The sequence below is a fragment of the Anolis sagrei genome, chromosome 1 (genome assembly GCF_037176765.1).
Source record: "Anolis sagrei isolate rAnoSag1 chromosome 1, rAnoSag1.mat, whole genome shotgun sequence".
Classification (NCBI taxonomy): domain Eukaryota; kingdom Metazoa; phylum Chordata; class Lepidosauria; order Squamata; family Dactyloidae; genus Anolis; species Anolis sagrei.
The window spans coordinates 42,658,583-42,794,237 of record NC_090021.1 but is presented as its reverse complement, the minus strand read 5'-3'; the positions used below and the strand labels follow the sequence as shown (position 1 = coordinate 42,794,237).

Below are 135,655 nucleotides of genomic sequence, written 5' to 3'. Positions count from 1 at the left end.
GTAAGAAAGTATTAAGGCAAGCTGGTTTTCCTTCCAATTCTGTGCAATTATTTATTTTCCACCTCTCACAATAAATATTAAAATAGGGTTCAGGGAGTAGTAAATATTTCTCTCTCCCTCTGCTGTACTAGCAGGGCTTTGAATACATTGGATGCTGTGAACTTGAAGTATTCCAACACTACCACTGTATTAACCAAGCCACCAGCTAACATAATATGCGTACATTTGTTACTTTGCTCTTTGATATACAGTCAGCCCTTTATATCCACAAATTCTGTATCCCCAGATTCACCCAACCACAGCTCAAAAATATTTTTTAAGCAAACCTTTAGGTTGTTCACTATTTTATATAAGGGATACCATTTCACTACGCCATTGTACTTATTTATTGGAACCTGAGCATTCATGAGTTTGGGTATCCACAGGGAGTATTAGAATCAAACCTCAGTGGATAATGAGAGTCCACTGTATTGGAGAATTACCTGTCTTTCTACTTGGTGTGATTCATAGTTCCATGTAACCTGAAAACCAACAGACTCCCAGAAATAAAGGCTCAGTTTAATGATATTTTTGTGAGCAGTATCCCTAGACTAAGTAAAGTCATGGAGGCACAGTATATCATTAAGTGGGAAGAAGCTCTTTTGCCTTCAAGTGCCTAAAGGTCACAGAACATCATTTAATTTCAGCCCTCTAACCAAACCATTGTGGTTCATTAAAGTGAATGAGTATCTTAGACACACACCAAAAATGCATACGATTTATTAGTGTATAAAAGCCTTGTGCTCCTGGCATCTTTAAATCAAATCTTGGTTTGATCAATTTGTCTAAGTGGTTTCTTTCTAGGCCACTGCTCTGTGTGCCAAAAACAACTTATGTCTTCATTTCACTGTATCAGTAGCTTTTGAGAGGAGCAGAATGATACCAGGGTGAACAATTAGGCATCATTAACATTCCCAGTCCTACGCAGTGAAGTCTGTACTTGGCTGCTGTGTCTGAATATTTCTGATTCTGTCATCCACTCTCTCAACTGCACTAGAACAAAGCAGGTACATCTAACATGAAGCCTAGCATCTTATGATCAAGAATATAATATTGTTTACTGATCACATCCAGGTTATCTGGAAGACTGTGTTCTCTAATACGAGCATGTGTTTCCAGATATGTATCTCTCCCTCCACCATCACAAATATATCTGGTGGGAACACAGGAGAGGCCTCTCTCAGTGGCTACTCCCAGGGTTGGAACTTCTTTCCTAAGGTGCATCTACACTGTAGAATTAATGCAGTTTGACATCACTTTCACTGCCATGGCTCAATGCTATAGAATCATAAGATTGTGGTTTTACAATAGCTTTAGTCTCCTCTGCTAAAAAGTGCTGCTGCCTCATCCAACTGCAGCTCCCGGGATTCCATAGCATTGAGACATGACAGTTAAAGTGATGTCAAACTGAATTGATTCTACAGTGTAGATGCAGCTATTTGACATTAAACTGGCTATGTTTTTGTCCTTCTGCAGGCAGGTAAACAGAGTTGCAAGGCCGAAGACAGGATTAATGTATTGTCGAAGGCTTTCATGGCTGGAATTACTGGATTGTTGTAGGGTTTTTTGGGCTATATGGCCATGTTCCAGAGACATTCTCTCCTGACATTTCACCTGCATCTGTGGCAAGCATCCTCAGAGGTTGTAAGGTCATAACCTCTGAGGATGCTTGCCATAGATGCAGGCGAAACATCAGGAAAGAATGTCTCTAGAACATGGCCATATAGCCCAAAAAAAAAAAAAAACTACAATAACAGAAGACAGGATTCCTGTCCCTAATGCTTGCAAAGAAGAGGGAATTTCAGCTGAGATTCCCTCTTCTAAACAACCATTAAAATAATAGGATCCTGTCCTTTATTTCAATGTTATCCAAAAAGTGATGACATTTTTAGCAGGTTTTTGAGGACTGATAACTGAGGGAGGGGACTTTCCATAATATATTATGTTGTCTTTATCTGTTACTTATATTTTCAAAAGTTGTGCTTTCATTTTTTTATTATTATATTGCTGGTCTGATTATATGGTCAACTTTGTATGATGAGAATTTTTAACTGTGCCTGTTTTATGTTGTGCAATGTGCCTTGAGTCCCAGACTGGGAAAATAAATGAATATCATCACCAGGACCAGGCAGTGAAGTTAAAACTGGCAAGCAAAACAGCACAATCAATAGATCTCTAGTAACTCTGTAACAGCAGACATCCTGGCATCTGTTTGCTATGATCCAAGATCCAATTAGTGGAGGAATCAACAGTTGTAAAGGGTGCAATCTATTTCTTCCAATCTGTCAGACAGGAATACACCACTAATAGAAGAATTGTTGAACCTACACTGTCAATGCATTGAGAAGGAAAGCAATGGTGCATGAAGTGTGTTCATGGAGAGGGGAATAGGCAGCGTGTCCTTTCTCCTTGTGCGTTTGGAATTCAGCCTTCTAAAAATGATTATCCTCCCCTTTTTAAAATTTTGGCCCTGGCATAATACAAAAACAAATGCTTTTGGCAGACAGATACAAGGCAAAAAAAGGGGAAGCTCATTATGTCACAGTATTATTTAGTTTTTACATTTGTCATATGCTCGATTGTGCATAGAGTAGAAAAGACGGCATTAGCTATGTAATCTCTCATTTCTCTTTGTCTTCGCTAACATCTAGACATTGCATGAAACTCTGCTGGAGGAAAGCCATGACTAAGCACAGAATAATTTGTATTTCTTTGTTAGCTTTTCAATAGCCCATTTCCATTTAATTCTTGCCTCTCTCTCTCATGTCTCGGATGCGACGCTGTTCCAAATAACACAATGAAATCCATCACTGTGGTTATTATTTTTCACAGCCCAAGGCTTTCCAGCGGAGATTTGCAGCAAAGCTATAATTGTTGTTAATTGTATTGTTTATTTAAAAAGAATGCACACCTAATTAGAAGAAGAATGGGAGTACAGACATTGCATGCGTTTCTTCAAAAATATTAAAGTGATGGAGCTTGTTCCACCATCATACTAAATTTTCATACACATTTTGGAACTGTATTGTTTACCTCAACCAACCCTGCTCCACAGTGCAAAGGGGTAGGAAGTGCCAGTGTTACCTTCTCCATTGTCTACATTACATGTCACTAGATATGTCTACCTTATTCTCCTTAGAGTAGGGTTGACCTTGTGTAAGTGCTGCCAGTTTTAAACTTGCACCTTCTGTTTAATCTTTGTTCAGTGTATTTTAATATGCATTTTGTAGAAATAAATTTTAATATGTGTGTTTTATTGAATGTTTGATTGAATGTTCTTCATCATAGAATGAAGGATTGGGCCAAGTCCCCTGCTTGGAAAAATTTTTAGTTCTGTATGTTTACATCTGGACATATGTAGAGTCCTTACTAGCAGAAGATATAGGGCAAATGTGTCAAATGCAAGGTCTGCAGACAGAATCCAGCCCACCATATTTTTTTGTGTGTGGCTTATAAGACTTTGAATGCCAGAACAATATTTATTTATTTATTTATTTATTTATTTATTTATTTATTTATCGTGTCAGGGGCAACCAGGCCAGAACAAAATAATTACATTTATATAGTCTTACCATTACAACTGCCCCTTTGAAGGCAACCATAAGGCTGATGTGGCTCCCGATGAAAATGAGTTTGAGCTCCCTAACTAGAGGTTAAGTACGCTACCAGACATGGCAATAGAAAGTCTGGTCCTTGTAACTCTGCAATTTGGCCAGTTTATTCAAAGCAGGTGCCTATATGACAGACCAACTCCAAAACATGCACAGATACAAAATAAACCTTTATTTAAAGGGGGAGGGGAGAAGATGGAAGTGATAATTCTTTAACATGAATTGCTGTAAAATAGGGGCAAGCGAAAGAATATGGAATTACTGTCACTTCTGCCCTGTGAAGGAGTTTGTATTAAAATAATAAATTGGGCTGTTCACCTACAACCTTATCAGTATTCCATCCCATGCAAGTGTTGTTTTCTTTGCTTCGCTCTCTGCAATTGTTAATAATCAAGTATCATGCGCTTTCTTGACTGTAGCTTCCAATTCGAAGATTGAAATGAGCTGCCAGCTTGTAGACCCACAGGAGTTCCTGTTAAAGACATATTCTTAAATGTTAAATTTAGGCTAATTGGAGGAACTATCCTTTAATTTGGCAGACGGGAGAGACTACAGCTGATGAGATAGAACATGGCACCGGAGTAGATGAATACCATGCCCTAAGTGATATCATAGCCTATAATTATGCAAGATCTGTTAATAGTGAATAATTCAAGTCTTAAGAAGATGTTGGTAGTGTAAGGGGCTATAGCTATTTCTAGTTTGCATCTCACCGTTGCTAGGTTTCGTTGGCTCCCTAGCTTTGCAGCAGAAAATAAAGGTGCAAAGTTAGAAGACGATATTCAAAATATAGTATTGATATTAAATGTTCAGTAATAAATATAAGCTGGCCATATTTTTGTTTCCAGGAAGTTTCTTTACACTTTGAAAGTGAGTTTAAGGTGAGCCTATCAGCTGGCCTCTTTTAAATGAAAAAGCAAATATTTATTACAAAATCAGCAGTCATTTCTATGTGCTTCATTCTATGATGCTGAAAACACATCAGTAGATGGATGTACTTTCCTATCTACTTTTACCGTATTCTTTGCACTACTGCTATTGCCACTGCCAGTCTGCAGAAGCCCCTGATCAGATTTAAAGACTCTTAGCAAAAGTCTTCCTGCCAACTGCTGAGAGGGGCAACCCACCCATTGCCAGAAGTCCAACTTCATGAAACTGCAGACCATGGTCCAAAAAGCCAAATGGTTCCCAAAGGCATCATTGGCAGGGCCATTTATTCACTTCCATTAGTTTTCTCTCCCTTTTGGGCCATGATGGAACAATAGCCTGTCCATTGAGGCCATTCAGCATCCTACCCATAGCCTTGTAATCCTATGTGATGTCCTTAAGGCTAGGCCTTGCAGTGTCATTGGTTCCTATATGGGTCCAAAGTAAGGGGAGAGAGGAAGGTCTATAAATAAAAAATTATATATTTTATTATTATTATAACAGTCAGTGGACTTGAAATATAGCTAAAAGCATCTGGTATTCATGAGCCATCTCCCATCCAAGCACTAACAAGGGTGGACCCTGCTTAGTTTCCACGACAGGATCTAGTATCTTTTGAGTATATATGCCACATATCTACATTACAGAATCTGATGCCATTTTAGCTGTTATGTACCTTATATCATAGATGAAAACTGTTTTACATGTGACTAAGCAAGATCAGGTTGTTGGCAATGGCAAGTTATGAATGAGAAAGGACACAAGATAGAAAAGGCTGCAATCGTTTCCATTTGCCTGAAACTGCAGGGAAGTCCAAGATTCTGCTACCTTTCCTCTTCCTATCCACTGAATTCTTATTAACATTTGCCTTACTCCAAAAATCTATAGTAAAGTATGAGTGGATAGACATCATCTTTTATGGCTGAGCAAGAGCCTGGGCAACACACCTGCAATTACCCCAGGACAAGTCTTTGTGTGTTAGCAGTTCCTTACATGTTTTGGGCAGAACAGTAATCAGAGGCAATAGCCGGAACCATTCCTTGGGAGCCCAGTTAGAGAAGGACACGATCATGAGGCAGACCATCTCTATGGAAAAAAAAATAGTCTATTTAGCTCTTTGGAGCTTTACAAATTGTTACAATTATCAATTTGTAGCCAACCAGTTTAGGCTCAGTCACTCAACATCTGCTGGCATTTTTTTTATAGAAATATGCTTGGCAAAGGAAGTGGTGCTTCTGTTTCACACTATTTTCCAGAAAAATGCTCAAGAGGTGTGTAATAACGGAAACTTTCCAATCCCAAATCTACATATTCACATATTTGCATAAATAGTTCTTTTTCTTTCCCACCAACCAACCTTTTATCTTTGCAAATAATAGACAGCTTCCCCTTTGGGGATTTCTGCAGGTGGTGGTGGTGCCATTGCCAGATTGCTTTTCCAATTAGAGAAGGCAGAGAATTCAAAAACAGAAAGCATACTTTCCATAGGAGACTGCAGATCACAAAGGGTAGTTTAGTGATATGGAAACTGGGTAGAATGGAGACAGTCATGATCCCTATGTTGTTCATAACTCACATCAGACTACATAGCTGGGGTGATTGTTGAAGTGTCCTAGAAACTGCATTTTAGTCAGAGGAAAAGGGGAAAACAAAGACAATATATATATATAACCAGATCCTTTGAGAAATATAATTGATATTAAAAGATAAACTTCAATACTCTAAATCCTGTCTGGTCATGGAAAATAAGCAGGGTCATCTTTGGTTAATACTTGGATGGAAGACCACCAATAAATGACTGGTGCTGCAGGTTATTGTTTCAGAGAAAGGAATGGTCAGAATCTACCTTTGGGTTTTCCTTGTCTAAGAAAAACCTACAAAATTCATAGGGTTGCCATAAATTGACAGGTAACTTCAATGCACACACACACACATTTTTCAATGTCAGATATCAATTGACTAGAGAGAGAGATGTTTGGATTCACTTGGAAGAACACAGATTGTTCTGATGTATATCAGCTATTACCTAGTGTTTTTTTTTTTATTTTATTATTATAGCAGTTTCAGATACAAGGACCCATAGGCATGTTGTATCTTTTACGCCAAGAAATTGCTGTAATGCCCCCATTTGTGCCTCCTATATGCCAAAGGACAGGCTGGCACAGATTAATCAACAACAGACTTTAGAACAACCATCTATAGTCTACCAGGTGTGGCCTATTATCCATCCATTTTCCTATTCCCAGAAGCACTTCAGGTTGTTGTTGTTATTGCTTTTTAATCAACAGACTTTGAATTTTGTGGTGTGTATGCTGGAAATGCCATCTTCCACGAGAAGGTAAAAGTGGGGAAAGCAACTCATCATGAAATCCCTTGGGTGAAAGAACACAAAATGTATGTTAGTATTTTATCACATCTCTGCAATAGTACAGTTATTTTATTAATTACATTCTTTCATATTTGACTTTAAAAGTTCCCCCTTTCCTCCAACCTTAATGAGATGTTCAAGTTTATGGAAAAGCAGAACTTTTGGCAGATTTAAAAATTTAAAAATTTTATTTTTCTTGTTAAAAAAGCATCCAAATATAGTGTCACCTGCTTTATCCAAATGACACATCTCGTTATCACATCCACCCATTCCATTACCCTTCTTTTTGGTTGTTTCATTTCAATCACTGGATCTTAATGAACTGCATAATTTGGTCTATAAAAGCATAAAAATGGTAATCCTCCGCTTCTGAACTTATGGCGTTGTTGCCCACATACTAACTGATGCTCACTTTTCTTTTCAGATGAAATAGTTTTAATACAGTATTTTATGAATATGTATGCATTTTATTCTTTGTATTGTTGAAGGCTTTCATGGCTGGAATCACTGGGTTGTTGTGAGTTTTCCGGGCTGTATGACCATGTTCCAGAAGCATTCTCTCCTGACGTTTCACCTGCATCTATAGCAGGTGAAACGAACAACAATAAAAATGAAGAAACCAAGAAAATGAACAAAATCTGGCTACCAGTATTACAAAATCTCTAAAATCATAACAGTAAATAAAGAACAGCACTCAAAAACTGGGGAATTCCAGACAAGAAACAATCAGGGCCAGCTAATCACCTCCCAACAAAGGATTCCCCAGGCTGTAAGAAGCCAGAACTTAAAATGGCTAGGCCATTAAATTCTAATCAAGGTGGCCAATTGCAACATTCACAAGAGTTCTTTCTCCCACCCTGGTCATTCCACAGATATAGAAACCCAATTTCCTAGTTTCCAACAGACTTCACAACCTCTGAGGATGCCTGCCATAGATGCAGGCGAAACGTCAGGAGAGACTGCTTCTGGAACATGGCCGCACAGCCCAGAAAATTCACAGCAACCCATTTTAGTCTTCTTTACATACATACCAATCTTAGGCCTCATCTGCACTGATCATTTAATGCAGTTTCAAACTGGTACTTAAGAAAGTGGTTTCGCTTGCAGATGATTGCATAGGCACCAGTTTGAGACGGAGATGGTGAAAGGGTGTTCTTTCACGTGCTTTTGTGGAAGTTTTATCTGGGAGTTTAATGCAGTTGAAACTAGCTTCAAATGATAAATGTGGATGAGACCTTAGATGTGTCACTTATTCCACTGATGTGTTTAAAATTTATACCCAAATATCTACCATGATGCTCAAATGGAAATGGTCTACTGTGTATACTGAACTATAAGTTGATCTCATGGATATGTCATGGGTAGATTTTTGTCCCAAAATTATGGAAGTTGCTATGACTCATGGATAAATCAAGTGTATAATTTGGGGGCTTGTAACTAAGAAATATTTTAGAAATGCATGGAAGGAACATACTTAGAACTAAAGAGAAAGAGAGGATCTGTTCGTTTTAGGAGTTACAGTGAGAGGTGGGTGTAAATTGTGCTGTTGCTCTTAACATGTCTACATCTATACAAATCCAAGCTTCAGAACTTAGGTGTGTAATAAGTACTAAAATTCAGGAAGCATCCTAGATCTCATTTGTGCCTGGACAATATGCTTACATGATTAACAAGAAGTACATCCAGAATCTGAAAACGTTACCTTTCTTTCTTTTTCCTTTCTTTTTTGGACTAACAGAGGCCTACAGTCAGCATGATTTCTCACCATCACCCAATTAGTTACAGCATTCTGTCAAAAAGCAACATTTACAAATTCTGGGTGCAGAATTTGAAATTCCCAAAAAAAGTGTCTGCAGCGGTTTATGGAAGATTCTGAAAATAGGCATAATTTAAGCTTGCAGATGAAGCATTTAAACTAAAGTATAATTGTCAGGAGAACAATATAGTCAAATTTTGATCCGAGTCTTATTCCCAAACAGCAGCAGAGATAACGCTAGAAAAACTCAAGGAACAAAAGCCAGTGTAGCAACATTGGACACTTTGCCTGGATCATCTCTGGCAATCCTGTTGTCACCACAATTGTAAAGGCAGTTAGTGAGTTTATAATAGAGCTCTTGTAGCTTCCCAAGGGCCCAGCCCTTAACATGTGATCATGAGGACAATACACATAAGGATATATTGTGTACATTACAGTTCCTGTTTTTCTACTCCATGTGCCTCAGCTTAGATCCTGCCAAGAAGAATGAATCAATGTTTGGCTAGCTGTGGCAATTTATTGAGTGGAATATTTCTATTCACAAGAAAAAACGGCTATACTTTGGACTCCCTTTACTGTTTAGAAGAGCTGCCTCTGAAATTAGGAATGTATTCAGGTACCACATGAAAAGGGGGTCAGAGGGAAATTTGGCAGGTGGCATTTATTTTACACAGCTATAAAGCTCACCCTAAATATTTGATGAAGAACCGAAGTCCAAGATTTTCCATACTTTAGCTCAGTCATTAATGAGAATGGAGTCTGAACTCAAGAAATTAGAAGGGGACTAGGACTTGGAATGGTAGCTATTACGCATGGTTCGGTTCGGTTGGAATCTTCGTAATTTAGAATAAATTTGGAAAGATTTGCTTTTTGAAACGATTTTGAAGTTTTTAAGGAAACCGGAAGTCCCTTTGCCCTTCCAAAGTGTCACGTTGCCAGGGCTCTGCTTTTATTTCTAGCAGAGGTGAATCAAGCAAAAACCCAGTTTGTATAAACAGTTTAATTAAAACAGCACTTACTTTCTGGCTGTTTTAATAGTCCAAAATATAAAGCATAAAGATAGCACTCAGCCACAGAATAAACAAAAACTGGTAACAAAAGCTACATCGCAGTCAAAGGTTCCAGTCCAGTGGTAAAACACAGAGTTTTAAACCAAAGTGGATGAATTTCCTCCCTCTCCTCTCCCCTTGCTGAGCCTGCGAAGTGTTTTAAACCAAAGTGGATGAATTTCCTCCCTCTCCTCCCCCCTCACTGAGCCTGCAAAGTGTTTTAAACCAGAGTGGATGAATTTCCTCCCTTTGCTTCTCCCCCCCCCCCCCTTCTGGAGTAAAACAACTACTTTCAAAGTAAAGACCACCCAATGAAACAGGAAATAACACTTTCAAACCATTAAGGATGAATTTGGAAGTCTCGGAAGTTTTTTGAAAAGTTTTGAACATCTTTTTCTGTGAAAATCGGAATTGACTTTAGAATTGAACCACCAGCACCCCCTACATCCGAAATGAGTTTTGAACCATTTTTTAAAATTAAGCCTAGTAGCTATGAAGGAACTAGATAAGATCTTGAAATGTCAAGATGTATTATTGCGTACTAACATTAGTATTGTCCACACCATCATATTTCCAGTTTCTATGCATGATTGTAAAAGTGAAGTAAGCTGATAGGAAGATAATGAACTCATTGAAATGTGATGTTGGAAGAGTTCTGTGAACATCCTGGGCTTCTCAAAAGACAAATAAATGTGTCCTTCAGCTGACTAAACTGAGAATGCCATACTTTGTCCATATCACGAGATGATACAACTCATGAGAAAATGCAGTAATATTTGCTAAGTTAGAAGGCAGTAGAAACAGAAGAAGATAGCATTACAGGTGGATAAACACAGTCGAGGAAGACTTGGCTCTGAGTCTGCAGGCCTGTTGAAAACGGTGATTTGGAGGTCTCTCATTCAGAAGGTTGCCATAAGGTGAGGTTGACTTCACAGCAGTTAACAATAAACCACAAAACCCTTGTGCTCAAAAAGTTAGTGACAAATATTTATTATGCAGCTATACAGACAGTGGAAAAAATCTGGATAGGTGCCACACCCTTGATACAATCATACATTTTCTAGTGGTGAAAGAAACTGTTTTAGTACTTCCTTTTCGTAAAAGAAAAAATAAGTGTGATGATGTAAGATGAAAGCAGACGAGGAAAAGAGATATAGGAAAAACTATGATCACAAAAGCACAGTTGTGGAAAGGGAGGGGGAAAAGTTTATGATTAAGATTGTTATGTATAGAGGAATGTATGGGGGAAAGGGGAAATCCTCCGACATTACAGGGAAACCCCAGGTTACAAATAAGATAGAATCTGTAGGTTATTCTTAAGTAGGGATTTGTATGTAAGCCAGAATGGGTAATTTTTTCAAATGTAATGCTATCCCAAATTGGTTTTTTAAAATTTAGGATAGTATAAGGAAGGATTAACACCCTCTAACATTTGTTTTGCTGTCTGTGCCCCTATTTAGTAGATTTCACCTCACTTTTTATCCCTTTTTCGATTTTGAAAAATTTGGGTTGTCGTGGAAACAAGGATTGGTGATAAGAATGGAGATACTTTTTTCACATGATAACTCTTCCAGGAATTGATTTTCCTCCCTGAAGGAAGATTTATTCTCACTTCCTGTTGCCTCACCCCAGGGATGTTTGTAATTTGGGGACTGCCTGTACAACCGTCGTAGCAGTATTATCATAAATAAATAATAAAAAACGAGAGGGAAATCTAATCTGATCATATACTTCACATTGTTTCACTAGTCGTGTCCTTAAGAATCTTGGCCAATGCTTACCCTATACCAGTAGTTCCCAACCTGTGGTCCGTGGACCACCAGTGGTCTGCAAGAATGAAAATATGGTCCGCGGTCTCACCATTACTACACCATTGCCTCAAAATCACGTGGCAACGAGAACGACTGGTCTCACAAAACACTCTTATAGTGCCGAGGCAACGGGGATGTTGGGAGGGGAGTGGCTGACTATCCACGAAAGATTACTACTACCACATCAGCTCTAGATTATTAAATATGGTTTTCTGTGGGCGAGCAGATGGCAACTACTGGATGGCATATGTTATGTATCAGAAACTAGAGTTGATGTGGTCTATCCAATGCAATTTTCTGAATCAGCACTCCAAATAGCTAAACCAAATCTAAAGTTGACCAAAAACCAATTCGTAACCCTTTTGGTACTAATGTTGGAGAGTGATCCCTGATCAAAGTGGCTCCTGATCAAAAAGAGATTGGGAACCACTGCCCTATATACTTAAATCCCTGATCAACCATCCGAACCATTTAGTATATTGCTCATTTGGTGTTAAGCAGGGAACTTGAAAAGAAATTGTTTGTTTGCTAGCATCCCAGATCTCTCTTATTAATTCAAAATCCCCTTGTTTCACATAATGAAGGTTCCTGCATAACATTTCTTTCTTTCTTCTTCCAGAGCAATTTGTTTCCTCTAACACTTCTTTTGCTCAACCAGCCTTTCATATTGGAGATGAGTATATACAGACTGATATTTCAACAACCAAGGAATCTCATAAATATTGATATTAGGGATGAGGACTTCATTGTGAGAGGTGCTGCCTGGAGTGAAAAAGGACACCTTTGATTTTACTAAGTATTAAATTATACTAACTGTTGAGGATGACAGACTCTCCATCTTTGGAAGTCTTTAAATAGGAGTTCCTTAGCAGTTGTACTCCCCCATATTTGGGGTTAGACTAGAGGGCTCTTTCAGTTCGAATAAGGTGAACTTTCCGGCTTTCTCATAATATGAGGCAATCATCTTTAAACATGCTGTAATATTCCTTCCCAAAGTGCAGAGTGCACACAGTGCTTGTTTTTCTTCTGAGAGAAAATAGATTTGTTGCTGTACTTAAAAGGATATAATCCTATTTTAATTCAAATTGAATTAGCTTTCCAGAGCAACTGCCTCTAATTTCTCTGATAAAAAAAGTGTTGTGTGCTTTTTCTTTAAATGTCATACAAAATAATATTTCCTCCCCTTACTTTTTTGGATAATGCATAGCTGAAAGCGAGGAGGAGTTGAGAAACCTTATAACTAAGGTGAAAGAAGAAAGTGCAAAAGCTGGGTTGCAGTGTTGTGTGGAAGGGGCCTATGAGTCCACACCGGACATGGGCAAACTTTGGCCCTCCAGGTGTTTTGGACTTCAGCTCCCACCATTCCTAATAGCCTTCAATGGGGGTTTTTTTAAAGCTGTGTGGAAGTGGCCTATGAGTCCACACTGCCATATAATCCAGCTCAGTGTGGATTGTATTCAGGTGTGGATTGTGTCCAGATGTGTGGAAAGAGCCATGAGTCTACACTGTCATATAATCCATCTCAATGTGGATTTTATACAGCTGTGTGGAAGGGGCCATTAAAGGGGCCATGAATTGTCGAAGACTTTAATGCCCAGAATCACTTGGTTGCTGTGAGTTTTCAGGGCTGCATGGCCATGTTCCAGAAGCATTCTCTCCTGACGTTTCGCCAGCATCCCCACTTTCCTAGTTTCCATCTGAGGATGCCTGCCATAGATGCCGGGGAAACATCAGGCGAATCATAGAATCAAAGAGTTGGAAGAGACCTCATGGGCCATCCAGTCCAACCCCTGCCAAAAAGCAGAAATATTGCATTCAAATCACCCCTGACAGATGGCCATCCAGCCTGTTTAAAAGCTTCCAAAGAAGGAGCCTCCACCACACTCCGGGGCAGAGAGTTCCACTGCTGAATGGCTCTCACAGTCAGGAAGTTCTTCCTCATGTTCAGATGGAATCTCCTCTCTTGAGGAAGCCACAGGGAGGAGGGAGCAAGCTTGTTTTCTGCTTCCCTGGAGACTAGGATGCGGAACAACGGCTTCAAACTACAAGAGAGGAGATTCCATCTGAACATGAGGAAGAACTTCCTGACTGTGAGAGCCGTTCAGCAGTGGAACTCTCTGCCCCGGAGTGTGGTGGAGGCTCCTTCTTTGGAAGCTTTTAAACAGAGGCTGGATGGCCATCTGTCAGGGGTGATTTAAATGCAATATTCCTGCTTCTTGGCAGGGGGTTGGACTGGATGGCCCATGAGGTCTCTTCCAACTCTTTGATTCTATGATTCTATTTGCCGCATAAAACACGCTTGGCCTGCACCTTTATTAAACCCGACTAGGCCCCAAGACCTCGGTTACCAGGATACACAAGAAAAGAGGGGGGGGGGGGAAGAGAAGCAGAGGACAGGACTCGAAGCGTCACGCATGCGCACCGCTCACGGATCGCTTGGGGAGTAAGCACAACACAGCACCGCTCTCGCGCATGCGCAGTGCTGCTTTACAAAAGGGAGGGGGAAGGGAAAGGAGGGGGAAAGGGAGGCTTGGTCTTTTTGGAGTCGAACCCGAGATTCTCCCGCGCAGTTGAGAGGCGAAAGAGGGAAGGACTCCGAGGCGCATGCGCAGCGAGGCCTAAGGCAGGCGGGGAGGAGAAGGAGGAGGAGGAGGAGAGCGGGGACCTCGTCGTCTTCTTCTCCCTCTCTCTCTCTCTCTCTCTCTCTCCCTCCTCCCTGTTTGGCGGAGCCGGTGGGAGATCCCGGGGCGGGAGGGGTCCTTGCAGGGAGCGGCCGCCTTCCCCGCCTCCTTCCTTCCTTGTCTTCGCTGAGGCGCCCTCCTTCTTCCCTTCCTTCCTTCCTTCCGTCCCCGCCCGCGACTGAGGAGTCCATTGGCTACAAAATGGCGGACGGGGAGCTGAATGTGGATAGTCTCATCACCAGGCTGCTGGAAGGTGAGTGACTGACTGAGGGAGTGAATGAAAGAGCTTTGGAGGGAGGGAGGCCCAAGAGGGGTCCCTCAAACAGAGGGGAAGGCGGCAGTCGCATTTGCCCCTGCGTATTGCGGGTTTGTGTCGGTTATTCCCCGGCGAGGGGCGAAGTTATTCCCTTTTTCGGTAGTTTCTCGCCTCAAACGTCTCCTGCGAGGCGGCCTCTGCTTTGACTCCGGTTTCAGCCAAAGAGGAGGTAGTTGTAGGAGATTGACGCTGTTGTAAATGGGGGGAAACACCTTATACTGATTGAAGATCCCTTACCCTAAATGCTCAGGGCTCAGAAGTATTTTTTATAAATTGATTTTGGAATATTTGCATATACAGAATGACATATCATGAGGAAGGGAAGAATAAGTTTATTGTACATAAACACCTTACGCACATAAAGTTTATACAGGTCGAATATCCCCTTGGCCTAAATTTGCTGGACCAAAATTTACATTAAAAAAGATCTTGTTTTGGAATACTTGCAGATATAGAGTGAGTTACCTTAGGACCCTTCACACAGCGCTATATCCCAGAATGTCAAGGCAGAAAATCCCACAATATCTGTTTTGAACTGGGTTATCTCAAAAGTTTTGAACTGGGTTATCTGAGGAGCCCCCAGTGGCACAGTGGGTTAATTTACTTTGCTTGTATACCGCAATTTCTCAGCCTTGTAGGCGACTCAACGCGGTTTACAACAAGAGCAAAAGTCAATCCAGCAGCATACAAAATTTTAAAACCATTAACAGCATAATAAACAAAATGACATATCAATAACAACACATTAACGTCTCGTAACTAGAATCGTGATCCAATTCGTCTTCCATAATTCCGTTTCCTATATTCATCGTGTACATTGCATTGTTTAACCGAACGCCTGTTCGAACAGCCAGGTTTTTAGTTTTCTTCGAAACACCATTAACGAAGGGGCTGATCTAATGTCCATGGGAAGGGCGTTCCACAGCCGAGGAACCCCTGTGCCGGCAGGACTGAAGACTGACAGGTCGCAGGCTTGAATCCAGGGAGAGGCGGATGAGCTCTCTCTATCAGCTCCAGCTCCTCGTGCGGGGCCATGAGAGAAGCCTCCCACAAGGATGATAAAAACATCAAATCATCCAGGCGTCCCCTGGGCAACGTCCTTGCAGACAGCCAATTCTCTCACACCAGAAGCGACTTGAAGATTCCCAAGTCTCTCCTGACACGACCAAAAAAACCCTGGGTTATCTGAGTCCACACTCAGATATTATTATTAACTTTATTTATACCCCACAAAATCTCCCGAAGGACTCGATGCGGCTTACAAAGGCCAAGGCCACCAACAAAACAACAGCATACAAATACAACAGTGAAACTCATAAAGCAACTAATAAACATCAAGCAAACAATAAAACACTAAAAACAATAACACCATAACGCATTAAAAACCTAATGTAATAGACAAAATTTAAAAGTGCTGGACTTGAACAGGTGATATGTAGAGGTTTTTGGAGGTAAGTGCAATGTGCAGACAATCCTAAATCTCTGACAAGGTGCATTTGGGACATAATGCCGGGAGTTTCCTATTCTGGAAAGGCACACTGGAACAGCCAGGTCTTCAAGCTCTTCCTAAAGACTGCCAGCGTTGGGGCTTGTCTGATGTCCTTGGGGAGAGAGATAATTTTTCTGCCTTGATGTTCTGGGATATAGGGCTGTGTGGAAGAACTCTAAGACTGGCCTTATATCCCAGGATTTAAACTATTATATGAGTCTGCACTGCCAGATAATCTGGGATAAACAGAAAACCCAGATTCAGACCCTGGGATACAATAATAATAATAATAATAATAACAAAGGTGGTCCCAGTGGTGGTCAGCACAGTGCCTGAAGACCTCGGCCTGCACTTAAAAACAATTGGCACTGACAAAATTACCATCTGTCAGCTGCAAAAGGCCACCCTACTTGGATCTGCACGCGTTATTCGCCGATACATCACACAGCCCTAGACATTTGAGAAGTGTCTGACGTGTAATCAAATACAAAAGCTAGCATAGTGCTCTTGTTCTCTGTGTACTAATCTTCTGTATCATATAATAATAAATTTTATTTATATCCCGCCACCATCTCCCAAAAGGGCCTTTGGGCAGCTTACGAGGCACTACAAGTGGAATATATAACATGCAGATTTTTATTATTTTATTTCATTTCATTTCATGTATTTGATTTTGTATTAATTTGTTTTGTTTATATTTCATTTGACATTATTTACTGTATGTATTTTATTTTGATTTGTTGTATTTGTAGTGCTTGGCCTCATGTTAGCCACCCTGAGTCCCCATTCGGGAGATGGTGGCGGGGTATAAATAAATTGTTGTTTATGATGATGTTGTTGTTATAAACAGTACATGAGCATAAAAATAATATCACGTAAAGTCATAAAACAACCACTATTAACACATAAAATAAAATAAAACAGTTTTAAAACTCAGACCACCTGTAGTTAAAACTAGTTGCCTTCAAATCACAACTAAAGGACCCATCTGGAAGGGCCCTTTGTATGAAATTAGTTGATGTTACATAGACACTGGGCAAATTTCGACCCTCAAGGTTGTTAGGAATTGGGAGAGTTGAAGTCCAAAACACCTGGAGGGCCGAAGTTTGCCCATGTCTGCTCTACACATAGCCTGGGTGCCACTTTATAGTTATTTATTTTATTTACTTTTGTTTCAGTCCCGTCTTTCCCCCCGATAAAGGGATTTAAGGTGGCTAGTAATAAACACGACACAGTGCAATTCAAAATGGAGAGAATTCATGGAATAGGAGTATAAAAATGAAATTGTTTGTACTACGGGGCATATAAATATTAAAATACAATTTAAAGTGCATTTAAAAACTACGCAACTCCCCCCAATCCCATTCACGCTATCCCCAGCAGCTTGTTTCTCATGATGTGGGTTCCCTCTGGGATTATTAATGTTGATATTTGTCTCTTTATGGAGGCATTGATGTTTGCCGTTGTATGTTGGAATCTGCCCTGAGTCCCCTTTGGGGAGATAGAATGGAATACAAATAAAGTTTTTATTATTATTAATTCCCTAAATGCCTGATGGTAAAAATACGTTTTCAGTACCAATATATGCAGGTTGTTTTAAAAGATGAAGGTGTTTAATATCTAGTCAGGAGGTGCTGTGGTTTTTAACATTGCATATGTATTGATGGGTTTTAACTAAAAAAATTAATGCTGTTTGTGTTTCATTCTGTTTTAATATCTGCATATTTGTATTTTTAAATTGTATACTAATTCTTTTATGTCAAGCCTATTTGAGTCCCCTTGGGGGAGGTAAAGCAGAGTATAAATAAATAATATAATAATATTTTGTGTGTGTGATGCATAATTTTTGTACATTGAACTATCAGAAAGCTATTCTCAGCCACCATGATAATTTTTGTACATTGAACTATCAGAAAGCTATTCTCAGCCACCCATGATGACAATTTTGGACTATTTTAGGATTCGGGGTAAGGGATGCTCAACCCGAATCTGCATCTGAGGGGTTGCATTCTTTATTTAGTGTTTTTTTAATGAAGGTCTTGTGAGTCGGGTGTCATAAAAACAATCCCTCCTCCTCCTTGACCTACATGAGTAATGTGATCTGATCTAAGCATCTATTATCTTCCCTATTTAATGATGTTGTGGAAGGAATGACAGTGTCAGACAGTTTGATGAAACTTGTGCAGTTGTCCTACCTCCTGCCTATATGATTACATATCAAAATGTTCAAAATTCCCTTTTTCCATTAGGCATTTTGTAGCCATCTTTTGCAAGCTCTTTCCTCCCCCCCTTTACTACAGAGATGGGTGAGGTGGAAAAACACGAGTACGAGGTTTTCTTCCCCCCTTCTCCAATCTTCTCCCAGGCCCTAGATCAGGTTAACTGCTGTCAGTCTTCATCATTTGTTCCCTTGATTTCTGTGCTGCAGTGACATTTGACACAGAAATGGAATTTCACAGTACAGGTTGAATGTCCCTTATCTCAAATGTTTGGTACCAGAAGTGTTTTTGGTTTCATTTTTTTCCTGGTATATCTTTAATTGCATATGAGAGATCTTAGAGATGGGATCCAGGGCTAAACAGCAAATTTCATTCATGTTTCATAAATACCTTACACACATAACCTGAAGGTAATTTTATACACAATATTTGAAATTTTGTGCATGAAAAAGTTTGTGTACACTGAACCAGTGGAAAGCAAAGGTGTTGATGTATCTATCAGTCACCCATGTTGGATGATTTTGGAGTATATGTTACTTTGGAATTTGGAATTAAAGATGCTGAATTTGTATTAGTTTCTGGAATTGATTGTTATTGTAAACTGCTTTTATTAAGATTTCTTTTTTATTCTTTCTTGGATAAGAATAATGCCCATCTAGTGGAGTCAGATAAAGTCCAAAACTACTACTGAATTCCCCCCCTCCTTTTTCTCCGTATTTTATAACATGAGTTGTGGCTTTTAATTGTTTTTCCTGCAATGGTTGAGGCATATTGCAATAGGAAGCAATGTATCTTTCCTGCTCAGTGTATATTTTTGTGTTCAAGTATAGATATGTGATGGCAGTATATAATCATACAGTGTCTTAACTGTATTTTCTTACAGTCTGCTTATTTCTGTTTTATAAAAGTCAATATTTCTCAACAATTGCAATTTTTTAAAAATGGAGTAAATGACTTCCAAATATTGAGCTCGGTGGAGATGCCAACCTCAGTGAAAATAAGCTTGAAGTTTCATTTCAATGGGGATTACTTCACCATATCTTAAGTGCTAGTTTTACTGATTTGACAACACTGAAGAAGACATAGCATTGATGTGGAAGACTGACATTGTATCCATTCAGTCATCTTTGTTGTCCACTGATTGTGCTCAACACGAACAAATTTCCATACATAGATAAGATAATAGTGTGCTCTGTAAAGTCAGTCTTTAGATTCAACAGCTGAGCTTTCTGACATTTGGGGAGAAGTGCTATTGGCATCAACAATATTACATAAGAATTTGAGAGGCTTCATTTAAAATTCTTTTGCACAGCTGTTCTATATGGTGCAAATAGGCAAAACAGCACTTTTAGTCTGTTAAAGGAGGACTAGTATGTGCAATGGTGGATGCCATGTCCTGGACTGAATGGAAACATGCTTTTAGGTTTGCAAAAATCCTCTGCTTTATGAAAACTATGACCATGGTTCTGAACATACAACATTCTAAAATATCTGCAGCTTTCTGGATTGGTTGCAGAATATTTGAGGTCGAGATAGTAGTTTGTATTTTCCAGATGAACAGAAAATTGTGTAATTGTGTGATTAATCTTAATGGGTAGGATTAACATAGATAATAATAATATAATAATAAAACTTTACTTATATACTGCTCCATCTCCCCGAGGGGACTCAGAGCGGTCCCCAGGTAACATCACAAAACATACAAAGTAAAAAACAACATAACCATAAGATTAACAAAACAAAATATAAGCATAAAAATTATCGCCATAACATACATATATTAAAAGAATCCTGCCTGTTCAAGGCAATTAAAATTTTTAAAAAGGCCGGGCCAAGATTTGTGCAAACCCAAAATTCTAGGGGCCCCGGGAATTAAGTGCAATGCTATGGCAGGCAACAATAATATTTGGTACAGGTCTGTGGCTGTTCATTCCGGGGCCGATTAGATGAAATAATCTGGGTAATTGGTAGGAAGAATAAGGCCGTATTCCACAATGTGTAGGGCTGAGTTAGAACTGGTCGTTTTCAAAGGCTTGTTGAAACTACCAGGTCTTCAAGCTCTTACTAAAGGAGGGGAGGGATGGGGCCTGTCTTATTTTCTTGGAAGGGCATTCCAGAGGCGGGGGCCACCACTGAGAAGGCCCTCTCTCTTGTCCCCACCAACCGTGATGCAGCAGTTTGTTGGTTTTGATGAAGATTTTTTTTCTTTTTTCAAAAACAAGTGTAATTACTTCGTCTATTTTACTTTTCACATTCCAATTCCTAGTTTGCAGATTCATTTTATACCGTAAAACAGAGAAGGACTCTTAACATTGGGTTTTGTTGGTTGGACTTTCTTTATAAAATGAATACTAATGATGGCAGCTTAATTCAGTGTCCCATGTACTGTATTATTACTACCTGTGGTCTCATTCATAATGAGAATGATTTTTTTGCATAGTGGAGAAGGGTCAGGAAAGGAAAGTGACGGTTGAGGCAGATGGAGGGGAAACCCAAGTGTGCAGTTTGATCTTCCTCAGTTCAGTCCATGTCTTTGTAGCAGTCGGCACAGTAGGAAAGCACATAGTAGTTTTTGTGTCTTGTCACTGGTGAAAATGCAGGAGGTCTTGGGCAGTATCCTTCAATTCGAAGAACTGAGAATATTGTGGCTTGTGTGAAGGCTATTCTGAACACTTCCCCACCCACTGTAAAGGCCTGAATTGGCTCTGTGCGGTTTCTTCCCCCAAACTCAGAACCCACCTCAAAGGACATCATTTTGGGACAATTGAAAATGTTTAGGCAGCTACGCCGAGGACGTTGAACATCTTAAGTGAAAACTTCCTTCACTGCTATGAAGAGTGGTAGCAGTGCAGGAATTACTGTATTCCATTACAAGGAGTCTGTTTTCAAGGAGATAAACTGCATGCATGTTCAACAAAAAAATTAACCATTCTCATTACTTTTGGGACAGGCCACATACAGTGGAGGTCTGTGTTGGTTTAGTTGTGAATACCTCTATCATCATTAACCTGGTAGTTTATGTAATTATTTTGATAATGTTTGTGATCATTCATACCTACTTAAGGACAATATATGATAAAAATATTTGTTTGAATACAATTTTGGTATTACAATGTTCTGTGCTTTTTCAAGACCCATGTGAAGATCTGCTATGTTAAAGATTGATAATGCTTGATTCTAAAATTTGTAGAAGTAATAAAAGTACAGTACTATTGAGAAGTAGCTAGCTACTATTGGTCACTTTCAACCAATATTTCAAAATTAATATAGTTAGCGAAAACAAATATTGACAAATTTAATCTGCTTGATTCTGCTTTCAAGCATCTTGTACTTAACCATATATACTTGAAGATAAGCCGAGTTTTTCAGACCTTTTTAGGGGCCGAAAAAGCCTCCCTCGACTTATAATGGGATCAAGCTGAGCAGCAGAGCTGGGAGGCCATTGCTTGCAATATTTGATGTATTTCTTTCTCATCTTCCCCTCCCTAAACAGTGTGTTTTCTTTTCTGCTTCTGCTCTGCTTCTCCTCCCAGACTGGAATGTTTTGAAAAGGAAAGGAGGGGGAGAGAAGCCCTTGCAAGTCAGGAATATCCATTAATCTTATAAAAGCATTTCTCCCTGAAATATTTAATCTCTCCTACAGTTATATAGGCATTTGCCCCTGCAAACCTTTGCAATCCCTATGTATCTATATATTTGTATCTATATATTAATTTTATATGTGAATTTTCCCTCATATTTTTCAGGTCTTTGCAAATTCTATTTACACACACACATATATATATATCTAGAGATTTCCATGTATCCCCTCACATGTTTGCAAGTCTCTGCAAATCCTATATAGATATCAATAAATACATAGAGTTACCTCTATCTATCTATCTATCTATCTATTTACAGTATTATATTCTGCCCTTCTCACCCTGAAGGAGACTCAGGGCAGATCACAACGCACACATACATGGCAAATATTCAGTGCCATACATATCTCTATGTGTGCATGTATACGTGTGTGTATGTGTATTTATATAATCTATATAAATAAAATGTAGTGTTCATTTGTGGGATTAACATAACTTAAAAACCACTGGACAAATTGACACCAAATTTGGACACAAAACACCTGTCAGGCCAATGAGTGGCCATCACTCATAAAAACATTGAAAAAGACAGCGAAAGAGACTTAAAAAGCCAAAACAAAAAAAAAAATACATTACAACGCATGCTCAAAACCACATATATATGCAAACACAGACTTGGCCACAGCAACATGTGGCAGGAGACGGCTAGTTTTATATATGAATTTTCCCCTCGCATGTTTGTAAGTCTTTGAAAATCCTACATAGATATAATTATCTGTATATGGAGAGATGTCTAGTTAGATATGAATATAGATATATAGGGCTTGCAAATATTGCAGGGAAAATGCACACACATTTATAGAGAGAGATTAGATATAAACAGATATATAGGGCTTGTAAATATTGCAGGAGGGAAATGCACATATAGAGAGGGTTTGCAAACATTTCAGGAGAAAATGCATATGTGAAATTAGTATGTATAATTATTTATTTATATCTAGCTCTGCATTGTTTATATAAATAAGCATTGAATGTTGGCCTGTTACTATGTTGGAAACCGAGCCTGAGTCTCCATGGGGAGATAATAACAAATGAAGTTTTGTTATTATTATTATAACGTTATTGTTGATAACATATTGTTTTTGTTGACCCTACTCTTCCACTTACAAAACTAGTTTACAGTTTTTCTTTGAAATATGGTAAATATTCAAAAATATTTAACCTGCTGATGCTTCAATTAATGTAATTTTATTGGTATCTATTTTTATTTTGAAATTGACCAGTAGCTGCTGCATTTCCCACCCTTGGCTTATACTCAAGTCAATAAGTTTTCCCTGTGTTTTTGTGGTAAAATAAGGTACCTTGGCTTATATTCGGGTTGGCTTGTACTTGAGTATATATGGTGCTCTCTTTCCTGCTGTTGTGTAAGATAAAGTGATTGTAAAAAATTCACTCCATTAATAAAAAGTGTATCTACCAATTTATTGTTCATGAATTATATTTATTTATATATTATATTTATATATTTATAATTATATTTATTACTAGAAATAAAATGTCATATTTGCTCTGAAAAATATTGAAATATTGAATTTCCTAGAGAAATTTACATGATACTAATAACAGGGTGTCAAGAAAGTTTCTCCTTGAGTTGCCATATGTGGAAGTTGACTCCGCAGCTGTTATCAGCAGGGGAATTGTACCTGCAAGTTAGTGGAGTACTGGATAAAAGTAAATTGTGAAGCAGAAAGTTCCCAGTTCAGATTTCTGCCACCATAATGCAGAGGCTGTGGTTATTTCTTTACTTCAGCTCATTTACAGCCCTGGGGCAGTATTAGAGGAGAATGTTTTTGCTAGGTTAAATAAAATGTCTCAAGTGTTCTTAATCTTTGAAGTGTAAGCTTTGCTAGCATTGATTTTAAAATGATGAAAAAAATGGCAGTTTTTGTTATTTAATGCTACGTAACATAGAGCTTCTGCTAAATTATTTTAGCTTGTGCTAAGTCATCTGTGCAAGTCAGTCAGTATCTTGTATTCATATGTCAGCGACTTTACACCTGAACTTTCATTATGTGTAGTTCCTCTATAGCAGTACTATTTATTTATTTATTTTGCATATTTGTATCCTTTCCTTCTCACCCCAAGGGGGGGGGGGCTCAGGGGGGCTTTACAACAGGCAGCCATTCAATACTATCACACAGATTTAAAATAACTATTAGCACAGCTCTGTTTATTTGTTGTGCTCATTAGTGCTTTCACTGCTAAGTTTTTATCTTCTTCCATCCTTTTGGCTGATATTTCACATCTTGTCATGGAAAGAATTTGTATCCAGGTTGGGGGGAGCATCTGTACGACCATATCTGAAAGTATTGTCGAAGGCTTTCATGGCCGGAATCACTGGGTTTTTGTAGGTTTTTCCGGGCTATATGGCCATGTTCTGGAGGCATTTTTTTTCTCCTGACGTTTCGCCTGCATCTATGGCAAGCATCCTCAGAGGTAGTGAGGTCTGTTGGAAGTAGGAAAAATGGGTTTATATATCTGTGGAATGACCAGGGTGAGACAAAGGACTTTTGTCTGCTGGGGGTAGATGTGAATGTTTCAGCTGATCACCTTGATTAGCATTCAATGGCTTGGAAGTGCCCGGGGGAATCTCTTGTTGAGAGTGATTTTATGTGCCTGTTTGTTTCCCCTCTGTTGTTTTGCTGTTGTGATTTTTTGAGTCCTTTAATACTGGTAGCCAGATTTTGTTCATTTTCATGGTTTCTTCCTTTCTGTTGAAATTGTCCACATGCTTGTGGATTTCAATGGCTTCTCTGTGTAGTCTGACATGGTGGTTGTGAGACTGAAAGTCTCTGAAAGTTATCTGAAAGTGTTTGTATTTTCATATTTTTAATATTCATTTCACATTCAAGGTAGTATGCATCTTTTTACCATGTGTACTAGTGCTGTTGTTTCTAAAGGTGGATTGCACATGCTTTGCCCACTGGGAAATTTTAGAAATACAGATGGTTGCATGTATGTATTTGGGGTGTCCTATGAGACCCCTGGCCATATTGATGTAACGTAAGTCTAGCTGTCCTGTAAAAAGGTAGCACACATAAGTTTAGCTTGCTGTGATTATAATATAGTACATGTTAAAATTAAAGAATGAAGAATAGCATCCTTGATTCAGTTGATTTTGGCCTCCCATAACACAATAAAGACGTATAGTAAGATCCCCATGAGCACAAAACCCACTGTTAATCGTTAGAAATTTGCTATGTCCTCTATTTGATTTTTTTGATATATATTTCTATCAGAGGTTACCATAGGGTTTTGTTGAAGAACCTAGGAAATTCCTAGCGAAGATATATCTCTAAGAATTTCTAGGCTCTCAATTGCAATTCTGTAGCATGCTCTGTAGCATGGAAGTCAGAAAAATTAGTGTTTGTAAATTAAGAGTTTCATGTAACTGCAGTCTGATTGGAAACATGTCCCCCATGGAATAGGATCTTATTATACTGTAATTCAAAAGAGCTATGCCTTGTGTTATGGTGTTCTGACTATCATTTTTCTACTGAGCTGATCAGTTGTTGAACTGTGTGTGAATGCTACTTCCTTAGTTTCTGAAATCTGGAGTGGCTGACTCTCATCTTAGGGCAGATAGACAATTATTAAATAGGGAAACTGTGATCTGTTCCAGTTGTTTGTGTCATACTGCAGTAAATAAACAGTAAATTATGAATTGTCTAACTTGTGAATCACCATTTACACATATTCCACAGTGCACAGCAAATTTTATTTATACAATTACACTTACTTTATTATTTTGATAAAACAGCAATTTTTGCAAGAGTTAAATATAAACTGTTCTGTTTGATTTTTCTTTGCAAAATTCAGAATTTTGAGGCTAGGAACTGCAGCTCTTTAAGATCTTTTAAAGTAACTTATTATTGAAATGAAATATTTTTTTATCTTCAAGTTTAGGAATGAGGCCTTCCCTTGCTCATCATTAGAATAACTGTACCTTTTTTAATCTAGAAGGAATTAATATTTAATGAACGGAATATTTGTAAAGCACACATTTCTTTAACGTTTTGGGTTTTTTAAAAAAAAAATGATGGAGAATTTCTGGATTTAATTAATATCCTCCTCTGAGAATGAGGCTCTAATAACCATTCTTAGTTCAGTAAAGTTTTGTAAAATCCAGACGTTTTCTTAGCTGTTCCTTTGAAAGAGGAGAAAGACATAGCTCTGGCATCATTCCATGTCACCTGTTTCTTCCTGTTGGTTCTCAGTCAAATGTGGAGACATCAATCTCTTTCCCTTGATATAGAGATTCAGCATTAGGTTGTCATCCCCCCCCCCCCCCCCAATGGATTAGGAAGCAACTTGGTTTAGCTAGAGGATGACAATTATATATACATATGGTTGTATTCTTAGAACTAAATTTGAATCCTGGTTTGGTATTGCCTTTATTTTCTCCTTCCATTTTGTATGTGTTGTGTACATGGCAACCCAATTGATAAGTCTCTAGTGAATAAAAGACAAAGGACATATACTGCAGTTTTTCTTCTGCCTGAAGTTAACAAGAGTTTTTATTTATAACAAATTGGATGGGATTTCATGAATATGTAGAAATAAAAGGAAAAAATTGGGTTGTATCCCCACTCTGTGTCCATGTTGAAATTAGTAGTGTGGTGTTTTGTGGTTCTGATTTCCTTAATTAATTTTCATTACATGATTCATTTCTTGGTGTTAATATGTATCTTGTGATTGTATATATCAGGCATGGGCAAACTTCGGCCCTCCAGGTGTTTGGACTTCAACTCCCACAATTCCTAACAGCAGTTGTGGGAGTTGAAGTCCAAACTATTTGGAGGGCTGAAGTTTACCCTTGCCTACACAGTTATAGCACCACGATTCTATTCTCATTGATATGGTTGCATCATATAAAATCCTTGGGCTTGTCATTTCAAGAGACAGTACACCACTTTTGGGGTAAGAGTGCTGAGAAGAATTTTGTATAGGGCTAGAGAGGGCAAAAACCTCATGGGTTATACCCATTCACTTTCTTTTAAGAAAGTGGGATGGAAATTTTAATGTGTTTAATCTTTCTCCCCAATTGTTTAATTTCTAAAATAATCCATATGGCCATGCAATTTAAAAATAAGCCAAGTATGAATAAACGGCGGGTGCTGAAATCTTCTAGAGGTAGAGAAACTGCTATTGGGCAGGATATATATTTTGTTCAGTAAGAATTTCAGAATTGTAAAACCAAATTAAAACCAATTCATTCCAATAGGAATATGACATTTTAATTATTTGGTTAATAGCCATATTTTTGAAATTTTTCTGAATGAATCACATTGTTTCCAGTTGTATACATTTGAAAAGTACTTCATTTTTCTTCAGTCATCCCGTGCAACCTTCAATTACCTAAAAACACCTGAGTAAGTCTAGTCTGAAATATCCAATCAATCAAGCCCCCCCAACCCCCCCCCCCAAAGATAGTGGTGTTGAACATCATAAAACTTCCTGAAATGTCAGTCAAAATACTTAATAGATCATTGAAATAGAATTGAAGCTAAGTCTTAAGGATCATAAAATACAGCCCTTGCCAGTATAGGAAATCCACCATTTATGTCTGATAAATGTCTCCCAATTTCTGTCATATAGAAACCACAGTAGAAAAGAGTCCACCACTTTCTGAGATTGTCAGTTTTTCCTGTTGGACACTTTCCCTAAATTTTAGTTGAAATCTCTCTTACAATTAGAATCCTCTGGTTTAAGCCTGTCCTTTAAGAGCAATCAAGAACAAGCCTGCTGTGGTTTCTATATGACAGTTCTACAATTATTCAAAGATAAGAATCACCTCTCAATCTTCTCTAAAATAAGGATTAAAGTATCCATCATAAGGCTTAGATTTGAGACCCTTAGTATTTTGCCACCTTTTTCTAAACACATCCCAGCTTTATAGAATACAAATTTGGTCCCAAGAATTGGACAGAGTCCTTCAGGTGAAGTCTGATCAAAACAGAATAGAGCAGTACTGTTGCTTCCTGGTGATATAAGCGATATTCTTCTGTTGATGCAGGGTAGATTTGCAGTTGGCCTTTTTATTGTTAGCACATCACATTGCAGACACATGTTTAGCATGTGGTCTACTAAGATCTTGGCTCTTTTTACATGTACTGCTTCTGAAAGAAGTCATCTTTCTTGCAGCTGTGCATCTGATTTTTGTGTTTTTCCTGCTTAGATATAGAAATTTGCATTGTTTTTGATTCAGCATAGTCTAGTGGTTTGAATGTAGCTCTAGAGACTAGGGGTGGAGTTGTTGCTCAGCCTGGAAACCCCCTGGGTGACATTAGGAAAATCACATTCTGTCATCCTCAAGGCAGAGGCAATATCTCTTCCCCCACTACCTCCCCAAACAAATCTTGCTAAGAAATTTCTATGGGGGTTAACCTTAGGATTTCCATAAGTCAGAAACTACTTGAAAGCACACAACAGCGTAGTGTGTGCATGCATGTTCCCTTAAGCCACCTGGCTACTTATGGCAACACCATAAATTGTATTTGGTATTCTTAGGCAAGAAATATCTGGGTGCTTTTGCCAGTGCTATCCTTTGAAATATAGCCTACATCACCTGGTATTCATTGCCATCTTAATTTGATGTTACCCGCAGATTTACTTAGCATTTCTTATGTTCTATGCACATTAATTATAAAGGTATTGAACTCCAGGCCAGAATGTTATGGCATCACATTTGTTACAATGTAAGGAACTGTTCATTAACAGTCTTTGGATTTGTTCCATCAGCTACGTTAGCAAGTTTGTCACTGGACCTTATCAGATGGCCAGGGGGAAAGTGTGGGAAGGCGTTCTGTTCCCTGCAGTCTGGGTCAGTCCTCTGCCTTCCCATGGCGTTTCCCCATCTGTCCCCACTTTCTCTTTGTCTTCTTTTGCCTTATTCAATGAGGAGACAGGTGTACACCCAACTCCTCTGGGCTCCGTTTATCTCCACTGCCATAACTGTGATGTCTCGGCCTAGTATTATTTCCTTGTTGCCTGTTGGACTGTTCCATTTTGCCAAGTTTAGAGTGGGTGTTTAGGATTCCCCTAGAGGCCGAGCTCAGTTGGTTCAGCCCGTTCTGGCTCAGAGCTTGGCAGAAAGACTTTTTATTCCATTTTTTTGGTCATAGTTTATAGATAGTTGCCAGAAAGTGTCTGGTCTGGCCTAGCAATTTGAACAGGCCATCCTTATCACATATTTGCCATAGAATAGATAATATTTGCCTTATAGATAGATAGTTCAGATATACATGCCCCATAGATTAAAGATTATAGTAAATGTTATATAGAATAGATAGTACATGCCCCAGAGTTTATAGAGTATTTACCTCATAGAAATTATAGTTGTTACCTCAGAGTTTATATTTCACTATTCAAACTGCACTTTTATACCTTGATTATTTAGTAAACAATTGTTGAATTTAGTCTTGTCTCTAGTGTTTTATTTTGAGGTATTAAAGTAATTTAGGGCATACCGATGGTCACTGGGAAAATAGCCAGACACATTTAGTTTCTCATTAGATCTTCCTGGTGTGCCATCATAATAACGCTGCCAGTTCTTAGTAATAATAATAATAATAATAATAATAATAATAATAATAATTATCCTTCTTGATTGGTTGTTCAGTGATCTTTACTAGTATGGTTCCTGATTTTTTTATACTAAGCAGACCTGTTGGTAGTGGCCAGATTCCTCATCTTTCCCTTTGTTCATAACAGTGTTTACCTTTCTCTCATTTCCTTGGACACTGACTATTATAGAAGCTTTCAAATTCTGCTTGCAACCTACATTTGATATCTGCATTTAGTATCCTTGAAAAGATTCATGAAAACATGAATTACTGTATTTTCTGGTGTATAAAACTACTGTTTAACCCAGGAAAATTAAAAAAATTGGGGGTCGTCTTATACGCCGGCCGTCGTCTTATAGGGCGGGTGCTGAAACTTCCAGGCCGGATTGGAGAATCTGTGGTTGCTGCATATGGCGGGGGGAGCTTGAAAACCGTTGCAGCTGCATCCCCACCGGATATGGCGACCATATGAAAGCAGCAAGGGCAGTGCTATACAACTACAGTAGAAAAAAAATCAATTCACTAGAATTCATGGAAAGAAGTGACTCAACTGATGACGAGGTGAGGGGGTGCCTCACCAGGAAGGTGTAAGTGAAGAGCAGAGCAAGCTGCAGGCATCCGGGAAGTCCGGGGTATGGAAAAAAGAGATAGAGCAATGCTGTGTCCAGAAAACCACGCCTCTTTCACCTGTCTGGCCCGCTCTTGTATCCTATTACTTTACCCTCTTTTCTGTCTCTCAGATCTTGCTTGTGAGGGCTGCAATGAAGCGGCGCATGCATGCATGTGCGAGATCTGAGAGGCAGAGAAGGAGTCATAGGAAAATTACCAAATTGAAATCAAATCTGATATTTTTAAAAAAAATTATTTGGTGTGCATTGGAAGAGGGGTAATCTTATACTCTATATTTAAACTGGAAAGGTTGGAGGGTCTTCCTGGTAAATTGGCCCCACTTTTTCCTGCATAAACTCCTTTTAAGTCTGAATTTATCCAGATATATCCCTAGTTACTTTTGATGTTTCCCATTTCTTTTCCCGTTAAATAGTGTGTCTTCCAGCAGAAGCTTCTCTTAGGGAAAATATCAGACTTCCCTTTGAATGAGTTCTCACTAATTGTTTTTACGTTTATTTTAATCAGCAGTCAGCATTCTTAAGAGCCCAAAGTATGTAGATTGTAATATTTTTGTAATAGAACATATTTCAAAAGGATGGGGTCAGTATCACTCACGATTTCTGCTACTTCTACCTAATCCAAAAGTTCTTAGAGATCTGGAGGTCCATTTTTTAAAAAATGCTGGAAGGGGAACCCTTTTCATGTTTTGCCAAACCTTCTTGAGAACAATTAATACAATTTGTGAGATAACATGTTCATGTATTTGTTTCCACTACATTATTTCTGAAAGATTTATGAAGTAAGTTTTGATATAAAACTACATACAGCAGGCTACTTAGATTTATGGTCCATAGATCATTGTATACACGACGCATCAGCTGCCTGTCTGCAGTGTTTTTCCAAGAAAGAAAAACAGTTGGAGCCAATGAGTCCAAATATGGTGTGTATCCCTGGCACATTATGAAGAAAAAAAGAAAAAACAGTTACCCTATATGACATAACCTGAGAACCACTCATAATGCTGTATCAGATCATTGTAATTCCTGGTCATGGTGTCTCCTTCTCACATCTTTTTATTAAAATGGATACTTTATATTTACTTGATACGAGGGAACACAATCATTATTTTTGTTTTTTTTGGTATCAGTGGTTTCTTCTGTTGGTGTTGGTTTGATATTGATAGACTGGCAAAACCAAAACTGTTCCTTACAATACAGGAATTTATAGTTTGATTTGTTAGGAAAAAAAATACAATTTCTAATTGTTAAGTTTAAAACCAGAAACTTGGACAAAGATTTTGAAGGCTACAATAAAAATATTTCATTTAGAGTGAGATGAAAGTTACATTTTCAATCTATAATTTGAGAACTGAATGATTGAAGATGTTAGATAAGATGTTATCCTCCCACCCCCAAGAAAAGTGTTCTTTGCTGATATTAAATGGTCTTGCTTCAATTTTAGGAGAAATATTTTCAAAAAGAATACTTGCTAAAGTTAAAATTGTTTTAAAAACCATTTTTGAATAGTTGACTTTTGACTTCATTGTCATCTACAATTCCAACTAGAAAGCTATAATTCAAAATAGTTAGGTTTGTTTTCATATACTAAGAATACTCATTACAAAAATCTGAAATCTTTACACTTTGCCTGAAGTTTAAAATGATTCAGCAGTCGTTATGATCTTTGTCTTCTTTTCCTTCCTTCTGAAGCTGCTGCTCTGGAAGATATTTCAGTTATCTGTGTGGGGAGCTAGAGAAAACAAATTCTAACTCATATGTTACAGTGTTATATTTGATCTATTTATTTATTTATCGTGTCAGAAGTGAATTGAGGGTACTGCAAATTGCTTCTGGTGTGAGAGGATCAGCTGTTTACATAGACGTTGCCCAGGGGATGCCCAGATATGTTATAATCCTGTGGGAAGGCTTCTCTCATGTCCCTGTATTTGGCCTATAAAATGGATCAGTACTCATTTTCCCTTTTATCCTTGTAACTAGTGTTTGAGATTTCAAAAGAGTGGAGAATTATTTGTGCTCTGTTGAAATAATGTATCAGCCTGCAAAGAAAAGAACGAGTGAATGAGGCCCTGTGAATTTCCCTCACTAATCTGATGAGAAGAGAGACAGACAGACAGATTGTTGCTGTCATTGATAGTAGAGAATAACCTTGTCATCAGTCAGGTGAATGCTGAACTACAAATTTAGTTTAGCATTCACCATAGAGTTTAACAATGAGAGGCAAGTTAACTTTTGAGAGACAGGTATTGTGTAATGATGCATAATAGCATTTTTGCCAAGGCAGCAGTTTTATGTAAGTAGTTTTAGCCAATTCAGTAGCTTTCAATAGATACAGAAGTTGGTTCATAAGAAATGAAATTTCATTTAAAATAATGTTATCCAGGAATGAGTCTTTTTCTGTAAGCCATCAACCACAGGCTTCTGCAGAAGTTCTAGAAAAGAAAGAAATACATTAGTTGTAGCCAAAGGGCATATTTATGATACTAATCCCTGACACAATAAGGGATGAGGAATGCCAATTCCTTGCATCAGGCAAGTTCAGAAGCATTTCTGTAGAGTGTATGTTTCTGTTTATTTTCTGTTCTTATAATGCACAGGACAATTTTTGAGTATATATGAAATTCTCATTTAGTCCATAAGTAAAAACAAAATAGAGAATTTGGAAATTAAATACTATAGAAGTGATGCAAAATTGTTGAGAGCTTTTCAGGCTTTCCAGAACAATAACACTAAAGTTAGTGGATCAGGGAGGCAAATTGGTCATTTTGTGTTTTGCAAGATTAATCGAAGCAGCACAATTTACACTGAATCATCCCCCCCCCCCCCCCCGGGAAGACAATATATAAAGGCTTTTCTGTTGATACAGTTGTGCTAAATATACTGGGAGTAGCAAGGGAAAAAAAGTGATGGTACTGGAAAGTCAAACAGACAATGACAAAAGCCTTCAAGCTGCACATTCCCTGAATTCTTGCCTGGTGGGTTCAGGGGTTCTTAAAGACATGTAACAGGTCATTTTCCAAACCATTTCTCTGACAGCATTAGCTTCTGCCCCCATCAAATATAGATAATTCTGTACCTGTTGTGTCTTCTAAACTCTCCCCTACTCATGTGGGATTGTTGAACCACATGCAAAAATGAGTAGAACAGTTTACAGGTAATTTGCACCATAATTAACTCCCCCCCCCCCCCAAAAAAAAAACCCTTAAATAAACCTGCAGTCCTATATTTACACACCTGGGCATTTGTCTCATGGAACTTAAAAAGCAATAAAGTTTGTTTCAGAATAGGTACTTGTAATATAATTTGACTGGTTGTTCTGACACGACAAATAAATAAATAAATATAATTAACTGGTTGCCCTGACACGACAAATAAATAAAGAATAGGTACTTAACGAGGTTGTGCTGTTAATATTATTGTTGTTTCTTTACCTTAATGAGTTTTTGTTCATTGTAGTGTATTTGCATGTGTTGCAAGTAGTTTTTTTGTATACCGGATTGCAGACAGTCCCCAAGTGACAAACAAGATAGCTTTTGTTCTTGTAACTCAGAACAGGTACATTTTTAAGAGTAACTCCAGATATAGGTATTTCTCTTCATACTAAAATCAAAGAAACAAACTCAACTGTATCAGCTATAAGGTTATAAGCTTTGGATAGCATGGGGAAGGGTTAAAGCCTCTGTTTTTGTTGTCTCTCCCCCCCCCCCCCCCCTTCAGAAGATTTCACAGCACTTTTTAGCCTTGTAATAATTGGATTTTGAAAAATGGGGCTTGTTGTGGAAACAAGGAATGGTGAAAAAGCTTCAGTTGTGACACCTTTCCCCATGATAACTCTTTCAGGAGTAAATTTCCCTTCCTGGGAGTAGATTTTTCTCACACCCAGGTTCTTAACTATGAGTCGTATGTAAGTCAGTTGTTTGTAACTCAGGTACTTCCTGTAGTTCAAAACATGACAAAACCAAATCCCCTTCCTTTTGCTTTCACAACTTCGAAATGATATGTTTTTGGATGGAGTGGAGCAAGAAATTTTCTGTTTGTGTTACTTATAATTTCACTGTCCATTGATAAAATTGCAGACAAATTGGGCAGCTTCTAAAGTTGTGTTTCCTATTTTCTTGGGTGAATTTCCTTGTGTATGCATATATGTACTATATACTTGCACAATTATTTGGAAACACTTAAAATTTTTCATTGCCTTCACACTTTTATTTTTCATGTAGTAGGACGGGAGTAATGTTTTGTTGAAGCTGCCTTGACCTATAGTATATCTGTTCCATGACAATGTCACCTGAACAGTTTACACAATTCCAGCAATTTGTAGTATACAGTTCTTTTTGTATAAAGAACAGTTGGGAAGAATATCTCTGCACATCTACTATTTTTTAACTGTTGAGTTAATTTCCTCCCATGTAATGGAAGGTTTTGGGACAAATTAAATTTGTTTCTATTTTGTAAAACCGAAATGTGCTGAAGCAGAAGTGATGTTCTCTGCCTTTCAAGAGGTTGGCTATACTCATTGAGTCATGATGCATAGGGAGAGTGTATTTATGCCCTAACCATAAGCAATTTTTTGAATCAGCACCTCAAATAACAAAAAGAATGTAAAATTGACCAAAAACGAAATCATTACTCTTTCGGTACTAATGTTGGCAAGTGGTCCCTGGTAAAAAAAAGATTGAGAACCACTGCTTTATTGAGTTTACTCATCTGAAATGCAGTTTTTCTCTATTCCTTTTTAATTCTTTATTATATGTATGTAAAAAAAAAGGCACACATAAACAAAAAAGCACACATAAGCAGAAAATAAAAATACAGCAATCAAATGCAAATCATACAATACCTATACAGTTATCACTTTTTAACAGTCCTACCCCTCTTACACCCCCCCCCCCCCCCCAAATCCATTTGGATCATATACCTATTAGGAATCTACCCTGGAGCTCACTTTACTTATAATATGATCAAAATACAGCAATCTCAGTTTAGTCATCTTGGCTTCTGAGGAGAAGTTCAGGCTTGATTTGCTCTAAGACCCATGTATTTTAAGCAGTCCACAGCATCTATATGACTCTTTCAAGACAACATTTCAAATGAGTTAAACTTATTTCTGCCAACTTTCTTCAAGTTGTAGTTTATTTAGCAATGCATTAAACTGAAAACACCTATTTATCAGTGTTTACAGTAAATATAGCTATCCAGATTAGATTATTAGAAACTGCAATACCAAGTTATTTTGGTTAATCCTGTAGTTTTAAAAAGTGATGGCTACAGAAAAACAATACAGTAATGCTACTTATAATTTTCTTGAAGCTTTTTAAAAAAAGTATTTATGGCAGTATATTAGCTGCAATTTAAGATGTGCAAAAGTTTATGTGAAAACATTGTTTAATATCTATTTTCCTGTTTCACATTCTTTATTTCTCTGTGCAACTGTTTCCAAGTCTTCTGTTACTGTTGTGTTTATGAGGAAATGTATCAAAGTTGTCTAGGTGATTGTTCTGAAGCTTGTTGCGTTGCTGTACTACAGTTTTGTTATCTGATCATACTGAGTGATAAATTATTGTTCTGTTGAGCTTTAACCACACATAGGTGTGCCTATAACTAATTGAGTCAGAAAGCATGGAATCACTATTTGAACAAGCAGGGCATTACTTGATAGTTGTTTCAAATAATGACTAATATAAAATATTGCTTATACATTAATTTCAATAGTACTTTTAAGTGGACAAAATGGCCCATATGTTCCCAAATTCACTTTCAGATAGCATTTTAAAAATAAAACACTTGTTGAGGAAGGGCTCTGGTCCCAACGTTAATGTTATTATTATGCATACATTAGAGTAATTATTTTGCCGATAGCTATTCAGAAACAAGAAAATGGAGGTGAATAGCATTTACTAGTTTTAACATGTTACTTCCAACTATCTTAAGCTTGAATGGGCATGAGTATGTGAATCTTTTTTGTAATTATCAGGGAGAATACATTCCTGGTCACTCATGGGCCACTTGCTGTGGCTGTGAACAAGGAGGAAGTAAAGGTGGAACCTTGCCCTTTTGCCACCACCTTCATGGAGGTGCATATAGCCAGATCCATCACTTCCACACAGGAGGAGGCAGAAGATAAGGTTGGTGGAGAGGTGTGGGTCCACGCCAGAGCATGACAGAAATGGCGGTGGCACCACCCTAAAAAGGAGAGACTCGTAGAGATCCTTACTCCCCGAATCCCAGCAAATATGGTTGTCTTATTAAAATAATAAAAAATATAAAACTATACATTGAAAACTATGTCAGCTTTCTGAAGCACCAAAATATGCTGGAAGGCAGGGGTCTTTGCTGCAGTTCATAAGAAGACTCCTCCAGATATTCCTCAGATATACAAAAAGCATTGGGTCAAATGAGAGTGCTTTCTGGGTTGCTATGAGTTTTCCAGGCTGTGTGGCCATGTTCCAGAGGCATTCTCTCCTGATTTTTCACCCACATCTGTGGCAGTCATCCTCAGAGGTTGAGGGGTCTGCTGGAAACTAGGCAAGTGGGGTTTATATATCTGTAGAATGTCCAGGGTGGGAGAAATAACTGTTGTCCGTTTGAGGCGAATGTGAATGTTGCTATTGGCCACCTTGATTAACATCAAATAGCCTTGCAGCTTCAAAGCCTGGCTGCTTCCTGCCTGGGGAAATCCTTTGTTGGAAAGTGATTAGCGGGCACTGATTGTTTCTTGACTGGAATTCCCCCGTTTTTTAGTGTTGTTCTTTATTCCCCTATTTTTGGGTGTTGTTCTTTATTTAATGTTTTCATTTGCAGCTCTGCTAGTTTTCAAAGGTTATATGTGCACGTGCATGCACATATGCTTTCTTTTGGTGATATGCCTAGTTTTTGTGTGCCTCAATACAAAGGAGGGTGAGGGTTTTCTGTCCCCGTTACATGGTCTGCTTAATTGGCCACATCCAGTTCCTTTCTGCATTGGCTACTAGATTATTAAATTTAGGCTGTTTTGGTTTTGTCTGTTTTGATACTTCTTTATGGTTCTAGTCATGTACTTGATTCCAGGAAGCTTGTATTCCTGAATTCTCATTCAGATTTTGTAGGTTTGCTAAGGTCATTATGTAGATCACTTTTAATGCTAAAGTACTGGTGGTATTGCTCTGCTATAGCTTCCTGCAGTCATAGCACTAATTTTATTGATTTAATGGGTTGCAGATCTTCATCATGGAGTTGAGATACAGTTGCTGAGCAGGCCATTTTATCTGTTCATTCACAGGCAAATACTGTAAGATACTCTTGCAACTTAACTTATTGGAATGAAAGGATATACCATACTTGCATCTTTTAGACTAAACAGTTAATTTCAGTATAAGCTTTGAATAAACTTTCAATATAGGCCTTTGTGGATCTAAGTGCATAAAATGGGTTGGTAATCATTGATTGTGTTCTGTACCTTGAAATTGTCTTGGGTGGGGGAGGAATATATAATAAAAACAGAACATGCAGTAATGGTGTAACAAGTAAAATCTTAATGTTTAGTAGAATAGTTAAAAAGTGGATAACTGATTTGGCACACAAGCAAGTAAATCTAGATATGGTTAAAAAAACATATTGTCATTGTGCACTATTACATTCATTATTAGGATTGTACTTGTCACTATACAAGGAGGTATGAGTGTCTGCTATATTTTATACACACCCATTTATACTTCTAATGGATGTAGGATGCTAAATGTGAAGTGTTCCTTGGCAGTAGAAGATACTGCCTGGATAAGATTTTGTTTTTTTCCCCTTCTTTGCCACTCTGGTTTTAATCAAATGGCCACCAGAAAGTCTCTTTAATTGCTGTACAGAGGATATGCATTTAAAGATCCCCCTGCTCCTGATACTGGGGTTCTTTTGTTCTGATTTTTAAAATACAGGCAGACCCCGAGTTACAAACATCTGACTTAAAAATGACTTACAGTTAAGAAGGGGGGGGGGGTGAGATAACAGGAAGTGAGAGAAATTCACTCTTGAAAAAGTTATCATGGGAAAGAGTGATCTACATAAAAAAAAGTGATCTACATAAATGACCTTAGCAAACCTACATCATCTGAATGAGAATTCAGGAATACAAGCTGAAGCTTCTTCACCAGTCGTTTCAACAAGCCACATTTTTCAAAATCTAGTTATCACAGGGACAGAAAGTGCACAGACAACAAAACAAACACCACAGGAGTGTTAACGCTTCACTATTCTATCCAAAGCATGCTTGTATACAGACACACACACACACGCAGAAGCTAGAAAGTTACACTTTAAAAATGTACCTGTTCTGACTTACATACAAATTCAACTTAAGAGCAAATGTACAGAACCTATCTTGTTTATAACTAGATTGCCTGTATGCAGTAGATGCTCAGGTCACCCATGGGGTTTGGTAGATGCTGGATAAATAAAATTGTTGTTATTACATATCATAAACGCTGTACTGATTTAATATTAACATTGAAACACAGTAATTGAAAGCAAATTAAGACAAAAGATGAACTTTAATGTATCACAGTTTTGCTTTATTTTACATTAATTTTCATTTTTATTTAAAGTATTCTTTGAATTTTTTTGCCAGTTGCTTGAGTTCTAGTTAACTGAAAGTCTACTGTACGTGGTTAAAACCATTAACCACACTTGCATATTAAAAATAAAATTCACTCATTTTATACAGCAAATGAGAAAAAGTATCACAATCTCAATTAAAATGTTACCCCACAAAATCAGTGTTGGTGTGAATAAGGTGTCTGCTTGACAGCGAATAGAAATGAGAAAGGGAACCGACGTAGTCAGCTGTAATAGGGAGTTTTGTAGTTTGACAGCAGCCACTGAGGCTGAATCTACAATGCATTATATGGATTGGAACTGCATTATACATTCAGTGTATACCCATATTATGCAATTTTATTGCACTGCAGTAGCAAATTTCATTATATGGCAGTGTAGATCCAACCTAAGAAGACTTTCAGTTTTATTGCCATCAAATATTCCTCTTGTGGCAGAGCTGAAAATCTCAAGCTCAAGCAAACTTCTGTAGGAAGATATTCTTGCAAATAGTCAGAACCATGACCATATCAAGTTTAGAGGACTTTGCTAGGGTTTGTCAGAGATGCCGAATAACAGTGTTCCTCTTAAACATATTCAAGTATACATAAGCATGTTGACCATTCAATTTTTTTACCTGCAAAATGAGGTTATGGTTAATATTTCTATCAAAGACATTTAAAAATTAAAGGAAGACTACCTGGTTTTTCAAGCAAGTATCTCATTGTGCCTTAATGGTGCCATTTTTGGGGCACTGCTGAATTCTTTCCTGAGAGTTATTTTCATTGAACTCAATGGTGCTTATTCTGAATGCACATGTTCAGCTAATTGAAGAAAAAATGCATTCAGTTTTAACAAAGTATTTGTGTTATCAACTAAAATCCCAAAATGTATCTTAATTTTCTTGTTTACAATTTAAGTTAATCCCAAGGCAAACCTACCATGGGAGTGACCTTCCCTGAATCTATCATTGGGTTTTTATGGCTGATTGGTAATTGGACTACTGGAACCCTAGGGGTTTTGGGGGGGGGGGTGGTATCAGGAGCGACTTGAGAAACCTCAAATTGCTTCTGGTGTGAGAGAATTGGCCGTCTGTAAGGACATTGCCCAGGGGATGCCGGGATGTTTTTGATGTTTTACCATTCTTGTGGGAGTCTTCTCTCATTCCCTGCATGGGGGAGCTGACCGAGGGAGCTCTCCCAGGATTCAACCCTCTGACCTATTGGTCTTCAGTCCTGCCAGCACAAAGGTTTAACCCATTGCACCACCAAGGGCTCCAGAACCCTTCTGTCCAACACTCAAACATCATTACGGCTTTCTAGTTAATTTTAACATCCAAAATTAGAAATGTACATAATTTTACAAAATATTGCTATTTAAATTGCTACCGTAGGCTAATATGGAGATGCAATCAATTATGAAACAACTTGCTTTCTTCTGAGTACAAGATTGACATGCTTAAGAAAGGAGGAGGTTCATACTCCAAGCCTTTAAATATGGGCCCTGCTTGCTTCCGTTGTAAATGTGTATAAGGTAGATGAACAGACACACACACAGAAATTGACTCAGGCATCCAGTATTGCCACATCTTTTGAATTTGAACTCTATGGTTGCCTCCCGACTCTGGAACTCCCTAAGGATATCAGACAAGCCCCCACTTTGGCAGTCTTTAGGAGGACCTTGAAAACATGGCTGTTCCAGTGTGCCTTCTCTGAATAAAGGAAATAAGCCCCTGATCTGACCAATTTTCTACTATATGTCCTCTGAAGCACTTTATCTACCCGTTGGATTGATCTCCCTACATTACTCTCTAAAACCCCCCTGTCTAGACATACCCTACTCTGTGCACGCCCAGTGTTTTTAAATTTTAATCTATTACATCTGACCCTGCCATAGTGTTTTAAATCTTTTGTGTATTACTGCTTATATGTTTAGTTATATTATTTGTATTGTTTTATTCGCTTGCTTGCTTTGCTGTTGTACTGATGTATTTGTTGGGCTTGGCCTCATGTAAGCCACCCCGAGTCTCCTTGGGGAGATAATGGCGGGGTATAAATAAAGTTGTGTTATTATTATTATTATTATTATTATTATTATTATTACAAACAAGCTTGAAGGTCTCATTCATTATCATCCCATTCACTTATCAGAGAAAAGAGATGGTTGTCATAAACACCCTCATTAGTGGCTTATTTGAAGTAAAAAATGTTAAGTCTTGATAAGAGTTAACATTAGAAACGTAAAGAGTTGTGTGTGTGTGTGTGTGTTTTTGTTTGTTTTTCTTAATATATTTTCAGAGACTTGAAATTTATGAATATTTGTTTCTTTCAGTCCGAGGATGTCGTCCTGGCAAGATTGTGCAAATGACAGAAGCCGAGGTTCGAGGACTGTGCATAAAGTCTCGAGAAATTTTTCTTAGCCAGCCCATTCTTCTGGAGCTAGAGGCACCACTGAAGATCTGCGGTACGTGCTGATACTTCATCTGATGGTATCTATTGATAAGAAAAGGACTTGCAATGTGCCTAACCGATATTTCAATGTTCCTACAGATTCAAACATTCTGTTCTTTGTACTGCACAAACTGATGTTTCTAGACAGCTAGGGCATCTGAAATTAAATTTGGAAGGAGTGAGAGAGAACCCAAATGCTGGGAAAGAAACCTTTCTAATGAGCAGAATCATGAGTAGAAACTACTATTTCAAAATGAAGAGGGAATTGAAAACACACTTTGGCTAAGCCCTAGTGTTTCAGCACCAAAATGTTTGAGACAAAAGTATGTATTTTTTGAAAAAAAAATACAATGGATAGCATGGAATCTAGACATCAGAAGGAAAAGAAGTCTACAGTACAGGTAAATTGGTTTACTAACGTAGGAATTGCATTAAATTTGGAAGACCTGATCAGGGCTCTTGGTAATACCTCATTAATAAGATTTGCTCTGAGTCAAAGATGGTGTCTTAGAAAATAGCAACTACAGCTATAAAACTGTATAAAAATTTCTTTTCCCCCCTTCAGGTGACATTCATGGCCAGTATACAGATTTACTTCGATTGTTTGAGTATGGAGGGTTTCCACCTGAAGCCAACTATCTTTTTCTGGGCGATTATGTGGACAGAGGAAAACAGTCATTGGAAACCATCTGCTTACTACTTGCCTATAAAATCAAATATCCAGAGAATTTTTTTCTGCTGAGAGGAAACCATGAGTGTGCTAGTATTAATCGTATATATGGATTCTATGATGAATGTAAGTAAAATCAGTGTATTAGTGTTTTATTCAACAGTATTATAAAATGTTTGCACGGTTTTGATGCTTGTTAACAGGAAATACAGTTTTTACTCTGATTAGATTTGTGAACACCCTTTACAACTTCTTAAAAGTTAAGTAATTGCTGGATCCTAGTATAAATTACCTTATTGAATGATCATGCTGTATTTGCAGCCTGTAAAATGCTCTTCTGATATTGTCAGGTAAACGGCGATTTAATATCAAGCTCTGGAAGACATTTACAGACTGCTTTAATTGCCTGCCTATTGCAGCCATTGTAGATGAGAAGATTTTCTGCTGTCATGGTGGTAAGCAAACTACTTAACTTCACATTACTTGAACTACTGGTAAAATTATTTGTTTTTCCCCCCTAAGAGTTATCAAAATCAACCAAAGAATATTGTGATCCTTGCTTCATAGCATCAAACCAATCTTGGGATATACCACAAATCTATCTTTTATAATATTACTAGCATCCATCCAAGCAAATGCTGATGAAAAGGCAGTTTAGGTCCTTCAAGAAGGAGCCATAAAATTTAATGTATTTTCTCAGTCCAGAAGAAAGCCAGAGTTTATAGATGTGAAGAAGTCAAGTAAACAAGTTGACCTCCTGGCCTTTTGCCCTTCTCTGTACATCGATTGCATGATTGCAAAGATTGTAGTCACTGCGCATCAAAATCTTTGGCTTGATGGTGAAGACAGCCCCATAAGAAGCAGTAAGTTTTAGGATGCTAGAAATTGAAGGCTGCCTGAAGTCCTAACATAGCACAGCAGTTTGGGGAATTTTGGGAATGAAAATTTAAGTTTCCTAATTCTGTCATGGTGAACTTTTCAATTTTGTTAAATGTTCCTATTTTTCAATAAAGAGGTAATATGCTCAGCCATATCTGTATCACGACTTAGAAGCTGATGGAAAAGAGTTACCTGAGTTATTTGACAGAAAATAAATTTGAGAGAAAAGGACAAAGCCACATTTCTTTCTGAATCACCATCAAGTTTGATTTCACTTCATTCAACAGTGATGTAGGAGACATAGGAATAGAAAGTGAGCTTTCAGAGCAGCCAGAGAATTGCATGCACTTTCCACTTGTTTTGTTGTTTATTCGTTCCATCGCTTCCGACTATGTGTGACTTCATGGACCAGCTCACTCCAAAGCTCCCTGTCAGCCGTGGCCACCCCCAGCTCTTTCAAAGTCAAGCCAGTCACTTCAAGAATACCATCCATTCTTTCCACTTAGATTTTCATATAAACTAAATGTCCATAATCATAAGACCTGTAAAATATTTATCATGATAATATGTACTTGTTTTCAGTTATTGTTTAGGTACATCCGTAAGACAAGATATTTTTTGTCTTGCTTACATATATTTAGGGGCTTTAACAGTAAAAATCAGCACTGTGAATGGACTTGTAATAAAGTACCAACAATAGGTTCCAATCTCCCTGTTCCAGTTATCACCCTTGCTGTCCCATTGTAGACAAACTGCATTTTCTATGTGGTTTTCGAACACATCACAGTACCTAAATGGGAGGTTTCCAGAGCACAAGGAACTGTGACCATGTTCTTTCTATCCAGTGATGATTAAAGCTGAGGTAGCTGATGTTGATAAAACCCATGATGTTGATAAGATCCCACTTGAACCTCTTGTAATATTTCCTTACCAATAAACATCCTAAACCAAGAGCCAGATCTATAGAAGGGTGAATATTCTTCTAAGCACTCATTTAGATAGTGAAGCATAAAGGCAATGCTGTTTTTCCTTGGATTTGTAAATAGTAAGTCCTCTCAGCAAATAGTCATTGTTACTTAAAGAATGATGACATCTCACTGTGCCATAATTCACTAATTCTTTCATACTTCTGACAGAAGAAACATATCTGTGTGGAATTGATAGCATACTTTGTAACACTAATGCACCTAGTACTTGTATCTGTCAAACATTATTGTTATACCAATCCTTAAAGCAAAGACTTTAAAGCCCTAATGCTATCTTGCTTTATGCTAGGATTGTGAATGTAGAATGAATATACTATGTAGTGGTATCTCTAGTGAATTAAAAGGACTATAAATTAATAATGCTATTTTTAAAGTGCCCGAACAGCTAAACATTGTAAGGTGAAGTGAGCATCTGTATAGTTAGGGTAGTTTTTTCAGTTCATTCTTGAAAAGGTTTTGCAAGTGAAAGGCAAATTGAAAAATGAAGTCACTCTGGATAATCCCCATTCAGCCATGGGCAAGTTGTATTCTCTCTGTCTCAGAGAAAGACAAAGCCAGCCCCCCCCCCCCCCCCCAAACAAATCTTGCCAAGAAAACTCTCCAATTTTTATCTTTAGACATGTATAGGTAAGTTTTAACTTGTGTCTCAATTTTTCCATATCTTCTGTATGACATTTAGGCTAGTATAGACTGGTAAGCCAGTTGAATAACCCTTTTAATTGGTTATATTAATGAACAATCCCTCTTAAAATAGATGATTTTGGATCTTATAAACTATTACAGTGTTCAGAATGGAAGAAATAATTGTAATCTATGATAGGAAGCTAAATTACATTCAAATATTGTAATCATTAGATTGCCTTCCAACATTTTAGAATTAGCAATTCCCATTTAGGGGATTTTTTTCTTATCAAGAGTATATTTAAATCTGTTGCTTGATGCAAGTATTCCGTACTTGGTATAGCATTCCATACCCATGATACTTCAGTTCTTATTGCTCAGGTCTTTTACAGTGTTTTCAGATACATGGATGGTGACATTTTGCACAAAGTTGCTTTAGTAGTATAAGGAGTACAGAATGGAATATGATAACAAGATATCCAGTGGATATAACTGATTGAAATCAATACAGTAGAAAATATAACTAGCTAGGGTCTACTTTTCATTGATCATCTTCCACCAAAAAAGTGTTTAATGTTCCTTTATGTTAATAGGATTGTCACCAGATCTGCAATCAATGGAACAGATCAGAAGAATCATGAGACCCACAGATGTTCCAGACACAGGTGAGACCTTTCCAGTTTTATAGTGTTTAGCAGTAAGAATGTGAGACTGGCTCTCTGCAGTATAAGCAGTCTGTTCAGTGATAATTTATTTTCCAGGTCTAAGACTTTAGGAAGCTTTATAATGCATGTGCTTGGAAACAAAAGTCGTCGTCCCCTCCCCTGTGAATTGGGGAAATCACAGAATGGCATACAATCTTCAATACAGGGAATTTATGCCTTATGTACTGGTATCTGTATTCACCTGCCAATTCACCTGCCAGAATCTTTAGAAATCAACATGGACTTTACTTCTGCTTGATTAATAACAGTAGAAAAGGAGTGCATTTAAGATTTGGTTTTAAAAAAATAAATATTTATAATTGAGTGCACCAAGCATGTCTTCCGAAACCTTGGTAAATGTTTACTCAGGCTCTTGTGGCTAATACATGCTTTTGTTCTCTCTTTTTAAGGCTTGCTCTGTGACCTGCTATGGTCTGATCCAGATAAGGATGTGCAAGGTTGGGGTGAAAACGATCGTGGGGTTTCCTTCACTTTTGGAGCTGATGTAGTCAGCAAATTCTTGAACAGGCATGATTTGGACTTGATTTGTCGAGCTCACCAGGTAGGAGTCTGTTGCTTCTTCATTTCAGTACTGTTTGCCTTTTCAATTCCAGAAATCAATACAAATTGTATGGTAGCAAAGCGATGGATTAGTATATCTTAGGATAAAAAGGGGTATCCTGGATCCAGAGTTGTCCTTATCGTACAGGGTTGTTCTTCTACTCTCTGCCTGCTGAGGTTTGAGTCATTGGCTTCTATGAATGATACACAAAATTGTTTCGTTCTTTAACTAGACTTGCAGTACAATCTTAATTTTTTATCTTCTCATTGTTTGGGCTTTTTGTTTATTTCTCTGTGTGAAATTGAAAACATATTACATTATGTAGCATTAGTCTTCCTATGCAGTTGCTTAGACTTTAACCAAAGTTTGTATTGCCTACAGTCTTAGGACTACAGAAATATTTTGAACTCTGTGTTAATTCTGACTGTGTTTTCCCTAATGACAGGTGGTTGAAGATGGCTATGAGTTTTTTGCGAAACGACAACTGGTTACTCTGTTTTCTGCTCCTAATTACTGTGGAGAGTTTGATAATGCTGGTGGTATGATGAGTGTGGATGAAACTTTGATGTGTTCTTTTCAGGTATGGTCATCTAGAATTAGAGCTTTCTTTGAATGTTTCTGCCTTGTTATGTGGTATGTACCATTGAAATGCAAAAACATGGGTAATAGCAACCCATATTGAAATAAAGCACTAAGACAAAGCATAATGTAGAATCATGCTGCAATATCTAAAATTGCATGAAGAAAACACCTGTCTAACATTTCTAGTCCTCCAATGTGCATAGTATAGAATTGTTCTGGGTGACTTGAAAAATGCCTAGAGAGATCATATTTTTTCAGATGCGAATAAGTGAAACCATGGGACCAATTGTACAGATATGGAGGCCATACTGTATTTATCATACATTTGTGCTTATCTTCCCATATTTGAGAGCCTACATTCTTGGTACACTTTCTAAATTTTTAATATTTGAAGAGTTTAAGAAATATAGCCAGTTGACAAAAGACACAAACATTGAACTCTGGGTTGCTTTTATGGTTGATTTAGCAAACTAGAGTTTCTGATTGGCAGGTGATGATTAACTAGTAATCTGCTAAACCTAAATTGAATTTATTTCACTTCTCTGAAGTATGGGGGAAAGAGAAACTGTGCAGATACTGTTCTAGATGGCGGGGTATTGGGAAAAGATGTATTACTTTTCACAAACGGTAGCATTAATCTGATTTAATGTTGCATGCAGTCTAACCTAAGAAATGTCTCTAGATAGGCTTGGTTCAGAGTATGTATTATGGAGTCAATCAGGATGGCAGTAACTCTCCATTGTTTCTGGAAAGATTATTTCCCAGATCTTTCCATTAGAGATACTACAAATTAAACATTCTTCTAAAATCGCTATCTCTTCCTGGTTGGGGTACTTAGCACAGTTGGCTATGAGGGGTGTACTATATTTGATTTAGAGCAGCACCTTAGAAACTGGTAATAAAATCAGTTGATGGGCTGAGATCTTTACAGTGATTTATACCTGAGAGGATAATGAAAGTTTGAAAGACAGTTTTGTAAAAGTTTTTTTCTTCCTCTTTAAAGATTTTGAAGCCATCTGAAAAGAAAGCAAAGTACCAGTATGGTGGACTGAATTCTGGGCGTCCGGTCACTCCACCTCGCACAGCTAATCCGCCGAAAAAGAGGTGAAGAAAGGAACAAAGTAGAAAAAACCCCATCAGATCTATTAAGGACAAAACTCCATATATACAGTATATAATAAGTGTGCACTGTAAAACCATCCAGCCATTTGACACCCTTTATGATGTCACATCTTTAACTTAAAGAGACGGGTAAAGGATCTTTAATATTTTCTAGTTGACAGATGTGCAACACTGTATTGTAACAAGTATACTCCAAGTTCTATTAACCAACCTAGAGTAAAATCAGATCTAAACAAATTCTTTTGGTTTCATATTCACATCAGTTTTAAAGTTGACCAACATCCCAATTTAAGCTTGATGTAATAGCTAAATCAGATGAGAGCATGATGTTTCATTTGTGTAATGTGGTCTTACTGTTGCTTGATTGCTTTGATTTCTATTTTTTGTAGCTAGAATGATGGCAAAGTACCTAGTCATGTTCCCTGGCTGAAAATGAATTGTGGAGGGGATTTGGGGGCAGCTGTTGTCCGTTTTTGGAGTACTAAAGATAAACGTAGCTTAAGCTACTGACTCTGGTAGCGCTCCTTATCCAAATAGCAGACGATTTCCTGCTCTTTATCTTAGACCACAGAATGGATTTGTGCACTTCACTGTTTGAACTGACATTACCCTCACAATTGCACTTCATTTAACTAAAATAGGGCAGGAATGGGTATTGCTTAGTAGTTGGTAATTTGATCACGTGGTACCCTTGCTTAAGAATTTAGCATGAAACACCTTTTGGCATGCTTAGCTTCCTGATAATGCCATACTTACATTAAAGCGCATTTTACATCACTCATCAAACATGAAAATCCCTCTCTGACGAGCCTTGAAAAGCTAACTCTTTTCCTCCCCCCTCCCCCCTTTACTCCAGCGGGGTGTCTTTAAATGGATATTGATAAATGAGCAATAGCTTAACTACGGCTAGTGCTGGATGGATTGTCTAACATGTGAATGTTCAATATGATTGTAAGGCCTATGTCACTAAAGATTATATCCTCTGGATTTTCATGATCAAAGTTCATATGCTATTGTAGAGACTTCAGCTTTGTAGTGTAATATAGTAGCAATAATTTCTGTACATGATCACAAGTTGATGCAGCTTTTTTTTCCATTTTCCTTTCCTGAACAATTCATACGTGCAAATGACAGTGTTTGGATATGTGAACGGCAGAGACTTAATTGGGTAAAAGTACAGTTTTTTATTAAACATTGTCAAATTTATAAGATCCTTTACAGGGGAGGCTTCCAATTTATAGCGTGGAATCATACATGTAAAACTCTTTAATTGTCATCTTTGCAAATGTTAAAATGAGATTCTAATAACTTGCATTTTATGAAGTTGCACATATTATGCAAGTGACTTTTGACAAAGTGAGAATTTCTTTAAAATGGCTTTTAAGTCTCTTTTCTAACTCCATTTTGTTTTAAACACATATTAAATGTAGGTTTTTTTCATTTAGTAAAGTTGTTTAACTGATCTGATGTCTGACTGGTTATTCTAATATGTCTTCATGAACTCATTTGCCCGTTTGATGTTATATGGTCAAAGAGTCTGATTGTGATACTCATTGATACCCAGTTTCCCAACTTTGTAATGATAGAACCCAGTTATATAATTTTAAGAAGTGTGCAGTGCCAAGTTATTTGCAAATTAATAGCCAACAAATCATTAGTGAGGTATGGCATTGAGCTACAAACAAATGACCTTATTGAGACAGTACTACATTGGAAAACAATATACTCTATAACAAGAAGAAAAAACATGCCACAGGTGGGATATTTATGTGGGTGAAGCTTTGTCTTTTTTAAAATGCTGTTGGTCCTTCCTGAATTTCAGTAACACATGGAACCCAAAAATACATTTAAAATTGGTAGTACAACTCAGTTTAGCATTTGTTCTGGAGAACTCTTAGTGTAACATTGTCCATTTTGAAATACAGTGTGCAAGTGCACACACATACATGCACATGCATATAATATGAATCTGCTTTAATTATATTTTTCCATTACCACATTTGTCCACTTTTTAATGTCTGATAACATATTGTCATTTAATTACCAGTGAAAACGGTGAGGGATGTAACAGCTAAAGCTACTACTTATGATTCTTTCCCTGTGAGCATCATGTCTGGAAACCTTTCAAGCTGCCTAATATTGCTCAGTTTTTGGTTTTAAATATTGCCCAAGAATACAAATGCTGGACTCTAGGTAACATGGCCAGATGTGGGCCATTGCTAACAAATGCCTCCAGTATTTTCAGTTTAAAAAATAAAGCGAGATGTGTCTACTTTGGCTTTGCAATTTGCTTTCAGTATTTTAGCCATGGGTGTCTATTCTTTCTGTCTAACCAGAATGGAACTAGCAATGTATTCAGCATGATTTCTCTGAATCTAAATAGTAGATTATTGTCAGATTTTACTTTACTGTCTGTCCTCCTCCCCTCTTTTCTTTTTTCAATAAAAAAATACTCTTTCTGCTCCTGTCCCTGTTAAAAACAAAAGCTTGTGTGTCACTTTTTCTTCGCATCCTCTCAACACTAGCCTCTTTTTAACTGGGGAACTTCAGTTTTTATCACTGTTTCATCAATGTGACATGTAAGCAATTTCCTCAAAGACAATCTTGTGCAATGAGGAGGGCACCTGGATTTCTAAATAAAAGTAGTTCACAGGATAGTTATTGAACAAATTGTACAAATGGCATCTCTTTGCACCTGTGTGAATGCACAGAAGTTATTTGAAACCCATCATGTGGATACAGAACATCACATTTGATCCTACCAGAAGAATATGGAATGTTAGAAATAAATACTAAATCTCTTCTGTATTCAAGCCTCTCTTTTACGCTTGCTCTCTGATGGGCATTTTATTTATCTCAGTCAAGAACTGGGTTTTTGAGACATTTTCCAACAAAATTTACATGTGCAGCAAATTGCTGATTTCTTATTTTGATAATGGTGTCGCTTTGAATGTGGTTGACAAGCTAATAATACTGTTTATATTTTAAGTAGTGCTTGAAAATCTGGAGGCCAGTTTAGATAAGTTCTCCAACCTGGTGCCCTCCAGATATTGTGTGCAATTCTAATCAGCATCAGTTAATATGGTTGATGGTGAAGACTATGAAACATCAGAAGGGAACCCTGTTCAGAGAGGCAAACAAGAACAAGGATGCCATGCAGGGGGTTGAAGCACAGCAGAACATACAGCTTTTTCCATAAGTTGATACTTTCTTAGACTTTTTTTTTTTTTTTGAGGAAGGGCTGTTGAAAAAGGATTAAACCTAGAAATGCTTTCTTACTTGAAACATCAACATTCCTTTTGATTTTGTCTGTGAGAAGAGTATGTTGCCAGGCTTTAAAAAATATGAAACTATTATGCAGAATAATGTGTCCCATGTATTACACATTATTTATTCATGTCTGACTTGCCTTTCTTATTTCAAGGGAAACTGTCTTACAATTAAATCAATTCTATTGCAATAATGTATGAGTAAAACAAATTAAAGTCATTGAAAGGTTAAAACACACATCACATTCAAACATCTTTCTTCCATTCAAAAAATGTGTTCTTTTAAAACGTCCTTCTGCCATGCAATACTATTTTAAACACCAAAGGACTGCCTACATAAAATGGTGTTTGCCTGCTGAAAGAAAACAAGCAATGAGGGGAGCCAATCAAACTGCTTTTTTGTTTCACAGCCTGGAAGCGGCCCCTGGGAAAATTCCTTTTTATGTCTTGTCGAAGCCTTCATGGCCGGAATCACTGAGTTGTTGTAGGTTTTTTTGGGTTATATGGCCATGTTCTAGAGGCGTTCTAGAATGCCTCTAGAACATGGCCATATAGCCCGAAAAAACCTACAACAATCCTTTTTATGCCCTTACTAAATGTACCTGTTGAAGCAGAGAGAAAGTCCTCCTCCGAAGCTCTTACAATCTATGCTGGCTCATATGGGAAGATTCTGTCTTTCAGATAATGTTTCAAACTGCTCCCTTGTTTTTTTCAACAAATAAGAGATTGGATTTTTCCTAAACAGCTTTAGATTGGCAGGGTAGTCTTGAGCGGGTTGAGTGCTCTCTGTCAGCTCCAGCTCTCCTTGGGGGGACATGGGAGAAGTCTCCCACAAGGATGGTAAAAAACATTAAATATCCTGGCGTCCCCAGGCAGTGCCCTTGCAGACAGCCAATTCTCTCACACAAGAAGCAACTTGCAATTTCTCAAGTCTCTCCTCACATGAAAAGCAACCTAAAATGGAGGGGGGGGGATCAACCTGAAACTGATTTGTTTGATCTCTGCTGGATATGTGAATGTAACCAAGAAGGAACAAAAAAAAAAGACCTCCAGCCCTCAGTTTCACTTATCCATGCTCCACAAAATATCTTCTTCCTCCTGGAAGTGTTTATAGGTCTATGTTGATCCCCCAGTGTGATTCTATGGTATGTTTCCAGCCCAAATATTGTCAAAGTATAGGATTAGCTATTATCCATTGATTTGGGTGTCCATGGTAAGTCTTCCATGTCCTTTATGGATGTAGGGGTCATACTGTATCTCTTCCCTAGATATTCACTAATTCAAACTACATTATGTGTGTGTGTGCATGGGTGCATGAACACACATGAATTTAGCATTTTTAAACCTATGTACCACATTATTACTTTGTATCCCATTTGCCATTTCATTACCATTTAGATTTTGGAGTAATCTTTTTGGGAACTACAGTCGAGTTTGAATTTCATCAATCTGATTCATTTGGTGTTGCCTACAAATTAGCTTTACTGATGTATTTTTCCAGATGGATTATAAACAAGTTACATTTTACTATGATATGGCAAATTCAAGCCTACAGTGTGTTGCTGTGAGTTTTCAGGGCTGTATGGCCATGTACCAGAAGCATTCTCTCCTGATATTTCAAGACTACATTTCACATCTTTTCTTCAGCCTTCCATTTCACTTTCTGCATGCATTGTTAGAGCTAGCTTCATCACTACTTCTTTTTAAAAAGACATCTAAAGCAAGATCCTTCTTTTAGGAAATTCTCTGCTTGTGAACCAGTCATCTGACCATGATTATTTCAGGTTTATCTCCCCGGTCGCCTACTTCACTTCAGCTTCCATTTATAGTTCTCTGCTGTCATACTCATGCAGCGATCATGGGTCAGGCCATGTGATACCACTCGTTAAATCTTGCATTGGCTTTTTGAATCCAGGTGAAATTTAAGAAGCCCTGCTTCAAGTGAATACCAACAGAACAACAGTGCTGCTCAATAATTAATGCATTTACTTGTAAGGACTAAAACAAAACAAGGATTTCCAAACCCTCGTGCATATATACTGAAGAACTGTAAATTGTTTTTATATTGCTTTTAAGAAACAATGTAGCAAAAGCTACATTACAAATGACCGCTTTTTCAAGAAGGAGAACTACAAGCTGGAACGTGTCCAGAGAAGGGAGACCAAAGTGATCACAGGTTTGGAAACCAAGCCCTATGACAGTGTTTCTCAACCTGGGGTGCGACCCCTGAAGGGAGTTGCGAGGGGATGTCAGAGGGATTGCCAAAGACCATCAGAAAACAGTATTTTCTGTTGATCATAGGGGTTCTGTGTGGGAAGTTTGGCCCAATTTCTTGGTGGGGTTCAGAATGCTATTTGATTGTAGGTGAACTATAAATCCCAGCAACTACAACTTCCAAATATCAAGGTCTATCTTCCCTAAACTCCACCAGTGTTCACATTTGGGCATATTGAGTATTCGTGCCAAGTTTGGTCCAGATCCATCATTGTTTGAGTCCACAGTGTTCTCTGAATGTAGGTGAACTACAATTCCAAAATTCAAGGTCAATGGCCACCAAATCCTTCCAGTATTTTCTGTTGGTCACGGGAGTTCTGTGTGCCAAGTTGAGTTTAATTCCATCATTGGTGGAGTTCGGAATGCTTTTTGATTGTAGGTTTAACTATAAATCCCAGCAACTACAACTCCTAAATGACAAAATCAACCCCCAACCCCACCAATATTCAGATTTAGGCATATCTGATATTTGTGCCAAATTTGGTCTAGTGAATGAAAAAACATCCTGCATATCGGATATTTACATTATGATTCATAACAGTAGCAAAATAACGGTTACGAAGTAGCAATGAAAATAATGTTATGGTTGAGGGTCATCACAACATGAGGAACTGTATTAAGGGGTTGCGGCATTAGGAAGGCTGAGAACCATTGCCCTATGAGGAATAGTTGAGGCAACTAGGCATGTATACCTTGGAGAAAAGGCTGAGAAGGAGACATGATAGCCATGTTTAAATATTTGAAAAGAAGTCACATGGAGGAGGGGGGTGGAATTTGTTTTCTGCTGCTCTGGAGACAGGATAGAGCAATGTTTCAAGTTGCAGGAAAAAAGATTGCACCTAAGTATTAGAAAGAACCAGTAGAATATACTGCCTTGGAGAGTGATGGAGTCGCCTTCTCTGTAGGTTTTCAAGCAGTCAGGATGGCCATCTGTTGGGGGTGCTTTGACTATATTCCTGCATGGCAGGGGGTGGGGCTGGACAATCCTTGTACTCTTCTGATTCTGCGAAACTCACAACATGTTGAATGATGTAAAATAAAAAACTTGAACATTACAAATAGCATCACGTTCCTGTTGAGTCGGCACTGTAGAATTAATGCAGTTTACACCACTTTCACTGCCATGGCTCAATGCTACGGAATCTTGGGCGTTGCCGTTTTGCAAGGTCTTTAGCTTGCATTGTTTGACTTGACCCACAAAATTGTACAGCCACAACAATTGCCATTCAGTCACACTGCCTTGTAATCTAAATCCCTAGATTCATTAAAACACGATCCAGGTCATATTGATTTTCAAATGATACCTGTTGCCTTGTCCAAAGCATGCCTCCCAACAAAATAGACGAGTGATGCAACTTGTAGTCCCCCTATAAATATGTACTCTATAGATTTAATATAGGGAAAACACAGGTATCTGATCAGGAGGGAAAAGATAGTGGCCAAACTACCTACTGTTGGCAGTACAATGCATCCTGGTAATAAACTTGAAACGATTACAGGTAACCTTGATAAAAGCACAAATGCATCGGTGTTGTCAAGAGATTGCCAGAGCATCGCAGGAAGGAAGAAATGTGTAGTCCAAAGTAGAGAGAAATAAATGGAACCTATTTTTCTGGTTAAAGGGGGAGAAAACAAATAAGACAAGGGAAATACTTGTAACATGTCCTCCAGCATCTGGAAGTGGGTGAGGAGGAATCTATATAAATAAAAATGTAATGTTTGTTTGTGGGATTAACAGAACTCAAAAACCACTGGACAAATTGACACCAAATTTGAACACAAGATACCTAACAACCCGATGTATGTCCTTCACTCAAAAAATTGATTTTGTCATTTGGGAGTTGTAGTTGCTGGGATTTATAGTTCACCTACAATTAAAGAGCATTCTGAACCCCACCAACAATGGAATTGAACCAAACTTGGCACACAGTTCTCCCATGACCAACAGAAAATACTGGAAGGGTTTGGTGGGCAGTGTCCTTTGGTTCTGGAATTGTAGTTCACCTACATCCAGAGAGCACTGTGGACTCAATGATGGATCTGGACCAAACTCTACACTAATATTCAATATGCCCAAATGTGAACACTGGTGGAGATTGGGGAAAATAGAATCTTGACATTTGGGAGTTGTAGTTCCTGGGATTTGTAGTTCACCTACAATCACAGGGCATTCTGAACCCCACTAACGATAGAATTGGGCCAAACCTCCCACACAGAACCCCCATGACCACCAGAGTGGGCCACAGCAACGTGTGGCAGGGGACGGCTAGCTACCCATAAGATTCAATCCCTTTCTCCTTAGTGAGACATACCTCTGTGGGCTGGTGCTTTTTGAGATATCTTGCAATTCAAAAATCAATGGCAGGAGACATCACAATTATTAAAATTGAGAAGTCTATTGGAATTCCCATAGCATCCCATTTGCTAGAGAACTTCGGCTTATACAATTGCTCCTATCAGATACGTAAGAGAAAGTGCTAGGTCAGAACATTAGCCCTTTAGCTCAGCTTGAGGCCCATTTGGGGGGAAAGGCAGGCCATTGATCAAATACTTTGAAATACTCCATGGCCTGTCCAAGGGTGCATCTTTTGTTTTTTTGTTCTGTTGCTTCCGACTCTTTGTGACCTCATAGACCAGCCCACACCAGAGCTCCCTGTCAGCCGTGGCCACCCCCAGCTCCTTCAAAGTCAAGCCAGTCACTTCAAGAATACCATCCATTCATCTTGCCTTTGGTCTGCTCCTCTTCCTTCCATTTGTATCTATACTGCAGGGTGCATCTACACTGCAGAAATAATACTGTTTGAAATTGCTTTAACTGCCATGGATCAATGCTGTGGGAGTTGTAGTTTGGTGAGGCACCACCAGCAAAGATTCAGGACTTTGGCCCATCTACACAGTTTGAATGCATTGAGCTGCATTATATGGCAGTGTAGATAAGCTCCCCTGGTTCAATTGCACAAAGGTATTGTAGTTAAAGTGGTGTGAAACTTCAGTAATTATATGATGTAGATCAGGGGTCCTCAAATTAAGGCCCGGGGGCCGGATGTGGCCCTACAAGGTCATTTATCCAGCCTTCGCTCAGGGTCAACCTAAGTCTGTAATGACTCAAAAGTACACAACAACAACAATCCTATCTCATCAGCCAAAAGCAGGCCCACACTTCCCATTGAAATACTAATAAATTTATATTTGTTAAAATTGTTCTTCATTTTAATTATTGTATTGTTTTTAAGTGGATTTTGGACTACAAATAAGATATGTGCAGTGTGCATAGGAATTCATTCATTTTTTTTCAAATTATAATCCGGCCCCTCAACAGTTTGAGGGACTGTGACCTGGCCCTCTGTTTTAAAAGTTTAAGGACCCCTGATGTAGATCCACTGTAAGACATTTGGCTTCCTGGGAGGAACAAGATGGCATTCTTTCTCATTTCATATATCAAAGCCCCACTGGGCTGGACCCCAAAATATTCAACAATGGTGATCAGGTAGCATCCTCCCACACAAAAGGGCAAGGTATGTATCATTCTACATCTCTCTTTCCTGCAGTATTTTGTGGTTGCTTGTCAGCACCTGGTAGCTGAGGCAGTGGCTTCAGTCTCATATAGGCATGGGCAAACTTTGGCCCTTCAAGTCTTTTGGATTTCAAATCCCACAATTCCTAACAGCTTACTTAAAGTCCAAAACACCAGAAAGGCCAGTTTGTCCATGCCTGCTCTAATAGGATCAGTCCACCTTTCACTGACCAGAAATTCTAAATTTGACTTCCTCAGCATGAGAAACCAGCAATTAAACATGGCACCTTATTCAGGGAAATACTCTGTATTGCTATGCTATGGACTCTCTGGAGTTCATTTGTTGTTTTATGGTCTGTATTGCTTTAGTTATATGAATCGTTTTATTGTGTCTCTCTCATAAACTGCCATAGGAGTCCTGATAAGATAGCATGCAAATAATAATAATAGTAATAATAACCTTGGAAATGCCCTTTGCAGGCCAAACAAGATTAGATTTCCGGCTAATATTGCCTATACCAGCGTTTCTCAACCTGGGGGTCGCAAGGGGAGTGTCTCCAAAGACCAATATAAAATGTATTTATTTATTTATTTACAGTATTTCTATTCCGCCCTTCAAACCCCGCAGGGGACTCAGAGCAAATTACAGTGCACATATATGTGGCAAACATTCAATACCATAGACACACAACATATAGACAAACACAGAGGCAATTTAAGCTTCATGAGGGTATGCTCGAATTCCGGCCATTGGGGGAGCTGTCACTTCACAGTCCACTTGTGACACTAAGTCCTTGATGGAGTACTTCCTCATTCTTTCTCCCACTGCTGGAGATTTTTATAGCACCATACATTAGTTAAATTAGCCTCCCTGCATAAGCGGTACCTAAATTTCCTCCTTGACAGATGCAACTGTCTTTCGTGCTGCAAAGGTCAACAGCAAGCTAGACAAATGGTCAGGAGCTTACTCTGACCCGGGCTGGCTTCGAACTCATGACATTTCAGTCAGTGATTTATTGCAGCTGACTACTAGCCAACTGCACCACAGCATATTTCTGATGGTCTTAGGAATCCCTTTGGCAGAGCAGGTGGAAGATCTCTCCGCCTGTCCTTCTCTTCTGATAAATCCCAGCAACTACAACTCCCAAATGACAAAAAACAATCCACCCCAACCCCACCAGTATTCAAATTTCGGTGTATCACATATTTGTGCCAAATTTGGTCCAGATCCATCATTTTTTGGGTTCACAATGCTCTCTGGATGGAGGTGAACAACAACTCCAAAACTCAATGCCCACCAATCCCTTCCAGTATTTTCTGTTGGTCGTGGGAGTTCTGTGCGCAAAGTTTGGTTCAATTCTATCGTTGGTGGAGTTCAGAATGCTCTTTGATTGTAAGTGAACTATAAATCCCAGCAACTATAACTCCCAAATGAAAAAAATCAATCAGATATTTGTGCCAATTTTTTTTTCATGTTAGGAGCAACTTGAGAAACTGCAAGTCACTTCTGGTGTGAGAGAATTGGCCGTCTGCAAGGACGTTACCCAGGGGATACCTGGAAGTTTTGATGTTTTACCATCCTTGTGGGAGGCTTCTCTCACATCTTCGCTTGGACATGATTTGTCCCAAATTTGGTCCAGTGAATGAAAATACATCCTGCCTATTAGATATTTACATTATGATTCAAAACAATAACAAAATTACAGTTGTGAAGTAGTAACAAAAATAATTTTATGTTTGGGGGTCACCACAACATTAAGAAATGTATTAAGGGGTTGCAGCATTAGGAAGTTTGAAAACCACTGGCCTATATGATCCCCATGAAAAAAGCTGGACTAGTAAAATTGGCTTTTGGTTTGGATGGTAATCTAGTGCCCTCTTGTGTCCAGTTAATATGGTCAGGCCTAAAAAGGGGCATACATAGGAAAAATGGGTAAATAGATATACCTTTATTTACAAAATACTGATTGCAAAATATTTACAAAATATTATTTAAATATTGCATATCTGAAAGTATAAAAGATAACTACTAAAATATTGAAAATGCAAAAGGAAAAACACCTTCAAGAGAGGGTTAAAGACTATGATAATGTAGGGTGCATCGACCCAGGAATTGGGCAAACTTGGACCCTCCAGATGTTTTGGACTTTAACTCCCACAATTCCTAAAAGCCAGTAACAGCCTCAGGCCCTTTCCTTTTCCCCCTCAGCTTGCAATAGCCTGTAAATCAGCTACAGTTGCAGAATTAAGGCTGGCAAATGAGGAAAATATGTGCATGTTTGTGGAGGCAAGAAGCCAGACGACGTTAATTCTGCATGTATCTGTGTGTGAGACAATTTATTTAATACTAGCTGTCCCCTGCCATGTGTTGCTGTGGCCCAGTCTGGTGATCTGGAAAATAAATTAATGAGAAAATGTTGGTTTCTAATATATGTAATTTATTTATGCTTGTGGGTAAACAGTATTTCTTCGTGTTTCTTTGTCAGTGTTGATGTGGAGGTTGTCTGGTTTGCCTACTCTGGAACATGCAACATATCATTGTCCTTCTTTAAGGGTCCCTTTCAAATCTATGATAGTATATCTCTCTCTCTGTGTGAATCATATATATCTATCTATATCTATGGCTGGCTGGCTCTTTGTCAGGAGGGCTTTGATTATATTTTTTTACCCTGGTGAAGGGAGTTGGACTGGAGTATTTTCTGTTGGTCATGGGGGTTCCGTGTAGGAATTGTGGCCCAATTCTGTCATCGGTGGGGTTCAGAATGCTCTTTGATTGTAGGTGAACTATAAATCCCAGCAACTACAACTCCCAAACGTCAAGATCTATTTCTCCCAAACTCCATCTGTGTTCATATTTGGGCATATGAAACATCCGTGCTAAGTTTGGTCCAGATTCATCATTGTTTGAGTCCACTGTGCTCTCTGGATGTAGGTAAACTACAACTCCCAAACTCAAGATCAATGCCCACCAATCCCTTCGAGTCTTTTCTGTTGGTCATGGGAGTCCTGTGTGCCATGTTTGGTTCAATTCCATCATTGGTAGAGTTCGGAATGCTCTTTGATTGTAGGTGAACTATAAATCCCAGCAACTACAACTCCCAAACGTCAAGATCTATTTCTCCCAAACTCCATCTGTGTTCATATTTGGGCATATGAAACATCCGTGCCAAGTTTGGTCCAGATTCATCATTGTTTGAGTCCACTGTGCTCTCTGGATGTAGGTAAACTACAACTCCCAAACTCAAGATCAATGCCCACCAAACCCTTCTGGCATTTTCTGTTGGTCATGGGAGTCCTGTGTGCCATGTTTGGTTCAATTCCATCACTGGTACAGTTCGGAATGCTCTTTGATTGTAGGTGAACTATAAATCCCAGCAACTACAACTCCCAAATGTCAAGGTCTATTTCTCCCAAACTCCATCTATGTTCATATTTGGAATAGTTGTGCCAAATTTGGTCCAGAAATCATTGTTTGAATCCACTGTGCTCTCTGGATGTAGGTGAACTACAACTCCCCAACTCAAGATCAATGCCCACCAAACCCTTCTGGCGTTTTCTGTTGGTCATGGGAGTCCTGTGTGCCATGTTTGGTTCAATTCAATCACTGGTAGAGTTCAGAATGCTCTTGGATTGTAGGTGAACTATAAATCCCAGCAACTACAACTCCCAAATGACAAAATCAAATTGTTTTGAGTGATGGTCATTCCTTGAGTTAGTAGGTGTCTTGTGGCCAAATTTGGCAGCAATTCATCCAGTGGTTTTTGAGTTATGTCAATCCCACAAACGAACATTACATTTTTTATTTATATAGAAGCCATAGGAATGGTTCTGTGTGCCTTCTGGGTGTTAACTATGCTATTTTTGGAAGAAGTTACTAATTTAGATCTTCAAAAAATGTAACTTTCTGAGTTCTTCAGCTGCTTTCCTCACAAAGTGAGCATAAAGCCAAAGGCCACAAGTCAGTTAGCAACAACGCTCCCTCTTCTCTGATTGGTTGAGAGGCTTCCTTTGGCCCACTACAGTGTCAAGGCCTTCTTCCAGAGAAAGAGACTGAAGAGGCGCTTGAATTTTGATTGGCTGGGACTTGTCAAGAGAGCATCCTGATTGGCCGTAAAATAATGGTAGGTTTGCTTTTTGCCTTAGATGAGGTTGCCAGGAGGAGAGAACATGCCCAGTTGAGGTTTCTGATTGGTGGATCAGAAATCTCCATCTTGTTTGCCATTAGGGTTCATAGGCGTGAGGTAAATATTGACACTGAGCATTCCTGGCAGACAAAAAAGTGTTAATTTTGGCTCACTGACTTTCTTGATGGGAGCGGACCACACAGAGACTTTTCGAGGCGAATTAATTACGAGAATGGCACTATTAAGTTGATCATTCCTTATCCACAATTCCGAAATCGGAAATGGATGAATGGCTTAGAGATAGGGACAACCTTGCTTTCTGATAGTTCAGTGTACACAAACTTGGCTTCCTATACAGCACTATTTAAATAGCAACAACAATAATAATTTATTATCCTCCTTCTTGCAGCTTGTGTATAAAACAAGCATGGGGAAATTTGGCCCCTCTGGGTGTTTTGGACTTCAACTCCCATCATTCCTAACAGCCTCAGGCCCTTTCCTTTTCCCCCTCAGCTTAAGCAGCTGAGGGGGAAAAGGAAGGGGCCTGAGGCTGTTAGGAATGATGGGAGTTGAAGTCCAAAACACCCAGAGGGGCCAAGTTTTCCCATCCATGCCTGGTGCAGACTCATATACTCCATCCAGTTTTGATCTCAAATGTTTCTAGGTTATTCTGGATTATTTTTTTCTTTAGTATTTTACTTTCCAGGTAAGAATAATGGCATTTGCTGGAGATGGCATTGATTGCCGATTGCAAACCGCCTCAAGTCGCCTTCAGGCTGTGAGAGGTGGTATATAAATATGGTTAATAAATAACTAAAGAGAATATAAACATTAAGTGAAAGGAAATATCCACCCGACCCGATCCCCAGAAGGATGCAATCAATTGTAAGAGTGTTACAATTTTATGGTGTGAAAAAGATCTGTGTCCTGGAAGAGGTAAAATAGCAATAATGAAAGTCAAATCTTGGGTTGTTGTAGGTTTTCCAGGCTATATGGCCATGTTCTAGAGGCATTTTCTCCTGACGTTTCGCCTGCATCTATGGCAAGCATTCTCAGAGGTAGGCAAGCATCCTCTGAGGATGCTTGCCATAGACACAGGCGAAATGTCAGGAGAAAATGCTTCTAGAACATGGCCATATAGCTCGGAAAACCCACAACAACCCTGTGATTCCAGCCATGAAAACCTTCGACAATACAAAGTCAAATCTTGCTTTTAATTTATTCTATGATGCAAAATGGTGTTATAAATTGATATGGAAGAGGAACAAATTAAAGGTGGTATAACAAAATTGGCTCAGAATTTACGCTGGATCATACCGATGAAACAATGGGGCAAGGTGGTCAAATGGGCTAACATTTATGTTATGATGTCAAAGACAGTTTTTATAAAATGATGCACCAACAGTCTATGATTCCAGAAAAAAAAGACTAGAATGTGTAAACATATTTCAAAAGTATGGCAGAAGTATGAACAAGCTGGGAGATGTTATCACATGTGGTGGACAAGTGAAAAAGCTACAAAGTTTTGGATTCAAATGCTTAATGCAGTACAGAAGATCTTGAAGGTTTATATTAAGTTAAAGTAATGACCTTGCTCCTATTTATTTATTTATTTATTTATTTACAGTATTTATATTCCGCCCTTCTCACCCTACAGGGGACTTACAGTGTACACATATATGGCAAACATTCAATGCCAATTTTGACATACAACATATACAGACAATACACAGAGGCTATTTAACTTTTTCTGGCCGCCAGGGAAGCTGTCGCTTTTCATCATCCATCCGCGACACTGATGAAGTACTTCCGCATTCCCCGCATGCTTTTTTGCTGGAGTGCTTTGCTGGAGTCTTTTTTTATGGCATCATAAATTAGTTAATTTAGTCTCCCCACACTTTAAGATGGTACCTAATTTTCCTACTTGACAGATGCAACTGTCTTTTGGGTTGCAAAGGTCGACAACAGCCTACACAATGGGTTGGAAACCCACTCCAACCCGGGCTGGTTCAAACTCATGACCTTTTCGTCAGAGTGATCTTAATGCAGCTGACACTCAGCCAGCTGCGCCACAATCCCGGTGCTTAATGCAATACAGAAGATCTTGAAGGTTTATATTAAGTTAAAGTAATGACCTTGCTGCTACTGCTGCTCAAGTTGTTGCTAGAATAAGGTGGCAAATGCACTGACAGTATTGACAGTGATGGAGCAGAACATTTCAGAGGGCTCTGTGAAGGACAGCGAAAGGACAAGATTCAGATAAGAAGTGACAATATGCACAAGCAACCAAACAAAAGATTTGGTTTTATTGATGGAAAGAGAAAAGGCACTTTAAAGAGTCTTTGTGATACAGTTGCTTCCTGATTTTTACAGTGAAGATCAGAAGAAACTAGTGGTGTGATTTCTGGAAGCTGAGATGGTATGGATTTAGGCAGCACAGTTTTGATGATAATAGTAGCAGCAGGAAGACACAATAGACTGTAACAATGATCTTGAGATTCTACAAGTAATTCACAGAAAAAAAATGTTGCCCACTCCTGCCCAGTCTCTTTTTTAGAGATAAAAAGTGGGGTACTACTGCTACTACACTACTACTAATAGGTATGTAAGTTTATTTTTGGATGCCAACAGATTATGAAAATGAATGCCTACAAAAATAAACCTTTCTGAATCAGAAGCATTGAAGTTGCAAACATTGTGTTAAAGTCAGCTATGTCATATTGTCAGACACAATATGAAAATTGTTCAGTATATAAAAGTATATAAAAAGGTATATAAAAGTATCACTAATGGATGGGGATATATAGTTACATCTCCTTAAGATGGAATTGTGCCTTTTTCACCCTCCATTTGGCTAACCTATTTTTTTTTTGCCTTAATAGACAACATCATTTAGAAAAATGAAACATAACCAGAGCTGCTGCCAGACACCTTCCACTATCACTGTGCATGCAAAATCAAGTGCAGCCCGAACCTACAAGCAAAAAAACCCCCTTTGCCTTAAACGTCCTAAATTTAAAGACAGCCAAGAGACCTGTGGGAAAAACATTAATAATAACAAGCCAAAAGGTTCCTGTCTAGTTATTCAGCGCCAAGAAATGACAGCTTTCTTTAAATTATTTGGTAGGTTTTTAGAATGCATTTCATAAAAGTATAGGTATATATGTATCTGCATTATATCACTGTTGCATTTCAATAGCACTTCTCAACACTGAAAGTGGTATTTTGAAAGATCGACAAGACTAACCTAAGATTATTCTGTCAGCTAAAGTGCATGCATTGAAGCTTTAATATCTACATTCATTCCAAGTTTGTGTTCATTACAGCATATTGGTTTTTATGAGGTACTGACATAAAATCCAGTATTCATGGGATATAACTTCTTTCTGTTTGTTAACCTGGTTAGAATATTCCTTCTAGCAAAATGTTTTGTAAGTTACTTCTGAGTTCATGGAAAATGTTGTTTTGATTTGCCTGGAAGTGAAGCAATGGAAAGGAAAATAAATAACCCATGAATAGATATTTCCACTTGGCCATTTTTCTTTCCTTTATACCTAATCTTCTTCAGCTATTATGAAGCAATTCTTTTTTTCCAGACAGATATGCTACTTTCTCTGCACCAAACCAGTTGTCATTTTAAATGCAATTTGATTTCTTTTAGAGATATTTTTAAAACTCATGTTTCCTGAGATTTATCAGAGATTATAGTTGGTATGTCATAGTTGCTTTATTTTACAGATGATGATTTAATTCAAGATTTCTTGTGGATGGATTGTTGTTGTAAAATTGCAGACAAGGTAAAGCTGGTTGTTATCATGAAATTCTTTCCAACTGTAAGGTGGGAGAAAATAAAGATTTTCTGTTTTTATTACAGGCCTAGTTGTGGAGGTTGTTTCCAAAAGGTACGAAATCCTCCCAGATTTGAAAAATGAGTTTATAGGTGGAACCACATGGTTGTTTAGGAGTAGAATATTACACAGAGATAAAAACTATCAAAATAGATCAAATTGTTTTGGTACAGGGCTTGAAAAATTGCATTTTATAGCAAAAGAATGCGTATCCGCAGCATGTTTTTTTTATAATTCCTGTAAAATTTGTTCAGATGGATTTAGTACTTTTTGGATACAAACTTCACAGCTGTGTGTGTGCATATGTGAGTTCCTCATCACACACATGCTATAGCGTGATTTTCAACTGGAATGGGCAAAGTTCAGGCTTATGGGATCTGAACTTTGCAAACATGAAACAGCATCCTGGTGTAAAAAAAAAACCCTATTAAACATACTTGTATATAAAGCAACTTCATATATAAGGCAAGAGTAGGTTCTGAGGTCCAAATTATGGATTTTGCTATTATTTGTGGGTAAGGGAAGTCATTCCATAGAGGTGAGAAAACACCAGGGTCAGCTTAGGGTTCTGCCACCACCACCATTTCCCTACCCAGACATTCAAAAAGGCCTTTTGCCATTCTAGGAGACGGTGAAAACCATTTTGAAAAAAGTTAAAGTATAGTATTACCTCTTTATATATATATATAAAAGGAACCACCCCCTTCTTTGAGAACAGTGGTGAAATGCAACAGCTTAGTCCTCCCTGGGAGAACCTAAAAGGAGCATTGTCCCCTCTCTCCACTTTCTCAGTAGTCTTTTTTGGGGGGAAGTGTCCAAAGAACTGCCATTGCCATTTTCCTGCCCAGGCATTCAAAAAACATGACAAGGCTCATGTACTTTAACAGCTAGCTCTGGAAGTTTTTTGGTGCCATGAAATACTGTAGGGGAAGATGAAGAAAACCCTGGTTATGCTGACATTGGATTTAAAAGAACATGGTTGGATTTTGGTCCAAACTAGTTTTGCCTCTTTAGGTATAGAATTTGTCCTAAATTAGCTGATTATTATTATTATTATTATTATTATTATTATTATTATTATTATCTTCTCCATTTCTATGTCATCTTTCTTCCAGAGTGAGACCCAATGTGGTTTCCAAAACAATTAAAAAGATTAACAATCAAAATGTTAAGACGGTTTTAGTTGTAGAAATTAAAATATTGTTATTCCATTTGGTTTTCAATGGATTTCAGTTTGTATAGCTTCTATGTTTCTGATGTTATAGAGTTGAGGGAGGGGTGGCTCCCTTTTTGTGTATTTACATTTCTTTTTAACATTTTAGCTTGGGCCCTTGTTATGGTTCAAAGAGTTTACAAATCTTCCTGCCAAGCAATGACCTGTTACACCTTACTGCAAATAAGCCATTCAAATCTCTAGATATTTTATTTTAACAGTTTAATGACAAGAGACCATGTCAACATACTACATAATTATGGGCCTGCAGATGTTTTTAGGTTTCACCCATATGTTGGCTGTGCCTAATACATGCTGTAAGTCAAAAGCATCTGAAGAGCCATAGTTGCCACCTTTAAGGTCTGATTATCTATACCAAATTAAATTAATATAAATTAGTTATGTGCTTTTTGTGTTAATGTCACCAATTGATTAAGAGGTGTTTTGTTATCCTAAAAAAAGTAATTGAAAATGGGGGCATAAATATTTTATCTTTCTCAACAGTACCTATTGGCAATGACTTTTGTTTATTTCAAGAGAGCCGGCTACAGTATAAATGAACATACCAGGCTCAATTTCTTTGTGGCTCTGTAAGTACTCTGATTACAACATAAGTGACAAAGTTTTATTCCTTGAGAGAGGCAGTTAAAAACATCTCTGATGCATTGAAGAAATTATTAGTACAGGATCTTTTTTTCAGGTTTACAGATTATAATGTCCTAAATCTGATTGTTAGCTAAAATTAGACAGAACATGATTCTTTAAGTCTACTTTGTCCAGAACTAATGTCACATGCTATGTGTTGAATTTAAGCCAAAGTTTTGATCCAAGTTGTAGGTTTTTCCGGGCTATATGGCCATGTTCTGGAGGCAATTTTTCTCCTAACGTTTTGCCTGCATCTATGGCCTACAACAACCCATGGATTCCGGCCATGAAAACCTTCGACAATACTTTTGATTCAAGGTTACATAATCAATATTTACAATAACCTATAGTTGATTTTTGCAGAAACGGAAAAGTGAATAAAACAAAAAATGAACTTCAATAAAACATAACAATAGAGGGGCACTCAGGCTGTTCAAAAAAGACCATATGGTGGGAATAGGATATTGTTGGGAACTCTAGCAAAGTTTTAGACAAGTTATTTTTTCTTGAAGTCCTCTTTTAAAATGCCGATAGTTTTACCATTGATAAGATAGAGCTTCTGCAACAGTGCTTGGCACTTGAATAGTGCGTTGTTGCAGTCAGAAACTTGGCTTATGATGCTTTGTTTAGATAGTGGGTGCATTTACACTGTAGAATGAATGCACTTTGATACTTTAACTGCCATAGCTCAATGCTATGGAAGTTTGGGAGTTGTCGTTTAGAGAGGCACCAGCACTAATTGGCAAAGAAGGCTAACTATCTTGTAAAACTACAATTCTCATGCTTCTATAGCACTGATCCATAGAAATTAAAGTGGTGTCAAACTGCATTAATTCTACAGTCGACACACTCTCTCAAGTCACCTTGCTTCCTACAGCCTCAAATGGCTTCTCCCTTGGTTATAAAAGAAAAAAAAACCCAAAGTGTCTCTAATCTTCAACTTTTTTGATTGGACTAAAGAATGTAGCTTAGTTTTCAAACAAATAGTTACAAGGCTTAGGCGTGTTATAAATAGAAAGAAATGCTTGATGCTACTAAAAATATATTGTTTTTGTTTATTTTGCAAGAAATTCACAAAATATACAAAAATAATAAGGGCAGTGATACATTTTCAAGCCTGCAAGTGCTAAAAACTTCATTTATTTAAATGTAATTTGAACTTTTCAGAAGTCTGAAATCTTTAGTTTTACGTTCTAGGTGTTTGTTGTTAGGCTAAGATAAATAAAAGAAATTTTGTGGAATCAATCTGACATGAAGCCAGATTTAAGTACGCGTCAATTGTAGGTACCTGGCAAATACGGTTGAAGAAGATGATGAAGAGTCAAAATATGAGATTTTTCCATGGGCATTAGGGAAATCGTGGCGGAAGCTCTTCCCAGATTTCTTAGTTCTAAGGGATGAACTCTGGAGCAAGATGGACTACAGGGCTATTGTGAGCAGACGCTGCTGTGAGGAGGTAAGGGGATATATTTTATATAGAGACAGGTAGATAGATAGCTAGATAAGAGAAAATGAATTTAAAATTCTCCTCTATTTTTGCAATTAAGCCTTTGTATATTTTTTGCAAACTATATAAAGAAACTATTTTAAGCATGCACTAAATTATGGTAAGTGGCTGAAATATTTACTATGAGACATCTACCCCCAGTCACCTCTGCAATGCAGGAGAAGACAAAGTGCAGACCATATTGTATACGGCCTCTCAAGGGGTCACTTTCTTACCCACGAAAAGGCAAAATGATATCTATGGGGTGCAGAAGATATTTCCCCATGTTTACCTTCCTCCCATCCCTCAGCAGGCATGTAGCCAGAGGGGAGCTTGCCCCCCCCCCCCAAAATCGAAATCCTGGCTACGGGCCTGCCACTCAGGGTCAAAACAAAAAAATTACAATTGTTTTCAAGAAATTGTTTTGTCCCAAAGTGCCGCCTAGAAAAACTTACATGTCCTATATAAAACGTTGAGGGAGGGAAAATGACTTCTGTGGGGACCAGATACAGCTTTCCAATTACTTTAACAGAAAAGAGGAAAAATATGTTGTAAACTAGCCCTAATTAGATTTCCTCCCAGTAGCTGAAAAATGAGTGTTTGCAGTGTGTTAAAAAGTCTCACAATAAATGTCTGGTTTTGACACCAGAAAGATTCTGTTCTCTTGGCAGCTGGGCTTGATGATTTGAATGCAGTTTTTACTTGTGGTCTGTTCTGATATAACTTCATTTCAGAGCTAAGATTCTCTAATTTAGGTAATGGCTATTGCCTCAACACATTACATATGGCAGCGGGAACGTTCAATACATCATAGTGGAGCCACAAGAAACAACAATCGCAATGGAGTACAGATGCCTCAAGGACCTAATGCCACTCCTGCAGACTGTTTGCTTTGTGGGAAGAAAACAAGATCTATAAGGCTGGGATTGTCCTCCTCTTCCTCCAATGGCAGTCTGGAAATGACGGAGGAACACATACCTCAGGGAATGGAAGACTCTCTTTCATCTGTTAAAAATCTTCTTGAACCTCAAGGTTATTTTCAAGGTATGATGTGAGCATTCTAAATTCCACTTTTGCAAATAGAAATTGTACATGAGATACATCAATGGCTTTTTAAACAGGCCATTAACATTGATTAGAATTTTAATGGTTTAATGCTTGACTCCGGCACTTTGGATTGATACTTGTAGATAGCCATTTTTATCTGCAGATACTGTTGTGTTTTATGAAATTTTAAATCTATTATGTGATGTTTTAATGTTAAATTGCTGTGTAAATGTTGTCATCATTTATACACTTATGTATTGTGTATTTTATACGTGTGGCACTTTTAAGTGCTTTTGTGAGCCACCCGGGGAGATGGTGGAAGGATATAAAGTTTAAAAATTGTTATTATTATAAATATCACTTTCTACAAACCCTTTTTTATAAGCAACAATTTAGCAGGAAGCAGTAATTATGTCATGTTTATTAATTTGCTACATTTATATGTCTCCTTTCTAACAATGTGCTCAAGGCAATGTACACAATTCTCCTCTTCCCTCACAGCCATTTGGGCCTGACTGAGAAGGGGAAACTGACTGGCCTTAAATCATCCAGTGACTTATATGGGAAAGTGCTGATCAACACGTAAATATACTAAGAACTAGTCTGGTAGATTAATCATGACATCACACTCCAATCTGAAAATTTAATCTTTTTTCTAAACTCCCAAGTCCATTCTGGGTTTTGTAAAAAGCAGAAAAATTACTTAGATTTTTGTGTCTGTTTTTTCCTAAATAGATATATTGTTGGATACATTTTAAAAATATACTACCACTCCCTTATTATTCACAAGGGATAGCAATGAATATTGTATTTTGACTATACTTGGGTCAGATGCATATCCTATATACTTTCAGTGTGTGTATTTCTTTCCCCATTTTTTCATAGATGGTAACAACCAAAACAAAGGAAGTAAGAATATTTGCCCAAGTAAAGACAGATCCATGGACTGGTTTACTGGAAATGAAGAATAGAAAACACCTCATCCAACACATTTGGAAATTACTGGAATATACCATTAATTTTGGGAATGAAACAGAAGATACATTTCAAAGTATTTGTTGTCTTAAGTTTATTTTTAAAATGATATATTTCATTGAAACATATAGTATCAAAAATTTAGTCCGTATAAATAAGGACTGGGTTTTTCCAAACTGGATAGGCAATAAATAATTACAGTTTTAATTCCAGTGAAGTGCACTCTTCAAACTAGCACGTAGCATTTGGAACATCATTTGAATATGCTGGATTAAACTTCCGCAATTTGACAAGAAATGCTGGTTTGGAAGGAAGAAAAAAAAATACAAGTATTAGTAATATAATTCAGAAGTAGTCTTGTGACATAAGGTTTTATGTTTTACATTTCTCTGTTTCAAAAAATAACAAGGATTATAAAAACATAGCAGTAGTAATGAATGCATATCTTATACAATACTTGCTGTGCCGTTCTTACCTGTGTGACCGGTTTGCCATGGATAAGGTCTAGCAATGTAAGGTGGTTTTGTGCCGTCAGAAACAAAAGACTCTGAAATAAAATGAAAATAGATACTTGTCTGACACCTTTAATTCCAATGCATACAAGTTTAATAGTATTTGGGGGGATGGATTCTTAAGTTTCCTCTATATCTTTACCCTTCTTCCTATTCTCCACATTAAGGGAGATATTTATGCTCTTACACATCTTTTACCCCTCAGTGATAAACAACAGCAAACACCAGTCTCTCAAAGACGAATGTGATGCATTCAGACTACAAATCCAGCAACATATTGCTAGTGGTCAGGGAACTTGTATTTTACATTAAGGTTCACATATAGTGCAGTATTTACAATAACAAAATAAGAGCTTATTCAAATGTGTTCCCTACCATCGTGCTCTTTCTCTTCTGCAGAAGGATCATTATTTTCATCATGGCCATCCAATTCATCATCGAAATCTGGCTTTGATTCTTCACTGTTTTGGAAAATGTTACCATTTCTCCACGAATTTGGAATTACCAACCAGTCTCTGTGTGTCACTTCTACTATTCTTTCACAAAAAAGGTTTAATTTGCTGGTTCGGATTACTTCCAACAGATCAACAACCTGGGTGATGCTTGAAGAAGAATTAATGTCATACATATTGCAGATGAATATATCAATCTATCTATCTATGCAAGTAATATGCAACAGTTTACCCAGAAGCCCAATAATATGACCAGGTTAATCCCACCCCATTTAGTTTAAATAAATGCATGCAAGATTGCAGGCTTAGATCTTAAGCCAAAATGAAATGTCTAGCTATCCCAACACCCAAAAACTTATACAGATTAAAAGGGGTCTCTTGACTGAAATACAAGAGTTAGTTCAACCAAAGAGCTCAGACTATAAAATATGAATATTTAACAAAGATGTGAAAAGTCATAGATAATAATCTGATGCGTAACTGATTGGGCTTGTTTCAATTATGGTATTACTCATTTACACACTTCCTTTCTCTTTACATTTAGAACTGCTCATTGTACAGGGTTAGTCGAAATGCATAGGCCAATAAGCCATTCAATTGAATGGCTTATTGGCCTATGCATTTTGACTAACCCTGTATTATCAAAGGCTTTCGTGGCTGGAATCACTGGGTTGTTGTAAGTTTTTTGAGCTGTAAGGCCATTTTCCAGAAGCATTCTCTCCTGACGTTTCACCTGCATCTATGCCAGGCATCCTCACAGGTTGTGAGGGCTGCTGGAAACTAGGAAAATTGGGATTATATATATCCAGGGTGGGAGAAAGAACTCTTGTCTGTTGGAGATAGGTGTGAATGTTTCAATTGGCCACCTTGATTACCATTTAATGGCCTAGCAGTTTTCAAGGTGTGGCTTCTTACTGGCTGGGAGAATCCTTTGTTGAGAGGTGATTAGCTGTCCCTGGTTGCTTTTTGTCTAGAGTTCCCCTGTTTTTGAATGCTGTTCTTTATTTACTGTTATGATTTTAGAGTTTTTAATACTGGTAGCCAGATTTTGTTCATTTTCATAGTTTCCTCCTTTCTGTTGAAATTGTTCACATGCTTGTGGATTTCGATGGCTTCTCTGTGTAGTCTGACATGGTAGTTGTTAGAGTGGTCCAGCATTTCTATGTTCTCAAATAATATGCTGTTATTTAAGAAGCCACACCTTGAAAACTGCTAGGCCATTAAATGCTAATCAACGTGGCCAGTTGAAACATTCATACTTCTCTCCAACAGACAAGAGTTCTTTCTCCCACCCTGGACATTCCACAGATATATAAACCCCATTTCGCTAGTTCCCAACAGACCTCACAATCTATGAGGATAGAATGTTTCTGGAACATGGCCATACAGCTTGGAAAACACAACAACCCAGCTCAAAACATTTTTTAATTGTACAAAAACTAAAGTGTTTACAATGTTTAAGAAGCCTAAGCAAAAACTCTACATTTATTACAAAACCATTACTAGACTGCCATTTCAGATGTTAACCTAAAATAATCTAGGTATGATAATCCTTGGTATATCAGTGAAGAATAAGCCTTTCGTGCTAATGCCCATTCTTGCTGTTCCTCTTCTACACGCATCTTTGAAGATATTATGGTTGAAATGTTGCTTACAAACTAGGATCTGGTTCTGATTTGATATCCTGGTTTGTAAGCAGTGATCAAGCCACAGCTCCTACCATTAATACCATGGAAAACTGGAGTTAATACTTTTTTGTGTTATAACAATTATTTATAAACTTAGCTAAGAAAGTAACCACTGAAGACCTGGGTATGAAGTTGTCAATGGGAAAAACAAATACTTACTTTGCAAGATATACTGTACAAACACCTCCCTGTTTAAGGTTTGGGATAACTGTAGGCAAAGCATTCTGGGGGAGCAACATATCCAAAGCTATCTAAGGAAGAAATATATATTTTAGTGACAGTTAAAGGAGACTATAACTAGTTATAATGTAGTCCTACTGCACATATTTTTAAATGGATCACTTTAAAGTTTATGCCAACAAGATCACAAACTATAATGTCCAACAGGGTGGGTATTCAGGACCAGGCAATTACATTTTTAGTGTCCAGAAGTCATTTAGGTTGTATCTACACTGCCCTAGACCCCTGAATCTGAACCCAGGTTATCCTATGATCCCAGATTATTTGACCCATATAATTCAGTTTAAAGCAGATAATCTGGGATAGGATCATGGGACATAGAACAGTGTAGATTCACCCTCAGTCATTACTTCTGTTGATATGTCTTACTTAGGCATGTGGCTGATTGTCAGGACAGTGCTGGAATGTATTTGGAGCCTTTCTTTCAAAGCTGATGTGGTAAAGTATTCCAAGAAGAGCTCCTTTGCACTGAATCTAGCCTGGACTTTAAAAGACTGGAAGAAATGTTCTTTTGCTGTTGATATATTTTAAAAGGAACAAATCACATGCAGTCGGCTGCATTTGTCAGTACTGTGAATGCTATTCAATGGGCATTAGAAAGAGTACAATATATTAAAAATGGAACACAAAGTTATTAAGCGATCCTAGGACCCTAGTTTGAAATAAAAATCAGTATTTTGTCAGTGCGTTTGAAGGGAGAAGATGTTGCAGTTAGGGGAGTTTAAACAAAGCTGCCACAATAGTGCTTGATCTTTTGGGACCCATCTACACAGGTCATAAAATCCAGTGCTGATCCAAAATACTGCTGCTCTGGACCAACTACAAATTCTGCCATGGTGAATCAGAACCAGTCTGCTGTTCACATATACCAGTGATTCTCAACCTGTGAGTCTACAGATGTTTTGGCCTTCAACTCCCAGAAATCCTAACAGCTGGTAAACTGGCTGGGGTTTCTGGGGGTTGTAGGCCAAAACACCTGGGGACGCACAGGTTGAGAACCACTGACATATACCTTGAAGAAGAAACTCCAGATGTTATCTAACACAGGGTAAAATCAAGATGATTATACACTTGGGAAAAGACACAAATACATACTGCATCAAATGTGATAGCTTTCAAATCCTCCGCTGCTGTCAATATGTCTGCATTAATGAAGTCCACATTATCTGGCCACTCCACAGTATGCCCTATTCTCCATGCATCACACCAGGTCTGGTAGTTCTTCTTTGCCACTTTATGATGATCCTTCCTGATTTCATAACTTATAATACGCCCTTGTGGGCCAACTGAAAACAAAACAAGATAGAATTAAAGTTGATCATTGTCTTTATCTTTTTATGAAACATGACTAAATAATATCAGAAATAAACTTTCCTCCAAACGTAAAAGAACAATGTTTAACACAGCTGTGAAAGTTTTGTACAATTAACAATTATAGAATACACTGCCTTGTTAATCCCATTAGAAAATTAATACAAATAGAGAAGAATTGCCCTTCCTGAAAGTAATATTCTAAACAGAAACCTTATAGTTAATTTGATCAGAAGAATAACTGAACAAATAGATTAAAGAAGGTTACTCCAAAAATCATGTAATTACCAAACATTTATGATCAAAAGAGTTATGAAATATAAGAAAAAATAGGTGCCATATGGTTGCAAAATTGTTTCCAGTTATTTCATCTCTTGTCAAATGACAATACATTGGATTATCAAGTGATTACATATATTTTAGGCTGCAGTCCTAAACACTCATATCTTTTAATAACACGTTTCTCTTTCAAAATAAATATACACCAAACTGCTCTGTTAGTGAATGACTGAATTTTGACTAATTAAATAACTGGATTTAAATACCTTTGCTAAACTGCAAATAAAGGAACACTACTTGTTAACTGACAGAGCACCTTCCTAGCAATGTCTAAGTCTTCTGGAAGAATTCTGTGGTTTGACCATAGACTTGGACTAAATCTGCAAGCCTCCTTGAGTCCCCTTTCCAGTCAAGAAAGGCAGGATAGAATTTTTATCATGTCAGGAGCGACTTGAGAAACTGCAAGTCGCTTCTGGTGTGAGGGAATTGGTCATCTGCAAGAACGTTGCCCAGGGTACGCCCGGATTTTTTTTTTTTTTATGTTTTATCACCCTTGTGGGAGGCTTCTCTCATGTCCCCATATGAAGAGCTGGAGCTGATTGAGGGAGCTAATCTGCGCTCTCTCCGGATTCGAACTTGCGACCTGTCGTTCTTCAGTCCTGCCGGCACAGGGGTTTAACCCACTGCGCCACCAGGGGCTCCTTAGGATAGAAATGAAGTAAACAAATAATAAATAAATGACCTGAAGTTTCCAAGGTAGAGGTATGAAGCAAATTCATATTAATCAAACTCATAAAGGTTAAGGCCAACTGTACTTAGGTGAGAATAGGTCCCATTCTACTTCATCACCCTAGAGAATGAATCCACTTCAAATCCAGTTTCTGCCTCCTGCACAGTTCTGGGGTTTGTAGTTTAGTGAGGCTGTTAAAGGCTTCTCCCTAAACTACAAACTCCAGAATTCTGCAGGAGGCAGCAACCGAATTTAAAGTGGATTCATTCTCTAGTGTGATGAGATCTATGAGACTCATCACACACTCAACTCCTCTAGTGTCAACTTATTGATGCTATTCGAATACTGTTCGTGTTCCATGGCATCCAAATTTTCACCTGTAACCAACAAAAAGCCTGCATAGGTCGGGCCAGAGCATGATAGCCATGTCTAAACATTTGACAGTATGTCATATTGAGGAGGAAACAAGCTTGTTGTTGGTTGCTCCAGATATAAAGCAACAGATTCAAACTATAGGCAAAGAGACTCGACCTTGATTTTTTAAAAGCTTTACTCCTAAAAATTGTACCGAATTTTCAGTTATGAAACTATAATGCCAAAGATCTCATCAAATTAATTAACAGTGCCGTATTTGCATCAGAATCTATATTTTCCCTGAAATCTCTAGCATTTTACCTGCTCTTGATAGAAATAAACTCATACCACCAGACCCAGAGCCAGCTTCCAGCACTGTATCTCCTTGGCTGGTATCCATTAGCAGAAGCATTGTGTTAATGTCCTAGAGATTTGAAGAACAAAGAACAAAGGAATACTTAAGCACATATAAACTGCCAATTGAACAGTATTTGACTGTTTTTACACATCCAGGCAGGTAAGACAAAACAGATCCTCGGTGGAATTTGGGCCGTGGTCCACACACAAATGCAATTTGTATAAATGGATTAAATGCTGAGGTATGTTTTGATGCATGTCTACTAGAATCAATAGGACCTATTCTCACCTAAGTGCAGTTGGCTCCACAGATTTGTGGCTTTTACTTTTCGGGTTTGATTAATATGACTTTGGTTAATACACTCTCCCTTGTAAACTCCCGAGTCCTTTAATGCAATTCTATGGTCAATTTCTGCTAGACACCAACCACAGAGTTCTGCCAGAAGTCCTAGACATTGCTAAAGGGGTCCTCTGTCAGTTAACAAGTAGTGTTCCTTTATTTGCACTTTATCCACTTTTGAAGGTCCTCCATCCCTGAACCCAGTGATTATACAGGGTTAGTCAAAATGCATAGGCCAATCTGCCATTCAATTGAATGGCAGATTGGCCTATGCATTTTGACTAACCCTGTATATATGAAGGTGTGCCTTAAATAGGTTTTAATTCAGTCGTTGTCAACCTGTGGATCTCCAGGTGTTTTGGTCTACAACTCCCAGAAATCCCAGCCAGTTTACCAGCTGTTAGGCTTTCTGGGAGTTGAAGGCCAAAACATCTGAGGACCCACAGGTTGAGAACCACTGTTTTAATGCTAAGTACTGCAGGAGCCCCCGGTGGCGCAATGGGTTAAACCCTTGAGCCAGAAGGACTGAAGACTGACAGGTCAGAGGTTCGAATATGGGGAGCGTGCGGATGAGCTCCCTCTGTTAGCTCCAGCTCCCCATACAGGGACATGAGAGAAGCCTCCCACAAGGATGGTAAAACATCAAAACATCTGGGTGTCCCCTTGCAGACAGCCAATTCTCTCACACCAGGAATGACTTGCAGTTTCTCCATTCACTCCTGACACGAAAAAAAGAAGAAGCGAAGTATTGATTACTACTTAAGAATAACGCATTTTCTTCAGCAGGGAGTTATTGCTGATATGAATGAAATAGCATGTTTGGAGGACATTAAGACATGGATCACCATTTACGATGCCCATGGGTTTATAAGAGTGAAAACCCTCAATAAAAACTGGTAAGAAAGGTTTCCAGGGGTGCACCTACACTGTTGAACTAATGCATTTCAACACCACTTTAACTCTCATGGCTCTATGGCGGTCTGCTACATGCACAATGGAGGACCTTCTGAAAGCAACACCAGAGGAACTCCAAGTGGCTAGCTCCTGGTTAAAGAACATTTAATATAATGCCAAGTTTTTAAACTTTGTGCTTTTAAAATACATTACAACTTCTGTCAGAATTATTGAAGGTATGAATGTTTTTCAACGTGATTAATATGTAATTCAAGATGGGTTAAAATATGTATTCAAGATGGATTCAGTTATGTTCAATGGTATGCTGGAATTGTTGTTGTAAGAGACAGAGAGGCAGAGAAGAAAAGACCTTGACAGAAGTAAGATAACAAGTTTTCTCTGTCTGGGAAGAATTGGGGAGTTGCCGGCTTACAAAGTGAAACTGATAAGCAAATGTTCTGAATACTGTTTTGTGCTGTGCGTTGTGGTTCATGATGTAGCCCGCTGAGAAGTAGACGTATAGAGATGGATGTACTAAGTAAACTTTGTTATTTTCAAAACTGGCAGACTGCAGAGTCCTGTTTTGTGTCTGTGTGATCTAGTAACCTCAACTCCGCTGCGCGTAGACCCCAGGGTCTCACACTGATAACTTCACCCTCAGTTTGCTACTGATACGATAAATAAATGTGGAGGTCTTTAGCTCTTTCTGCCAAAGAGTGCTGGCACCTCACTAAACTATAATTGTTGTCGAAAGCTTTCATGGCCAGAATCACTGGGTTGTTGTAGGTTTTTTAGGCCGTATGGCCATGTTCTAGAAGCATTCTCTCCTGATGTTTTACCTGCATGTATGGCAGGCATACATGTATGGTACTTACTTTGAAAGTGGATGCGGGATGACCACAAAAAACAAAAGTTTTTTGCTGTTTAATACTCTTCTCATGCTTTTGATGATGGAACCGGTTAGGATTTAATGATAGAACCAATGTTGTATTGCTGATAGAATACTTATAACCCAGGAACAAAAACAGTGTTATGTAGTGTTATATAGCAGAGTAAATGGGGCCAAAGGCTGACTGGCCATCTGTTGGGAGTGCTTTGAAGGTGTCTTCCTGGACCGGATGGCCTTTTGGGGGTATCTTTTTCAACTTATTATTCTAATAATACTAATTTATATTATTATTAGAAAAATATGTGTTAAATATTACAATGTTTTATTTGGATTAGAAGAGGCTTGGGCAAACTTGGGCCCTCCAGGTGTTTTGGACTTCAACTTCCACAATTCCTAACAGCCTGCCGACTGTTAGGAATTGTAGAAGTTGAAGTCCAAACCACCTGGAGGGCCCAAGTTTGCCCCAAGGCTGCTCTATATCATGTAAAACCTCCAAGCCCCGCCTCCTCCCCGTTTGAGCAAGAGCGCGAAGCCCCGCCCACCGCCTGGGCACAAGCCTGGTCTATAGCATGTAGAACCCCCAAGCCCCGCCTCCTCCCCTTTGAGTGACAGTTTGCCCACGCCTGGAGGACAACCTTAGGGTAGGCGATGGTGGGCCCCCTCTTCATGAGCAGCACGAACTCCTCCAGGGTGGGCCTCCGGACGCGGAGCCACTGCCCGGCCGAGGTCCGCAGCAACTGCCCGGGGAGCTTGCCCAGGATCTCTCGGTGCGGGACGGCCCCCCAGGTGCTGTTCAGGGCGCCCTCTGCCGGCGCCAGGCGCCATAGCCTCTTGAACTCCCCAGTCCGCCTCCGCCGGATCTCGGCCAGCACCAGCTCCCCGAGCTGGAAGGGAATGTCCTTCGGAGGCGCCTTCGGGGTTCCCTCGGGCTCCGGCTGTTCGCCCCGCAAGGTTTGGACCTCGGGGGAGAGGAGCTCCTCGGGGAGCAGCCGGCTCAGCCTTTCCAACGGAGACAGCGGTCTTCTTCTCCGGCGTCTCCAGTCGGATTCAGGCCCATCGCTGCTTCCTCCGGAGAAGCCTCGCCAAGGGCTCTTCTCAAAGCCAAAGATCCGAGAAGCGAGGCCGCTCCTCCCGCAGAGAGGCGAGCCCAGCCTCCGCAGCCAGCCCCGCATAGCATCGGATGGCCGTAACAGCGATGCGCTCCCACCGAAAGCAATTTCGCAAATGAGAGACAGACGCGGGAATGTTGCCGCTGGGTTAAAACCACGCCCACTTCCTGACGTCAGAGGTGTCTCTAGCCAACCCGAAAACAAGTTCCAAGGATCGCTGTTTGACTCTCTCTCTCTTTCTCCCCGGCTCTTATTAGACAGTCCCGAAATCTGGTTAAAGCCCCGCCCACTCACTGACATCAGCCACTGCTCAGCCCAATCCGAAAAAAAAGAGGTCTAAGGGAATTTGAATGAGCCTCACACTTCCGGCTCCAATTTGCAGCTCAAAACGCGGGGGGGGGGGGGGGAGGAGGAGGGAGGAATCAAAACAATGTTTTTGCCTTGCTATAAATGGTTATAAATTGTTATAAATTTATAAATGTTGTAAATGCTGTAAATTGTTGGACTAGATATCATTGATAATCAGGATCAGCCTGTTTAGTCCATGGAAGCTAATGCTACAGAGGAAGGGGCTGGTAGAACCCCTTTTGAGTATTCCTTGACCAAGGAAACTGTATGTTCCCTGTTAGTTCTTTGTTTTATTTCCCTCCTTAAGGAACTAAGTGGTGCTATCAAACCACAGATCTTTTTGCAGGCAAGATCTCGGTGACAACATATGCTTATTCTCATTTCTCCATCAGTGTCTTCATATTTATTATTATTATTATTATTATTATTATTTGAAACACAACAGCAGGCAAGATCACTCTGCTGGCTGCTGTATCCTTCCCAAGTGTCTAGAACTGTGTGATGCATCGGCAAATAATATGTGCAGATCCCAGTAAAGTGGCCTTCTGCAACTGGCAGATAGTAATTTTGTCAGCACCAATTGTGTTTAAGTGCAGGCCAAGGTCTTTAGGCACTGCACCCAGTGTGCCGATCACCACTGGGACCACCTTGACTGGTTTGTGTCAGAGTCTTTGCAGTTCGATCTTTAAGTCCTCATATCATCATATTGTGTCAGCTTTTCTAGTTGTTTATCTTCAATCCTGCAGTCACCTGGGATTGCAACATCAACAATCCATACTTTGTTTTTTAACACGATCGTGAGATCAGGAGTATTGTGCTCCAAAACTCTGTCTGTCTGAATCTGGAAGTCCCAGAGTAGCTTGACGTGCTCATTTGCTGTAACTTTTTCCGGCTTGTGATCCCACCAGTCCCTTGTCGCAGGCAGATGGTATTTGTGGCACAAGTTCCAATGAATCATCTGAGCAACGGTGTTATGCCTCTGCTTGTAGTCTGCACAATCTTCTTGCAGCAGCTGAGGATGTGATCTATTGTTTCATCTGCTTCCTTGCAGAGTCTACATTTGGGATCTGTTGTCAACCTTTCAATTCTGGCTTTGATGGCATTGGTTTGAATGGCTTGTTCTTGGGCTGCAAGAATCAGGCCCTCTGTCTCCTTTTTCAAAGTTCCATTATTATTATTATTATTATTATTATTATTATTATTATTATTATTATTAACTTGATTTTATAAGACGTTCAAGGAAAGGAAAGGAAAGCTATTCTCTCACTCTTGGCTCTTTTGAGGCTTCTCTGGCTAAGAAATAGGGTGTTCCAATGGGGACCGGACGTGTAAAGATAGAACCATTGAAGCTTTCACTCTAGGAAGGGCGAAGAGTTCTATGACGTCTATAACCTGCGACGATCGCATGGTCTCGTTCTAATCCACGTGGTTGCCCGCCTGCAACTGGGCAGTCCGAGGATTCGCCAGCAGTAGTTATACGTCCTTTTAAAAACATTTCTTTTTACCCCGCCTTTCTTCCCATGAATATAGGCGGCAATGGAATCTGCTCCTGGAAGAGTAATTGGGCTCTTTGCTATTGACTCCAAGGCTGCAATGAATGCAAAACAGAGAATTAAATATTTGCAATAACAGGGAGATGTAAAGCTAAGAGAAGAATTTGTGTGTGTTTCCTTCCAAAGTGTGGGTTTAAGGTTTAAACATTCTCACTTTAAAGAGAGCTTATACTCTTCAAAGGACCTGAATACCTTAAAGATCATGTTAGATCTTCAAAACTAAGCAGGACTGGCCCTGATTAATGGCTGGATAAGAGACCACCAACAAATGCCAGAGGCTGCAGGCTGTATTTCAGAGAAAGGAAATGGCAGATAAAAAATAATCCACATTATTTGCTTTAAACTGGATTATAAATCTATACTGCTATATAATCCAAATCGGATAACCTGGATTTTATATGGCAGTGTAAATGGGGCCTAAGGAAACCCTGTGACATTAATATTGTCACCATAATTTGGCAGGTGACTGGAAGGTCCCCAATAAATACCAAGTGCTGTATTTAGAGGTAGCATTGCTAAACCACCTCTAATGTGGATTTAAACTTCAAATATTCACACTTTAAAGAGATAGCACTGTTCTTAAAGACACTAGATACTGACTGATTTTGGAAACTAAGCGGGGTCATTCCTGGTTAATACTTATTTGAGTAACTGCCCACATATACCAAGTTCTGTAGGCTGTATTTCAGAGATGGGAATTGCTAAAACTGGCCCAACCGTTTACCCAGGACCAAAGTCTGGGGCTCCTTCTACACTGCCATATAATCCAGATTGTCAAATCAGATAATCCATATTATCTGCTTTGAACTGCATTCTATGATGATGATTTTTTATTGTACTTATATTTTAATGTATAATGATGATGCATTGTGTTGTTTTGTATATTACTGTATATGAACACATGTTGTGAACCGGCCTGAGTCCCTCCTTGGAGGTGAGAAGACTAGTATATAAAACTTCTAAATAAATAAATAAATGAGGGCCCTTCTACCTTGCCATATAAAATCTAGATTAACTGCTTTGAACTGGATTATATGAGACCCCTTCTACATATCTGGAAAAAAAATCCCATATTATCTGCTTTGAACTGGAATACATAGCAGTGTGGACTCAGATAACCAGTTCAAAGCAGATATTGTGGGATTTTCCACCTTGATATTCTGGGTTATATGGCTGTATGGAAGGGCCCTGAGTCTACACTGCCATATAATCCAGTTCAAAGCAGATAATATGGATTTTGTACAGCAATGTAGAAGGGGCTTCAGTTTGCTGCTGAATCTTGTGGAAGCTCTTGAGCTTCTGATGAGTTTTCTTAATGTGGTTCAAAGCCATGTTAAGTAACTTTAGTCCACATTGACCGAAATCAGATCTGTTTGCCATGTTGATGCATGTTGAGTCCATCAAAAGTCACTTATTTTGGAAGGGTGATGAGGATTCACTTCTGCTTGTTTGAAGAAGTTTTATCTGAGTCACAGATCTCTAGGGCTTAGCCATGCTGAAGATGCTTCCAGTTCCAAACTATTTTTAAGACAGGGATGAAGAATGTGTGCTGTTGGGCTTAGTTAGACATGAATAGAATTACAGGTTAAATTAGGAACTGTAGAGACTCCCATGGAAATACTTTTTCACTTCATCCCTGCATTCAAGATAATTTGTGCATGTTCACTGTATTTGTATTCTGTGTTCCTATTTTTCTGGCTTTGAATAAACAGCTGCTTTGATTATTTTTTGTTATTTGGTTTTTCTATCTGTTGCAAACTGACAAGAGTTCTTCCTCCCACGCAGGACATTCCACAGCTACATAAACCCCACATGCCTAGTTTGCAACAGACTTCACAACCTCCAAGGATGCTTGCTATAGATGTGGGTGAAATACCAGGAGAGAATGTTTCTGGAACATGGCCATACAACCCAGAAAACTCACAGCAACCTAGTGATTCCAGCCATTTTATTTATCGTGTCATCAGCAACCATACCATTGTATTACATTTCTAACAGAGCAAAACAAACACACAGATTAAAAAAACAAAACACATATTTTGCAAACTTGGTAGTTGGTTAAATGTCCTTTGACCAGTATCTGGCCACTTGGAGTGCCTCTGGTGTTGCCGCAAGAAGGTCCTCCATTGTGCATGTGGCAGGGCTCAGGGTGCATTGCAGCAGGTGGTCAGTGGTTTGTTCTTCTCCGCACTCGCATGCCGAGGATTCCACCCTGTAGCCCCATTTCTTAAGATTGGCTCTGCATCTTGTGGTGCCAGAGCGCAGTCCAGTGCCTTCCAAGTCGCCCAGTCTTCTGTGTGCCCAGGGGGGAGTCTCTCATCTGGTATCACCCATGGATTGAGGTTCTGAGTTTGGGCCTGCCACTTTTGGACTCTCGCTTGCTGAGGTGTTCCAGCGAGTGTTTCTGTAGATCTAAGAAAACTATGTCTTGATTTAAGTCGTTGACGTGCTGGCTGATACCCAAACGGGATGAGCTGGAGATGTCTCTGCCTTGGTCCTTTCACTATTGGCTGCTACTTCCCAGCGGATGTCAGGTGGTGCAATACCGGCTAAGCAGTGTAATTTCTCCAGTGGTGTAGGGCGCAGACACCCTGTGATAATGCGGCATGTCTCATTAAGAGCCACATCCACTGTTTTAGTGTGGTGAGATGTGGGCATGCATACTCAGCAGCAGAGTAGCATAGCGCAAGGGCAGATGTCTTCACTGTATCTGGTTGTGATCTCCAGGTTGTGCCAGTCAGGTTTCGTATGATGTTGTTTCTAGTGCCCACTTTTTGCTTGATGTTCAGGCAGTGCTTCTTGTAGGTCAGAGCACAGTCCAAAGTAACTCCCAGGTATTTGAGTGCGCTGCAATGCTCCAGTGGGATTCCTTCCTCGTGGACAACAAGTTAAACATGAGCCAACAATGTGATGTGGCGGCAAAAAAAGCCAATGGGATTTTGGCCTGCATCAACAGGAGCATAGTGTCTAGATCTAGGGAAGTAATGCTACCCCTCTATTCTGCTTTGGTTAGACCACACCTGGAATATTGTGTCCAATTCTGGGCACCACAATTCAAGAGAGATATTGACAAGCTGGAATGTGTCCAGAGGAGGGCGACTAAAATGATAAAAGGTCTGGAGAACAAGCCCTATGAGGAGCGGCTTAAGGAGCTGGGCATGTTTAGCCTGAAGAAGAGAAGGCTGAGAGGGGATATGATAGCCATGTATAAATATGTGAGAGGAAGCCACGGGGAGGAGGGAGCAAGCTTGTTTTCTGCTTCCCTGGAGACTAGGACGCGGAACAATGGCTTCAAACTACAAGAGAGGAGATTTCATCTGAACATGAGGAAGAACTTCCTGACTGTGAGAGCCGTTCAGCAGTGGTACTCTCTGCCCCGGGGTGTGGTGGAGGCTCCTTCTTTGGAAGCTTTTAAGCAGAGGCTGGATGGCCATCTGTCAGGGGTGATTTGAATGCAATATTCCTGCTTCTTGGCAGGGGGTTGGACTGGATGGCCCATGAGGTCTTTTCCAACTCTTTGATTCTATGATTCTATTCCCAGGTAATCCTCAGAGCTCGGGATGCTTGTCTGTTCTTAAGGTGAAAGGCGCATGTCTGTGTTTTAGATGGATTAGGGATCAGTTGGTTTTCCCTGTAATAGGCAGTAAGAGCACCTAGAGCTTCGGAGAGCCATGAAAACCTTGAACAACACGTTGTGAGCATCTTTGAATCCCGAATCCCAAAACCCCTGGAGGACCCAAGTTTGCCTATGCTGAGGTAAAACCCCCAAGCCCCGCCTCCTCCCCGTTTGAGTGACAGCACGAAGCCCCGCCCACCGGATGCGAGGCAGAGCTTCGCGTCTGGGCGCAAGCGGAACCCGTAGCTGGGCTGCGACGAGGGAGGTGCCGGAGCGAGTGCGCCTGCGCAGAGGCGAACACGTGGCCGCTCGCTGGCCTTGCTGGGAGCTTCAGAGGGACGGGCCTGGTCTGGCCTGGCGCGAGGGAAGCGGAGCTATGGCGGCAGCGGCGGGAGACGCGACCTGCGGCTGCGGGGAAGAGGTCTCGGTTCCTGCCGGCGGCGGCGGCGTGGTCTTCGTGGCGGGGACGCCGTGCGCCTTCTCCCCCCGCGAGCGGCGCCTCCTGGCGCTCTCGGGCCCGGATGGGAGGCTCCGCGTGTGGGAGACCGACACCAGCAGCCTCCGCCGCCCGCACCGCGAGTACGTGCCCTCGGCCCACCTCAGCGCCGCCTGCACCTGCCTGGCCTGGGCCCCGCCGAGCGGGCGCCGCTCCTCGCCCACCAAGGTAGGCCTCGCCGCCCGCCGGAACCCGCCCATCCGTCTCGGAAAGCTCCCGGGCCCGCTTTCCTCCCGTCACGTGTGAATCGAGTCTACCTGGACGCGTGTCTCTGGGGATGGGGCAGCGGTTTAGTCTAGGAAACCTGGGCCTGGTTGATCTGCGTCTGTAACAGGCCTGGGCAAACTTCGGCCTCCAGGAGGTTTGGACTTCAGCACCCACAACTCCCACAATGTTAGGAATTGTGGGAGTTGAAGTCCAACAAAGTACCCGGAGGGCCGAAGTTTGTCTATAAGGTAGCTCCGCATGAACTGCTCTGACCATAATAAATTTGGAAGATAAGGGAAATTTGGCAGAAGGCTAACGGCTTAATAAGACCTTTAGTCTTCTGCCAAAACGTGCTGGTGCCTCAGCAAACTACAACTCCCATTATTCCATAATGAGGCATGTCAGTCAAAATGGAGTCAAACTGCGGCCCCTTCCACACAGCTGTATAAAATCACACATCTGCTTTGAACTGGGTTATTTGATAGTGTGGACTCAGATCAGCCAGTTCAAAGCTGATATTGGGGGATTTTCTGACTTGATATTCTGGGTTGAATGGCAGTGTGGGCCCAGCATGGATTTCTCCCTATCCGGTTCAGTATCTGCCATTGCAGCCTCCACCGGGGTTTCCCTGGGCCGCAGCTCCAACACGTGTCTCTGAGGCAACGCGGCTCCGCCCCGCGTCTCCTTGAGCGAGGCACTTTCTTCCATCCATGTGGGTGAACTCTGCCTCGCCAGCGGTGCCTCTCCACAGCCTCGCCAAAACTACAGCTTCCACGTTCCCACAGTGCTGAGCCATGGCAGTTCAAGTGGTGCTGAAGTGCGTTAACTCTACAGTGTAGATGCACCCACTGTGGAACTTGTACATTAAGCTGAGGGGGAAAAGGAAAGGGCCTGAGGATGTTAGGAATTGTGGGAGTTGAAGTCCAAAACACCTGGAGGGCCCAAGTTTGCCCAGGCCTGTTCTATACTGTAGAATCAATGCAGTTTGACACCACTTTAGCAGCCATAAGTCAGTGCCGTACAATCATGGGAGTTGTAGTTTTACAAAGGCTTTAGTCTTCTCTTTCAGAGACTGCAGTCGCCTCACCAGCACTATTTACCTTGTACAACTACAGCTCCCCAATTCCAAAATGTCTAAGTTCCACTGTAGAGTTAACACACTTCAGAACCACTTGAACTGCTTGAGGCTGTTAGGAATTGTGAGAGTTGAAGTCCAGAACACCTGGACAGCCAAAGTTTGCCCATGCCTGGTATAGATGGACCCTAAACATCCCTCCAAAGCAACAATTACACTGGGAGAGCATCCACATTGTAGAATTAATGTAGTTTGACAGTACTTTAACTGTCACAAGTCAGTGCTACAGAATCATTGGAGTTGTAATTTGATGAAACACCAACTTTCCTTGGCAGAGAAGGTTTAAAAGTCCTCATAAAAAAGCACTGAGCCATAGCAGCTAAAGTAGTGTCAAACTGCATTAGTTCTATGGTGTTCATTAACCCTTTGTTTTGCTTGCTTTACTGTTACAAAGCATGTACTTTACAGGTTGAACATCCCTTCCCAAATTGTCCACATGGATGTCTGCCATTAGTGACACCTTTGCTTTCCAATGGTTCAGTGCCCACAAATTTTGTTTCATATATACAATTACTTTAAAAGGTGGTGTGCACCTTCAGGCTATATATATTATGTTGTATTTGAATTTGATGTTTCGTTTTGGGTATCATCCCCAAGGTCTGTGTTACGTACACATATACAATTATAGGTGTATCATACTCTGAAATAAATAAAAATTAAATAAAATCCATCCAAAATGTTTTGTGTCCCAAACATTTCAGACAAGACATAATAACCTGTGCTATAAAATCTTGACCCATCTAGTGGTTTTTATTTTTGACTTGAGTTCAAAACCTGTTACTCTATCAGACTATCCTAGATGGTTGCAGGTAAAAAATTGTATGTGTTTTTGAGTATGCACCTGTATGAGTTTGTACACAATTCCCAAGTATTGGCTGGCTCCTATTTTATCCTGAATTGAGTTAACCTCAAAATGTTGTTCCTAGGGCCCTTACACATAGCTGAATAAAATCCCACATTTTCTGCTTTGAATTGGAATATATGGCAGTGTGAACTCAGATAACCCTGTTCAAAGCAGATATTGTTGAATTTTCTGCCTTGATATTCTGGGTTATATGGTTGTGCAGAAGGGCCCCTAGAGAAAGGGGACAAGAGGAGAGAGAAATGATTGCCAGTTTCCACATATGCATGGTCCTGATACCACTTTCACTGTTTCAGAAGCTCGCCTTATATTTTGGAGCAGATATTTGGGGGGAATAGAGGACTCTAAGGATAAAGGGAGAGATCAATAAGAGTCATTCCTATCATTCCTTGGGAGCAGGCCCAGTATCATCATTTGAGTGTTGCATTAACACTTTGGAAGACTAGAATTTAAATCCTTGCTCAGCCATGAAAACCCACTGGATTACCTGGGGAAAGTCACATCCTTCAATCTTAGAGGAGAGCTTTGCAAGTTTACTTTGAATAATCTTGCCAAGAAAACCTTATGACAAGGGCCGCCATAAGTCAGGATTGTCTTGAAAGCATATAGTGATAAATTAGGAGCTTTCTGAAGAATTATGGTGCATTTTTTTCTGTAGAGAGAAATGTGAAATTAAAGTCATAATGTCCAGTTCTAGAATAGGTAAACATGAAGCCATGTAAGTTAGGGTGCTCTCAAAGATTGGCAGATGTAATGTTTCTTATTACAGTCCCCACGTTACAGACATCCAACTTTTGTGGGTGGGTGAAAAAGTTTTGCCTCCTGTGTCATTAAAACATTATGAACATATAACAGCAGAAGTTGCTACAGATCATAGCCTGAACTATCCTATACACAAAAATACTGTTCAGCATAGTCACCATCAATTTATACACATTCGCACCATTGTTTAACCCAGACATCAAAACCATTTTGGAAAAATTCAGGGGTTTTCTTCATGACCCATGATTTTAAAGCTGTAAAGAATAAAATTGTAAAACTGGTCCCTTCTGACTTTTGCGTATTTGGACAACCTACGTAGTTTCAGATTTAATGGCTTGAATGATGTTAAAATGGCTTTAAAATCATGGGTCACGAAGCAAGAACCTGAAATTTTCCAAAATGGTTTTGACATCTGGGTTAGACGATGGTTCAAATATGTACAAATGGATAGTGACTATGTTAGATGGTAGTTTCGCGTAGAGGATAGTTCAGGCTATGATCTGTAGCAACTTCTGCTGTTATATGTTCATTCATAATGTTTTTATAATGCAGGAGGCAAAACATTTTTACCTACCCCGCGTACATACAACTCATAGTTAAAAATAGGAGTGAGAGAACAGGAAATGAAAGAAATCTACCCCTCTGAAGGGAAATTTGCTCCTGAAATAGTTTTCATAGGGAAAAGGTGTCTCCACTGAAGATTTATCAGCAATCCTTGTTTCCATAATAAGCAATTTTTTTCAAAATCTAATTATTACAGGGACAAAAAGTGAGGCGAAATCTTCTGAATAGTGGCACAGGCAACAAAACAATCACCACAAGGATATTAACCCTTCCCTATGCTATCCAAAATTAAATTGTGTGTTTGTGAATGTATAGAGAGAGAGAGAGACTGGAGTTACACTTAAAATGTATCTGTTCCAACTTACATACAAATTCAGCTTAGGAACAAATCTATAGAACCTATCTTGTTTGTAACCTGGGGACTATCTATATATATCTTCACTATCCCATGAAAGTTTGATCAGTTATTAAAATAAAATAGTTACTACATTTATAACACAAGTTTGTTTATTAGCTTTTCTATAAGCTATGACATGCTGTCAGTCCTTAGAAAATTGAAAATGTGCAAAGACTGCAATTTTTTCACTATTCAGCAACCAAAGCTACCCTTTTCTTTAGGCATTTATCAACAGAAAGACTCAAAGGTAGACAGATTAATTACCCTAATAGTTAATCAAGGGAAAAGAAAAACACAGAAGGTACAATATCACTAGGTTAAATGAGGTTGGGGAAGTAGAACTGTCCTGAGACTGAAATTTGTCAGTGATTGCTTTGAAGTAAATGCTCATATTTGGTAGTTAAATTTACACCCTGCCTTTCTCCCTACAAGGAATCCAAGACAGTTTTGCTCAGCAAGGTAGCTGAATCAAAATATACAAGACAAGCCGCTCATGTTAAGGGAGGTTTGTTTAATCATTAAAAATAAAAAGCCAGTACACAAGGATCTCTTTCTCTCTCTCATTGGATCTACGTAGTGCTGCGTTGTATGGACAATATGCAATCGCTTTTTAGTAATATGATCCTCTTGTTCTTACGGTGCCAAGGTACTCTTCAATTTTAGCTTTAGGTACAGGAAGCTTCCTGCTCTCCCTAAAACTTCTTATTATTGAATTTGCTGTATGGTAGGCATAATACTTTAAAGTGTCACTTCTTAATACAGTGACCTCACCGGAACACAGTGCTAATCAAGCTAAAAGTCCAAAGGCCAGGTAGCTTGAGAAACACATTAAATGTGGTGAAATAGAATTCTCCTTAAACCTATGAAAAAGACGGGTTGGAAATGGTAATTTACACAAAGGCTGAATTCCAAAATACATTTATTTACCTTAAATGAGGCATGTACAGACTGTAAAATAACAATATCTATGCTCTGTATTTAAGTAAACTCGCTACAATAATGGTTATCATCCTTATGGTTACTCATCTACAAGTCCTGGAAATGCTTTGTACTAATTCCAGTATTTGGCCAGATGAAAAGAAACCCACTTCCTGAATAATCTGCTGACTTGCTCAGAAAATCCCCCCTAATTATTCTCTTATTTCTTGTATAATTGTGATACTGGAGAAACATTATTAGTGCACTGATAAGTGAAAGTATGATTGAATTACAGTAAGGAAACTTTCCTAAAGTCGTATCATGTTTTCAGCTGCAGAAGACCAGAGCTCCGTATCTTTCATATTAAACAGTTAGAGCACTTTTCTCACTTAGAAGTGACTGTTGTCTTCCAAGTCAGTCTGATTTCCTTACACTTTAAATATATTTAGGGTGCTTAAACTTCTTAACAAATCTTACGAGATGAGGAAAATTATGCACCCTGTTTCACATATTGTATCAGCATGAATGGAGGAGTTTTCACTGACTTTGCCCACTTTGATAAACACTTCCATTACCCATTTTACATGGAGGTTGACCAGTCTGAAGTGGGGAGGTGATTTTTGGAGCTCCAGAGAGGTTCAGATAAGCTTGGTTTGAATTTTGCTTTTTACAGAGAATAAAGAGAGGTCCTTCTAGATCAAGCCTGCACAACCTTTAGTCATCCAGGAGTTTTGGACTTTGGCTTCCAGAATCCATGTCCATTGGACAAGCTGGCTTCTGTGAGTTGGAGTTCCAAACACCTGACCAAAAATAAATTTTGGCAACAAGACTTGTTAACATAGCAAGTAACCCGCCCCGCACAAACAATTCTAAGTAAATCTGTGTGGTTTAAATTGCGCCTTACTCTTACTAATGAGGTGGGAGGTAAGAAGTATTGTATCTCATGTAATTCATGTTGACATTCTTGTGTTGCCTGGGCTTGAAAAATGAAGGGTTGTTTTCGTCCTAATGTGGCTGGGAAGGTAGGCAGAATATTTTGAGCTTGCTTTGAAGAGGGAAAAAATACAAAAAAAACCAAAACCCATGAATTATTTTAAACCTGTACTTTAAAAGCTCCATAGGGCATTTGAACCTTACGGAAATAAAAAGTATCACCAGAAATTGTCTCCTTTGAATAAAAAAACAAAGGTGCTAAACTCGTATGTTGGCTTTGTTTTATGCTTCTTTTTGAAAAGATGCAGAGATAAAAAGAAGGTTCTGAATCACTTGCATTAAGGTGTGAACAGCTTTTCTATCATGTGTCTTACAAATATTATTTTATGTGCCCAGTAAAGCTGCTTTCTCTTGTTTGACTTTATTAACTTATTTACAGGAGGGCCCGCAGAGAAAGAAGAGGAAATCTGAAGCAGTAGAAGCAGGTGAACAGTTAGATCTTTTGGCTATTGGTACCGCAGATGGCAGCATTTTATTATACAGCACAATAAAAGGAGAATTACAGAGCAAATTAGTAAGTATTACTTGCATTGTCATTTTTCTGTTGCAACCACAAATTAGACATTTTGTTAGCATATACGGTTAAAATAGCTTGATTGTCCTTGATGTAGAATGGTTAAAGAATTTCCTGTGTATATAAGTATAATCAGTTAATATCTTTTCTTTTTTTCCAGCAGAGAATTCAAGGCATCAAATGTAGAAATGAATTTTGTAATTCTTTGCTATAATACCATAGAAATACTAAATTTCTGTCTCTCTAGAGAAATATAATACAAAAGCAAAAAGAAGCTGCCTTGGGTCCTATGTTGGAAGAGGGACAGGTTAAACAAACAAATAAATGAAATGAAAAAGCATCTTTTTCATTTAATGGGTGTAGAAAATTGAGAGAATATAACCTTCAGAGAAGGTAATGTAGAGTGTATGTAGTTAATGTTTCCTGACACTTTGAATGTAGTAGTAATACGTTTTTTATTCTAGAAAAAGTATTTTTAACTTTGTAAAAGTTTCTCCTGACATTAAGTCTAGTCATGTCCGATTCTGGGGGTGGTACTCATCTCCATTTCTAAGCTGAAGAGCCGGTGTTGTCTGCATGACTGTGTGGAGTGCTGTTACTTCCTGCAGGAGCAGTACCTATTGATCTACTCACACTTGCATGTTTTTGAAGTTGGCTGAAGCTGGGGCTAACAGCGGGAGCTAACCCTGCTTCCCGGATTCGAACCACCAACGTTTTGGTCAGCAAGTTCAGCAACTCAGCAGTTAGTCTCGTTGTGCCACCAGGGGACAGGTTTTGTATTAATTTGTTTAAATAAAAATCAATTAAAGAAAAAAAGGGATGAAGAGGAATGGCCAAGGAACTGAGCATGAGTTGTTCATAATTGAACAATAGAAGTCATTTAGGTTTTTGCTTTTGCTGCACTGTACTCTGGAGGGATTTTTTCCTTTAAAAATCCTCTGGGTAGAAAAAAAATTGCTGCTAATGCAAAAAGAAAAAATTAATAAGAGAATGGCAAAACATCCCACAAAATCCACAATTAGACAAGCAGAAATGCTTAACAAGTCTGTTGACTTTCGCGTTCTCAGGAAATATTTTATCAGGTTAGTGTTACAAACTGAGCTGTGTATGAAGTAGAGAAGTTAAACATGTTGAAAATTTTGGCTTCACGACCACATTAATGCTCCTGTTCCCATGTAAAAGAAAAAAAAATTGTACTGAGTGAGTTGTGTATTATTTTCCGATTCCAGGAAATATCCCAATGTTAAGGATTAAGGAATAATGTAAACCTTTTGTATAACCCAAGGAGAATTCTAGTACCTCCATGAATTATGGTAATATATAGATTTCTTCTTCACTACTTCATGATGTGTCAAAAAAACAAGTAAACAAAAACCACATGGGATTTTTTTGTCCTATTATATTATATAGGGGACTCCCTGTGGCACAGTGGGTTAAACCGTGGAGTTGCTCAACATGCTGACCATGTTGGCAGTTGAAATCCAGGGAGAGGGATGAGTTCCCGCTGTTAGCCCCAACTTCTGCCAAACTTGCAGTTTGAAAACATGCAAAATGCGAGTAGATCAATCGGTACCATTTCTGTGGGAAGGTAACGGTGCTCCATGCAGTCATGCTGGCCACATGACCTTGGAGGCGTCTACGGACAACGCTAGCTCTTCAGCTTAGAAATGGAGATGAGCACAACCCCCCCAGAGTCGGACGCAACTAGACTTAATGCCAAGCGAAAACCTTTACCTTTGATACTATATAGGTTGTGGCAAAAGTTTCTCAGTTAGGAAAATCCTTATGTTTATTAGAACGTTTTAAAATTCTGACTGGTTTTTTTTTTGTTTGTTTTTTTTTGAAAACTAAAATTAAGTAGCAAGTGAGTGAATCTGAATGATGTTCTCAACTGTTCAGGTGCTGCAAAATGCCTACTGTGTAGGTCTAAATCTCAGTTGATTCTACAGCAATACAGTTAAAATGCTCCATATTGATATATGAGAGTTAAGATAATTTCCAAGATGGAAGTTGCAGGCATAGTTACCAATACTTGTACAAGTATCAAATTACACTTAGCAGTGCATACCAGGATAGAGAAGCAGTAGAAACAAACCTCTATCTAGTGAAGCAGTGGAGAGCTCTTGCCCTATCCCTAGCATGTCTGTCCTCACCACCTTTCTTCTCAGGTAATAAATAATGTGTGCTTACATGGAGAGAAGGGCAAGAAAAGATAAGCAGTGAGTGTACTCAGATTCCTTGTTTAATTTAATCTCCTTCCCAAGTGATCGAAGATATCTGTACTTGAACATATGTGCCTGTCTATTTCAGGTTTGTGCAGTAAAGTAATTCTTCTAATTTTTCATGGATTGGAATGAAATAGCATGATCGTTTTACCATTTTGAACTGTAAAGTATCTTAGGGTGCATCCGCACTGTAGAAAGAATGCAGTTTGACACCACTTTAATAGCCATAGCTCATTATTGAGTAATCCTAAGAGTTACTGTTTGGTAAGGCACCAGCACTCTTTTGACAGTGAAAGACTAAAGATATTGTAAAACTACAAGCTGCATTCATTCTACAGTGTAAATGCACCTTTAGTCACACAAAGAAAGCATAGGTTGGTCCACTCCCAAAGTATGATATTGATAATATTGCTGATATTTTCTTTTCATCTAGAGTGGCCATGACAATAAAGTTAACTGTGTACGGTGGCACCAGGACAATGGTTGCTTGTATAGCTGTTCAGATGACAAAAATATCGTGGAATGGAACGTACGGACGTGCAAAGTAAAATGGTGAGCCTGGCTTCATACTTAGGATAGACAGTTGGTGTACTCCATTTTTTTCCACTATTATATCTGGCTTATTTTGGAATTCTGTGTATTTTCACATTCAACACTCGAATACAAAAAGGCAGCCATTGTCCTCCATCCTTTGAAAATGTTTTTAGCTATGTGTCAGATTGCTGTTGAACAGATCATACATAGTTTCTAATTGCTGAACACTGTCCTTTTTTTTTTAAGAGAATCTAAGTACTGTTTGTTTCCGTAGAGGTGCCAGTAATGAAGACTCCAAGACTAGTAGATTATTTATTGTAGTAGATTATTTAATTCAAAGGGAAATGTCAAAAAATTAATACAAGATAATAGATACAGTTGATGGTATGTGAGAAGGGCTGAAACATTAAACTTATATTATGATGCACAAAATATCCCTATTTCATGTCATAAATACAGTCAAGGGAGAAAAGGTGGACTCAAATGTACTTTAATCATGGAAGTTTCAGTGCTGTCCAAACTCTATTACTTAATATTATTATTAAGTAATAGATTAGTAATTATTAAGTATTATTATTAATATTATTACTTAAAATTACTTAATAGAGTTTCGACAGTATTGAAACTGCCTTGCTTAAAGTGCATTTGAGTCTAGCTTTTCTCCTCCGACTGTATTTATGATATGAAATAGGGATATTTTGTGCATCATGATATAAAAGTCATAGCGATAGATAGATAATAGCTGCTTATGATACCTCATATGGTACACGTATATGAAATAAAGTCAGGCATCTCTGCACTGAATAAAACTTCCCCATTGTGTTTATAATTTAGCCACTTGTGTTGTTGTCAAATATTTGTTAAGAGAAATACACTGCTGTGATGATGTCCATCTGGTTTCGCTCACTTCTGATGTGTGGTGAGGACAGTTTCCTCTTGGCTGTCTGAGCAGGCTGGGTAGAAAAATTCATTTTCCTGGTAAGAGTTAGATGGTACTCAGCAGCATAATACCATCTATAATACTCCTGGTAGGAGTTAGATGGTATCCAGAAGTATAATATTTGAGTAGGATGAGCTGGAAAATTAAATGTAACGTTTTGCTGTATGTCATCACTTTTAACATGGAATTGGCAAGAAAGAACAGCTTTCATATTTATGGAGTTTATAGAGTCTTACATTTCTGAAAATGTTTGTGTGTGTAGTTTCAGCCCCAACATGAGTTCTGTAAGAAAACAAAAAAAATGATCAAATAGCAGTTAAAATTGGGAGTGCTCCTGTTGCCAGATGTTTCCACTTTCAGCTGAAGTTGTTACCTGTTTACCCAGGTGTTTTGTTGTTAATTTTCCTAATTGTTAGCTAAGTGAACTACAACTATACATTTTTAATTAATGTTTTAATGGAGTTTATATTTTTATCATTCTACCTTTTAACCTATGTTTATTGTGGGTTACTTCAAAGTTTTTAAAAGTATAGTGGCATATAATTGTTGGAAATAATAAATGTATAAATGAATAAAATTAAAAAGTACTGTCAAATGTAGCAGAAATAGATGGAGTTTGCTCCCACCAGGGTAAGTGATGCAGAATTGAAGTTTACATGGCTGCTGAAATTCTACATGTATTTGTGTTAAATTTAATGTATGAACGTAGCCCATTGATCATACATGGTGAAATATTTTTAATGAAAGAATTCTGTATTTTAACTTAATTTTTCTCCATACCTTTTTGCTCCAATATTCTAAATGTATAAACTCCCAATCTTTACTCCCAATTTCTTAGCAAATGGAAAGGAGATAACAGCAGTGTGAGCTCACTGTGCATCAGTCCTGATGGAAGGATGCTTCTTTCAGCTGGTCGATCTATCAAATTGTGGGACTTGGAGACCAAAGAAGTCTACAGAGTATGTATTTGGTTTTGGTGTAAAGAGGAACAGAGAAAAGTTTGGTTGCTTCATTTCATCCCATTTAATATAATTGAAGGTGACTGCTGGAAAAACTGCTGTGATGATACATGGAAATGTGGTTTCAACTGGCTGACAGTTGAGTGAGGACAAAAAATTCCTTGGCTGTGTCTGAGCACTACCAGCAGCTCATAAAACTTAGACCAAGTTAATGAAAATGCACAAACTACATCTGTTTGTAAAATGTTACTGGTTCTTAAACTAATAAGTTGGATAAGGCATACATCGGGTTATGAACAAGATTTGTTTCTAAGTTGAACTTATATGTAAGTTGGAATCGATACATTTTTAAGTGTAACTCCAGCCATATCTATAGATATAGAAAAACACATACACACATATACATACACACACACACACACACATACTGAGTTTTGGATAGCATAGGCAAGGACTAACACCCTTGTAACATTTGTTTTGCTTTCTGTGCCCCTGTTCAGAAGATTTTACCTCACTTTCTGTCCCTGTGATAATTGGATTTTGAAAGTTTTGGGTTCTGGAAACAAGGACTGGTGATAACACTTCAATGGAGACACCTTTTCCCCCATGATAACTCTTCCAGGAATGGAATTTGCCTCCCAAGGGGGAGATTTATTCTTAGTTCCTATTGTCCCATCCTCTTTCATAACTAGGAATCGTATGTAAGTCATGTTTGTAACCTAGGGAGTGCCTGTATAACAATAAATTAATTTAAATGCTAACATAATACGAGAAATGTGACCTTTCTACATCATTTATCAGTTAGAAATCTGCTTGAGCTTTAAGATCTTGTAAGGAATGTTCAGTATGTCACAAAAGAAACTACATATATAAAACTAAAAAGAAAAAAACACACAACAACCCAGAGTGACCAGCTATCTGTGGTTACTTTTGTTTTGTTAGTTTTACATAGTTTCTTCTGTTACACACTGAAAATTCCTTACAGGATCTTAAAGCTCAAGTTGGCTTATATGAGCAAATACAGTGCAATCCTCTTATCCATGGATTCAAAAAAATATCCTCCCCTAGCCCCACCTCAAACTGCTTGTGGGCCTCTGTAGATCATGCAATGCGATTCCTTTCAGTTCTGCCAGTCCAAGTATAGTCAGAATATAGGCTTTGCTATGAACTATGGTTTTAGGTATCCACAGGGAAGAGGGGGGACCCTGATCCTTTTGCAGTAGACAGTGAAACTGTTACACTCAATGCCAGGCTATGTATTGCTGTAAGTGGTACTGTGACAAGCCAATAGAGAACATTGAGTAACATCCCGTTGCACCAATTGCTGTTTCGTGTCGACTCCACAAATTCACAGCCTCGGTCTCCCAACAGCTGATGTTTGGAAGCCGTTGAGAGACTGAGGTTGTGAGTAGCTTGCTGAGCTTTTCAACAGGATCATCACTGAGGGCAGGACGCTGGACATCTGACAGACTAGTGTGACTGTGCCCATCTGGAAGGGGAAAGGAGATATTTGCTAACTGCTCCTTGTATAGACCAATCGCTTGCTCTGTCATACTGTGAAGATCTTCAAGCGCATTCTAGATTTGAGGCATATTGTCATGATGACATCAAATTGGTGTGGCTTTGTAAAGGAGTGTGGGACCATCGACACCATTCATGCCACCTGACTTTTGATCGAAAAACATTAGGAGAAGAACTGTAACATCCACTCTGCACTTTTAGATGTCAAGAAGACATTTGACTGGGTTCCACATGATCTTATATGGATGGCATTGAGAACACAAAGAGTACCGGAATAATACATACGATGGACAAAAATGCTGTATGCAAATGCAACAAGTGTAGTAAGGTGCATGGCAGAAATCAGCAAGCCCTTCCCTGTATGAGTCTGGGTCCATCAAGGATCAACTCTGCATGGATGCAATCACCAGAGACATACAGAAATTGCATCCTTGAATGCTACTGTATGCTAACAATGTTATATTAGCTGCCAAATTGTGGATAGAGTTGCAGACTCAAGTGCAAGTGTGGAAAAATCATCTGCAATATTTCAGACAACGGCTCAACTTCTCAAAAATTGAGTAATGGACTGTGGACCAATGTTAGAGGTTGGCTCCATCAATATCAGTGGCACTGACCTCAGCAAAGTGACCAGCTTTAAATATCTTGGTGATGTACTGTCATATGCTCATGGGTGTGTAAATACCGCATGAATGGAGAGCAATGACAGGTGTAATGTGTGATAAGAAGATCGCAATCAGCCTAAAATTGAAAATCTACAGGACAGTGGTGAAACTGGTTGCTCAATACACCACTGAATGCTGGCCAACCACTATGGCCATTGAGCAAACTACACACACTATAGAAATATGGATGCTCAGGTGGTAAATGGATGTTACCCTGAAGGACAGGATTCCATACAGTGTGCTCTATCTTCAGAGTTGTTCCGATCCCCAAGAAAGTGAAGGAATCTCACCTGAGATGGTTTGGACATGTCGAATGAAGTGATGAGGGTTCCGTGGCTAAAATCGTGCTGAATATGGAAGTTGCAGATGCCAGGCCATGTGACAGACCTAAAACACACTGGCTTGACCATTTGAAACGTGATATGGCTGAAGCAAGACTCACAACTAGAGACATGATAGATACGAACAAGTGGAGAACAAAAAGCAAACTACTGGACCCTGTGAACTCGTGGGACAAACACTAGGAAGACGAAGAATGCAATTGTTGCTCTGTTTTTCCCCTGTTGTTGATCACGTGAACTGGGGATAAATGTGTACAAATGCAGTCCCTCTGATTACATAGAAATTGCTAGATGTTTTTCTCTATCTTAAGGTGTACTAACACATTATTAGAAAGAACCAATTTCTAGTATATGTCCTGTTCCTCTCAGAAGCCTGTCTTATTCAACCTGTTCATGTTACATTCCTTGAACTCTCAGGAATGATTAATGGGCTGGAGTAATATAAAATAACATCACTGTGAGAGCTGAATCTAATCTACTGAAAAGATTTCTTAAAATGATTTGTTCGGCCTCACATATGGAATTGCAGCCCTCTTCTTTTGATAGAAAATTCATTATCAATTTATTTCTTCATTCATCTCAAAGACAGAAGTTCGACTTCCAACTGCAGGTTAAAAGCTTATTGCTTTTGGATTTAAAAGTGGTTTTCTTTAATACTTCTTTCTTTCATTCCTGAGCTTTTCTCCCTTCCTTCCTAAAATTTCTTGGCAAGAAAGTCATTAATATTGTTAGAATCTATTTCTAAGTAAATGTGTTTGAATAGAGTTGTTAATTGGAGCTTTTGGTTTCAATTTTTTTTTACTGTGAGTTGAGCATTGCAGTGTCACTATATTAGTTGACTTGATCAATCTTAAAAATGAAATTCCTTCTTTAGCATTTCACAGGACATGCTACAGCAGTTTCAACGCTTATGTTCATCACAGAACGGCCTCTGAATGAAAACCAGCCCTTTGATGGAATTACAGGGCTCTATTTCTTATCTGGAGCAGTGCATGACCGGTTACTCAGTGTGTGGTATGTATTTTTTCTCCTGGCTCTAGTAATCAGTTCGTAATAAAGAAAGAAAGTGTTCTGTCGAATAGGTATAATATGAAATGAGCCTTTTGCTCTTTGGAACTTCAGTATAGAAATACATTTCCACTGCTGCCTGTGTGTATGCTCCATGTATTACATTGCAGAGTGCTCCTTTTATTTTTCATATCAAGTGCAATTTTCTTAAGAAATGTGTTTTCCGTGAAATAGGTATATTAGTACATTCTGTTTTGAATTGTTCTGTTTTATATCAAGGCAGGTGAGATCAGACAGGAAAGAAAAGAACGCCGTGATGAATTTCACAGTAACAGATGAACCAATTCATATTGATGTGACGATATCAGAAAGCAAAGAGGAGGTAAGGAGCATAGCTGATGTTGGGACTTTATAGGAAGCAGGTTTGCTTAGATCTCATCTGTTTGATGTAATCATCAGAGTAAATGCATAAAGTCAGTAGTTAAAAAGAATCTGGTTTGAAAGGCAAGTTGGGCTTTGGTACAAACGAACACCTCCAAAGTGTAAACATGTATTTAAAATGAATTAGGTTTTCTCAGGCATATCCAGTAAAGGATTTGCATTTTATGTAAAACTACCATATGTTATACAATTTTTGTTCTTAGCTTATAAATGTCATTTCCTGATTGGTTCTGTGATAAAAACATGGAAAAAGTGTATTAAACTGCAAAAACTCTGTTTTTGCGGAACATCGTGCACATTTTGCTATAGTTTTTGAGTGAATATCTCATAAGAGTCTCAACCAATTCAGCATAGTTTGTGGCAGCCACATAAATAAAGTTTCTGGCGTATAACAACTTTCAAAGTAAGTACCTCACAATTAAACATGAAATAACACTTTTCAACTCAGGAACAGATTTTTTTCCAAATTTGTTACAGAGCGTAATGTTATAATTTTATGTAGCAAACACTGCTATTTTAGTTTTGTTTATACATTGTTTTGCTTTATTATGTAAGTTTATTTGATTGTTGTAAGCCATTTTGAGTCATTACATGGTGTAGGAAGCTAGGATATGACTCCTCAAATAAATAAAAACTACGAGGCCCATTTGTTCCTCTGTTTACCTAAGCTCTGCAGTGTGTTTTTAGGACATTAATATTTTGAATCAAAACAGACAATGTGTAAGAACCTCCAAATCTTGCTTTGAAAAGTTCTGAATATCTTTGTAACTATTCTGAATCAGTTTGCTTAACAGTAAGCACATTTTTTTTTTAGACGGGTTTATTTCATAATTAGCTATGCATGTATTTGTAGTTCTAGAATTTAGATTACTTTGCTTAGTAAATCCCAAAACAAGTATTCTCTTTGTATGCACAATTCCTTTAACAATTGGGCCTTGTGTTATAAAATGAACATTTCAGAATGAGAATCATGATATGAATTGATCTGTCTGGCTTCTTAAATAATTAAAATAACTTATTTTTAGTTGTGTTGACTTTGCTAAATATCCAGATTATTAATTAAATTGTACTTTGCCTCAGGAGCCCTAGTGAGCTTATAGGTAATGAACAAATGTCTTAAATATGTAATGTAATCTAATGTAATGTAATTATATTGGTCTTCAGAACTGAATGTAAGTTCATTCTTTTCAGCCAGTGAAACTCGCAGTTGTATGCAGAGATGGGCAGTTGCATGTATTTGAGCAGGTTTTAAATGGGTAAGTTGATATTTAAATACATTTTGCTTTGGATTCTGTGTCTCCAGAGTCTATAGATGTAAAGTGAGGCAAATCTCAGTTGGAATGAGTTATTGGTAGTATTTGAAACACTGTAAACAGCCGCGGTAGTTGTAAAATGATGAAAATACAGCCAGTCCCTGAGTTACAAACACCTGACTTACAAAGGACCCATAGTTAAGAATGTGGGTGAAACAACAGGAAGTGAGAGAAATCTACCCCAGGAAAGGAAATTCACTCCTTGGAGAGCCCCTGGTGGTGTAGTGGGTTCAATCCTTATGCTGGCAGGACTGAAGACCGACAGGTCACAGGTTCGAATCCAGGGAGAGCGCAGATGAGCTCCCTCTATCAGCTCCAGCTTCCCATACAGGGACATGAGAGAAGCTTCCCACAAGGATGGTAAAACATAAAAAAAAAAAAAAACCATCCTAGCATCCCCTGGGCAACATCCTTTCAGATGCCCAATTCTCACACCAGAAGCGATTTGCAGTCTCTGAACTTGCTCTTGATACGAAAAAAGTGGGGAAAAGGTATCTCAATTGAATAATAATAATAATATAATTTTATTTCTTAGCCGCCTCTCCTTATGACTCGAGACAGGTTACAGCATTGCTAAAACACATAGTCAGCTTTATCACCAATCCTTGTTTCCACATTAATTTTTTAAAAGCCAATTATCACAGGGACAAAAAGTGAGGTGAAACCTTTCAAGCAGGGGAACAGACAACAAACACCACAGGTGTTAACCCTTCCCTATGCTATCCAAAGCAGGCATGCATACACACACACATATATATGTAGTGTTACACTTAAAAATGTACCTGTTCCTAGTTATATACAAATTCAGTTTAAGAACAAACCTACAGAATTTACCTCGTTCATAACTTGGGGACTGTATAAATCAGAGATTATAAGGAGACTTTTAAATTACGCAGGAAAGTGTGTAAAATGTAAATATTTCACAGTTCATATGTTCTTTGTCGTCTTTCTCCTTTGCAGATATTGCAAAAAACCATTGACATCGAAATGCACAATCCAGATAGCCACACCTGGAGATAGTAGTGATTCCACGCCAAAACCAGTCCCTATTTTAGCAGCGGCATTTTGTCCAGATAAGGCATCATTGCTCCTTGTCTATGGCAACTCCTTACAGCCTGTTCTTGAGAGAGTGGTATGTCTCACCTTTTTGAAGCTCAAAGTCGAATGATCAAATAAACACATTAAAAATGAAGAAGCTATGGTTATGTGCTATGCTTTATCACATAATCTTTGTGATATTTTAATTAACCTTAAATGTATTTTGCTTTAAAGCTTTGCCTTTGTAATTTGATTGGAACCACAAAATTGCAGATTCAATTTATGTAGGAACCAGCTACCTGCAATTTCAGAATCATACTTGGTTAGGATTAGTTAACAATTTGAACCTTTTTATCAAGAGGTTCAAATTGTTAACTAGGACATTAAGATCATCTGGGGAGGCCCTGCTCTCGGTCCCGCCTGCATCACAGGTGTGCCTGGCGGGGACGAGAGACAAGGCCTTCTCAGTGGTGGCCCCTTGGCTGTGGAACGCCCTTCCTACAGATATCAAATCAGCCCCCTCCCTGTTGGCATTTCGGAGCAAAGTGAAGACCTGGCTGTTCGAACAAGCATTCAATTAAGCAGTTTAATTAAATATAGGAATACGATATAATGGATGATGAGATTGGATTCTGATTTTACTGATGAGACGCTAATGAATGTTATATTGATGTTTAATCGTTGATGATGCTACTATTTTTAACTGTCCCATATTTGTTTTGCATTGAATTTTGCTGTTGTTAATCGCTTTGAGTCGCCTGAGGGCTGAGAAAAGCGGTATATAAATGAAGTAAATAAATAAATAAGAATATGATTATGATGATGATGATGATGATTATTATTATTATTATGGATGGCCATCTGTTGGGGGTGCTTTGAATGCAATAGTCCTGCTTCTTGGCAGGGGGTTGGACTGGATGGCCCATGAGGTCTCTTCCAACTCTATGATTCTATTCTATGATTATTATTCTTCTCTGCTTTATCTCCCCTGAAGGGGACTTAGCAGCTTAACAAGAAAGCATCAGCATACCCATTTAAAATATACAGCCATTAAAACAGGATTAAATATAAATAGTATTAAAATTTCCCAGTTAAAAACCAGTTACAGCCAAAAATGACTTGAGGATTCTGACTTGTGAAGGCATTAATGTTTCTAATCTTTCCCCTCTATCCTTGTTTTAGTCTTTGAATAGTTCAGAACCACAGATGTGCTTAGTAAGAGACATTCAGAAGACTCTGACACTTAAAACAGAAATGGCTGTCACAAAGGTGAGATTTGAAATATGTCTTTAATTTCTATGTTTTAGTGATTATTTTTTAAAAGAAAACTATGATGGTGTTTGTAAAAGTATCAAAACAATACTGGGTATATGGTGGCATAACAGGATGCCTTTTAAAGTACCACTTGAGTTGCATTTTATTAAGTGGAATCATTACAGTACCCAGCACACATTTTGGTGCCTCAAATGTTAGTCCTGTTCCTGTTATATTTGACCTGCTGATTCCAAAAATGGCACCAAGTTTCCCCTCAGCTCCAGTTTTTTAGATACAGAACATATGCTATCAAGCAGTCGCCATCATTTCATCCATAGATAACCATGATAACGTATCTATGAAATTAGAGCTGGTGCAAGAAAGGGCAGCATGGCAACAGTCAGCAGTTAATCTGTGACTTGTTAGCAAATTATTCCAAAAATATAACATTTAAGGTTGCCACATTTGCAATCGCAGCCCAAAAATTCCGTGCTAAATTAGTAAAGTCCACAGCGGAGGCTAGAAATGGAAACTGAAATGGAGATAATTTGGGATGATACAAATCAGACAGTTGTTGTTTGTTATTGTTATTATATTACTGCTACTATAATTTTTAAAAGCCAGTATATGGAATAAGTGTTCATGCTTATATTGGAAAGTGCTTATTGTTCTTATATTGGAAAGTGCTTATTGTACTTTAAAGGTTGTATATTATTTATTGTCTTATGGCTGGTACAATAAACCATTCATTCAGACATCCTTGCTCAGAGATTGAGGGAAATGTATGGATCCCTTGGGTATGCTATGATGACTTTCATCCTGGTTTCGCTTATTGCTGAATTCCATTGATGACAACACGTTCTCTTGGCTGTCTGAGCATGCCTAGCAGGTGGAAGCAATTCATATATCTCATATAGGTTATCTCTCTCTTTTCTATCAGCTTTTGTAAGTGGCATCTAAAAAAATGCCCACCAAAAGACTTAGACTCATTGTAAGTAGGATAGTTTCTTCAAAGCACACAATGAGTCGAATTAAAGTTGTAATCCTATGTATCCTTAGGAGTAAGGCCCTTTGAAATCAGCGTGTCTTACATCTAAGTTGATATACATTGACCTGCAACAGTAATTTCAAGTCACGTATCAGGAATAATTTATGGTTGCTACTGGGTGACTTGAAGATACATACACACACAGATTACAGGTGATGCCACTGGGTCAGTTAAAAATTCTGTGTTGTATCTCTATTGTATTGTACACAAAATTTTATATTTGCATTCTTCAGAAAATTTATAACATTACTATATAATCTATTGCTTACAATAAATTATATAGTAGTAGTAGTAGTAGTATTACTATAATAATAATACATTTTATGTGATGCCCACCTCTTTTAACAGATCGAGGCGGGGTATGACAAAGTCAAAACACATCAACATAAAATGCAGACAATAAAATACATGTATCAGATTACACCATTATAAATAATTGGTGTTAAACTAAAGATACCACCCCTGAAAACCTTTAGTAAAAAGATTTCCCCCCTTATTTTGTGGAGCCTTTATTGGAAAAATAGTGGATAAATCAAATATATGGGATGGCAGTTGTACTTGGACATATGGTGATGCATTTTTCCTTTTCTTTTTTTAATTAGGTAAAGACTCCTATCATCAGTTCAGAAGTCAAAACATTAGTGCCTGGAATTCCTGGACATAGTGCAGCTGTCCAAGCTACATCTTTCAGGAAAAAAATGGAAACAAAACGGAAACCAGGTGGTAAAGAGGTAAATTGGCCGATGTACCTGTGCTCAATCTTTATTCAGACTCACACCGAAAGCTGCCTTATACTTAAAGAGATCACACATTTGTCCATTCCAGCAGGCGATGGTTCTCCAGAGTTTCAAGCAGCATTCTTTCCTAGTCATTATCTGGAAATTTCTGGCTAGCCTCTTATCCAAGTTAACCTGCCCCTCCTTAGTATCTTGAAATCAGAAGATATTGGATTGTTCAGGGTGATACTGTGGTATGTCACGCCCTTCCTTACAATGTACCTTGGAAATTTTTATTTTAGTTTTCTTCTTAGAGCATTTCATTTTGAATCATATTTTGGAAAACCCTTAATAAAGATACATATTATGGACAAGCTTTTTTTGAAATGAAATTTACTTGTACCCTGACAGTTTTTGGCAGTATTCAATTTTAGGAAATTTTCTCAGGCATGTTCTAATCTCACATGGTGTAACTGAAGTGCACTATGCCTGGCAAGTACTGTGTTTCAATAGAGTATATAATGAATAACATTTCCTTTGATAACTGGCAAATAGAGGGAGAAAACGTGGAGGCAGTGACAGACTTTGTATTTCTAGGCATGAAGATTACTGCAGATGCAGACTGCAGCCAGGAAATCATAAGACGTTTACTTCTTAGGAGGAGAGCAATGACCAATCTTGATAAAATAGTGAAGAGTAGAGACATCACACTGGCATTGAGTATCTACATAGTTAAAGCAATGGTATTTCCCATAGTAACCTATGGATGTGAGAGCTGGCTGAGCAAAGGAAGATAGATGCTTTTGAACTGTGGTGTTCGAGGAAAATCCTGAGAGTGGACTGCAAGAAAATCAAACCAGTCCATACACCAGGAAATAATGCCCGACTTCTCACTGAAGGAAATGATATTAGAGGCAAAAATGAAGTATGAAGCAATTCTTCATGCATACAGCCATAGTGCTATAAAGCAGTCATTTGGTACTTTGATGGGAGATAGCAAAAATTTTATGTATTTCCTTGTGCTATTTAAATAAGGATCACTTTATATATATCTCTATATATAGGAGAGCATTGAAGACCGCCTTGGTGCAATGGATATTGATGGGATGAAAGTGAAACAGTCATCAGGAGAGCTTCCTCAGATTGACAATTTTGCAGTGCTTTTGGTCCAAGGCTTGGAAAGCAATGATGCTGAAATTTTAAACGTAAGTATTAACAATACTACGGTTGTTAAAAAAAACTCCCTGTTGTATCTTGGTCATCAGTCAGTATAAGATCAGCATCCTTTATCCAGAATTCAAAAATCTGTAATTGTCCTCATTCGTGGCTTTCTGATGGTTCAAGGTAGACAAAATGTCCCATGCAAAGAATTATTAAAAATATTATGTACAAAATTACCTTGAAGCTTTGTGTATAAAATGTATATAAAATATCAGTGAATTTCATATTTAGACTTGGATCGCATGTTCAAAATAGCTCCCTATTTATGTATATGCAAATAAAATCCAAGACTTACTATGTTTATGTTTATTTAAGCCCCGCTTTTTTCTTTCCACAAGGATACTCAAAGTGGCTTACATTAAAGGCATTTCAATACAATTTAAAATCTAGCAATATACAAACATTAAAACAGATTTAAATATCATTGGTATAAAAATTCAATTACAAATCTAAAAAAAAAAATTAAAACTTTTTTAAAAAAATCTCATAATGGTTATGGCTTCAGTTTACTTTTATTGAGCTGATGCTGACAGCTAACAACATGTCTTGGTCCATTAGTTGGCTCCCAAGCATTTCAGATAAGGGATGCTCAACCAATATTGGGGTATGTGTGTTGCTTACAATATATTGTAATACCGTGGTAAATAAATTAATAAATATAATTTTATTTGTTACCTGCCTCTCCTCATGGCTCCAGGCAAGGTACAACACAGTCAAAACACAAAATACATACAACAAAATACATATATCAAAAAACACCACTATAAAATTTGGGGTGTGAGGCACATTTCTACCACATTTGTGCCTCCTGGTCAAATTTAGGCTCAGAAAATACCTTTTTTAGGTTCAGAAAAGATCTTTTCTCAAAAAGAGAAAATGGTTTTGGTGAGTATTGTTTTGATTGAGTTTTAATGTTGCTGTTTTATAATCTTAATGTTTTATTGAATTGTTTTTTATCTGGATTGTTGTATTTAACTATGTATTTATTTTAATTGTGTTTTTACTTCAATGAATTATTTTGTATTTGTGTCTGTGTGTGTTTTGTCCCATATGTAAGCCACCCCAAGTCCCTTCAGGGAGATGGTGGCAAGGTGTAAGAATAAAATGGTTGTTGTTGTTGTTGTTGTAAACAGGACATTACTTTTGCTCCCTTCCTGTTGTGAAAACATGCCTTTCCTGGGCTTAAAACCGTTGTCAGGGGGCAGTTTTTAAGTTTCTGTTTTTTTGGAGTAGGTGCGGTAAAGATGTTCAGACCTCCGAGCTGTGCTTCAGGGCTAATGTGTCAGGGAATGCGTGATGTCCAAAATTGGAAATGTGATTTAGAGGAATCCATCCTGGCTGTAGTAAGACATACCTGTTTGTCAGTTTTGTCACATTGTCTTACTGTTGGCTGTAAACTGCCTTTCCTGTGTAGTTTTGGCAGCTGGAAGTAAGACTTTTGTAGATGAATTAAGAATCTCAAGTTCCTAAAAATGGAAATCCAAAGCTGGCATGACAGCTGAGAGACTTTTGAACATTCTTGCCAAATTTCTCCTGTGGCATCTCCACTGTTTAGCAGCCAGTAGGTGCTAAGTACTTCAAGGTCATACAGATGTACAAGAAAAAGGTGGGAGTAGTTCAGGTTGAGTATCCCTTATCTGTAATGCTTGGGAGCAGAAGGATTGTAGATTTGGAATTTTTATTTTATTGTGGGATAACAATTTTGTATGTATGTGCATAATGAAATCTTTTGAAGATAGAACCTAAGTTAATTTATATTTCATATACACCTTACATATGCAGCCTGAAAACAACTTTTAACAATATTTTTAAATGATTTTGTGCTTCCAACGAAGTTTCACTATAGTGACAATCTCGGCCACCCATGTGGACAGTTCTGGAATTTAGAATGTTTTGAATTTCAGAAGTCAGTAGTGACTTACAAGTAATGTAGAGTAGGAGTTTTCTTCATCAGCCATCTCCGGCATGTAGTCTATATCTAGTTGCAAAGAGTATCCTTGTAATATGAACCTGATGAAGTAAATTCTTCCAAGATGAATGGAACTAGCTCAGATGTATTTGCATAGGTTGCCTCTGCAGGTGAAGACTGATCAAATATGTCAGTCATATTTGTTAAAGAGTCTTTGCTTCAGTGATGACATTATTTCTTGACAGCATGGCATTATGGACATCTACTTCAAATGCAAACACAATCTCGTTACTGACTTGATCTTCACAAAGGGCTGAAATGAATGAGGAGTTGTTTTTTCCCAGATGCATTTTGTTAATACCTTCATAGCCAAATGTTTTGATATTGTTGAAGGCAAGTTTTGTAGTCTGGAAAAAGCACATTTAAGAATGAATGTTGATACAGTTCTTGTACCGTATGGAGTTCTCTATAAAAACAAGAAGTGTAGGCAAATAAAAAGCTAATGCAAACAACAGTTTGTAAGTGCATATATGCCTCTTTTTACTTAATAGCTACCTGTCTACAGATTTCCTGTAACTTACTATTTGCAAACTGAAGCTGATACAGTCACCATTTGTATTCATGGCATCAAGCTGAAATACTATTATTTATTTACTTACTTACTTCACTTGTATACTGCTTTTCTCCTCCCCTCCCCAAGCGGGGGTCTCAAAGCTGTTTCGAACATAATTATGGCAAAATTTAATGCCTTCCATACAGAAACCTAACATAACATTAATAACATACCATTATCAGTTAAATCATAAAACACAACATCATTTAACATTAAAACAGGGAATTAAAAACATATAAATATAAACATTAAAATCACACATTCCAACAATTGTAGTCCAGGCTGTTTCAAATATCATATTGCACATAATCCCAGATCATTCCTTGTACTGCTTACTGCCCAAAGGCTTGGTCTCACAGCCAAGTTTTTAGTTTTCTTCTGAAGGCCAGGAGGTAGGGTGCTGATCTAATTTCATTGGGGAGGGAGATCCATCGCCGAGGAGCCACCACTGAGAAGGCTCTGTCTCGTCCCCACCAATCGCACTTGCGAGAGAGGTGGAACCAAGAGCAGGGCTTACCCATATGATCTTAATTTCTGAGATGGTTCATAGAGGGAGATATGTTCGGATAGGTAAGCTGGGCCAGAAACGTTTATACTAGAATATAACAACCGTATATACTTGAGTATAAAAACTTGGTGTATAAAAACCGGAACATACACCCACATGTGGTGGAAATGTGAAAAAATGGAAAAGTTCCATAAAATAATTAAGAAGGAAATGGAGGAGCTATTGGGAATAAATATAGAACAACACTCAAATTTTCACTCAGAAAATGGAAAGGGGATTTAAAGAACGGGAGGAAATAATAAAACACATGATGGATGTAATTAAAGCCTCAGTCGCCGTAGGCTGGAAGGACCACAAAAAATGGGATATAAAAACTTGGTATAAATATTTGTCTGACTACCTACTTATTCCAAGATTATATTAGTGAAAGGAAAAGTTATTATAGGACGGGCAAAATCAGAAGAACCTGGGAAGCAAAATGAAAGGGTCTCATTTCCAGAATAAAGGGGAAAGATAGATATAAGGAGTTAAATAAGACTATCCTCATGATTGTACAATTGTAATAAGTATAGCAAGAGTAGTAAACCGTTCCAGGAGGGGATTACAAATGCAATAAAAGGATGCTATGTCGCTTCAAAAAAAAATTATGTTCTCATTGTATGTTCTCATTTTGTTGAGCAGAGTTTTTTGGAACAAGTAGAAGTGATGGATATAATTTGGAGAATTAGATTATCCTGTGATAATTTTGTAGTCATTTCTTGAGTCTTTTATTGAAAACTTTCGTTATTACATATAATGTGGTCATGCACATTAACTGTATTTGAAACAATCATGTCATGGCTTAACGACTGTGTGCAAGAATTTTGTCTGTGTGCTCTTCCTCTTTCATTACATCGCAGTAATATAGGATCTATTGACTGAATAGTTGTTTACCATTTAATCCCTGACAAAGAACTGTGCTTATCAAGATTGGTCTAAAACAGGGGAATAAAGTTCTAGATTATCAACAAACAAACACTTGAGTATAAGCTGACCTGAATATAAGCAAAGGTACCTAATTTTACCACAAAAAATGGGAAAACATACTGACTGCAGTATAAACTTAGGGTGGGAAATGCAGCAACTACTGGTAAATTTTAGAATAAAAATAGACACCAATAGAATTACATTAATTGAGGCATCAGTAGGTTAAATGCTTTTGAATATTTACATAAAATTGTAATTTAAGTTAAGACTGTCCAACTCTGATTAAACTATTATTCTAACCTTCTTCAAAGTAAATGTGCTTACGTATTCCTCCAATAAAAATAGAGTGAAATAATAAATGTAATAATAATAATAGAGTAAAATAATGAAAATTTAATATTAGTAATAATAGAGTAAAATAATGCATGTAATAATAATAGTAGTAGAAGTACAGTTAAATAATAAATGTAATAATAACAATAATAAAGAAAAATAATACATGTAATAATAGTAAATAGAGTAAAATAATAAATTAAATGTTAACAATAATCATAATAACAGAGTAAAATAATAAATAACCTTGACTCGAGTATAAGCCGAGGGGGGCTTTTTCAGCCTTAAAATAGGGCCGATAAACTCGGCTTGCACTCGACTATATATGGTATACTTAAAAAGCACTTTTTTGAAAATATAGCAGGTCCTCTGCATTTGCTGGATTCCAAGGCGCAAAATAACCACAAGTAGAAAAACAAGGTCATCTGTTGTTCTTCTTGGATGAGTAGGGCTTAAACTCTGGGGTTAACAAGTGAATTGCAACAAATTCTGGGATCAGCAAGTGAATTGATGCCAGGCATTTTGGTGCTATTTCTAAAGCTGGTGATGTGTTCCTTTTCTCAATTTTTAACAGAAAGTGCTTCAGACCAGGAAGGATGCAGTAATAAAGAAAACAGTAGCCCGAATGCCTGTGCATGCTGTCATTCCACTGCTACATGAGGTAAGAGATACTGCATTGCCTCCTATAGTACCAACTGTAAACTAGGTTCTTCATTCAAGTAAATCAGATACAAATTATGTAATAAACAAGAGCGGTATCCTGTCATTCCCTTCATTTGAAATGGGTTTGATTTGATGATCTTGGGTTGTTACTAAGTTGAAAATTTGCTTGGTATTCAAATTGGAATTGTTTGATCATGTATATTACTATTATTGTTATTTTCCCAGACTGAGATACAAAGTGGCTTACAACAGCTAAAAAGACATGGTTAGAAAATCAACAAAATAAAAAGGTTAAAATGCAATTAAGCAATAAAAATTGAATCCCAGTTAAAACACACGTCATTAAACACACACACCAGCACAAATTGTGATATCCAGCACATTGTCTAAGCAGACTTTGGATAATCAAACATAAAATCTGTGTCAGAATAGAAAAGTATTTATTTGGTTGTGAAAAGAAAGTTGGAAGGGAAAGGGAGTTATAGAGTCTGGGGGCAGCTACAGAGAAGACCTCAATTTTTCCACTAGATATACCTCTGAGGATGGTGGGACAGCGAGATAGGTGTCCCTAGCAAACTTCAAAACACTGGCTGGTTCAATACACTGGATCTGAGCCATATAGGTTTTGAAAGATTAAAAGTGGCCCCTTGAACTGTGTTTGGAAACAGACTGGTAGCCAGTAAAGCTGTTGCAAGAAAAGGAGTTATGTGTTACTTGTAGGCAACTCTGGTTAGCAATCTGGCCACAGCTCTTTGGCTCGGCTGAAGTTTCCAAACACTCTTCAAAGGCAGCTTCATGATGAGTGTGTTACAGTAATCCAGTGAGAATGTATCTGAGGCATATATTCCTATGGCCTGATCTAATTCCTCAAGGAGCGGGTGCAGGTAGTGCACAAACTTTTAACTGTGCAATAAGCACTTGTGGTCGCTACAGAAACTTGGCTTCCAGACTCACAGTTGCATCCCCAAGCTATGAACCTGTATTTTTAGGTGCAGTGTAAACCCCACATAGCACAAACTGAATATTTCCCTAGCTGCCTTTCGCCTGACCAGGTGCACCTTGTGGGTGCATCTGCACTATACAAATAATTCAGTTCTATATCACTAACTGTCATGGGTCAATCCTGTCGGGTCATAGGAATTGTAGTTTTACAATGAGTGCCCAATGCCTCACCAAACTACAAATCCTTTGATGCCATAGCATTGAGCTTCCTTGACCTTAGGTGGAAAGGAGGAGTAGAGTTGTAGATTATTGTTCTTAATATGCATACCAACTTCTACTTCAGTAATTCTTGGACATTAAGGGACCTCATTGTTTTTTACTTTGCATTTTTCTTTTTAAAAACCCACAGTGAGTTCAAGCAGATATGCAGACTTGAAATATTTATTGAATTCTATTCTATTGTCTAATAGAATTCCTATATGACAGCTAATTTACTCAGTACACCAGTACTTAAACCCAAGGTCTCACTTTACTAAGATCAGATTTAAAAATGTAATAAATTTTGAGCCTGAAGCTGTCTTTCACATCAGTGGAGCCATGTTTTACTCCTCTGATCTTGATGGCCAAAGTTTTGCAATCCAGCTAGATAGTGTTTGTCGTTTTGGGGTTCCTGTATTAACATTCTGCTAGAAAAACCTTTCTTTCAATAAGATGTGTGCATGCATATGTCTTGCCTCAGAGAAATGGTTGCATTAGCATCTGGTTATATATCAATGCCTATTGTCTATCCTTTTTAGCTCACAAAAAGGCTACAAGGTCACCCGTACAGGTAAGCATAAGTTATTTTGCTGTCACTATTTTAGAAAGGAAATACTTTTCTTTTTGGCATTCATATGCATTGCGATAAAATTGTGGTGCCTCAATCCAGTTGTTATTGATATTCAGAATAACAGATATGCTCAAATGTTGACATCAACTTCTGCATGTGAATGTGCATCTCTTTGAAAACAGTCTTGTGCACCTTCTTCTTTTTAAAAGTGTTTTCTATTTATGAAATTTTATACTATAATAAAAATTCAAAATAACTTAAAAAAAACAAGATTCTTAATATGTCATGTATTAAAAGTATTTAGGGATCCACTAGCTCATATCTTAACTTCTTATGTTTTATGGATAGCACTTCCAAAATTTCATAGAAGTATATTGCTGCAAAAAAAAATTGGAAGGCAATCTGAGCATGTCGGGTTACTAATATGTCATAACATATTATGACATGACTTAACAGAGAATGGTGTTAGATCCAAATAAAGATAGTTCTGAATTTTGCCTAAAAGATAAGGTTCAACCAGTCCATTGCTTTAGATAATTTAGCCAAGACTAAATCTTTCCAAATAAAAGACTGCAGACTGGTGAATTCTTAGAGTTTTCAGGAGAGTCTTCTGTCCAAGCACATAGAGAGCCAAGGCAGGTCAGAGAAGGGAATTCAGTGTGTGTGAGTGTGTTGGGGGTGGGGCGAGTGTATTGCATAAGACAGCCTCATCTTTTGATATATATGAGTACTTACTCGTTTCGAAACAATAGACATGGCCCTCGCAAATTTTTGCTGTTAAGTGCTTCCCATTCCTGTAAATTATATAACTGCCACAGGCAGTGTTGTACACCTTGATTTAATGTTGTAAATTCATTTTTCTGTTCTTATGTATGTAGTTTGACTTTTATCAGTGTGAGAGATGAAAGATTATTCATCTGTGTTTCCAATCCTTGCCAGTAAATGCAAACCATTTTCTTTCTTATTGTTTTTTTCAGTGCCTCACAAATGGTTCGATGGCTCAAGCCTGTTTTGACTATACACACATCATACCTTTCAACAGTAAGTGTGTCAGATTGATAGAGCTGTGCATTTCACTTTGTGTTGGGTTCGTTGGGGATGTAGCAGGTGGATTGAAAGTAATAGCAAATGTCCTGATGTTCATGCAGTGTGCGCTTTGCTGCTTGACAGTCATTTCACGCGCCGTCCTTTTTCCTTCCCAGTTGCCGGATCTGGTCCCTCAGCTGGGAATGCTGTATCAGTTGATGGAGAGCAGAGTGAAGACATTGCAGAAACTGTCTCGTTTGCATGGGAAACTCTATCTTATTATTACCCAGGTGAGTTACTAGATTGTAGCACAGAGTAGGTTACTGGTGTGAAGCACAGAGTAAGTATGAATAAGGAATGAGGAATGTTAGAGAATGCATTGAAGTTTACTGTCAGTGGTGCAGAACATTTTTCAGTAATTTTGCAAGTGTATCGGAATTCTAGAGAATCAAGACCTCTAATAGTCCTATTTAAAGCAATTAGTATAATTAATGTTTTTAATTGTTCTAAATGGAGTCCCTGGTGTTGCAATGGATTAAACCAGTGGTTCTCAACCTGTGAGTCCCCAGATGTTTTGGCCTTCAACTCCCAGAAATCCTAACAGCTGGTAAATTGACTGGGATTTCTGGGAGTTGTAGGCCAAAACACCTGGGGACCCACAGGTTGAGAACCACTGGATTAAACCCTTGTGCCGGCAGGACTGAAGACCAACAGGTTGGAGGTTCAAATCCAGGGAGAGTGCGGATGAGCTCCCTTTGTCAGCTCCAGCTCCTCATGCTGGGAACATCAGAGAAGCCTCTCACAAGGATAGTAAAACATCCTTGCATCCCCTGGGCAATGTCCTTGCAGACTGACAATTCTCTCACACCTGAAGCGACTTGCAGTTTCTCAGGTCGCTCCTGACATGAAAAAAAAATTGTTCTAAATTACAAAGCCTTCCAAATGCAGTAATTTTCTGCAGTAATTAATTTATAGAATCCAGCTTTGCGGTACGTCATATATTACTAAGCACCATTTGTTGTTCATGAGCAAAATTTTAGGCCATTGAAGAATTTCTCCATTCTCATCAATTTTAGTATTTCTTCCCAAATACTTCTTTATAAAATGCATGTTCTATGTTGTACCTGACCAATATATGTGAGAATTAGAATGGGTAGGTAATACTTTCTAATACTAACGCCTGGGTGACTTGACATTTAAAAATTCAGTCAAGTTACCACTTAGCTTACAGACTGAATCAACTGATAAGGTAGTAGAAGCTAGTTTCATTAAGCAGCTTAAAACAATTGCAAATTCCCTAAAGAAAGAACTTTATGTGATGTCCTGTTTTATGCCTGCAAGTGCTCCAATTAGCTAGAAGTCCCTTGGACAAGAAACAGTTACAAAAAGAGGTCAAGATGTGAGTTAACTGAAATAAAACCTTCAGCAATACACAAGGTTTTCGGAGGACGGCTTTTTTTTAGTGAAACAGGCAGAAAGAAGTTTATGTGAAAGTTGAGTTTGAGTAGCTAGAGCAGTGTCTTATCACATGGTCTTTCAAATAAGGGATCAGGAGGAAGCAGTCTAGAAAACATACAAAGCTTAAGGAAGTCTGAGATATAGGAATGGTATGAAACAGCAGCATTGCTACCTATTCAGATAATGAATTTATAGTTTGGTAGTGTGATGCTCATATTTTCAGTCTTTGAATAAATAAGATTTAGCAATGGCAAATGTACAAGAAAGGGAGTTAATAGTCTTTAAAAAAATCCACAAGTCCCCGATGACACAGCGGGTTAAACTACTGAGTTGCTCAACTTGCTGACCGAAAGGTCGGTGGTTCAAATCCTGGGAGCAGGGTGAACTCCCGCTGTTCGGCCTAACTACTGCCAACCTAGCAGTTTGAAAAGATGCAAATGTGAGTAAATCAATAAGTATCGCTTTGGTGAGAAGGTAACCACTCCATGTAGTCATGCCGTCCACATGACCTTGGAGGTGTCTGCGCACAATGCTGGCTCTTTGGCTTAGAAATGGAGATGAGCACCTCCCCCCCCCCCCCAAGTTGGACATGACTAGACTTAATGTCAAAGGGAAATCTTTACCTTTTATGAGAAATCCAAACATTTGATGTTTCAGAGATATATGCCAGTTTCAGTTAGTGCGAAAACACTGCAGTTTAATTAGACATCCTGCATGTTTGTAAGCAATCTCCTTAAGTTTCATCACTTTGCCACATATATTACTTCCAACAATAAATGTCCCAGTAAATCAATAGTTTTTTTAAAAAAAAAAATGGAGATCTTGTCCCAGCCAATGCCATATTTTGGAAGTGAAATGTCCCACAACATTTTTCTGGGACTGAAAGAGGGACGCCATATAGAGATGCCATATACCTTGGTTTCAGTAGATTGACTTTTTATGGAGCTTGGGTTGAGAAATAGGGATTCTTTGGGCGATCAAAAATAAAGAACTGTATGTGAAACTTAACTTCATTTCTAAGGCAATTGCTGACCCTCAAAATACTGGAATTCTTCCTGGGATCAGAAAATACCTTCCAACTCATTCGGTGCAATTTCTCCCTGGTGTCTGAGGGTTAATAATGCTGAAACCAGGACTCAAGTGGGCTTAAGCTTGCCACAGCAGGAGGAGGTTTACAGCATGGATTTCCACAGCACTTCCTTTTAATAGGTTCCTCTGGGCTTTAGAGATTCGATTTTCTTTTCTGAGTGTTACTTTTCCATCACAATGTATACCATACTCTCCTGAATCTAAAACATTGGTTTGAATAGCATCATATTAATGAAGGTATTTTTAGTAACAGAATGTTCTGTGACTCCTTAAAGCCTAATTGTTTTAGTGTGACATAAACATACTGTGCATTAAAAAGCATCTGGAAACCGTACATGTTTATACACACAGTGTAACTTATTTGCCCACTGAGAATATAACACTTTCTGCACTTGGCAGAGAAGGTTTGTTTTGACAAAAGTTTATCACAATTGCATTGTTAGCTGTTAAGATGCCAAAAGAAGTGTTAGTGTCTGCCTGAGGCAAGGAAGGATATTTCTATGGAAGTCTTCTGAAAATCATACTTGATGCAGTATTGTATGATATTTCACTGTTGCATGAACAGTTTAAATGTGATACACATTTTGCAGATTCACTGACACTTCCAATTTTCAAAAAGTTCTCTTAATCAAATGGTGAGAAGTAGACTTCGGGCTAAGTCTAATTTCTAGTTAACTGTACCAAATCTTTTAGAACTTAGTAAATCAGAATTTATGTATATTCTTTTGATTCAGTGGATTAACACTCATTGGGTGTAGGGCATTGTTGACTCGACAAAAGTGTAATTAGTATTTAACGTTACGACTTTATATGACTGCAACTGGTCACATTCAATGGCACTTCATTTCAATTGCATGCACATCATTTGTCTTACTTCATGTAAATAGTGCAAGTGCCACACATGAGGGATTGTATGGTTGCAAAATGTAGTAACAGCTCATAGTAATGTCATGCATTGCTTCTCAGGTTGCAGCTTTGAAAAACGCACAGGATGGGCCTGAGGTTGACCAGACTGCAAAGCTGGTATATGAGGAAGGTAAGCAAAGCGGCTGTTGCACTCTAGCCTGAAATTCACCTTTACACAACACCACACGGGAGTCCAATAGTATAACTAAGTAGTTTATTACGAAAAGCAATTATAAAAAGGTAAAAGGCAAAAGGTAATATAATAAGCAATGTCCAAACAGAAATATCCAGAAAGCAATAGGAAAATGCATTCAAAAAGCCACCAGGTATAGGAAAAAAACAGGAATCAAAACATAGGCATAAATCCAAAATCAGGAATACAGAAACTTCTTAACACGTGAATCCATGAACATGAGTACAAGACTTTTCCAAAGACCTTAGACATGGACATAAAACAAGACCCAAAATCTACACGGTAGTGCAGCGTTGCCTAATCTGACTCTTCAAAAAAAGAAAACAGAAACAGTCCTTTAATGTAAACACCTTAAACCATTAAATCATATCTTTTATATCTGCTCTGTTGCTTCAAAGATTTCTCACCCTAATGTCTCTCACAAATTTTCCATGACCTTCTTTCCGTGACCTCCTGTAGATTGAGCCTCTAACTCCTACTAACTGCAGGTGTGTTCTCAGGGGGACTCTCTCTCCCTTCTAACTCGTTGCTATGGAACCACTAGGGTAAAGGTTTTCTCTATCGGCTGTCATCGCATCTCTCTGTCTGCTCTGTTCTGAAGCTGTTTCCCTCTCATTAGACACAGGCCCATTCCCCAGGCATAATCCTGATTCAAAATCCCCTCATTTCCCTCACTAAAAAACCCCTCAGGCCTCACAACCTCTGATAAAACCAGCCCCTCATCTTCAGCCTCTTGCCGATCTATAACACTGGCTTCAATGGAGATGTCTTGGGTAGTGAGCAGGAATATCCTGTTTAGTTTCTGTCTGTTTCTTTCTGACCATTCTTATCAATAGTAGTAGTTTTGGAGGCAATTTTCACACTGAACCCGTATATATATTTTAAAAAATCTAGAAAGGCTCCCTGAGAATATCCCTATTATCTGTTTTCTCCAACCATATTTCAGCTTAAATGGCAATTGGAAGTAATGGACTCAGCAGTTTTGGTTGCCATTTTGACAAATATGAGGGGCTGCTGATAAGTCTTTGGCTTTGTGTTTTTTTTTTTTGTTTTTTTTTCTATGGTAATGAATGTTACATCACATGAAAGCTTTATTTGTCTCATAAATGTTTGCAAAATTTTGTGATTGTAGCTTTTGGCAACAATGATCTAGGCACGTGGGAAAACAAAATGGCGGAGTCTTAGGCGATATTCACAGCAAATGAGAGCAGAGGAGTGGTAAAATTCCTGTTTCTGCAAGGAAAGTCAACGAAGGATATTCATGGTGATATGTCGCAGACATTGGGGGATCAGTGCCCTTCATATTCTACAGTTAAGAACTGGGTTACCTAATTTAAAATGGGCCACTTCAGTACCCATGCTGAGGAACGTCCTGGACGACTGAGAGTGGTGGTTGTTCCGGAGATCGTCGATGCTGTGCACAACCTCATACTGGAGAATCGGCGAATTTCAGTTAAAGAAATAGAAGACGTCATGGGGATTTCCCCTTCGTGTAGTCTGTGAAAAACGCACATAATGGGTTTTATTCTGCGCATGCGCAGCTGTTCGGAACCTTCTAGAATTTTCAAATAGAAACTTTTAATTGGCGGACGCCCCGCCCAAACTCCCCATACTATAAATGCCCAAGGCGGGAACCTTGGCTCAGTTCCTTTTCCGCGATCAGCAGCGTTTGGAACCTCTAGCGAGTTACTAGCGGACTGTTTTTACTCTCTTTTGGACTCGGAAAGCCTTCGGATTTGTGAATTTCTCCTGCCCATCGACCACGGAACGTTCTTTGACTACTCTCAGGCCAGTCCTCATCTTCCAATGAGCACCTCATTCTTTAAAAAATGCAGCTCTTGCGGCGGCAAGGTGCCCGATTCAGACGGGCACGCCATGTGTTTGCTTTGCCTAGGGGAATCCCATTGGCCCCAATCCTGCCAGGTGTGCCTGGCTTTTACTCCCAGGGCCCGGAAGGATCGAGAATCCAGGCTCAAAGCCCTGTTGTATGAAAGGGCCTTAGCCCCTGCCGCCACCCGAGCGGAGAAGCGCCCGGCATCAGAGGCGCTTTCGGAGCCCCAGGAAGACCGGGATTCGGGGCTAGCTCCCTCCCAGCTATCCCTGCAGGAGCAGGAAACGGGGGACGACTCTCGGCCGGGGCCCGCTAAAAAGCCCAAGCCGCCGAAACAAGGGAAAACCTCCCATAAGCACAAGGATGGGCTCAAAAAAGGGAAGAAGAAGGGGCAACTCGGCGGCAATTCGCCCCCAAGCCCCCATGCAACGAGGGGCGCAGCCCAGCGAGGCGCCGATGCCCCCGCAGGGGCGCGGGGAGAAACACCAAAAATGGCGGACCAAGCACCTAGGTCGGAGGAAATGGTGCCCAGCCCTCCAACGCTCTCCCCTGCTGAAGAACTCCCATTGAACAGCGCGCCCCAGGGTGCCCCGATATTAGCCACGGGGCCCCCAACTGCCGACTTACCTGTGGTCTCACAAGAAGCAGGACAATCTTCAACCCCTCCTGGGCTGCCTCAGCAGGGCCGAGACCCCCCCTCTCCACCAATAGTGCATAGGGGAGATGGGGGAAGAGGACGCTCCTTGGAGCGCCGGCCGCGCCACGTGCATCGGCACCGACGCAGATCCCCATCTATTAGCTCATGGAGCTCACGTTCCCGCAGCCCGACCGGATCTTACTATGAAGGGGACTATTCCCCGGAGTGCCACCACCCTAGATGCCTCAGGGAGCGCGCTCATTATAAGTATGCCCTTCCTCATATGGAAAGAGGCTGTTGCCGCCATGTTTCTTGCTGCCAATACGCAGAGCACGCAGACCACTCCCTCCCTCCTACGGCGGCCACGCCCCCTAGCACAAGCCTCACTCAGACGGGGGCGGCACCGTCATCGCGAGCAGACATACAGCAACCCAGCCAGCCCAGCGCAGCTCCAGCGCCACCTGCTGCGGGCCCCTCGGTTCCGGCACCTAAGCCCTCGGCACCGAGAGCTGCTACTCCAAGGGCCGATGCTGTTTTTCTCTCGGGCTCCTCGGATTCTGAAGACTGCCCCCACTCCCCCCCGGAGCCACAACCTGACTCAGAAGCACTCTCCGCGGAGGAGCTCGGAGGTTTTTCTGCCTTGCTGATAAGGCTTTCAAAGGCCCTCCAATTGTTGGTGCCCCAGTCTACAAAGGTCGTAGAGGACCCGATGTTTCCCTCCTCCAAACAACACGACCCTCCAACGACTGTTCTGCCTTCCCTTCCGTTCCTCCTGCAGCTCAGCAAGGCGGAGGGCGTTGCCCCGTCAGCAGTGCCCGCCACACCCAAGCGCGCAGAAAATCTCTACAAGGTGGATCTTTCCGCTGCGCCGTGGCTTGCCAAGCAGCCTAAGCCCAATTCCATCGTAGTGGATGTTAGCCAGCCTTGCCCATCCCAGAGATCCCAATCCACCCCCTCGGACAAAGAAGGGAAGAAGCTGGAAATGTTGGGGAAGAAGATCTACGCTTCGGCCTGCCTCGCCTCCAGGATGGCCCATTACGGGGCTTACATGGCAGGCTACCAAGAACACCTCTGGGGCAAGATAGCAGGATACTTCAACATGCTCCCACCAAGCGAGCAGATGCTGGCGAAAGCCTTCCATCAGGAAGCGATGCTTCTGGCTTCCTTTCAAAAAGACCTGGCCAAACACACAGCCGATGCCGCGGGCAAGCTTCTGGCGACAGCGGTGGCCTTGCGCCGCCACGCCTGGCTGAGGGGCTCCGGCTTATCGCAGTCAGCAAAGACAGTGATAGAGGACCTCCCAATGGACGAGTCCGGCCTCTTTAACCCAGAGACGGACTCCCAACTAGAGCATACCCAGAAGATGAGACAGACAGCTCATAAATATGGTTTCTCTCCCTATCTGTCGCAGCACCACAGACAATACTGGCCAAGCCGTTTTCATCAACATCGAAGACGTTACAGCCCTCCAGCCTATAGAGGACGACAATGCCCTGCGGCCCCCGCACCAGCCGCCAGGAAACCATCTCTCCCGTATAGGGGCCAACAACGCGGCGGAGGTAAACAACCCGAGCGCCAGAGGCGCCGCTTCTAGCCCTTGGGCTGGAAGTAGATCTCCATCTTTCTCAACAGTTTCTCAAGTTTCAAGTTCTATAGTTGGCACCGTTCAGCCAAGTTCACCGTTTACTAGTTCTGTTTGTTGTGATGACAGCCTCCCATCCCTCCAGCGGGGGACCTTCAGGGACCGCCTGGCCCCTTTTCTGCACGCGTGGAGGAGGATAACCACGGACTCTTGGGTCCTCTCCATAGTGGAGCGAGGTTATGCTATAGAATTCGAATCTTGGCCCCCGGTGGGAGCCATCAAGGTAACACCATCCTCCCCTCAGCTCCTCGAAGAGATCTCAACCCTCCTGGAGAAAGGGGCCATCTCCAGGATCCACCCAGCAGAGGCTAAAGACTGTTTTTTCTCCAGGTATTTTTTGATATCAAAGAGAGGCGGAGGCCTCCGCCCCATCCTGGACTTAAGAGATGTCAACTTCTTCATAAAGCCTCGTAAATTTTGCATGATCACCCTAGCGAACATCCTCCCGTTGCTGCAGAAAGGGTCATGGTTCGTGACTCTTGACCTCCGCGATGCGTATTTTCATTTTTCAATTAGGGGGGACCATAGAAGGTTCCTAAGTTTCGCAATAGACGACCAGCTGTTTTCTTACAATGTCCTACCATTCGGACTTACATCTGCGCCTCGGGTCTTTACGAAGTGCGTAGCGGTGGTAGCCGCGCACCTGAGACAAAGGGGAATAACAATCTTCCCATACCTGGACGATTGGATGATAACTTCAGAATCGAGATCTCAGCTTCAATCGGACCTCACCTACACTCTGTCTCTCTTACAGAGCCTTGGCCTCATCGTCAATTTCGAGAAATCCAACCTGATTCCTTCAAGATGCATCCAATTCATCGGTGCTACCATAGACTCCATCTCAGAAAAGGCCTTCCTACCACAAGACCGTTTCCAGGCCATCAAGTTAGCGATAGAAGACATCCGCACACAAGGGGGAGCCACCGCGTGGGCCTTCCAATCTCTGCTCGGGCACATGGCCTCGACAACGTCGGTCATCAAGTTTGCGAGGCTGCGGATGCGCCCGCTGCAGCATTGGTTCGTCAGAGCGTTCAAGCCCCAACGCGACAGCCAGAACATCCGCCTGTACCCACCGCATCAGGTCCTGCAGTCCCTCGGATGGTGGACACGGGAGGAGCACGTCCTTGCAGGCATGGCCTTCAGACAACCGTGCCCATCCCACTGTCTCACAACAGATGCATCCAACCAAGGATGGGGGGCTCACCTCCGGAATCTGACAGTGCACGACAGATGGTCTCACGAGGAAGCATCCTACCATATAAATTATCTCGAGCTCCTAGCCGTCCAGAAGGCCCTGCGTGCTTTCGAGCCCCATATCACCGGGCGCGCTGTACAGCTCCTCACGGACAATACAACTGTAAAATGTTACATAAACAAGCAAGGCGGGACGCGCTCCTCCGACCTCCTCACCTTATCCACAGCAATATGGGAATGGTGCATCCCACGAAGAATACATCTCACGGCAGTGCACCTCCCGGGAGAGGACAACACTCTCGCCGATTCCCTCAGTCGAACTCAGACATCAAATCACGAGTGGCAACTTCATCGAGACGAGTTCCGGTTCCTGTCCCACCATTGGGGCCAACCAACCCTGGATCTGTTTGCGTCGCCAGTAAACGCACAGTGCGACACGTTTTGTGCCAGACGTCGCCCCGGATCGACCCAGGGATGCATGGGGGACGCATTCATATTCACCTGGTCACCGGGCCTGCTATACGCCTTTCCCCCAATCCCACTGATTCCCAGGGTGCTGTCCAAATTGATCGAGGACAACGCGGATGCGATACTGGTCGCCCCCTGGTGGCCGCGCCAGCACTGGTTCGCCCCCCTCCTCACAGCTTCGAGGGGCGAATACCTCCATCTACGAGACAGACCGGACCTCCTCTCGATCCAGGAGGGCCGGGTGTATCACCCAGACCTCGCCTCGCTACGCCTCACAGCATGGAGGATCCGAGCCAAGCCCCTCTCTCGGAGGCAGTCCAGGGCATAATTGCAGCAGCCCAGAAGACCACTACCAAGAAGGCCTATGCGTACAAATGGGCACGCTTCAGGGAATACCTCAAGCCCCTAAATGTTGACCCCTGGGAAGCCCCGACGGGAGTCATACTGGACTTTCTGGTCCATTTGTCCAACAAAGGGCTCTCTTTATCCTCCATTAAATGCTACCTGGCATCACTATCATGGTACTGGAGACAAACAGGTCGCCCATCGTGCTTCCATGACCCCATGATACGGCTCTTCCTTAAGGGGTACTCCAACTTGCACCCACCTGTCATACCCCCTTCCCCAGCGTGGAGTCTAGAGCTGGTGTTGTCGCAACTCTCCAAGCCACCCTTTGAGCCACTGGCCACATGCGACCTCTCGCATCTCTCATGGAAGACGGCCTTTCTCGTGGCCATTACATCGGCCAGGAGAGTGAGTGAAATCTGTGCTCTGAGAGTCGACGCGCCTTACCTACGATTCCACAAAGAGAAGGTGGTCCTCCGACCAGACATCGACTTCTTGCCAAAGGTTGTGTCTAAATTTCACCTCTCACAAGACATTTCCCTACCAGCCTTCTTCCAAAACCCTTCTTCCCCTCTGGAGTTTTCACTGCATTCGCTAGATGTCAGACGAGCTCTAGCATTTTACACTAACAGAACTGCACCTCACAGAAAGTCAGTCAAACTTTTTCTGAAATACCGCCAGGACTCTCTAGGGTTGCCTGTCTCCTCCCAGCGCCTCGCTTCGTGGATCGTCTCGACCATCAGACTTGCTTACCTGTTGGCAAAGAAAGAGCCCCCTCAGCAGATTCACGCCCACTCCACAAGGGCGGTGTCAACCTCACAAGCTTTCCTGAGGGGTATTCCAATTGATGACATCTGCAAAGCAGCGACGTGGTCCAATTCGTCAACATTCGCCGCCCACTACAGGCTAGATGCGATGGCGAGAAGGATACAGCTTTTGGCAGAGCGGTGTTGTTTTCCAGTGTCGCATGACTCCCGCCTCCAAAGGTTGGTAGCTTGCTATTTCACCCATTATGTGCGTTTTTCACAGACTACACGAAGGGGAAATGCAAGTTGCTTACCTGTAACTGCGTTTCCACGAGTGATAGTCTGTGAAATTCGCACATCCCCGCCCGACCTCCCCGCAGTAGTCATGCTTGTTCTATAGCTGCTGATAGCGGCTGCGGAACTGAGCCGAGGTTCCCGCCTTGGGCATTTATAGTATGGGGAGTTTGGGCGGGGCGCCCGCCAATTAAAAGTTTCTATTTGAAAATTCTAGAAGGTTCCGAACAGCTGCGCATGCGCAGAATAAAACCCATTATGTGCGAATTTCACAGACTATCACTCGTGGAAACGCAGTTACAGGTAAGCAACTTGCATTTCTCATGAACATGTTTGTGTCATTATCCATGAACATTTGAACACAAAGAAGCTCTCTGCAAAGTGGGCCCCCAAATGTTTGACAACAGATCAGAAAGACATGTGAGTGAAAACTTCCCGGTCCATTTGTCAGTGTTCCGGACTAATATGAACTTCCTGGATTGACTGGCCACTATGGATGAGACCTGGATTTCTTTGCCTGACCCTGAAACCAAGGAGCAGTCAAAAGAGTGGAGGCACAGTGGCTCTCCTCGTCCAAAGAAGTTCAGGGTGCAAAAATCAGCCACTAAGGTGATGGTGTCTGTGTTCTGGGATAAGGAGGGTGTGCTGCTAGCGGACTACCTTCAAAATGGTTCCACCGTCAATGCAAGATATTACACAAAACTTTTGGACCAATTGAAGGCAGTTCTGAAGGCCAAAAGGCACAGCAGCTATCCAAAGGAATCTTGTTCCTGCAAGACAGTGCCTCCGCTCACACTGCACAAGTGACCATAGCAAAACTAGTGAAGCTTGGCTTCCAGCTGGTGGACCACCCACTTTATTCACCAGCTCTAGCTCCCTCCAACTATCATCTGTTTCCAAACCTGAAGAAACACCTCAAGGGTATCAAATTTCACACTATTTCTTATCCCATGGCTGCTACGGATGAGTGGTTTGTGGCACATCCGAAATCCTTCTTTTTTGCAAGGCTTACAGAACTTGGAATACCAATGTAAGAAGTATGTTGATATCAGCAGAGAATATGTGGAATACGTGTAAAGTTTCATCTTCCTATCTTGTTTCTTTCTGGGTAAAGCCAAAGAGTTATCAGCACCCCCTCATACGTGGACCAAAAAGTATATTATAGGGTGTGGATGGGAAGGTGCACTCTATAAGGAAAAGTGGCCCCCACTCTGTTACATTTGATCACTTCTAGTTTGGAGAATATGGACTTGGGTCGGCATGCCAGCACTGTCTTCAGCTTTGGATGTCCTATTGCCTCCTTCGTGCACTCAAAAAAGTTGCCTTTTCATTCCTGTGTATGGGAATAGAAGCCCCTTTTTATTCATTCCATTGGTCATGCCGATGTTGGGGCCAGCAAGGAGAAGCAAACATAATTCTGCTTCCTGGACTCTGAGAAAACAGCAGTATGTAAATTAAATTAATAGTGAATTCTGTAGAAGAAAATGTGTATAAAATACTAGTTAGGAAGAACATGTGGACCAACACAAATAGGATACTCTCATAGTTTCTTGAATCCCTAGAATAATACCACCGTCTTGTATCAGACTGTTCAAAGACTAAGATTGGCTTTTTCATAGAGGGTTATAGCCATGAAGACCGCGTCAGTCAGTGCTACCTTGTTGTTGCTTGAAGCCAATATGTCCATTTTTCACTTAAAGGATTGGGGCTGGCGTTGAAGTTTGAATGCTGCTGAAGTCCCTCTTTTCTGCCAGCAAAATTATTTTTGATCTACTGAACTATCTTATTGAGATTGCATACTGTTAGCATCAATTTGGAAAAAGGCCTGCATGAAGTTCTTATATTCTCTCTTCATAGAATCATCAGAAGAAAGTTCAGAGGATGAGATGGTGGCAGAAAAAGACTCAGATGTAAGTAAAAATCTTGGTATGCTTGAAAGGCAATTGGTTTAAACATGATTGCAATATCTAACATGGGAGTCCCCAGTGGCACAATTGGTTAAACCCTTGTGCCAGTAGGACTGCTGACCGAAAGGCCGGCAGTTCGAATCTGGGGAGTGGGGTGAGCTCCTGCCTGTCAGCTCCAGCTTCCCATGTGGGGGCATGAGATAAGTGTCCCACAGGATGGTGAAACATCTGGGCGTTCCCTGGGCAACGTCCTTTCAGACAGCCAATTCTCTCACACCGGAAGTGACTTGCAGTGGCTCAAGTTGTTCCTGGCATGAAAAAAAAAATAGCTAACATATGTGATTGCTCACTCTTGCAGGAGAATTGGGATGAAGAGGATGAGGAAGAAGATGAGAAGAACAGTGGAAGAGACGAATTATCAGATAAGGAAGAGGAGATGGCCGTAGATAAAGAAATCAATGGTGAATCAGATTTGGACCCAGAAAATGAAAGTGAAGAAGAATAGCATTAACTTTTCAAAAGCCGATTGGAGCTGGCCACCAAAATGATTAATTTCTGGATTGCCATGCTGGAAACTGCTTGCATCACACAAGGGAATGCAGACTTGATACCTGGCCAGCATATTAGGACACTCTGTTCCCAACTCCAGAATGTGTAATAACAATGCCAGCCTTCTTGATTCTTATGGCCTGAGTTTCCTGGGATCATGGTGAAATATTTCTCTTCTGCATAGTTGGCAAGTTGCCCTTTTACTTGGACATTTATTTTGCATCTCAAGTGAAATGGTTTACCAAGGCCCTTTGGATGGTAAACTTGCTGCAGCTTTGTTTATCAGTTCCAAATTCTGGAGGGAAGACCACTCTGTCTCTTCTTGACCTTCTTTGGTTACTTCCTTTTCAAGTTGGCATCTTGCTACATTTTTTTTTGGAAGAGAATAAATATTTTTGTAAGACCTAAAACATCCTGTTGGATTTTCTTGATAGTTCTTCCTTTTATCCTCTCTTTGCAGGTCCATTCCTTCATAACAGAATTATTCATGCCTTGGTAGCGATAACAGTGCTAACAAGGTTGAAAACAGCATATTATTTTTAAAACCAAACTGATTTTTTTATGTGCGCGTGCAGATCAGACACTTCTTGTACTTCCAAAAAGACTCAATGATGGTTCCGGACTTTTTGTTTTAATAGCGCTTGTACATAAGTCACTTCTGACTCAGAAAAAGTTCTGTCTTTGGTACAGTAAATAATAACAATGGCCACAAAATAATTATAATAATGAAAGGGGGGCAGAGGCTTGTGAATAATGTAACACAAAGCATACTGCATTTATTATCCATTTTTAATCTTAGCGGGAGAACATGGGATGTTATTAATGCAGTCAAGATGAAATGGTATGAACAGTTTTTAAGAACGAGGTTTCGAGCCATTCACCAGTAAAATGTACAGTTATATTTGTTTATAATTGGAGCTGTTGCAACCAAATACTGCCCTCCTTTGTAAAGTGAATAAATATACCTTACCTTTATCAAGAACTAGTCTTGTTTGTTGTGTGTGTGTGTGTGTATGTATGTATGTAGGGGAGGGGAGGGTCCTAGGTTGAGTTCTTGCAGGTGGGATTTTGATCAGTTATTTCCATTTTCAGGGCATCAAGTTCCCAGATTCTAGTTCTCATTTGTTCTCTTGTTTTTGTTCCTTGGGAGGATTTGTCCTGTCATCTATGTTGGCAGAATGTGGGATAACTGTCACTTTGGGGTTTGTATTCACAAGTAAATTGTGAGGCAAGGTCCTTCAGGAGAATGATTGATCACCCAGGAGAGCTCAGGATATTTGATGTCATGCCAGCAAAAATATCTGCCCTTGGGCTTCACCCCCCATTCCTTCCTTGCCTTAACCCAGGAGAGCTACTTCTTCCTCTGACCTTTGCAGACTTTCCCCACAAACATTTCAGAACTAAGAATGCATAAGTGAACAAAAACATGTAGAGCTTTCTAGATGTACAGTAGACCCGCTTACCCAGCCTTCGCTCATCCAACGCTCTATTATCCAACGCAGTCTGCCTCCTGCCTGGATCCACAGCTGTTTCAATACATTGTGATGTTTTGGTGCTAAATTCATAAATACAGTAATTACTACATAGCATTACTGTGTATTGAACTGCTTTTTCTGTCCATTTGTTGTTAAACATGATGTTTTGGTGCTTAATTTGTAAAATTTGACATTTAATAGGCTTTTCCTTAATCCTTCCTTATTATCCAACATTTTTGCTTATCCAACATTCTGCTGGCCTGTTTAAGTTGGATAAGCAATACTCTACTGTAGTTGAACATATCTTCAGAAGTGTAGCCAGGGTTGATTATTTCCTTTAACCAATCTCCATTTTTCTTAATTTCCATTTTGGTAGCTAAACTTGCACATCTATGCTTCTTTAATATGGTGGGAGAGACTCTTGAAATAGCCCTATTTTGTTGTTAAAACATGCTCCTTAAGTTTTTCTAAATTGAGCCATTTATTTTACGTGTATGTGCACAGCTACAATAGAATAGAGTTTATTGCAATGTTTGCTGCAGTTACACTATTGCTACCTGATGCATATCTTTTCTAGCTTTGATTAACCATTGCCTAAGTAATGATGCTGCTAAAACATTTCCAATTAAGTACAAGACAAAAGGTAAAGTGGAAGCTGTATTGGCATAAACAGATTTTGTCAGAGTCCTTGATAATGAAGGTATGTCTGTAGTTGTTAGAGAGTTGGAACACTCTTTGTGACTCTTGTATATATTGTACTATCTGCTGAACTGCTTCAGAAACTTATATGATGGAGATTGGCAAGGAATTCTGTCCCCGGTAAGGCACATATCTAAAAGGGTCATCTGTGTTGTTGTTTTTTCAGTTCTCTTTTCTCACATGTCCATACCTTACCATGTTATCAGCCTGATCAGTTGTGCATGCGTATTGTGTAGATAAAGTTAGGAATAGGAGGGCCATATGGATAGCTTATTGAAGGAAAGGAAATAATGTCAACTCAAAAAGAACAAATGGAACACACAACTAACAAAATAGAGAAGAAAGATGTTGAATCTCCCAGGATATCCTACAGCCCCTAAAATATGTGAAGTGACAATATTATAAATAGAGGTGGGAAAAATAGACATTTTGGGTTTAAGACCTAGCAGGATTTTTAGGTTTTTTATTGAAGTAATAAGCAAAATACCTGAATATGAACTTGAAATCAGAAATAGGCAAGAGAAGCCATAGTTGGATGATTCATGGTTTAAGCGCTAAGCTGTGGTTCGTTGTGATATGCAGATGTACCCAGTGTTCATTTGTTCTTTCTTCTACTCTTCTTCAAATAAAGAGTACATTTCCTTTCTAGCTGACTTTTAGGACATTCATGTTTTAGTATCTGAGATCCTATATAGCAGTGGTTTTCAACATGTCGGTCCCCAGATGTCTTGGCCTTCAACTCCCAGAGGTCCTAACAGCTGGTAAACTGGCTAGAATTTCTGTGAGTTGTAGGCCAAAACACTTGGGGACCCACAGGTTGAGAACCACTGCTATATTCCAGAAATGTTTATTCCACAGATGGCCATTGGGTGTCAGACATGTGCCATAACACTCCCTTCTCCATCCCTTGGGCTTCTGTCCATTACCTCTTCCTTTGCCCCTTATTCATTCCTCCTTGGATTGGGTACTTAGCCTTCAAGGTGACCCCTCTGTGAGCCGGAGGATGTGCTCTTTTGTGGGTTCATTATTGTAAGCATGACCAGACCATCTATCAGAATAGCCAAAGAGGAGTTTGTTAAATTACATTAATATTTGAACTCAATTCCAGTCTCCAAAACCCTATTTAGTACTTCACCCTGGCTGAGTGTTCTATCTGTTACAGCTTTTCCCTGTCTTTGGACCATCTTTCTAGTATCTGCCTTCTTTCAGAGGCAAACCTCAATTTTGTAGCCTTTCCTCACCTCTGGTACCACTCATACTTACCCAAATCTTCTCTTCACCCGTCCCTTTTTACGTTCTTCAAATCTTTGATTAGCTTACTTCTATGACTCGTATTTTAGTATATGAGCTCCTATATGAGTCAACAGTGTGGAGGAGTAGATTAGAAAACCAATGTGATCCTAGGCTGCATCAATATGAGTATAGTGTCAAGAAGGTCAAACTACAAGAAAGATTCCATCTGAACATTAGGAAGAACTTCCTGACTTCCTGAGTTGTTCAGCAGTAGAACTCTCTGCTCCGAAGTGTGGTGGAGGCTCCTTCTTTGGGGGCTTTTAAACAGGCTGGGTGGCCATCTGTCAGTGCTTTGAGTGCAATTTTCCTGCTCCTTGGCAAGGGGTTGGACTGGATGGCCCATGAGGTCTCTTCCAACTCTATGATTCTAGTCATAGTCCCACTCTATTCTTCTTTGGTCAGACCTCACCTGGAATACTGTATCAAGTTCAGATCACCACAATTAAAAAAAACATGTTGAGAAGCAACTACAGTGGAGCATATTGAAGGGTGGCCAAACTAGTAAAAGGTCTGGAAGCCAAGGCCTGTGAGAAGTGACTAAGGAGCTGGGTGTTTGCCCTGCAGGAGTGAAGGTTAAGAGGGAACATGGTAGTCATTTCTGAAAGAATGTCATATTGAGGAGAGAAGATTAGTTTTCGGCTGCTCCAGAGAACAACATACAGAGCAACAGATTCAAACTACAGGATTCAAACTAGTGAGAACTTCCTGATGGTAAGAGCTGTTTGACGCTGCCTCAGATGTGGTGGAGTCTCTCTCTTTAGAGGTTTTTAAGCAGAGGTTGGATGGCTATCTGTCAGGAACATTTTGATTGTGTGTTCCTCCATGGCAGCAGGTTGGATTAGATGGCCCTTAGGCTATCTTCCAATTCTTACAATTCTATCTGAGTATAATGTTCCAGAAACATTTATTCCACATATGGCCATTGGGTGTCAGATTTGTGCCAGAGAAGAATGGTGAGTTACTAGGCCAAAGTAATGTGTGGTAACAGCATATACTATATGTTTGTGCCAACATTGAGTCCCATTTTCTTTTTACTCTTCTGAAATAATTCCTCAGCACCAATCCCTTCAGAGACATTGATAGGGGCTGTCAATGTAACAGCTTGAACTTGACTGCCTTGGAATTCAAACATGTTAAATATTAATGTAATAGTGGGAAAGAACGTCAAATTTAGGATCCATATGACCCACAGCTTCCCTTTATGTATGTGCTCAAAATGCAGAGTATGGTAGGAGACAGGATCCGCAGTGATGTGACATCAGTTTGGGCAGGATATTTTGCTGTGTTTTAAAACCTAAGAGCCTCATATTTTCTTCTCCCCATCTATTTTGATAGAAAGGACAACCAGCCAGAAAAGTATTTGGGACACCTGCTTTTTAAAGGACATTATGAAATCAGAGTACATTTCATCTCTGAATATTCTGATTGCTTGCAACTCGCGTATTTACTCACGTATAATGCACCATAGGGAGCCACCGGTGGTGCAGTGAGTTAAACCGCTGAGCTGCTAAATTTGCTGACTGAAAGGCTGTTAGTTTGAATCCAGGGAGTGGGGTGAGTTCTTGCCGTTAGCCCCAGCTTCTGTCAACCTAGCAGTTCAAAAACATGAAAATGTGAGTAGAACAATAGGTACTGCTCTGGTGAGAAGGTAACTGTGCTCCATCCAGTCATGCGGGCCACATGTCCTTGGAGGTGTCTATGGACAATGCCGGCTCTTTGGCTTAGAAATGGAGATGAGCACCACCACCCCAGAGTTGGACACGCCTAGACGTAATGTCGGGAAACCTTTACCTTCACTTTACCTTCTAATTCACTGAAGAAATCCAACACCTGGCAGATACCCATGATGCTCAGGGATTTTTCAAAGTCACAAAGGTAATCTACGGACCAAGAAACCATGGCATACAGCCTCTACGCTCATCAGATGGAACCAAACTTATGAAGGACAAAAAATCAATTGCACTACATTGGAAAAAACACTACCAAAGCCTCCTGAATCGTAGCTCCAATGTGGCCGAAGAGGTTCTCTCACAAATCCTGCAACAACAAACCAGGGATGAGCTTGCAGCACTGCCTAGTTTGGAAGATGTCAGCAACGTCATCAGCCAACAAACAAATAAAGCCAACGGACCTGATAGGATCCCTGCTGAAATCTTTAAAGAGGGAGGACCTGAGCTGACACAACAACTCCACCAGCTCATAGAAAAAGTGTGGGTGACCGAGAAAATCCCAGCAAATTTCAAGGATGCCACCATCATCACCCTCTTCAAAAAAGGGGAAAGAACAGACTGTGGAAACTATCGACGTATCTTCCTCCTAACCTCAGCTGGGAAAATCCTCACAAGAATCCTTGCAAACTGCCTTCTGCCCCTCTCAAAAGACACCCTCCCAGAATCCCAGAATGGTTTCTGCCCCTCCAGAGGAACAGTGGACATGATCTTCGCTGCACGACAGCTCCAAGAAAAATGCAGGGAACAAAACCAACCACTGTACATGGCATTCATTGACCTTGCAAAGGCATTTGACACAGTGAATCGCAGCGCTCTCTGGACCATCCTCCAAAAAATCGGGTGCCCTGACAAATTTGTGAACATCCTGCAGCTCCTCCATGATGACATGATGGTTTTGGACAGCAATGGCTCCCAGTGACCCATTTAAGGTGGAATCAGGTGTCAAACAGGGATGTGTTATTGCCCCAACTTTATTTTCCATCTTCATCGCTGTGATACTTCATCTTGTTGACAGGAAGCTTCCCACTGGAGTGGAAATAATCTATCAGACAGATGGCAAGCTAATTAACTTCAGCTGACTGAAAGCCAAAACCAAGGTTACAACATCTGTTATAGAACTCCAATATGCTGATGACAATGACATATGTGCGCATTCAGAAGAAGACCTACAAGCCAGTCTAAACATACGAGTAGCTCAGCCTGTCATTGAACATCAAGAAAGCCCAAGTGCTCCTCCAGCAGTCACCAGCCAATCTTTCTCCAATGCAGGAAATACAGCTTAATGGTGTAACATTAGAAAATGTTGATCATTTCCGTTACTTTGGCAGCCACCTCTCCACCAAAGTCCACATTGACACTGAAATACAACACCACCTGAGCTCTGCGAATGCAGCATTTTTTCTGAATGAAGCAAAGAGTGTTTGAGGACCAGGACATCCGTAGGGATACCAAGGTGCTTCTTTATAAAGCTATTGTCCATCCAACCCTGCTATACGCCTGCGAGATGTGGACTGCAGACGTTACATGCAACTCCTGGAATGATTCCATCAGCGCTGCCTCTGGAAAATCCTGCAAATCTCTTGGGAAGAGAAGCGGACAAATGTCAGCGTGCTGGAAGAAGCAAAGACCACCAGCATTGAAGCGATGGTCCTCCGCCATCAACTCCGCTGGACCGTCCATGTTGTCCAGATGACTGACCACCATCTCCCAAAGCAGTTGCTCTACTCCAAACTCAAGAACGGAAAATGGAATGTTGGTGGTTAGGAAAAGAGATTTAAAGATGGGCTCAAAGTGAACCTTAAAAACTCTGGCATAGACACTGAGAACTGAGAAGCCCTGGCCCTTGAGCGCTCCAGCTGGAGGTCGGCTGTGACCAGCAGTGCTGTAGAATTTGAAGAGGCACGAATGGAGGGCGAAAGAGAGAAATGTGCCAAGAGGAAGGTCCATCAAGCCAACACCGACCAGGACCGCCTTCCACCTGGAAACCAATGCCCTCGCCGAGGGAGAAAATGCAGATCCACAGTCACCTATGGACCCACTGCCAGTACACTGATCTTGGAAGACTATCCTACTCGGACTACGAGGGATCGCCTAAGTAAGTAAGTAGTAAGAAATTCACCACTGAATGTGCATTCAGTGGTGACTTTCTCATTAGCCTTTTTGTGGCCACTACTGCCTGTCCTTCCTCTGTCCCCGGCTGGGATTTCTTGCCATATTATTATTAAACTTTATACCCTGCCACCATTTCCCCTCAGGGACTTGGGGTGGTTAACATGAGGCCAAGCCCAACGAATACAGTAAACGAATAAGATACATACAGCAAATTATAATTATAATTAAAATCACAATAAAATTAAAATAAAGCACACAAAAAATAACATACAAACAATAAAAGGAAATTAACATAATGGAATATATGCATAACAGCCAGCATAGATGGGTTTAGCTACATGACTCAAATGTGCCATTGAATCTCATGTGCACCTCAACTTTAGTTATGTAATTTAGTCAAAAAGGTGAGTGTTACTCAAGCAAATATGGTATTTCCTTTTACATTGAGCCAACAGTTCTTCATGGACAAGTATAATCAGTGGCAACTGGTAGCTCCCATGTTACTGGAACAGGGAATCTGCTCTGGGTTTCAGTCTGGAGTTTAAAGGAGCTATTTGAGGTGCTGCATCTATTTGGGAGGTAGAATTCAGTACCTTGGACAGTTCCAAAATTCAGGTTGAAAACTAATGCATTCTTCACCTCCACTGATTGGAAACTACTAGCTTGAACTCTGGACAATTTGTTATTTAATGGATTTGTATTCTATTTCATTTTATTTCATTTTGCTGTGTTCAGTTGTATATTGTTTACTGTATTGCTGGGCTTGGCCCTATGTAAGTCTCCCCAAGTCCCCTTGGGGAGATGGTGGCGGGGTATAAATAAAGTTTATTTTATTGTTGTTGTTGTTGTTGTTGTTGTTGTTGTTGTTGTTGTTTCTGTTCTGCCTACTAGGCCCTTGTTGCCTTGGCAGCAGGGAAAGAGGTTTA

At 39.5% G+C, this 135,655-nt stretch overlaps 4 protein-coding genes and 3 non-coding genes across 7 annotated transcripts; 6 read left to right on the top strand and 1 right to left on the bottom strand.

The window, feature by feature from the left end:
• Positions 1–14,071: 14,071 nt before the first annotated feature.
• On the top strand, positions 14,072–48,695 carry PPP1CB (protein phosphatase 1 catalytic subunit beta). Its single transcript, XM_060754121.2, has 8 exons — positions 14,072–14,495; positions 40,989–41,120; positions 41,673–41,903; positions 42,128–42,232; positions 44,857–44,928; positions 45,378–45,529; positions 45,975–46,109; positions 47,115–48,695. Exons 1-8 carry the CDS (start codon positions 14,444–14,446, stop codon positions 47,217–47,219), a joined length of 984 nt encoding a protein of 327 aa, XP_060610104.1. The 5' UTR covers positions 14,072–14,443; the 3' UTR covers positions 47,220–48,695.
• Positions 48,696–63,305: 14,610 nt separating this feature from the next.
• Positions 63,306–69,652, top strand: SPDYA (speedy/RINGO cell cycle regulator family member A). The gene is made up of 6 exons (XM_060778314.2): positions 63,306–63,537; positions 64,153–64,211; positions 65,980–66,065; positions 67,405–67,576; positions 68,362–68,650; positions 69,539–69,652. The coding sequence occupies exons 1-6, from the start codon at positions 63,315–63,317 to the stop codon at positions 69,622–69,624; spliced, it is 915 nt and encodes a 304-aa protein (XP_060634297.2). The 5' UTR covers positions 63,306–63,314; the 3' UTR covers positions 69,625–69,652.
• A 53-nt stretch (positions 69,653–69,705) lies between these two features.
• TRMT61B (tRNA methyltransferase 61B) lies at positions 69,706–79,069 on the bottom strand. Its single transcript, XM_060754122.2, has 7 exons — positions 78,310–79,069; positions 75,516–75,618; positions 73,616–73,806; positions 72,440–72,531; positions 70,516–70,742; positions 70,104–70,175; positions 69,706–69,927 (listed from the first exon to the last, which is right to left on the bottom strand). Exons 1-7 carry the CDS (start codon positions 78,844–78,846, stop codon positions 69,860–69,862), a joined length of 1,290 nt encoding a protein of 429 aa, XP_060610105.2. The 5' UTR covers positions 78,847–79,069; the 3' UTR covers positions 69,706–69,859.
• A 5,449-nt stretch (positions 79,070–84,518) lies between these two features.
• On the top strand, positions 84,519–128,402 carry WDR43 (WD repeat domain 43). Its single transcript, XM_060754123.2, has 18 exons — positions 84,519–84,964; positions 91,014–91,148; positions 93,807–93,925; positions 95,686–95,806; positions 99,208–99,347; positions 99,621–99,723; positions 100,974–101,038; positions 102,056–102,227; positions 103,316–103,402; positions 105,038–105,166; positions 106,216–106,356; positions 111,276–111,362; positions 113,104–113,135; positions 114,113–114,176; positions 114,338–114,451; positions 117,675–117,744; positions 126,822–126,874; positions 127,230–128,402. The coding sequence occupies exons 1-18, from the start codon at positions 84,677–84,679 to the stop codon at positions 127,374–127,376; spliced, it is 2,067 nt and encodes a 688-aa protein (XP_060610106.2). The 5' UTR covers positions 84,519–84,676; the 3' UTR covers positions 127,377–128,402.
• LOC132762257 (small nucleolar RNA SNORD53/SNORD92) lies at positions 94,782–94,859 on the top strand. Its single transcript, XR_009630143.2, has one exon. It is a non-coding gene; the product is annotated as a small nucleolar RNA SNORD53/SNORD92 (small nucleolar RNA).
• On the top strand, positions 95,902–95,985 carry LOC132762259 (small nucleolar RNA SNORD53/SNORD92). Its single transcript, XR_009630145.1, has one exon. It is a non-coding gene; the product is annotated as a small nucleolar RNA SNORD53/SNORD92 (small nucleolar RNA).
• Positions 104,187–104,267, top strand: LOC132762258 (small nucleolar RNA SNORD53/SNORD92). The gene has a single exon (XR_009630144.1). It is a non-coding gene; the product is annotated as a small nucleolar RNA SNORD53/SNORD92 (small nucleolar RNA).
• Positions 128,403–135,655: the final 7,253 nt, after the last annotated feature.

What these genes read in the sequence shown, in the direction of transcription:
- PPP1CB (XM_060754121.2), top strand. Translation starts at nt 14,444, where the DNA reads ATGGCGGACGGGGAGCTGAATGTGGATAGTCTCATCACCAGGCTGCTG. An exon ending in ATATGGATTCTATGATGAAT is followed by an intron (nt 41,904 to 42,127) that starts GTAAGTAAAATC and finishes TGATATTGTCAG; the next exon opens with GTAAACGGCGATTTAATATC. An exon ending in CACAGATGTTCCAGACACAG is followed by an intron (nt 44,929 to 45,377) that starts GTGAGACCTTTC and finishes TCTCTTTTTAAG; the next exon opens with GCTTGCTCTGTGACCTGCTA.
- SPDYA (XM_060778314.2), top strand. Translation starts at nt 63,315, where the DNA reads ATGAAACATAACCAGAGCTGCTGCCAGACACCTTCCACTATCACTGTG. An exon ending in GTTGTAAAATTGCAGACAAG is followed by an intron (nt 64,212 to 65,979) that starts GTAAAGCTGGTT and finishes CTTTCTCAACAG; the next exon opens with TACCTATTGGCAATGACTTT. An exon ending in CTCAATTTCTTTGTGGCTCT is followed by an intron (nt 66,066 to 67,404) that starts GTAAGTACTCTG and finishes CGTCAATTGTAG; the next exon opens with GTACCTGGCAAATACGGTTG.
- TRMT61B (XM_060754122.2), bottom strand. Translation starts at nt 78,846, where the DNA reads ATGCGGGGCTGGCTGCGGAGGCTGGGCTCGCCTCTCTGCGGGAGGAGC. An exon ending in CCACCATCGCCTACCCTAAG is followed by an intron (nt 75,619 to 78,309) that starts GTTGTCCTCCAG and finishes TCAAATCTCTAG; the next exon opens with GACATTAACACAATGCTTCT. An exon ending in AAGCTATCACATTTGATGCA is followed by an intron (nt 72,532 to 73,615) that starts GTATGTATTTGT and finishes TTTCTTCCTTAG; the next exon opens with ATAGCTTTGGATATGTTGCT.
- WDR43 (XM_060754123.2), top strand. Translation starts at nt 84,677, where the DNA reads ATGGCGGCAGCGGCGGGAGACGCGACCTGCGGCTGCGGGGAAGAGGTC. An exon ending in CAGAAATGGCTGTCACAAAG is followed by an intron (nt 103,403 to 105,037) that starts GTGAGATTTGAA and finishes TTTTTTAATTAG; the next exon opens with GTAAAGACTCCTATCATCAG. An exon ending in CTACAAGGTCACCCGTACAG is followed by an intron (nt 113,136 to 114,112) that starts GTAAGCATAAGT and finishes TGTTTTTTTCAG; the next exon opens with TGCCTCACAAATGGTTCGAT.